The following is a 143,331-nucleotide window of genomic DNA, read 5'->3' as shown; positions in this document are numbered from 1 at the left end:
TTAGAGGAATTATGGAGGAAAATTATTATAAACATTTTTAGGTTGTAGAAAATAATCTTCTTATAACTTTGAAAACATAAAATGGACAAATAATTGTTACCATGTCATTCTCAAGTCGGTGATTTCAATGTAATCCTCGTGCATCTTGTTTTTTTTTTCCACAACTATTACAACTTTGGTATATAGAACCACTTGTTACACCATTAATAGAGTAAATATATGTAGTGGCGTAGATGACATACAATACTAATGTTTTCAATATACTGTCTTGTTTTTTTTTTTATGCAAGTGTTATTCACAATTCTATTATTTTATTATTTGTAATTAAAGAGCGTATTCTTTGTCTGTTTTATATTGTATGATTTATGATTCTTCTATTTAATTCTGTTTGGTGCAGTATATGGAAGACTCGTGCTTTTTCTTCACCTGTTCTACCAACCTTCCTAGTCAAAATCACTGGGAGTGTTGGTGGGTTAACGTCTGAGCTTACGGTTGTCCGATGTGTACGGCAAGATGGGCATGAGTTGCAGCAAAGGATAAGGCAAATAAACCTTAAAATGTCGAAAACCAAACATAAAACTATCCAAAAGTCTAATAGGACATTAAGGTTTCATGTTGCTTTAGAGCAGGTTTGTCGATTATGTCCTCGTACAGCGCAAGCTTCGCAAAGGTTTTTCCTTGAAGTAAGACGTCCATCCTACAAAGTCCATTATTCATGTACTTTGTAAGATAACTTTCCAAAAATTATTTACGTGAAAGTCCATTCTATCAACAAAATCAAATGTCAAAGGTTTTTCCTTGAAGTAAGACGTCCATCCTCCAAAGGTTTTTCCTTGAAGTAAGACGTCAATTATTTATGTGAAAGTCCGTCAATTCCACCAACAAAGTCAAATGTCAAATTCTTTGTAAGATAATTTTCCAGATATTATTTAACTCTACTCTTTATGAAGTAAGGTTACGTTCCTTGTTAATTTTTCAAATTTTCATGTGTACCATTAAATTCTAATCTCCTATATCCATAATCAATTAGTTTTTCAAGCTTTGTTAAAAAGGAAATTCAAAACCACTCATACAGTTGTAATTTGTAAAGTACCCTTTTGGGACAATTTGAAACTAGGCATCAAAGACAAATTTGTTACCATGTGAGCAGGGCCGGCCTTGAGGGGGTGCAAACAGCTCAACCGAGCTGGGCCTCCCCTAAGGATGGGCCTCAAAAAAAATTATACCCAGTAGTATACTATCCTGCAATAAAGGGGGTGCAAACAGCGCATGACTTTTGATTGTTTTGTGCAGGTTTAATTTTCCTCTTGCTTTTGGTGTTAGGTGGGGATTCCTCATGTATACGGTAGTTATTTTCACCTATGGGTGTACCGCATATATACGGCACGTTGTATTTATCTTTTAAAAAATATAAATAGAGCATTGCTCTTTTAAAAAAAATACGTTTTGATTTTATCACTGGCCTCTTTTCATTCCCAGAGCCGAGCCTCCGAATTCTCAGGGACGGCCCTGCATGTGAGTATAATATTCGTAATGTATTTGTGTTATGTGCCAAAACATGAACACAAATAATGAAATTGTGTTATGTCAAACTATGCCTAATAACCCAAACAAATCAATATATGATCGTTTCTTCTTCCAAAAGCAAATGAAAGAAAAAGGGGAAACGAAAATATCTAACACATCCCAAAGATTCTAAAGTCTCAGAAATCTAAAATCCTTGTTCAATGATATATCAGGATCATTGGAGGTTATATTTGCAAAAACTAATGCTCGTAATTTAAAATCATAAACCAACAATTGCATCAAATTATCACTTTCAAAAGAATATTACACATCCATTTCCTCATAAACTACTAGGATATACTCCCTCTTAACTCAGATTTATTCAGGGTTATTTTACTCAGTATGTTGCTCAAGTTTGTTTTCATTTTCCAGCCGCCAAAGTTTGTGATTGCTCAAGTTGGTGAAGAAGAGGGTGGATTGGTAGTACATGAACTCAGGGCAATTTCGTAATTTCCTGCTTGTCTGATAGTCTTAGGGGTATTTTTGTCCTTTCAACCATATTTTGTTGAGTTATACTGCCACGTCAGCTAATCAGTGACGTGGCAGTGATTAATTGGGCGGAGGGATGAAATTTTAAATGATTAAATTTTGGCAAGGCAAAATGTCAGGATTAAGGAATACATGGACCATTTTTGAAATGACCCCCTATTTGCAGGGATTAAACACATATAAAAGCCTTTAAACTTATAAACTATTGGCAAAAGCACTTGTAAGACCGTTTGAGAGGGCATACAACTTATGACATGTCTATAAGCTATTTTCAACTTTTTTCTATAAGATCTCTAGTATATCTAATGAAAATGACTTATGACTACTACTTCTATAAAAATAGCTCGACTCACTTTATATTTTGTTGCAGAGATAGCTTATAAATAAGCACTTATATGTAAATGATTATGCTATGACCGCATAACTAAGATGTTTATCCAAACAAAACCTATATCATTCTGTGTAATACTTTATGATAATGACATTTTTTAAACGCTGTAACATACATTTGAATACAAATTCCTTACCAACACTACTGAAATCTTCTTCTTCTATTTTTTTTTAATAACTAATGAAATCTTTGTTTTTAACCTATTACAAATGCCAGGTTAGAATTTTAAGCTAACCCAATTAACTTTTAGCTTACAAAAAACAAAATCCACTTGGAAAATTGGTAAGGGCTAAATAATGCTGCATAAATTAAATAGCTTCAATACAAAATATTAAAAATAAATAAAATATTTTAGAATATGGTTTTCGGTTTCAGAATTGTTGAGAACCTTCTTTATCAACATTTTCAATATCTCCTCAATACAACATTCCTATACTCGAGAACTTTTAGAGCATCTTTCATATTCATTGGAATCTCTACACTAGAGAATTGGGATGTGAAAGTAAAAAAGATGAAGACAAGTTTGTACATAATATGAAATTGTATTATGAAATCCTGCACGTTCTTTGGGTGATCCACCAAGAATTTCAGCTGTCTGTTTCTGATCAATGATGAGATTGTATTATGTCTAACTATACCTACTAACACAAAGAAATCAATAAATGATCAGGTCTTCATCAAAGAGCAAAGGAGAAAAATCAAACAATCATGACATCTCAAAGATTACTCGTCACAAATAACTAAGAATCAATGTTCAATGATCAGGATCCTTGTGCATTATATTTGCAAAAACTAATTTTCATGGCCTTTAACATCCGCCATTTTCTTAATAAATGGTCTTATGAATTTTGGCATATAATGAATAGGACTCGAGGCATAATAAGGAGTTGGAACCAAGATAGGCTTTGGAACCTGAGTAGGTGTTGGGACCGAGGAGCGTGAGGAATTGTCAATATGAGAACCTTTTCTTTTAGGTAATGATGACTTTGTTGGTGATGATTGACAATCCGAAAATTGAGAATCAAAACACTCCTACGAAGATGGGATCCCACTAGTTGATGTCTCATTTGGTTTAGATTTGACTTTTTTCTTGGCTCCTTTGGTTGGTACCTTTCTTGGAGATGGAGACAACGCTTAATCTTCAGGAAATGCTAACAGACGCAAAACATCTTTGATTTGTAGTTTCATTTAGTAAGGGAATTTTTTTTAGACGTTCCTGAATACCACTCCACTCCACCGTAATAAAAAAAAAATTCTTCATTATTTTCTTCACCCATACATAACATTTGTCAATGACACACTATCTCATCCAGTCGAATAACTTGTTGTGACGAATTTTCATAGGTGATGCATGTACAGGGTAGCTCATACGATGTCCTTATCACACAATTGCAATTTTTCTTGTCCATGTTAGTTTCCTTAGAACGTTTTGTTTCCTAAAAAATATAGCTCAGGGTATAACCCCTATTTCTTATAATTTTAGTACATTTTGACTGGTGGTGTGTTTTTCATAATTTTAGTGTATTTTAATAATGGTATAGAAGCAGGGCCGTTCCAACGAATTTGGAGGCTCGGTGCCGGAAGTAAAATGAGGCTCATTCATACAATGTGTTTTGGAAAGGGGAAAACGCTAATTTTTTTTGAAACTGCATATATTTCAAGTGCCAAGCACCAGGAGTGCACTAAATGGCAAACTGTTACAACAGATAAAATAAGGTGCCCAGCCTACTATACCAAAGCAAACAGCGGCAAAGGACACAGCAGAAAAAAAAGGCCAGCAACAGGAAAGAAACCAAAAAGCCATACACCAAAAGAAAAATAAACAAAATCCCTCCCAAAAAACCCGATTTTGCCAACCTTCTTAGTCAAAATCACTAGGACTGTTGGTGGGTTAGCGTCTGGGCTTATGTACCTTTTTGATATGTGGGGGAAGATGGGATTGAGTTGTATAGCTTCTTCCAAACAAAATTGTCACCATGTGAGTTTAATATTGTTTGAGGGAACAAACATATAATTGTGATTCATTGTATAAAATGAATGTAGATGAGATGCTCATTGAATCTGTACACGAAAGAAGAGATGTAGATTTATAACTTGATAGGTGTGTTGTATTTTTGTTCAGGTAAATTTTGATTTCTCGTCCCAGATGACCTTTCAAACCTAAATTTGAACCTAAACATCCACCTCAATATCATGTATGACGAACAAACCCTAGCACAACCAAACAATAATAACTACTTTGATTTCAACAGCGTCGCATAACTTTTCCAAAACTCTATCAGTAATTGTCTTCAACAAACCCAAAAAAACAACGTTGTTTATGATGATCCAAATTCATGTGACACATCAAAATTACGATAGCAAGTATTGTGCAAGTGGTATCATTCCAGACTTTCAACTATCTCCAATATTCTTGGGTTATCCCAAGGCAACCTTCATTCAATTATCTTGATGTTCCTATCTTCAAGGGAAAGCATAAAATCATTCACTTTTATCTCGTAGCTAACAGGATCAAAGTCAAATTATCTTCTTGGAATGGCCATCTTCTTTCTATGGTGGGAAGAGCTTAACTTCTTCAATCTGTTATCCACGAAATGTCTATTTATAGCTTCATAACTTATCTTTGGCCCAAAAAATCTTCTCGACCAAATCGACAGTTTCATTAATAATGTTACATGTACATGATGCATTTCTCTCAAAAAAAAAAAATGTACATGATGCATTGAAACCAGGAAACTAGTCACCATCTCCTGCAAAAAAGAGCATGTTTAAAATTAAAGAAGCAGGCTGCATTAACCTTTGATGAGATAACTTTATTCTAAAAAAGCAACTAGTGGCAGGTGATATTTACTCATCTTCATGGTCTAATAGTTTGTAAAAAATCCTTAGATCTGATTCACAGCGGTAGTACTTGGAATTTTGGAGATGGTATTAGTATCTCTATTCGAACTGATAAATAGTAGAAGAGTAGAACATTCATGTCAATATGCATGTTTGCTTGTCTACTACGGTTTGTGATTTATTTACTTTTTTTTGCTTTTGCACCGGTTTCCGACCCACCAATAGTGGGCGACTAATCTGGCTCATGCGTAGAGGCATGCACATTGGCCAAGCATTGTAAAGTTGTTCCCCCTGGGATAAGGTTTTTGATTTTATTCAAAATAGTTTTTAGTTTTTCCCTCTTGACTCTCTACTATTTTATTAAATGATATGAAGATGATGATCACTATCATATGTTATTCCAAGGATTAAATGGTTTGGGACAACTAAATTTTTTGTGACTTGACATTCAAGGAAGCCAAATTTTGCTATATCTAATTTAATTTATCCAAACCAGAAAATTAGGGTAAATTCATTTAGTCATCGGGGTTTCTTCCTTCCAAGTCTTTAGATTTTTGGAAACTCGTTCAAAATTCTCTACCTATTGATGATAATTTTAGGAACAGAGACTTTATCATTGTTTCTTATTGTGGCATGTGCAACCATTCATTTGAGAATTTCAATAACTTGTTTTTTGAGAGTCACTTTATCTTAATCTCTTCCATGATTGAGATGTGTCTCTAGAACTCTTATTTTCTATCACCTTACTTTTCATCATTAGCAGAAAGTAGAGCTCTGAATTGAAATACTTAATTTATTTTCCATTACTAAAATTTTTTAGTTTTTAAGGAACAAAGTTAAGTTTGGTGATGCCACGTTAGATGTGAATCATCATTTGAATCAGATCAAGAATGATGTGACGAAACCCACTTGGGTTGGCATTGTGGTATTGGCTTGGGACCTGGGAGTCTTTTATGTTCAAAATATGTTCATGTCATGTCCGTTTATTATTTTCAACTTTTGTATGTTCATATTATGTTCAAAAAATGTCAGGAACACGTCAAAATTATTTTTGTTAGGAACCAAAAACAAAACAAAAAAAACTTGTGAGGAAGAAAACACCTCATTTTAGTTTATGAGAACTAAAACCAAAATCTGTTATATTTACAGGGACGAAAAACATATTTAATCGAAAAACAAATTTAGAGAAATTAAAACGAAAAATTAATATATTTATAGAAGCAAACCAGGTATACAATAATCATGGAATACATTGCATCACTTGTGTACATCAACGCTATATTTAACCAAACATATATATTCATAGCATGTTAGTAGGTCCCCTTACCTGTTGAAGGTTTAAATTACAACAAACATATCACTGTCTTTATCTATTATAAGTTCGTACCTTCACATCGCATCATCTAAATAGTGCTATGAATTTCAAACTCTAAAACTCTTGAACACTAAGACATTGGTTTTGGGTGCAAATGCAATTAAATATCTTCTTAATTAAGTAAATTAAAACATTAAGTTAAATAGGTTAGTATGCAGGGACATGTAACTTGTCCTCCCCATGAATGGGAGGCTCATAACTTGGTTCCTTATAACAATATGGTATGCATACTTTAATTATTGATCATTTTCTCACATTTTTCTGCATTTTATCATAAACTTCATCGATTATATTAAAATAGAAAACGGTAGCAGAATTAAGCAAATGACCATTTCCTGGAAAGTTTATGATATCTAGTTTTGAAAAATAATTTTTAATTTAACAAATAGTAGACCATATGGTTCAGTTTCCATGGGCAAGCCCAAGGTAAAGGGACAGATTCTGTTTAGTTAGCATGTAGTCTATTTTAAAGTACTATTTAAAATTTTTAACATGTGCAAACTTGTACATGATAGAAAAATCCTATAAAACATAAATGTTGCTTCAAATTATTTAAAGCATGTGCTCAAATGTAGAAAAGCCAGTCTAGTTCTGTTCCAACTAGAATCATCGAAAAATACCAAACATAGTCAAAATCAGGATTCACGTTCTTTACACCCAACTCATTTTTAGTCCATTTCTAAAACTCAACAAATTTTTAAGTGAGTATTATTAAGTTCAATTGAATAGAAAAATCATATCATGATCCCAAAATAACCTTGGAACACAAGTCTTCGATCTTTAAGCGTCGAACTTGAACATAAACATAATAGCGTTTGTAAACTTGAATATAAAAGATAAACCTTGAAAATTTTATTAAAATTCATGTTAAAACATTTCCACCAATCATTATTTCACTAGCAAAGAACTCACAATATTCACCAACTTATTTAATACAAACACCATTAGACCTACTATACTTAAAACATCTTTAATAGTAAGAAAGTTGTTGGATTCAAACATAATATATTGTCCTTCTTGGACCTATTCAAGCTTGTCATCACATGCCAAACAATAAGTCGGTATTGCATGCAAGTGTTGAGCTCTTGGTATAGAGAGTCCAAATTTCTCCTCCATATTCAAATTGGAAGGACTAATATTATATGGAAGTTCCCAATCAAAACAATGCACCAATTGGGCAATAACCAACTTAACGGTCACTAAACCCAATTGAATTCCAGGACAACGTCTGCGGCCAGAACCAAATGGTAGAGATTCAAACTCTTGTCCTTGATAATTCATTTTCTTGTCAATAAATCTCTCTGGGTAAAATTCTTCAGCATTTTCTGACCAAACATTGGAATCTCTCCCTATAGCCCATGCATTTACTATAACACGTGTCTTTTCCTTGATAAAATATCCATCAATTGTTATGCTCTCTCTACATTCACGAGGGAGTAATAAGGGTGCAACAGGGTAAAGTCTTAAAGTTTCATGAACCACCATATCTAAGTAACTTAACTTCTCTAAATCTTTCTCTTCAACTATTCTTTCATTGCCTACTTCATTTTGTATCTCATCTTGAAGGATTTTCATTACCCTTGGATGTCTTAGAAGTTCGGATAAAGCCCATTCAATCACGGTAGCAGATGTATCAATTGCTGCCACAGTCAAGTCTAGTAAAATTGCCTTGATGTTAGTTCGATCAATGAAACGATTTTCTTCATTTTCTAGATCAATGGTTTGGTGCATAAATGAAAGAAGTATGTCAACAAAGTCTTCATGACGAGTTTTGTCTACATTAGTGGTTTGTTCATGCTCTGTTATTATCACTTCCAGCACCTCATCAATTGCTTCACCCGTTTCCTTGCATGCTCGTGTTAATCCCTAACAAATAAAAGTTAAATGTTATTTATCCTTTTAATAATGTCAATTGCTAATTTAATATTTTCACATAAAAAAAAATTTAGTGGTGGTCGGGGTTGCATATATTATGCATTGTCCATACCAAGTGAGCTAAGCTCACGAGGACATTTTCACATAATTTAACAAAACCATAAGAGCATACGAAAATTGAAAACACACGAAAATATGATTTTATTTTTGGTTTAAATATTATTTATCCTTTTAAAAAAATATTATCAACAACGGTGACACTAACCGTCATTTTACAGTTGTCTCGTGAAATTTAAACTATTTTTTGAAGTTACAAAATCAAACTCTACAAAGCTCACACCACTTAAACAATATTTATCCATTAAAATATATTAATTTTTGCTTTTCTTTTTGTCAAAAGTTTTATTTGTTTTTGGTTCCCCTAAAATGTTTAGAAAATCACTTCTGTTCCTTGTTGTTTTGAGTTTAGTCCTGTCATATGTGAATCATATTACTTTGACTCTCTAAAAAAGATGCTACTTAAAGATTATTCGCAGGGCCGTTCCTACGAATATGGAGGCTCGGTGCTGGAATTGAAATGAGGCCCATAATAAAATAAAGATGTGTTTTTTTTTAAAAGAACAATGTCCGTGTTGTTTTGGAAAGGGGAAAACGTTAATCTCTATTTGAACTTGTGAGCCTCATAAAATTAAACCATAAATCAACCAATTTAGCAATTTGAAAAACTCATAAAATTAATCTCTATTTGAAGAACTCATAAAATTAATCTCTATCAAACTCTATTCCAGCATTTAGCAATTTTAACATTCAACAAAAATCAGCCATTTCCATGAAAGGAAGTAAAAGAAAAATGAAACACTGATGGTGAGAGGAACGCGCGTTGGTATGTATTAGAGAAAGAGTATTTTTTTTCAGTGGGGGTACTGGGCTATAAATTTTTTTTGGAGGCCCATACCCTGAGGAGGCTCGGTGCTATAGCGCTGCTTGCACCCCCTAGGGTACGGCCCATTTATTCGAACATTATATTGAAACAACATAAACTGGAAAGACCAAAATAATTTTTTTCAGTATTTTAGACACTAAAAAGAGCAAATGAAACAACATAAACTGGAAAGACCAAAATAATTTTTTTTTTCAGTATTTTAGACACTAAAAAGAGCAAACTATTTCGTTATGAACTTGTTCACCTAAATATTTGGCAAAGAACATTATGGGAAAGGTGGTAAATAACCGATCATAATCTATGAAGCACGGGCTTCGACACGAACACCTAACACGACACGGATACATACACGTCGACACTAGTAATGTAAATAACTTAGGATATTGACACCGCTATACATATATTAATTTATTTATTATAATTAAATAAAATATTAATATTATTTGTAAAAGATCTAAATTGGTAGTCAAAAGATATACAAATGCAAATAAGTAGTTTATTTCGTTAATTAAAGAAACAAAATACGATCCACAAGTCCTAGCTCAACTGGCAAATGCCGAAATTGTTAGGCCGGATGCCATGACCGGGGTTTGAACCCCGGTACCTCCACTTGTGTGTGTGAGTTTATAATGGCTTTGCCATTTCGTCTATCTACCAAAAAAAAAAAAAGAAACAAAATACGATAATATTTAACATTTATTTATCCATCCATCTACTATATATCGAAAAGGGTAATAATATTGTAATCACATTTAATATATTTAACTTTTCATTCATAATGTTTGATGATGCTTAATTAGGACTAAAAGCTTAGACTAATATCTCACAACAATATTTAGATCTAAAAGTCATTGCACCGTCGATATTTAATTCTTTTTTATTTTATTTTATACACATACCTGAGGATCAAATACACCTAGCCAAGGAACATAATCAGCCAGATTAAAAGCTCCAACCAAAGCCATTACGTCTTGAACCACCCTCTTTAAGTCAAATTGATCATACTTGCTCCGACCCAATATCATCTTATACACAATATCCTCAATAAGATTCTCTACAACCTCACTAACATTCACTACCTCACCTACCAAAGAAGCTTTCTTCAAAATGTTGACCAAAATACCCAACTCCTCCCTCCTAATGGGACCAAACATCTCAACTTTGGAAGCACTAAGAAGTTTTAAAGTGCAATGTTTCCTCACACTACGCCAATAAGGACCATACTTAGAAAAAGCCAACCCTTTGGAACCATATGTTATGAGTTCAGTTCCTTGAATCTTTGGTCGGCTTGCAAAATTGATGTCATGAGTTTTGAGAAATGATTCTGCAGCTTTTGAAGATGAAATGATAATAGTTGGAACTTGACCAAGTTGTAAGGACATGATTGGACCATATTTTTTGGAGAGTGATTGAAGTGTTCTATGTGGAAGTTTACCTAACATATGAAGGTTTCCGATTATTGGTATTGTTGGAGGACCAGGTGGCTTTTTATGGATAATGGTATTTTGTTTTGGGAGTAAGCAGAGTTTGAATAAAAAGCATGTGAAAGTGAAGAGAAGGAAATAAAGTAATGTAGTTATTATTTCTGAAGAAGACATGTCTACAATTGAAGTTTTGGTTTAGATCAAGCTCAAAGACTGAGGAGTGAGGACTATAAGAACTGCTCTTATCTCTAAACTAGTGGTGTGCTTTTTTTTTATAAAATACTAGTGGTGTGCTTGTTTGTGGATGGTATGACAGTTGCATTCTTTCCTTAAAAAACAGAACCGACAGCTGTGGTTGGGCAAATCCCTGTCACAAAAAATCATCCATGTCATTTTCTAACATGATTTCTATGTACAAATAAAATTAAAATGCTTTTTTTCTTAAGAGAAAATAAAATTAAAATGCTAAACACTGAAAACCAATATTTATCTTCTTGCAATAACTGCTCAAAAAGATAAAAATAATTTTGTGGCAATGGAGTGTCAAAAAGGGTGGATTCTAGGGTGAGGGTTCAATTAAGTTCCTCACCGGTGGACTACGAATAAAATAACGTTAGATTTAATTAACGGTTAGATTTTGTTGAAAATTAAAAATGAGAACAAGTTTACGTTGCTACACAGAATCACGTTCCTTTCCTTTTCTCTTCCTCATTTGGTTTCTATCTAACCAAAATTTCTGCATAAGATGGTTGCTGCCATAGATTATTTTAACCAAGACATACTACAATAGTGCGATTGTTCCATATGTTTCTCCTCACCATGTTTGGTTAAGCAAATTTGAGTTACAATTTGTTGTAAGTAACCACCCCTATCAACAAAATTGATTCACGACCCTTGATTTCATTCAAATTCAATGCATAAATTAAATGATTTGATAATTTAAAAAATTAACTTTTATCTTCATAACTTCAATGAGAATAATGAAGCATGAAGGATTTTTAAATCGGAAATGAATCAAAACCTCTTGGCTCAGGGACAAAAGGAAAGGTAGAGAAAATAGAGAAAACTCTATAATGTTCTCAAAGAAAGTTGTTATTATTTGAATGCTTGAATGCTTGATGATCCAAAACACTAGGTGGTGAGCCATATTTATACTACTCTAGGAAGACTCTCCATTACCAACTAGAAATATTCTGGCTCAGGGACAAAAGGAAAGGTAGAGAAAATAGAGAAAACTCTATAATGTTCTCAAAGAAAGTTGTTATTATTTGAATGCTTGAATGCTTGATGATCCAAAACACTAGGTGGTGAGCCATATTTATACTAATCTAGGAAGGCTCTCCATTACCAACTAGAAATATCTAGAAACAAAGAAAAGTCTAGAGATATGGATATTTTAGTACATAAGCCTAGAAGGATCTAGGAAAGTTAAGACTTCCCTAATGCTTATTTATTAGTGTCTAGTAGCTTCCACATTATTCCCTAGTATTCTAAAGTCTTCCATATTATTCTTCACCATTCTAGAGACTTCCATATTATTCTTCATCGTTCTCCCCGGGTTGGAGAAAACTCGTCCTCGAGTCGAAAGTCTTCTTCATCGCCAAAGTATGGTGAAAGATCAGCAACATTGAATGTAGCAGAGACTCCATATTCACCTGGTAGCTCTATTTTGTAGGCATTATCATTGATTTTCTGTGTAACTCTAAAAGGACCATCAGCTCTTGGAGATAACTTGGCATTTGGTTTGTTAGGAAATCGTTCCTTTCGCAAGTGGATCCATACCAAGTCTCCTTCCTTGAATGCGTGCAATTTGCTATGTTTGTCTCGCTGAGTCTTATACCTTGAATTTTGTTTTTCAATTCTTCCACGAACTTGTTCATGCAACTTCTTGATTTCATTGGCCCTTTGTTCCGCGTCTGCACTGTACTGCTGAGTGCTAAATGATGGAGTTAAATCCAGTGGGCTAAGAGGGTGCAAGCCATAAATCACCTCAAATGGACACTTCCCGGTAGCTTGATTGGTGGAGTTATTATAGGCAAACTCAATCTGTGCAAGGATAAGATCCCATTGCCTCAAATTCTTTCCCACAAAACTTCATTCAATTATCTTGATGTTCCTATCTTCAAGGGCAAGCATAAAATCATTCACTTTTATCTCGTAGCTAAAAGGATCAAAGTCAAATTATCTTCTTGGAATGGCAATCTTCTTTCTATGGTGGGAAGAACTTAACTTCTTCAATCTGTTATCCACGAAACTGATAAATAGTAGAAGAGTAGAACATTCATGTCAATATGCACGTTTACTTGTCTACTAAGGTTTTTGATTCTATTCAAAATAGTTTTTAGTTTTTCCCTCTTGAATCTCTACTATTTTATTAAATGATATGAAGATGATTATCACTATCATATGTTATTCCAAGGATTAAATGGTTTGGGACAACTAAATTTTTTGTGACTTGACATTCAAGGAAGCCAAATTTTGCTATATCTAATTTAATTTATCCAAACCAGAAAATTAGGGTAAATTCATTTAGTCATCGGGGTTTCTTCCTTCCAAGTCTTTAGATTTTTGGAAACTCGTTCAAAATTCTCTACCTCTTGATGATAATTTTAGGAACAGATACTTTATCATTGTTTCTTATTGTGGCATGTGCAACCATTCATTTGAGAATTTCAATAACTTGTTTTTTGAGAGTCACTTTATCTTAATCTCTTCCATGATTGAGATGTGTCTCTAGAACTCTTATTTTCTATCACCTTACTTTTCATCATTAGCAAAAAGTAGAGCTCTGAATTGAAATACTTAATTTATTTTCCATTACTAAAATTTTTTAGTTTTTAAGGAACAAAGTTAAGTTTGGTGATGCCACGTTATATGTGAATCATCATTTGAATCAGATCAAGAATGATGTGACGAAACCCACTTGGGTTGGCATGGTGGTATTGGCTTGGGACCTGAAAGTCTTTTATGTTGATATGAATGTCAAGATTATGAGTCTTTTATGTTCAAAATATGTTTATGTCATGTCCGTTTATTATGTTCAACTTTTGTATGTTCATATTATGTTCAAAAAATGTCAGGAACACGTCAAAATTATTTTTGTTAGGGACCAAAAACAAAACAAAAAAACTTGTGAGGAAGAAAACACCTCATTTTAGTTTATGAGAACTAAAATCAAAATCTGTTATATTTACAGGGACGAAAAACATATTTAATCGAAAAACAAATTTAGAGAAATTAAAACGAAAAATTAATATATTTATAGAAGCAAACCAGGTATCCAATAATCATGGAATACATTGCATCACTTGTGTACATCAACGCTATATTTAACCAAACATATATATTCGTAGCATGTTAGTAGGTCCCCTTACCTGTTGAAGGTTTAAATTACAACAAACATATCAGTGTCTTTATCTATTAAGTTCGTACCTTCACATCGCATCATCTAAATAGTGCTATGAATTTCAAACTTTAAAACTCTTGAACACTAAGACATTGGTTTTGGGCGCAAATGCAATTAAATATCTTCTTAATTAAGTAAATTAAAACATTAAGTTAAATAGGTTAGTATGCAGGGACATGTAACTTGTCCTCCCCATAAATGGGAGGCTCATAACTTTGGTTTCTTATAACAATATGGTATGCATACTTTAATTCACATTTTTCTGCATTTTATCATAAACTTCATCGATTATATTAAAATAGAAAACGGTAGCAGAATTAAGCAAATTACCATTTCCTGGAAAGTTTATGATATCTAGTTTTGAAAAATAATTTTTAATTTAACAAATAGTAGACCATATGGTTCAGTTTCCATGGGCAAGCCCAAGGTAAAGGGACATATTCTGTTTAGTTAGCATGTAGGCTATTTTAAAGTACTATTTAAATTTTTTAACATATGCAAACTTGTACATGATAGAAAAATCCTGTAAAACATAAATGTTGCTTCAAATTATTTAAAGCATGTGCTCAAATGTAGAAAAGTGAGTCTAGTTCTGTTCCAACTGGAATCATCGAAAAATACCAAACATAGTCAAAATCAGGATTCACGTTCTTTACACCCAACTCATTTTTAGTCCATTTCTAAAACTCAACAAATTTTTAAGTGAGTATTATTAAGTTCAATTGAATAGAAAAATCATATCATGATCCCAAAATAACCTTGGAACACAAGTCTTCGATCTTTAAGCGTCGAACTTGAACATAAACATAATAGCGTTTGTAAACTTGAATATAAAAGATAAACCTTGAAAATTTTATTAAAATTCATGTTAAAACATTTCCACCAATCATTATTTCACTAGCAAAGAACTCACAATATTCACCAACTTATTTAATACAAACACCATTAGACCTACCATACTTAAAACATCTTTAATAGTAAGAAACTTGTTGGATTCAAACATAATATATTGTCCTTCTTGGACCTATTCAAGCCTGTCATCACATGCCAAACAATAAGTCGGTATTGCATGCAAGTGTTGAGCTCTTGGTATAGAGAGTCCAAATTTCTCCTCCATATTCAAATTGGAAGGACAAATATTATATGGAAGTTCCCAATCAAAACAATGCACCAATTGGGCAATAACCAACTTAAAGGTCACTAAACCCAATTGAATTCCAGGACAACGTCTGCGGCCAGAACCAAATGGTAGAGATTCAAACTCTTGTCCTTGATAATTCATTTCCTTGTCAATAAATCTCTCTGGGTAAAATTCTTCAGCATTTTCTGACCAAACATTGGAATCTCTCCCTATAGCCCATGCATTTACTATAACACGTGTCTTTTCCTTGATAAAATATCCATCAAATGTTATGCTCTCTCTACATTCACGAGGAAGTAATAAGGGTGCAACAGGGTAAAGTCTTAAAGTTTCATGAACCACCATATCTAAGTAACTTAACTTCTCTAAATCTTTCTCTTCAACCATTCTTTCATTGCCTACTTCATTTTGTATCTCATCTTGAAGGATTTTCATTACCCTTGGATGTCTTAGAAGTTCGGATAAAGCCCATTCAATCACGGTAGCAGATGTATCAATTGCTGCCACAGTCAAGTCTAGTAAAATTGCCTTGATGTTAGTTCGATCAATGAAACGATTTTCTTCATTTTCTAGATCAATGGTTTGGTGCATAAATGAAAGAAGTATGTCAACAAAGTCTTCATGACGAGTTTTGTCTACATTAGTGGTTTGTTCATGCTCTGTTATTATCACTTCCAGCACCTCATCAATTGCTTTACCCGTTTCCTTGCATGCTCGTGTTAATCCCTAACAAATAAAAGTTAAATGTTATTTATCCTTTTAATAATGTCAATTGCTAATTTAATATTTTCACATAAAAAAAAAAATTAGTGGTGGTCGGGGTTCGAACCCCAGATCTTGCATATATTATGCATTGTCCATACCTAGTGAGCTATCCTCACAAGGACATTTTCACGTAATTTAACAGAACCATAAGAGCATACGAAAATTGAAAACACACGAAAATATGATTTTATTTTTTGTTTAAATATTATTTATCCTTTTAAAAAAATATTATCAACAACGGTGACACTAACCGTCATTTTACAGATGTCTCGTGAAATTTAAACTATTTTTTGAAGTTACAAAATCAAACTCTACAAAGCTCACACCACTTAAACAATATTTATCCATTAAAATATATTAATTTTTGCTTTTCTTCTTGTCAAAAGTTTTATTTGTTTTTGGTTCCCCTAAAATGTTTAGAAAATCACTTCTGTTCCTTGTTGTTTTGAGTTTAGTCCTGTCATATGTGAATCATATTACTTTGACTCTCTAAAAAAGATGCTACTTAAAGATTATTCGAACATTATATTGAAACAACATAAACTGGAAAGACCAAAATAATTTTTTTCAGTATTTTAGACACTAAAAAGAGCAAATGAAACAACATAAACTGGAAAGACCAAAATAATTTTTTTTTCAGTATTTTAGACACTAAAAAGAGCAAACTATTTCGTTATGAATATGAACTTGTTCACCTAAATATTTGGCAAAGAACATTATGGGAAAGGTGGTAAATAACCAATCATAATCTATGAAGCACGGGCTTCGACACGAACACCTAACGCGACACGGATACATATACGTCGACACTAGTAATATAAATAACTTAGGATATTGACACCGCTATACATATATTAATTTATTTATTATAATTAAATAAAATATTAATATTATTTGTAAAAGATCTAAATTGGTAGTCAAAAGATATACAAATGCAAATAAGAAGTTTATTTCGTTAATTAAAGAAACAAAATACGATAATATTTAACATTTATTTATCCATCCATCTACTATATATCGAAAAGGGTAATAATATTGTAATCACATTTAATATATTTAACTTCTCATTCATCAGCATAGCATTAACTCATCTTTAACTCTCGTAAGTGTGTTTGAGATTTGTCCAAGGAGCAAAGAAAAAAATTAATTTTTTTGGGGACATCTCTCTTAGTTTGTCCGACAGATATCGTGTGAGTGTCAAACAGATATCGGATTTTTGACACGTGTCATATAAATGTCTGACGCCAATGTGTGTTGGACACCGCGACACGTCTTATACTAGAAGTGTCCTTACTTCATAGATCATAATTATTCATGATGGCTTGTCTCATACAATTTTCCATTTTCTCTATTCAATTACAAATAACCATGATGTTTGATGATGCTTAATTAGGACTAAAAGCTGAGACTAATATCTCACAACAATATTTAGATCTAAAAGTCTTTGCACCGTCGATATTTAATCCTTTTTTATTTTATTTTATACACATACCTGAGGATCAAATACACCTAGCCAAGGAACATAATCAGCCAGATTAAAAGCTCCAACCAAAGCCATTACGTCTTGAACCACCCTCTTTAAGTCAAATTGATCATACTTGCTCCGACCCAATATCATCTTATACACAATATCCTCAATAAGATTCTCTACAACCTCACTAACATTCACTACCTCACCTACCAAAGAAGCTTTCTTCAAAGTGTTGACCAAAACACCCAACTCCTCCCTCCTAATGGGACCAAACATCTCAACTTTGGAAGCACTAAGAAGTTTTAAAGTGCAAAGTTTCCTCACACTACGCCAATAAGGACCATACTTAGAAAAAGCCAACCCTTTGGAACCATATGTTATGAGTTCAGTTCCTTGAATCTTTGGTCGGCTTGCAAAATTGATGTCATGAGTTTTGAGAAATGATTCTGCAGCTTTTGAAGATGAAATGATAATAGTTGGAACTTGACCAAGTTGTAAGGACATGATTGGACCATATTTTTTGGAAAGTGATTGAAGTGTTCTATGTGGAAGTTTACCTAACATATGAAGGTTTCCGATTATTGGTATTGTTGGAGGACCAGGTGGCTTTTTATGGATAATGGCATTTTGTTTTGGGAGTAAGAAGAGTTTGAATAAAAAGCATGTGAAAGTGAAGAGAAGGAAATAAAGTAATGTAGTTATTATTTCTGAAGAAGACATGTCTACAATTGAAGTTTTGGTTTAGATCAAGCTCAAAGACTGAGGAGTGAGGACTATAAGAACTGCTCTTATCTCTAAACTAGTGGTGTGGTTTTTTTATAAAATACTAGTGGTGTGCTTGTTTGTGGATGGTATGACAGTTGCATTCTTTCCTTAAAAAACACAACCGACAGTTGTGGTTGGGCAAATCCCTGTCACAAAAAATCATCCATGTCATTTTCTAACATGACTTCTATGTACAAATAAAATTAAAATGCTTTTTTTCTTGAGAGAAAATAAAATTAAAATGCTAAACACCGAAAACCAATATTTATCTTCTTCCAATAACTGCTCAAAAAGATAGAAAATAATTTTGTGGCATTGGAGTGTAAAAAAGTCTCATATTTTATGGCATCGCATGGCATTATGTTGTAATTTTGATTAAAAAAAATGGTTGATGAAAGTTTTGAAAGAAAGTTGGATTCGTAATTGATTTAGGAAAAGTAGTGATGATTTAAAAGAGTGCAAAACATGCATATCATGGTATATAACTGTATCATAGGTGGCAAATGGGGCAATTTGTATTTTTTTTTTTTAAACAAAATGGGGGAATTATTATTGTGTCAAATACGACGATTTATTAAGTGTCAAATGGAGCAATGTTCACTAAGTGTCAAATGAGACGATTTATTATTAAGTGTCAAGTGGACTGATTTGTTCAATAGGTGACAAATGGTGCGATTAAGTTAGGCTTATTTGGTTCATTGATCCCCTAATTAATTTCTAATTTTCATTTTGGTCTCATAACTAATAAAACCCACGTTATGGTCCCTCAAGTTCACCTCTGTTTGTCAAATAAATCCACATCTGTTAACTTTAACCTCAAATGTCTATGGTGGACCAACATTATATATAGTCCACCGAAGACCTTATTAATTTTTCAATTTTAACCCTTTGAACTTGGGCTAAAATACCGGGATTTCTTCACCAAAAAGCCACAAAACAACGCTTTGGCCATGTTTACCGGTGTTTTTGGTAAACAAGAAGGCCTGGTTTTGGTTATTACAAGCATGATCAAACAAGAAATCCTAGGACATGTTGTGCAACGTTTTTCCAGAAAAAGAGTGAGCGTTCATCAAATTCATAGGTTGCTTTATGAACAAGACGAGTATATATGACGTCTTTCGACAAAAAAAGAGTAAAACAAAAGGAAAGCAGTAAATGCAAAATAAAAAACTAAAATTTTAAAACGCAGAAACTTAAAGAAAAGGTAAATTGCATTGCATTAAAATAAAGGTGGTTCGACAAATCATTTTACATACATTATGTATAACTCTTTTCTCTCACGTCAGTACTTTCGAGTGTTTTAGAATTTCTATAAGTGATTTGCGATCCATTTTCCATATGGAAAACTACTTTTTATACATAGCAAAATAACTGGAAAAAAGCCTAACTCCACTATCAGCACTCCTTCAATTTGGAAACCGCTTGTCTCACACGTTTCCATCAAGGAAACCCCTTCTCTTTGAAATTTAAATTCTTCCCGCGCTCAACAATAATTGCTTCGCTTCGACAAACTTGCATTCTTGTCTCACGACTTGTCGAACTTCGAAGCCTTTAGACCCTTTCACACGTCAAGCCCAATTTCCGTCGAAATCCTTGTGTTGAAGAGGAAAGACTTCGATTCTCGCAAAGATAAAAGTCAACCAATGTTGACCGCATTAAATGAGTCTATTGAAATTGCAGGCTAACAAACCCCAAAATGCCATTTTCGACTGAAAACATTCGAAGGAGAAGATTGACATTTTTGAAAAACTCTAAGTAACACCCTAAATCCTTAAAGCGATAAATTACGCAAATAATACAATCATATATAGAATTTAGATGATACTTCTTCTATAATTCACAAACATGCATACTAATATTTTTCACAACATTGTAGCGGAATAATCATCTCTACAGTTCATCAATAATAAACCAAATCTCCAAGTAGCCATGTCGACATACTACACATAACATCATCAATACATAATCTCAAAATCCTCAATAGTCATAATAAAGGTAAACACCAAAGACCGACATCTAATCAGAGCCCTAAAGACTAAGACATCAAAAGCAATAGACGAGACATCCCCAAGCTATCCCCAAGCAACTCACCAAAGCAAAGCAAACTACTCCTGCACACCGTCTACCCATTTGTAAGAATAAGTCAGTTGGTCAACCAAACGACCACTGGGGGTTAGTTCACATTTCACAATTAATGTATAATCAAACATAAGCATTCACGGATTCATGCATAGCACATTGTTCACTAGTGTTTTTGGCTAACAATACAGTCTGATTTTGATTATTGCGAGCAGGACCAAACTAGAGATCCTAGGACATGTTGTGCATTTTTGTTTTGTGCGTTCATCAGGTTCGTAGGTTGCTTAACGAACAGGACGAAACCGTGTGGCATCTTTCGACAGAAAAAGGGTTTTAAAAACAAAGTAAAGACATTAAGTTTAAATTGCAGAAACTTCAAGGAAAGGTAAAATACAATGCATTAAAAATAAAGGTGGTTCGATAAATCCTTTACATACATTTTTTATGACTCTTTTCTCTCGCGCATGTACTTCAAGTGTTTTTAGAATTCTGTATAGGTGATATGTGACCCGTTCTCTCTATGGCAAACTCTTATTTATACAAAGAAAATAACTTGGAAAGAAACTAATCCCACGATCAGCACTCCTTCCATTGTAGACAACCACTTGTCTCCCACGTTCTCATTTGAGGAAACCGCTTCTCTTTTGAAATTCGAATCTTCCCGCTTCAAAGGTAGTTGTTTGACATCGGCGTTTTTGCATTATAAACTCGTATCTTGTCAAACCTCAAGGCTTCGAGACTTTTTATGCCAAGTCCATTATCTCGTCGAAACTCCTTTGATTGAGGAAAAAGGCTTCGATTTCTGCAAGAGTAAAAGTCAACAAATGTTGACGACAATAAATGAGGCTGGTGAAAATACTCCCTCCGGTCCTTATTATAAGAAAAAGTTGACTTTTTAGGTTCATTGTGTAAGTGATGTATCTAGTCTATATTTATAACAAAATACATTAATTATTCTATGAACCAAAAAAATCAATTGTTTCTTATAATAAGGACCGGAGGGAGTACCAGCTAACAAATTGCCCCCCCCCCCCCCCCCCCCCCCCCCAAAAAAAAAAAAAATGTCATTTACAACTGAATCTATTTGAAGGAGAGAATTGACATTTTTGAGAAGCTCCAAGTATTCCAATGTATGATGTCATGGTAATCATGACTTCCAAGAGTGATCTTTTCTAGTTTATTTCTCCACACAACCTCAGGATTTTGTGGGCCACCACATTCGAATTAAAAAATTTAATGGAACCTTACCCTTTACCCCAAAACGCCACGCATCCCTTGATGTCTTTTCATCTTCATTTCCGCATGTCTTCCCAGTCTCTTCATCATTAAGTGAATATGTGAAATAAGCTATTTTGGGTTAACTTGTGCGGAAATGTTTTGAGCTAGAATTGGTGTTTATAAGGTAGGGAATAAGTGGCTTAAATGTTTGGGACGAAATTTGTGCAATTGGGATCGAAAAAGGTTTTGAAAACTGAGATTTTCCGCGAAAATATGAAAAATCTGAAAGTGCCGACAACCACAATCGAAAATCTGAAAAATCTGAGATTTTGCCACCATATGACCGATCCAAAGGATGCATCAACCAATCAATCTACAAGCTACACAAGCTAAAGAAGCTTCAATCACACTATTTATTTGAAAGAAACAAAAACAAAAATACAAAATGCTCATTATTATTATTCAACAGGATGGTTATCTGCTATATACCAATAGCTAGTTCTTTTAACCAAAAACTACAAACAAATGTTCCACAATTCATTCTCCACAAGGAAGCTCAACAGACTAAGCAAAGTCCAAAGAAACTAAACGAAAAGAGGAAGAAAAAAAAAATTGAATTCTTTGAATAGTGAAATTAATATGTAGAGCTTCTGGCACCAACAATTGTTTTTCCAGCAACTGCAATACTTATGTCTCAAGTCACTGTTTCTCTTTGTGGATAATAAACTGGTCCTTAGTTTTGCAGCATCAACCATTGCAGGATGTCTTTCCTAATAACACCGCCTGACCAACGAGCATTGTGGTTTGATCGAAAAGCATCAAGAGGATAGTAACTGAGGTTCCGATAATGAGTGGTCATCCCAGCAGGATTTGGTGGTCGCAAAATACTTGCAATGGTGGGGAAAGGCTTTGGCCATATACTTGATGATGGCGTAAATAACCGCTTATTCGATCCCCTCTTGAATAAAGCATAGTAACTAGGTCTTTTGAGGTTGGAGCTCTTGAATAAAGCATAGTAACTAGGTCTTTTGAGGTTGGAGGAGCCATCTTGAAGCTTTGTCGTTACGCTTGAGCTAGCACCATTGGTGGGTGATCCACCAAGAAGCTGAGCTGACGGTTTCATTTTATTAAGCCATCGCAGCAATAAGTTTCCGAGATTCCGACCCACTTCTGTGTCCCTTTCTTGAATTTTCTGATGAACTTTGATTGCCACATCAAATACAGAACGCGTTCTTCTGTTAAGTGCCAAAACATGAAGACAGATAATGAAATTGTGTTATGTCAAACTATGCCTAATAACGCAAACAAATCAATGTATGATTATTTCTTCTTCCAAAAGCAAATTAGAGAAAAAGGGGAAAGGAAAAGATTAAACAAACTAATGCTCCTAGCTGATCTTATGTGACAATTACTAAATTACAAGCTCTAAAATCTTATTTCATCTCTTGTCTGACTGGTTACATTATGTATGCATAGCAGTAAAACTACTTATTACAACATTGTCATTTGCCACAATGGATCCAACCCTTACATAGACCCTGCTATAGCGCAAGCTTCGTTGTACCAGCTTTTTCTTGATATTACGAAAAAAATTTAGAGCAAATAACATCAGGACAGATGCAAACACCAAAGTTAATGAGATTCTTTTTTTTTCTTCATTAAGTCGTTCACGGGTGCGAATCACAGGGAAGTGGTTAGACACTTGGTACCATTTTTTCTCAGGAGCTTATAATTTATTTATTTTTCTAGCTTATAGCTTATTTGATAAGTATAATTTACTTTCGCTCAATTGGCTTATAGCTTATGACGGAAAAGAAGAAAGTAAACAAAATTAAATAAAATTGAAAAGGGAAAGATTAAATACCGATGAAGAAATTGACGGGTCTGAGGGTGATTACGAGTAATGAGCCTACGTTGAATCCTTAGAGAGTGTCTGTAAGTTCGCTTTAGACCCAAAAAATAAGCAGTTCCAAGTGCAATCTCCCACAACACCATGGTCGAAGAGCTTCTAATACACCTCTCTATTTTCTTATAAGCACTTTAATATTTAATGTAATATACTTCTCTTAACTGAGATTTATTCAGCCTTGCATTGTTGCACAAGTTTCTTTTCATTTCTAAAGCCGCCACAATTCGCGATCGCAGTGACGTTTTCTCGATCAATTTTTTCTTCATGTCTTCCGTGGCTTCATCGTCTCCGTTGATTTTTACTTATGTTTCATCTCAACCGTTGAGTTGTTTTAAGGAAACCCTGTGGGCTTAAGGCCCACTTCGGGTCACTGTCAAGGATCACATTCTCTTCACAGAATCCTGCTCTTTACCCAAATGGACATGCTCATTCCCAAAGTAAATGTCCGAATTGCCCCTGCGTAAGTTAACATGTGTTATGTGAGTTAAGTCACGCGACGTGAGTTAACTCACGCTGAGTACTATTTTCGTTCAAAACCCAGCAGGCAACCACAAAGCTCTATTTTTTCTTTCCCTCCACCTCCAAAAAGTGCAAATTTTTGGGTCAAAATCTTCATTCCAAATCATTGCAAATCGTCAAGAAACAAGTTTCTACGTTCATCAAGCATCAAAGAACAGGTAATGTACCATCAAAACTCAACCTTTTTTCCTGGTTTTTCTGCAACTTACGTCATTTTTTTCAGTAGGTGATAGGGATGAGCGTGAGTTAACTCACGCTAGTTGTAAGTGCTGCGTGAGTTAGCTTGCGCATGAAGATAACACTAGCGTGAGTTAACTCACGCTAATGTGTTGCCCATATTTTGAATTTTTCCGCCACTTTTTTTACTTGCTTTGCTTGCCGCATATTTATGGTCAATATGTAACTAATATTATATATTATATAAATATATGAAATGAATTATTTTTTTTGGTGGTCGGTTATGTCACACCAATTATTGCTCGCATTACGTAATTTAACGATAAATTTCGGTCATTTTGACCGTTTATGTGAGATTATGTCATTTTAGAAATTTATGGACAAATTTGTGTAATTTGGATTGAGTACGTGTCATTAAGTATGTTTAAGTGATTACGGGTCATTACCGGCAAATTTGTGAAATTTGGACCGTTTGGATCGTTATGTGTGATTACGTGATTGTGAGAAAAACAATGTTTTTGAGTAATTTTGATCGATTATGTCGTATTATCCGATAATCTTGTTAAACTGGCGTAATTCGGTTAAGTTATGAATGTGGCGTGATTACGGGTCATTCTAGACTTTTACTAAGTCTGTTCAGTAACTGGTTGCATTTAATGCAGATTCTGCTGTCTGCTATGAACGTGAGTTAACTCACGCTAGTACAAAGAACAACATGAGTTAACTCACGCTGCAACATGTTGCAACTAAAACTAGCGCATGTTAAGTCACGCAACGTGAGTTAACATACGTTGCCATTTGTACTAGCGTGAGTTAACATGCGTAGGGTACATCCGTAATTTACTTTGGGAATGAGCAAATCCATTTGAGTAAAGAGCAAAACTCCTCTTCATATTCTTCCCACTTTAAAAATTGCTCTCCCACATCGAAAATGACTTTCGATACCTCCGACAATTAACTGTCGTTTACTCCTTAATATTCAGTTTGGGATCGGACGACAATTGTCGTCGAGGATATTTTAGTCATTTTAAAGTGTGAGAGGGAATTTTTTGAAGTGTTAAGGGCAATCTTCTCTCTTCATTCTCCATTTTTTATTACAAGATTCACTTTCTATATTTGTTGTCTTTTAGAAAATTACTTCAAACTTTCACATGCATTTATGATTTATTTACAAAACCACTCTCATTAAATTTATAGCTGAGAAAGGTAAATTTATTCTCTCTTGTATTATTTGAATCATTGTAGTGTTAGTTATATTCACACTAACCAAAACGCCTCTTTAACACAAGGTGTACTAAAGAGGTCACTCAAAATACAACGAGTCTGTCAGTTAACCACTAGAACAAAAAGCAGGCATTAGTCGATACCCAAACAAAACAACGAGTCTGTCACTCAAAACATGTTTATATACTTTAGAATTACTTATTATATTCTTCATAAAAAATATATAATAATTCATAATATTTATATACTTCTGAGACTAAATTCAATAGTAAGTAGTTTCCTTTAAAAAAATTATAGTTTAAATATTAAATTGATGGTTTATTCTTTTTTTGAACGTAAAAATTCAAGGCTATATTCTAACATGGCTAATACACTTTGTATAACTGTTGATGTTATTGGAAGAGAAGAAAAAAGTAATAAAAACTGAAATATTGTATCGCAACATTAAACAACCATATTTTTGGATTTTAGTGTGACGGCGGAGAAGTTTGTTGTTTACAACGTGTTTAAAAATCTTTGGAACTCTTACAACACAGTCTCTTGTCTTAAGTTATTACTTGACCTCAAAACTCATCATGTTCAATTCTTTTTGTTGAATCGACCATGATTACATTAGATAATTTGACTCAGTTGTAAGAACGTGGAGGACTATGAACTTCTACTTATCTAATACTTGATATTTGGATTTGTGATGCATTTCTTTGAAATTGTGATTAAATATCATGGTAGCGCATAAGCTATATATTGTAGCTTTCATAAATACTTCCTCCGTTACAAAATACACGTCGCAATCAACTATTGTGCATATACCAATACACAACTTTGACCATTAATATCTTTAATTATGTATAATAAAAAATTATAAAAATTTAATATGTTGAAAATATTCATCGAGACAAATCAAACATCTTACATGCTAACATTTACATTTATATATTAGTTAAAAAATATGGTCAAAATAAGCTATATGAATATTGCTAAACTTACGTTGAATCCGCATAATAATAAAACAAAAGGTTGATGATTATTCATTGAAAAGTATAAAACTTTACGCAAAGCCAATGACATTTCATGTGATAGCAATGAACGAGATGTTTTTCAGTCAAAAAAAATTGACATTTCATGTGATTTTGTTACGGTACTTCCTTCGTCCTAAATTATAAAAAAAAAAAAAAAAAAACTCATTTCATTGCCTTGAATTAAGATATCACTTTTTTATTTCATATACTCCCTTCGTCCCTATATCTAAACACATACTCCCTCCGGTCACATTTATAAGCAAAAAACAACTTTTTAGGTACATTGAACAATTAATGTACTTGACCTATAAATGTGACTAGATACATTAATTATTCAATGTATGTAAAAAAGTGTTTTTTGCTTATAAATGTGACCGGAGGGAGTATGTGATTTTGTTACGGTACTCCCTCCGTCCCAAATTAAAAAAAAAAAAAAAAACTCATTTCATTGCCTTGAATTACTCCCTCCGTCCCATATTACTTGACCTAGTTGACTCTGTCACGTATGCCAATGCACAATTTTAAACTTAAATTTCTTTAATAATCTAGTAGAAAAAATTACGAAAATTTGATATTTTGAAAATATTAATCGAGACGAATCTAACAACATCTTATATGCTATATTTTGTTTTTATATATTAGTAGAAAAATAGAGTCAAAGCATGTTATATGAATAGTGCAAATATTCTAAATAGGTCAAGTAATATGGGACGGAGGGAGTAAGATATCACTTTTTTCTTTCGTATACTCCTTTCGTCTCTATATCTAAACACCTATTCGACTTTATTTTTGTCCCTGAATGCAAACCCGTTTTCAAATTACTAGATGCATTTATTATTTTTTTCCTAAACATACCTGTAATTAATACTACTAACTTGTCTTGAAATATGAAAAATTAAATTTAATATACACACAAACAAAGGACAATTTAGTAATATTAACACACAAAATAGACACATTAATTGCACTAACAACTTTTCTTAAGAAATGTAAAAAATGCATAAGGTGCTTAGATATAGGGAGGGATGGAGTAATAAGAAGGATGATTCAACTTCTCTAAAAATCTAAAGGATGATTAAACTTTTTCATTGAAACTTATTTTTATTGGGAAATGTTAACTTGTGCCCTTAAGGCATAAGTTAATGAGTTAAATGTAGAAATTTTTTGTTGTAATCCGTGCATTGAATTTAATTTTTAATTTTTAATTGATTAAATGCACAAACATTAAGAGAATATTTCTATTTTTTGATTGCTTAACATGTGCCCTTAGAACACAAGTTAACATGACCCATTTTTATTTCGGAAAATTACAACAACCTCCCTTGAGGTCTCATCAATTGTCACAAACACCCCCTCTAGTTTAATAATTGACACTAACCACCCTTAAGGTTTCTTAAAACACACGGACACCTCCCTTCTCAACTAACACCGTTTATACTTCTGTTAAAAATAACAACCATTACTTTTCTGTTGATGATGAGTGATGATAATCTTCTATAAAACCATTAAATATTCCACTTATTGTTGAAAGCTTTTTAAATCCTTTTATTTTTCTTCATTTCAATTGAAGAATAAGCCCCTCCCTCAAAAAAAAAAAAAAATTGAAGAATAAGCCCCATATAAACGTGAATACACCTGTGAAACAAATACCCAATGATGAATGATTAAAAATATTACATAGAGAACGAAAGAGGCAAGCGAAAATGGAAGAGATACTCAATAATGTAAGTGTGAAGTGTGATGCTTCCATGGGAAACAGGTGCTAGTATTATTTCCATGGTGAAATAGAGGCTTGGAATCAGTGTATTAGAGAGGAAAATGATTGTGACAGATTAATAAATAGCAGAGGTAGTGAATAAGTAATTACGGTATAACAAAAATCAATCAATCAAAATCCAATATCCACTTTGGCTGAAACAAAATTTTTGGTATGTGTCAGTAGTTTGTTCACAATGAGGTCGCACATGATGCAACGTTTCTTTGTCTTTTTCACAGAAGGTAGATAACTTTAACGGAAGATGGATGATTTTAACGACAGGGGATGTTTATGTCAAATGAGAAAATAGAGGGGGTGTAAGTGACATATAGTTTAGGGGAGGTGAGGGTAATTTTCCCTTTTTATTTTATAGTAAAATATCACTTTTAAATTTTTTAAAGTTTTTGTTTAAGTTTTTTTCTAAAAAAATAACTTACTCAAATTTTATTTTATTGTAACAAAAAGTATATTCACTATAGACATGATTTTGCGGGATCTCCTGATAATCCTTCATTTTCCACCCTTGTGTAAAAATAAAATTTTCAACTGAAATGTATACTGAAAAAACTTCCATTCCCTTATATTTTTCTCCATAGACTGAATGGGAAAAGACAACAAGCATATCATTTCCAACTTTGGAAATTCAGTTTCTATTTGCTTATAAAAGTGAATCAAATAGCTGCAAACTTGTCCAAGTAACTAGTAAAATCTGTCAAAGCTGTGCTCACACTGAAACAATTTGCAGGAGTTTCAAAAAGGTATGTACAAGAAGTAAATCAAAGGATCAAACCCTGAGCAGGTGTAGGCTTGGAAGAGTGCAGTTCACTTGTTGCTGCGGCTTTTGGGGACTCCGAAAGGACCTGCGCATACTGGTCTTCAACTTTACGATTCTGTTCTACTTCTGCATTTTCCACTTTCTCTTTTGTTTTTTGTCCTACATCCCCAGCTGCCTTAGCAACCTTACTAAAAGCACCAGTTACCCAGGTAGTACCAGTGAGTATATAGCGATTTTTCATTATAGCAGACCCTGCGGTACTGACTTTCTGTTCAGCAACTGCAAATGCTGATTTGGTCTTTTCTGAAACCTGAAACTTTTGATCCACTTCTTTAACTCTACCACTCACAACTGATGCACCAGCAGTTAATTTCTCACTAAGCCCAAGTTTTTGGTCAAAAGATGTAACTTTCGCCGAGGCTGTTGAACTTAACTGGTGCTTCTCATCAAAACCCTTTGCTTTGTTCACAGCATCTTTACCTAAGATAAATCCCTTCGCAAGCATGCTGGTGACCACATCCTCTGCCTTCCGTAAAGCAGAGTCAGCACCACCAGGAGTTTTACCCTCAGCGGCCTGAAAAATATTACACATTTGTTATAGGCAAAAATATCCTAGTTAATGGTGTGTTTGGAATGGTGATATAAGGTGGAATAGCCCAATAGGATGAAATGAATATCCTAGTTAATGGTATGTTTGGAATGGTGATATAAGGTGGAATAGCCCAATAGGATGAAATGAGTTCATTAGATTTTAAAATTTGAATGTTATCTTATTTCGTTATATTCCATATTATACCACTTATCCAAACATACCCTTGAGCACATCAACTAGAGGGTGTTTACGAGGCTTACAGATGATGCCAAAGCAGCAGGTGGAAGTTTGTAATCTGGATCCAGAGTTATGTTAACTGACAAATCAACTATTGTTGCCCCCTGATATGTTGAAAAACTTGGTTAGATTTTTTTATATATATAATTGCTGGTTATATAAATTCCTACATTAAAGAAACAAGTCACTTAATTTGGTTCTCCAAAAATATACATGCATCAAATTGCTTCTCCATTTAGCAGTGATATCAAAATAGTCCTTCAATGATTAGTATTATTAATAACGCTGCCAGTTTCATCCTTCCAGGACCAATTTGATCCTATTTTAAGGATCAATTTTATAGCAATTTATGTCACTGATATCTATGAGAGGTTGCATACATCGTTGGACCAGAATAAGTTTACCAACATAATAGGATGTCAACAATATTACAAACTCATAGTATGACTAATGATAAAATTTTAAATATACTACCCAAATAAAATGATAAATCAGACACATCCCAAAGTAGAGGCACTTAGGCAACATATCATACTTCCAAAGGCTATTCTTTTCAATTTGCTACTACACAAACCCAAAAATAAGACAACTACTGTCTAGGATCCTATGCAAACCAAGCACAAATTAACATCAGTAAGCTTGCATATATAAACTCTTTCAAACTCCCCTTCAATTTATATTAAATCTGAAATTGAATGATTGGAACTTCCCATTCTTCTAGTTCTAGTAGCAAAAATAAATTTTATCTTAAAGCAGTGAAGGGTACGTTTTCCAGCATCAGACATCACATGAATCAATACAACATGCATATCCAAAAAGATCAACTTTGATAATCCATAACATAAAGATTAAGCAACATTTCATATTGACTATTGACTGCCTAACAGCACAGTCCTAATCTTTCCTCTGAACATGGAACCAACTAAGTATACCAAATAGGCAGAGATGCATATCCAATAAAATTGCCAGAAAATAGTGTTAGATATAAAAACATTCAAAGTGTTTTCAGTCAATAGCTTAAGCTTTTGGGATAGCTAATTCACGACATGGCATCAAAGCCTCTATATTAAGAGGAGAAGATGTTAGACCTCTCATAAAAGATTGGCTATAGGAGGAGAGACAAAGGCCGAGAAGGCCAATACTGACCAAAATCAGTTTTTAGTTAAGTTTTTGTGGCAGCTATGTTTTTTTTTTAATTAAGTATGTTTGTCAATTATGTGCGTGGTTAACAAGAATAAAAAGGAAAAGGGCAAGTCATAATCAGTTGTCTAGAAGTTATTAAGTGGTTGATTGGGAAGGCAAGAATCAAGCTCTCGAAACTTGGTAGGAACCGTGTCTACTGCACTTTCCTGTGGAACTTTTCAATTCTGTTGTGTGTTTTATCTCTGATTTGGGAACCTATCCTCCGAGAATATACAGTAATACAGTTGTTATTCAGTTATATATCCTATTGGTACCAGTTTCTATCAAAATAGAACAAATAAAATAGTTTATCGGTATATCAGTTTGGAAAAATTAGAGAAGTGTCAGTTAGAAGATGTATCAATTAGATTAATAGGGAAAATAATGATAGAAAGGGGGCCTTTAGGGAGTATAAAATTGTATGAAAATGGAAACCCTTGGTGGAGAATTCTTTCTTCTTTATGGATCGATTCATTCTTCAATAACAGATTAATGATTGAATATTTTTATGTCACCCTATTTTATTATTCTCAATTCTGAGTTCGTAACACATTGACCATTTGATCTAGAGTTCAATCTCTGTTTCCTCTATTGGTCAAAATAAGAGTTATTTTTTAGCACAAAGTAGGGTGGGCCTGTGCATTGTCTACACTTCCAGACCAAATGGCTCTTACGTTAGTGGGCAAGGGAACCCCATGAATCAGACATATAATATAACCATTTGTGTGTCTTCACCCAATAGCTTAAGTTTTTGGGATAGTTGGTTCATGACAAACAATAATGTCAGTTCTTATTGTGAAGCTTCAAAATGATTCCAAACCTGATATTTACGCTCAACAAAGACAAAATCTCAGAATTTCAGAGAGGGAATCTATATCATATGAAAGAGGTTCACAATGAAACCCTTGGTGTTGACAAAATGAAACAGAGGATGCACAATACGAACTAACAGTGGCATCAAAATAAGTACCAAAACCCCTTTCTTCCATAACACTAAACATGTTTATATGAAATGAATAGGAAATATGTCATATATTCCTAACTGCCTAAGAAAGTAGCTGAGACATATATGCAGCCTCTAAGGTCCAAACTGAACAAGCAAAGGATTGCATGATTGTTTGTCATCAACAACAAAATAACTCAAATTGTTTGAAAAATTAAAAATAACGACTTCGAACACGGGATACAATGTGACAAGCTGAGATGGAGATACTGATGAATTTTGAAGATTAACTAACAAGTATGACAAATTACGCGAGAAACGCCTTTTGAGAAATGGAGGGTACTTATCACCAAAAAAGGCAGGGGTGAAAATAATACAGCCAAAAAAAAGACTTATGAAACCCTTATGCTGCATTATCAGTTTCTAAACATGTAGCACTACAAGATCCTCAAATAAATATCAGTTTTCTACGAGATTCCCTTATGCTGCGTTATCTAGCCAAAAAGCTAAACAAGTCAACTCAAGGCAATGCCTTTATTCGGATAATGACACACAATCATGTAGTTCTAAGCCCTGAAATCTCAGTAATGAATATATGATTCTTTGGATGACAATCCAAGACAAATTAATTGGGTGCTTAAAATACTTAACTATTTCATAAACAACCATGCGTGATACACATACTAACTGATGATCAATGTCAGGAAGATTACCGATAGTAGTATTGCCGTCTCGGCACCTTGTGGATCCTTGAAAGTAACAAAGGCAATTTGAGATCGTTCATCGTAGCTGCATTAATAATTTAATATATAAAGTATAAACATGTGATTGTATAATAAAACTTAATAATGGGAGCACTCTTAAAAATAGTTGACTACCAAGCACAGCAACTCACTGACCTTTTCATTTCAACATATTCAATGTCACCAGAAAATGAAAAGAACTCCTTTAGGTCTTGTTCAGATGCTCCCAAGGAAACATTACCGACTTTTATAGTTTTGACCTGCAAATAAAATACATGTAACACTGAACATTTAGAACCATGTGAAGAACCCATCTCTGCATCTGATATCTAACACTTAAGAACAATCTCAAAGCATACTTCTACAGATCGATACTCACTAAGAATGGGAACATCCCATGCGGTGTCACCTAGACTCCTATGACTAAAAGTAATAATAGAAGACAAAGTGACATAAGAATTAATAAAAAGGGCAACCGGTGCACTAAAGCTCCTGCATACGCAAGGTGTGGGAAGGGGTCCCACCATTTGGTGTATTGTACGCAGCCTTACCCTGTTTGTTATACACGAGGTTGTTTCCAGGACTTGAACCTGTGACGTTTAAGTCACATGACAACAACTTCACCGGTTCCGCCAAGGCTACCCCTTCACATAAGAATTAATAGATACTACAATTTCTAACAAGTTGTCAATCCGATCATTGCATTTTCTTCAATGTTTATAATTGCTCCTTATAACTACTAGTTGTATTAAAATTTAAATGCAACATCAAAAAAAGGGATGCAAGAAAGTTATTAAAAATTTACAAGATTATATTGAGAAAGGAAGTAGTTTAAGAAAGCAATAAATGACAAAGGAGACAGGAAAGGCAAAAACCTTAACCCAAAATGCCCGACGCTGAAAACAACAATTTTAAACATATAATGATCTAAAACAAACCATAACGATCCCTAACTTGATCAGCCAGTATCAGGTAGTTAAAATCAGAAAGAGTAAGTAAAATCGTAAATCGTGGAATGTTGACAGTAATCTTAAGATAATTAAAACCGTAAATCACTTAAAATACTAGTGTAAATTTAACTTCATAAGCATAGCACATAAGTAAGATAATTAAAAGGGAGATTAGTCACTTTAGTCCCTGAATAGGAAAGGAGTCATCACTTTAGTTCCTGAATGCAGATAAATTGCAAAATAGTCCCTGAATGTAGACTCTGTTAGTCACTTTAGTCCCTGAATGCAGACTCCGTTAGTCAATTTAGTCCATGAATGTAGACTCTGTTAGTCACTTTAGTCCCTTAAAATGACCAACAAAGTCTACATTCAGGGACAGTTTTGCAATTTCTCTGCATTCAGGGACTAAAGTGACTACTCCTTTCCCATTCAGGGACCAAAGTGATTAAAATCTCAACTCATATTTCAAATAGTTATATTTATTAATAAGCATAATTGCAGAAACGTTTCAACGTAACAATCAACAGAAACCGGGGCGATTCTACCCGATTCCACCAAATTTGCAGCTTAGACCATGTTTGGTTAAACAACTTAATTTGCAGCTTACAGCGTAAGTGTGTATGATGATAATCACTTATGTATGAGCTATTAATAATATAACAAATGATATTAAATTGTTTATGACTTTTCTTCATAAGCTATAATATTGTAGAACTTATGCAAATAAGGTGTAAAAACAGCTTATGAACTGTTTTTATAAGCTATACGAAACAGTGTGAGATAAGAAGAGTAAGACGGATCTAGGAGGAGCAAGATTTATGGGTTTATGATATGAAATGAAAAGAGATGAGATGAGATCAGATCAGAACTAACCGACATATCAGAAGAAGCGTAACGGCGTCGAAACTGGGGTGTGTGTTTGAGAGGATGAAGAAAACGGTGCAAAATGAAGACAAGACTAAACTTTTATCGTTCTCTGACTTTGAAACGCGTACTGGATTTGCGTCGCACGTGCTTTCGACTATCGTCGTGGTGGGGGTGGAGCTACAGTATTTACGTATAGAGTAGAACGGGGTAAACCGCGTTACTTATTATTCAATAATAATGATTAATGACTCAATTCCAAGACTTGGACTTCCTTAACATAACCTGCTTGTAAATTACATGCCCTAATAATAAAATGATTTGTGTTTTTAGAAAAAGTATTTCATGTGTGATTAAACACTATTTATTTATTGCACCTCCCAAACACTATTTATTTATGTTTGTGATAGGAGTGGCAAAATGGATGGATTGGATCGATATGAATTTGAATTCTGCTCTTCTTCCAACAAGTTTTGCTTCCACCCAACAAAACTGACCAAAATACCCCTGCGCTAGTTAACTAACGCATGTGTAAAATTATGTGTTAGTTAACTCACACTGCGTGACTTAAGTCACACAAGTGTAAAACACTGTGTGAGTTAACACCTGGCAGAGACCTCTATTTTCCTTAAATTTTTCATTCCTTCATTCATTCATTCAGTCAATTGCATAAATTTTTCATCACTTAATCAAGCATTCACGCATAATTAAATTACGAAAAATAACGGAATAAAATAACGAAAAATGTCATAAAAAGGCTAAAAAGCACAAATGTAGTAGGATTACATCCAAATCCGACAAAATGTTATAAAAAAAAACTACAAAAGTCATAATGACAAAAATAAACGATATCCATTCATTCAGTTTTACAGAGTACATCGATACAATACAAATTCAAAGTCGTTAAAAATATGATGAATTTACGAACAAATCGACAATATCCATGTTAATAGTTGTTATCATGTCAAAGGTAGGTTAGATGATGAGTCTTTAAACAGATTATCATGTCGAATCAAACTTTTAAAGAAGTCAGCATTGAGTTTTAAGAATAAGCCAAGTCTATTTAACAAAAGTCATGTGAGGCCTATCATGCTTCCATCCATATTCATACGTGATTAATGTTATTATTTTGGTTATCGATCACTAAGACACCAGACATTCATTAAACTTTTTTTTGTTGTTGAAGGAAGACATTCATTAACCTTGTTGAGCTCAATGATACAATTCATTAAACTAAAGAGCAAAGATTCATTCTTCTAGCCTAGTTCTTGAGAAAAACCAAACAAAACAAAACTCAGTTTAGTCCCTTTGGGGGTTTAGTTTTTTTTTTTCTCGACAGAGAAATTTTTTAGATGAGTTTTTAGAGATCACCGAATCAGAACAAACCTTAAAGTTCAATAAGTGTTTTGTAGATTATTCATCAACAAGGTTTAAATTCTTGCTAGACACTAATGTGTCCCTTGATAATTTTGAGGGGTTATTGTAGATTTTTTTTAAGTACTAAATTGTATTTGGTATTCTGTCAAAAAAATAATTTGGGTTTGACATTTTTTGAAGACAGGTATTTACTCAAAACATATCCTTATCTTTATTATCTAATCCTAATCTACAATGTAAACAATTATGCAAAACCCTAATCCTTGATAATGAGCGGGAAAATCTCATTTAATGTTCAATTTGAAATTCAAATTGCATTGTAAATAGTAAAAAAATAAATTAATGTTGTATGTTTTCGATACTTGGTGTTGCATATCTATTTTATTGGAAACTATGTCTCTGACCTAACCCATCTCTCTCTCTTCTCTCACACGCATTCTCCCAACGCCACCATCTGCTCCCCCACCAGAACCCTATCGGAGCTCCGCCGTATCACCACCAAAACAATTATAGCTCTGACCATTTTCTCACAACCAAGCCTTTCGGCTCCGCCGCTGCTGTCTTTGATTCCAACCCAACACTTTCTTCTTGCTCAAATCAGAATCGCTGATCTTCTCTCTCTTTTCTCTTTATCGATGGGTCTTTCAATTTTGTGTTTTCCCTTTTCAGAAGAAATCATCTTCAATCTTACTACCTATCAATTGATTATTCAAATCAAATCTCAAATCGTTTCTGAGAAGAAGATAGTACGCCTGCAAATGTAATCAGATTTCCGATGAATGACTTTCATATAATCACGTTTTTCAGGTAAGCAACTGTAAACGGTTAATTTCTTGCTCACGCTTTCATCTTTGTCACTCTATTCTCACGCCTCCATTATATGAAAATTGATTTACCCTTCAATTTTCCTCTGAAAGTTGATTTTAATGTTTATCTCTGTAAAAAATAAATTTGTTCTTTGAAGCATCATTCTCTCTTTGCAAACAGATGCTCAATTACAAATTCGTATATAAAAAAACTACGTAGATTCAATTGAATATCTTCTCACTTCAACGATATCATTATATTATTATATGGGTTTCAGAAAATTTTAGGAGCAATTAATTACTTATTTTTGTAATTTTTGCTTTAGCTTAGATATTCAGCGACACCATTTATTGTTTGATTTGCAGCCGTTGGCAAACTTTGTTATGGTAGAGGTCCTTAAGCAACTTTTTCTCAACTGTTTGTCCCATACTCATCTCTGTTCTCACATTATCATCTTTATTTACTAATAAAACTATTCCATTAGTTTAATTTTTGATTTTTCTCTTAGCTTATTCACTAATGTATTTAGTTTATGTATTTTGATTTTGTGCTATTGATGCACTTTATTTTCTAATTTTACCATTCAATTTTTCATATTCATTTTATTTTTGATTGCACTATATCCTCATAAAAGCTTTCGCAAGAGTACATGTTATTTTCCTGATAATTTTGCAGGTTGGTCTTTAAGGGAATAGTTTTATTAGTAACTGAGTGTTTTCTTTACTATGGTGTGTTTATTGATCTATTGTGAAATTTCATCATAGCATTTAAGATTAAATGAAAAATCATTCTTTGTAGGTAAAATCCTCTGTTTGGCTGTATAGGAAGGAGCTGAGTATAGTTTTGAGTGTTATAGAGCAGCTATTGTGTTTTTTGAGTGTATGGGAAGGATGTTTCAGGTGAAGCTAGGAGATTCATTTAAAGATGTGATGCAACGTTCAATAATTCTTCTTCAACCCTATGTCATTTTTTTGATTGTTTCATGTATATTTTCTTTTGTAAGTAAAAGAATCTTAAAAAACACAACTCATCAGCTTTTTAGTTCCTTTCTTCTTCTGCTTTCTCTAAATTATTTCCATGGTTGCAGATTCAAAGCTCCCACAAATTAAGAGTAGTCGAATCATTCTTCGCTATTCTCAGTTTATCTCAATCTTCAAAGCTTGAGATGATTCAGTTGTTAAAAAATCGGAGGTGTTGAATGTTCAGGTATTCCCAAAATTGTTCATCTTTTCACTTTCACCTTCTTCTCCATTTCGGTGACGATTCAATTTCGTCGGTTGAGGTAAGAATGGAATGGAACGTGTTACATCAGTGTTAGGTACCCGTACTCCCTTTCTCACTATTTTCCTCTCATTAGCAAATCTCTACCACCACCTTACCTTTTTGAAACATTTTCCTTTAACTCAATTTAATTTTGAATACCTCTTCCATTAAGTCATAACTTTTCTCAAAGGTTCTTCAATCCTAAAAAATTCCCATGTGACGAGTCTTACCGGTCTTGAGTGTTATTGGTCTCCTTGCTTCTTTTTTTTTTTTTTAATCATATTTGCAACATTTGATGATTTTTATTATATACTTTTGAATTTTCTATTGTTTTCCTTCTGAATTACATGTAAGAAGATATGTTTTAGGCAGAAGCTTGATTGAATGACTTTTATTTGCGCAGCAAAAATCGTCGTAGATAGACCAGCTATAGAGGATCATCGTGTCTCAATATTTGCAATTGAGACACAATGAATATATGCACCTTTCGTTTAGATGTATGCCTCTTTGATGAAGGATTAATCCTACCTCCTTATTTTAGGTGAGCCATGACAATATCAAGTTTACAAATCTATTTTCAATTGCAAATATTGTTATATTTTACTCATTTTTAATAAAGAGTTAAATTTTGAAACATAATTAAAAAATGTATTAATGCTGCCTTATTGACTAATCACAATTGCTCAATATATATATATATATATATATATATATATATATATATATATATATATCCGCTTTTACAAACTTGAAGGATGATTCGACCATACAGGTGGGGTTTTGGAATGTGTGAAGGATCAGTTGAATGTATTATGTTATAAAATAAAATAGTAGCATGATTCTCTGGATAACCAGTCACTTAATTGTTGATCCTGTTTAATATAGTCATTTTTTGATGCGTAGCTTCAATTGGGATATGTTGGGCGTGATTTTCATTTGTACACTTTACAGATACATAACTCTCTTCTCTATCAATGATTTATTAGTTGGTATTATTCCAATGATGATTTTCTTTTTTCTTTTCATCAATGTTGTTTAGAATAAATGATGATAGGCTGAATTTTATGTTCATCAATTATTTCTGTTAGTGTATCTCTTTGTTTATGTCATGCCTAATTCCACATGATTTTACTCTCGCATTCATGAAATAAAAAGTAAAATACCATTTTTTTTATTGCATATGCATCTTTGTTTTTGTTCATAAACGATTTCCTTTTCAAGTTTGCGGTATCCATTTTCCGGTTTCATTGCCTATTTGGATTCATGGACTAGAGAAGGATACTCGAAGGTGATGATTGTTGTTTTTTTTTATAACCATGTTTTCCTTTTATTGTGATTCAACATTTTTTGGTTAAATGTCATACATGCGATATTGTTTCTCCTATGTTCGTTCTCTGAAGTTTGTAGATAACATAAAGTTTGAAGGAAGATGGGGTATTGAAAGAAAGAATAGCTCAAAGTTACCTGTTGATATTTTTTTCTATCATATTTTAAATATCTGACGTCAAAATTATTTGATTTATTCTTTTATAGGGGAAACTGGTACTTTTAAATATATCAAATTTCAAAATGTTCGTAGGTTTGTGACTTTGGTAAAGTGCCTTCTATTTTTATTATCCTATTGGCGGGAGTAGTGCTAATTCATGTTAATTACTTGACCAGCCTGGGTATTTATTGAGGATAACCCGACTAATTCTGAGATCACGAAAGTTCATATGATTATGCTGATTGAATCAATGTAAGTTATAAACTATCAGCTCTATTATGTTTCCTTTCTCTGCTGCAACTTTTTGTTTCCCGCTATTGTATAGAAAGGACTATTAACTATTATACCATGGTAATACTTGCATCTATAGCTTTGTCCCTATGGTGAATATTCTGTTATGTTTCCTCTTCAAGCTGAATATTCTGTATGGTTACCTATGGTGTAATGCAAATATTCTGTTTTTTTGTTTTGTTTTGGTGATATGTAGTTGTTCATGGCAAACAAGAATTTCCAGCTCATATTTCAGTGGTTTCAAATGCCCCAACTGATTTTGAACATGAAGAATGGCTACGAGGATTGCATATTTTCTCATGTCGTTTTAAATGCATTGTATACAAAGTTAAGAGATGACTTGAAGTAGCTCATCATAGATTCAAGAATTTCTTCTGACTTTCATTGGTTGATACTGAGCATAGGTTGATGTATTTATTGGTACCTATTGATTCACCAAGGAGAACTTATATGACCTGTTCCGGATGGATTCAACGACTACTTTGTAAATGGCAGACTATGTTTGCAATTGCATTCATGGCCTCAACCACTGATTAGTCTAACCCAAAGTTATGATGGAATGACATTTGTTTAATCCAGTTTTTAGAGGATTCAAATACATGTAGTATATTATTAGTACATAATCCTCTTGGTGATAAAGGAACAGTAAAGTTAAATGTAGTATTCAAATTTCTTATGTATCATCCACCAAACAACCCGAAGTTATGTAATATCAGTTGCTATGTTACAAGCGGAGATTGACAATGGACATTTTTAAGGATATCAAATATGATATGTTGCTAGACCAAATCTCCATTTTTTGTATGATAACTCCAAATGAAAAAGAAATTGAATGAGTTATTGTGCTTTTTGGATTATTATATCTCCGTGAGATACATTAACTTTTATTTAATGGAAGTTCCAAATATACAAAATTCTTAAATAAGGGTACCAATTTTTTTTTTAATGGTAAAATAGGGATACCAAAATTGCAATTTTTTTTTTTTTTACAATATTATAATTTTAATTAATTTCAACTTATTTTAGTATAGGACTATAAACAATCTTCAATAGTAAAAAAGTTTAAACAGTTTTTCTTATTGTAGAAATATTGACATCATAGTCTTTAAAGAAATTTTTGAAATTTTTAGAGATGAGAAACTGCGAATATAATCGTAATTGTTATTATAACATAAATATTTTAAGTTGGTACGAAATATATAATTTTGCTTTGAACTATTATATTTTCAATGTATATGACCCGTGCGGCAGCACGGGTAGATGGTCTAGTATGTATGGTATATATGTATGCGTGTGCTTAGAGCTTTCTCTTTTACGTGATACTCTCGTGATTAAAGAATTCAATTTAATCTTGGCCATAGAAAAATTATACATGGGGAATTACTTAAAAAATAAAAAAAAATGCGAGAAATAAACGTTTTTTTTTTTTGACAAACGTTTATGAAAGGAAATGAGTGGAGTTAAATTAGAGAATCCTTTTTCACATAAAAAAGAAAAAAAGTGAATCATTTTCCTTTTCTAGTTTCTACTCATAAAAAGAGGGGCGAGTTTGTAAGTTTATTTTGCTTTTTACAAGAGTGTGTAAGTTTAGTTGATGTTCCAAATTTTGAGTATCAATCAAAATTATTTGGAAATTCTTGATCAAGAGTTTAGTTATTTCCGTAACTTTGAATCACTAGAGGTCACTCCTTTGAGAAACTGAAGAGTTAACACAAAATAAATAAATTTCAATGTACTCCCTCCGTTTCAAAATACATGTCCAATTTTTGCAATGTGCACTATTCACTTGACTTACTTTGACCATACTTTTTAACTAATGTATAAATACACATATTAGCATGTAAGATGTTGTTTGATTTGTCTCGACAAATATTTTCAAAATATTAAATTTTTATAATTTTTTACTTTAGATAATTAAAGATATTAGCGGTCAAAATTGTGCATTGGCATATGTGAAGTGGTTGACTTGGACATATATTTTGAAATGGAGGGAGTATCATTTAAAATGATTTGAATATTAATTTATACCAGTTTGTGACTATAACATGACATTGACATGGGTTCAATAAAAACATGATATCACCATAATTTATTGTCAATAGCCAATGGATGTAACTCAATTTGTTAAGCATCATCATTAAACTTATGACAAGGGAAAGCCAATATTCGATCCCGGCAAAACATGTTCTTGGGGAGGAGCAAAGAGTTTTAAGTTGCAACCTAAACAACAACAACATAGATTAATTCTATGATCGGTTAAAAAAAAATTGAAGTTTGTGACAATACTTTGTGCAGTCAACTAAGAGTCAAAAACCCTAATTTCGACGAGTTCCTACCAAAAAGTGCTTTCCTGCCAAAAATAACTCATAGTCAACCCACTGCTTTGATTGATTGACTTTTTTTGTGAGAATAATGTGAGAGATTAGTTTATTAATTAACTTATTTGTCAAGTATACAGTATGTGTATGGTCTGACTCGAATTTGCCATAATTTCCATCGACAATAAAATCCAAACATACTCACACCAACAAAAACACACATCCTCATCCGCTATCCATATATCTATACATATATCTATACATATAACATACACATATTTCTGAGTCATCACAGAGAGACAGACACAGACACAAAGACAAGAACATGGGAACTGGTTCATCAAAGCAAACATATGGTAATTCAGAAGGAACCAAAGACAGAACAGATGATGATGATGATCATGATGATCAAGGTGGTGGACAACTATATGTTTCTCTCAAGATGGAGAATCATAAACTCACTACTCATCTTGTTCCTCATGTTTATGGTTCTGTTCCTCTTGTTGGTTCTTGGGATTCTTCCAAAGCTGTAATTCTCATCACTCTCTACTGTGTATTCTTTTCTGGGTCTTTCTAACTATTTTGCTAATTACTATTTTTTTCTTATAGCTTTCTATGGAAAGAGAATCAGTTTCAATGTGGGAGCTTAGTTTTGTTGTTCCACCTAATCACGGTAATTAAGACTTTCATTGGTTGCTTTGGATTTTTCCTTAATTGCTTTTTATGAAGCATCGGCACGAACATCAGACACGACACTACTAGGCGCCTATAATATAGATGGTAATTACATGTATTTGACAAGTGTCAGACATCAGATACATATTTTGTTTGTTTCTGTATTTCCCAGTGGTTTTTTAAAAGTCAAAAGGTGTACTTTTTAACAACTTGTCAGTTTGATAGATAGATAGATAAGTTACTCAATAAACACATGAGGAAAAGAAATATTAAAATAATTCTTATTATAATTTTAAATTTATTAATTAATAACTTCTAGTATAAGTTAGAATCAGCATATGCAGTTCATTCTTTTTAGTGAATGAAGAATAAACTTACCTTAATTTAGAACCTAGAAGATTTTTTTGGTCTTAAACCTCCGGTTCCCGGGGGAAAGGGGTTCTGGTAATGTGGGGTTCAACTATGAGGTAGATAAGTAAAGTTTAAACTTTGACCAAGGATTGGTCTAATCAGGGTTTGAGAACCTAGAAGTTAATCTTATCTCAGTTATCAATGTGAACCACAAGCTACAAGTTACTTATAAGTTGGAAGTTAATTAAAACCGGGTTTTTTCACTTGCTTTAAGCCTTTTAATGTTTTTCCATTTCTCAATGACTTCAAAATAGTATGGTCAATGAAACAGTGGATAATGTCTTGAGGTTTTGAGGTTAGAGAGGGCAGGGGGGAGATAATGGAAAGTGTTTGTTTCCTTCATTGTAAGTTCAGAATCCGGTATTACGTTGATTTGGCCTTTTTGTGAAATAAATGAAGTTTCGATGCAATCAATGTGGTAATCATTGAAGCGGTGTTTCATATCTGAAGCTGATTGATTTCTTGATGTGGTATATTCAGAAACTTTGGATTTCAAATTCCTATTGAAGCCTAAGGACAGCGATGCACCATGTTTTGTTGAAGAGGGTCCTAGCCGCCTACTTATCGGGGGAGCACTAGGGAAGGATGCCAGACTTGCATTATTTAAGCTTGATAGCGGTGAGGTTCTTGAGTATCAAGTGTTTGTTAAAGCAGATAGGGTTTCTCCGTTTGACCTTGCGGTAAGTTGGAGGGCTTATCAGGATAATTTCCGTCCTTCGGCCGTACGTTGGATGCCTGATGTCAGCATAAACTCAGCACCTCAGACAGGTGGCGAGGTAAGGCCAAACTGCCAGTTTCCAATCTGTTCTTTTAGGTTTTGTCAATCACGGAAAATAGTGGCCTGTTGGACTTCTGCTACGCTACCGTGTTATAACACCAATATAGTTTATATTTGACATCACAAACAATAACAATTTGTTCAAATTCCGCTATACTATAGTGCTACTATAGGCGCTATTTGATAAAACTGATTCTCTTATCTCTTGAAAGATATCGCAAATGAAAATTTAAAATTTCTTTCCTCATTTAATGAAGGTGTTTCTTCTGTTTAAAAATTCATATCATGCAACTGGTTTGAAATTCAACCCTTATTCTTGTTGGCTACCTTCATTTTGCGTTGCAGACTTATCTTTTCTCTGATTGCATTTTTTGTGATGGTTTGTACATACAAGATATCATGCTCTTAAAACCAAATCTTTTTTTGTCATTGGTCATTTATATATACTTAAGTTAGTTTCCCATTTATTTTTGCAGTATATTTCTAATCTGAGATAGATGTTATATGAAACAACTATTGTCAAGATTCAAGTGATTTAAGATTACTTTATTTTTTTGTTTAGAATGGTTCTTCTGCAGGTTTGGAACTTGATCTTGAGCATTATGTTGTCCGAGCCCCCTCAACCTCCGCAAATTCAGGCCAAGTATATGCAGCTAACATGACAGAGAATCCACGGTCACTAATTAGTGGATCAGGCGGAAGTTCATATTCCAACAAGGTTCAACATTCAAACTCACATTTTAAAATTACGATCATGATTATCATTATCCTTTCTCGATGGACCATTCGTTCATTACAGATTAATGTAGGAACTTAATAGGATAATTGATTAATAATTGTATTTTGATAAGATTTTAACCGGTTCAAGATTGGCCAGATTTTCTTCACTCCTTAATTTTGACTAGCAAACAGATGTTTAAAATGAAAGTGTCACTTCCTGATGCTAAGCGGAAACATGTAAGAAAGTACGCTGATAGCTTATGTTGATATTCTTGTCAATGTCATGCATAAATTTACTTGGATAATACGAGTAAACTCTTGTTGCACATGACAAGTTGTGTGTTTCAAGAAAAGTAAAAGGCCCACGATTACAGTTATAGAGAAAATAAACTAAATCAAAATTGTTTGCTTTGTAATTAAGCAGGCAAAACCAGATGAAACATACCATAGAATCTGTACTAACAACTTGCTGTATATTTGAAAACTAAACCCGAAAAGGATAAAGAACAGTTAAGCTCAGAACTTGGAACAATCATCATTTAGCTATTTCATTCTTGTGTTTAATCATGATCTGATGTGTGATGCTAATGTTGTACGCGGCTCACCATTTGGCTAAATTTACTATTTCTTCTGTTGATTATTATGTTTAGATTGAAGATTGTCTTTCTTATATTTCGGATTTTGTTGCAGCTGATTTAGTTGTCTAATTAAATTAATTTCCAGTAAAAAAAAGTATTTATTTTATTTTTTTTCTCAAGAAATCAACAAATATGTGCAATGCACATGTTAGGGAATGAAAACCTGAAGTGTGTGCCACTATTCCCACTATCTCTCTAAGCTCATGATTCTCTACGCTATAACACAAATGATTTGTTAGCTCAACTGATTTGAACAAATTATATCACTTAAACTAAGAAGGGAAGTGATACAATTTTTTAAGTGACATATTCTTATAAGAATGAAGAAAATTTGAACAAATTATTCATGATCTAATTATATTTTTTTCAATGTCTCGACTAATTTTTTCAATAAAATAATATTATAAGCGGGGCAAAGCAACCTTCATAAACTAAGAAGGGAAAGTTGGGGTTTAAGTTCATAATCAGGATTTTCATTATAGACTCAGAAATGATTTGGTGGAAGGGCATGGAGTTAAATCACATTCAAATGTCAAGCAACACCAAAATTTCCCTAATACAGAAGATAAATAATCTACCTAGAACTGGAAAAGGTTAATCACATAGACATAAAGAGTTTTAGACCCTACCGTACGTACCCAGCTTCAGGAATGAAAAGTGTGTAGCTTGCCTCAAGAACAACCTTTTGTGCAAACTCCATTGAGCATTATGTCATTGGATAGAATGAATAATCGAGATTTTCAAAAACAGAAAGGGCATGTAAATTTTATCGAAGGAAAAGAAGTCGAAATGAGATATTAACATATTAAACAAAAATATGTTGGTGAATTAAGGACCAGACTTGTAGGATCTGTATCATGATAGTACTAAACCAAACTCATACATCAATGCCATTCATACGGCTCGATAAACAATCATTGTGTTCGTGCATCCTTCATATAATAATTACAACATCAATGAGCAAAAGAAAGCAATGAAACTTCCTATGTATCTGATAAGCATATTGCTAACACAGAGTAATGAGCAAAAGAAAGTAATGAAACATCAATAAGCATATTGCTAACACACAGTACTTCAGCAGAAAATTAAATAAAGGGGTGGGGGGTGGGAAGATATATGGAAAAGGGCACAGGGCCAAGTCCTAAACCATTTAAAAAAAAAAAACTGTTTCTTCCACACAGTATCTAAAAACTAAATTCGAACCAAGCGAATCAGAGCCTCTCATGCAAATACATAAACAAAGGAGGCTCTAACAAGCAATGTAAAAATAACTGAAAGGAGGCTCTAATTACAGATAATCATATAAACAATAAGTTTAGTATTTTGCAACTTATAACATTCTTAACAAGGTTTTCTAGACAAAACTCAGAAGGGCAGAAGTGGAACGCAAGCATATACGGTTCTTACAGCAAGTGCACAGGTAAAATAATAACTGAAACACATATCTCAGAAGGGCAAAAGAGGAACATGATCATTACAAAAATTAAAAAAGACAGACAAATAAGATGAACAAGAAATATGAAGACATGTGATCCAATATGAAGTGTGCTGGTGAGACACCTCTATCGTGCATTCGGAAAAGAAATTAAAATATGAATAAAATGTTTTGAATACTAACCGAATAAAGAATATCCAAAAGAGATTGAATGTCTTTTTAAGAGATGCATCTTATCTTATAGCTTATAATGAGCATAAAAACAAAACAAATTCAATTAAGAGATAATAAAACCATTAAGGATATTCAATCAACAATCAAATCAAAGAGGCATCCTAAGAAAAGAAAATAATCACAGAATATATTACACAGATTGACATAAATTCAGACAAGTAATTGGTCAAATAGGAACTTACTTTCAATAAATTGAAGCCAAGCTTTCAACATAATCCTTGCAAAGGATTGTGTGTCTGAATATCCAAATTAAGTGAAATAATCACAAATTGAACATAGCAATTCCATTCCTATCATAAATATGTGATTATTTCACTTGATTTAGGGACTTAGACACGAAAATAAGGCTTGTACAGAAATCTGCGCATTGATGGAGATTCTCTCTCCTTTTTTTTTTTTTTTTAAAGGTAAGCCAATTGCATTAAGACAAAGAAAGATGATTACATAACAGTAAGGCATCAGAATAGTCTGGGACATGCCCCATCCATGTTCTTGATCCTACTAATTTTGCTATACCCACTAACTTATGGGCTTCACCATTGTTTTCTCTACCAATATAACAAACAGAAGCTGAAACAAAAGTGTTTAACAACTCAACACAATCAACAATAATAGGATCTAAATTAGTATTTGAACTCTTGCCTGAGCTACAATCTGCTACCACCAGAGCATCAGTTTGGATTTCCAATTTTTGAAGACCTTGATCATGCGCCAATTGAAGACACCACCTCACACCAAGCGCTTCTGCCATACAAGGATCAGTCACAATACTTTCTTTCATGCACACAGCCATCGAAATGTCACCGGATTGGTTTTTAAACACACAACCCCAAGTAGTGTAGCCATCCGAAAAGCATCCACTTGAGCAATACACACATCAGTATCAACTATGCTTCTGTCCTGGTGTTGCTGCAATCTTCTTGTACTTTGTCTCTTTGGATTGGCCTGGTTGAATTCAGTGACAAAGTCAGCTGCACATTTTGCCACTTTCATCGGGTTAAGAGGTTTTTGTTGGAACATCACTTGATTTCTCTCTTGCCATAGCTTCCACAAAGTTGAACAGAAAATTTGGGACCCAAGTTGCTCCTTACAAGTTAACCATTTTAGAACCCATGCTTTTAAATCAGCATTTTCCAGTACATGAATTCCAAGTGGGGATGCAAACCACACTGCCTTAGTAGCATTACAATGCATAAAAAGATGTTCATCAGTTTCAGAATTTTCATTGCATAGAGGACAACTTGCATCAATGTTTAGACCTTTTTTCACCAAGTTTTCTCTAGTTGGAAGAATATTTTTCGCTAATCTCCAGAGAAAATTCATTATGCAGTTTGGGAGGGTAATGTGCCAAATTTCTTTCTACATGCTTCTATTAGATCCAGACGACGATCCTGCCTGCGCCCTTCTCTTTTCTTCACCCACTTGATGATAAGCTGACCTGACCGAGTACAAAGCATCCTTTTCGCCGTGCCAAATAATCTTATCTTCTGGTAATCTGAACGAAATTGGGATGCTAACAATATGTTTTGCCTCAAACTCATTGAACACAGAAATAATAATGTCTCTTTTCCATGTCTCATATCAGAATCAATTAGTTCAGCTACAACAGCATTTTGGTCTAAGGTATTCATGGGGCTTAAGACTTTGAAGCCAGTTTGTGCCGGTAGCCAATTATCATGCTAGATTTTGATTCTTTCTCCATTCCATATCCTCCATCTGCACCCTTTGGCCACAACCACTCTCGCACTCAGCATACTCCATGCATAACTTGGTAAATATCCAGTGTTGGCTTCCATGAAGTTTCCTCTCAGATAGTATCTTGATTTAAAGACCTTCCCCATCAAAGTGTGTTCTCTATTAACTAATCTCCAACCATGCTTTTCCAATGAGGCTTTGTTGAAATCACTTATTCCTCTAAATCCCATCCCACCTCTACTTTTGGATTTTGCTAGTCTTTCGCAGCTTAAACAGTGAATTTTCCTTTCTCCTTCCTTTGATTCCCACCAGAATTTAGCTAACATAGATTCCAGCTCCGAGCAACATCCTTCTTTGTCTTTATTAGAGAGAGATGTGTTCATTTCTCAACGTAAACTATTCAATCCAGTCTTATTTATAACAGAAAGTTAAATCAATGGTTCAAAATTAACCTATCTTTATAATTTGAACTTGATTATTAATGTGCATCAACATAATTAAGATTGAAACTCAGAGCCATACTCTTTATCATCCAACATTATAAAGGAACAAACTCAAATTTAACATTTTACAAACCACACACTTCAGTTCCCCAATTGATTTCTATGTAAATTCATTTCAGATTTCTTTAAATACTTTCAACTGAAAAAACAAGGTTGTGTTATTAGATTAGTATAGCTGCTAATTATGATTAATATAAATTATGTTTAACTCAAATAAAATAAGAAGTTAAAAACAAAAATGAACGTTACTAAGGTAATTGCAGCAAAGGTGGTTCAATCATTCATCCTTAAGATACAACTACAAAAAAAACACAGAAAGTAACCAACATTTACAACTAAACCAAACTAGAACAAAGGAAACCCTAAATCAAAACCTAGAGAATCAACCACCGAAACCGTAAAGAGTTCTCCCCTGTCTCTTCAAAGCATAAACAACATCCATAGCTGTAACGGTTTTCCTCCTAGCATGCTCAGTGTAAGTAACAGCATCACGAATAACGTTCTCGAGGAAGATCTTGAGAACACCGCGAGTTTCTTCATAGATAAGACCACTGATTCTCTTCACACCACCTCTTCGAGCCAAACGACGAATCGCAGGCTTTGTTATTCCTTGGATGTTGTCACGAAGAACCTTTCTGTGCCTCTTTGCTCCTCCTTTTCCTAATCCCTTTCCTCCTTTTCCGCGACCTGACATTTTTGTTTGGAATCAAGATAATGAAGATTTGAAGAAGATTGAGTTTAGAATGAATGAATTGAAATTTCTCAGATCGGGATTATATATGAAGATTGGGAGTGAGAAGAGTATGATTGGCCGTTGATTAGAATTCAATCGGATGGATGATAATGGCGATCCGTGTCGTTTTGTTTGGTTTGCTTACAACCGTTGATGTTAGGCGATGGACGGTGCTTCTTCTTTCATGATGTAATGATCGAATTCCTCGTTTCTCGCGGATCGATGACGTGGCAAAGTGTACTGAAATTCAAATCCGCGAGCAAGACTTATTGAAAGTTTCCTTAAAAAAAAAACTTACTGAAAAATAAAAGATTTTTTTTTATTAGACTTAAATATTTCTTTTAATCAAATCATGTAAAAAAAATTATTTGGTAACCAGAAAACATTCATTAATCATAAAGCTTGTTTTATTTAAGTTTTTGAAATATTTGTTTGTTATAATGAAGTTAGCTTTTAAAGGAAGTAGGGACTCAAGTTTGTGTCAATTCCAATTATCTGTCGAGACATAAGCAACATAAAAGTTACTAGTATTAGTTTCTTCAATAGGGATAGATGACGTAACTCTATCCTTAAGGAAGTCATGGGCATGCACCTACAAGGGATAGATGACGTAACTCTATCCTTAAGGAAGTCATGGCCATGCACCCACAAGTCTAGCTAAAATTCGGTAGCTTAATGCCTTAATCAATGTTGATAATCCAAGAAATATTGGTCTCCTCATTATGCCCGACTTTAGTGGTACCTCTCCAAACCAGCAATTTTCTAATTGTTGCAATGGACGTGGAATCCTGAGAACATTGTTGGAGTCCATGTTGCTAAGTGACTTCTCCTCCTTCTTACTTTCTTTCTCTTGTATAGAGCTTGTAACGAGTGACACTCTTCATCATATAAGATGGTTTTGTATTAATGAGTTAAACTCAATAGTTTGTTCAAAAAAAAATGAGTTAAACTCAATATAAAAAATTTTAAAAAAAACCTTAAAATGATACCAAAGCCTACTGATCGGACCATCCACCATTTATATTTAAGCATCAAGCTCAATTGTGCTGAGCGTGAGTGGTTATAAGCTATTATATGATTATCACTCCGTCAATCAACTACTCCCTCCGTTTCAAAATGAGTGTCACTTTAGCCAAAAAAAATTGTTTCAAAATGAATGTCACTTTACATTTCCAATGCAACTTTATTTTTTTCCTTCCAACTTTACCCTCTCCAACTTTTCTCTCACACAATTTTCAATGCAACTTTAAGTTTGTCTTTTCCTTGGAAAGTAAGGGCAGTTTAGTAAAAGCGTTATATCCAATGATTATTTCATTCCATTTCTTAATCTGTGTGCCAAAGCCTAAAACGACACTCATTTTGAAACGGAGGGAGTACTTTTTTGGAAAATATCATTGTAAGAGAGGAAATTAGAAGCTGAGTTTTTCACAATACAAGGTGATACTAAGTTTCTTTTGTGGGTTGGTGAGAGGGATTCAGTTATAAGGGGGACAAAAGAAAAGGATTGCAACATCTCATGCTATAGTTAATGTCATTTTATTAGATGAAGCAACTAGTGCTTTGGATGAAGAAGAGTCCGAGAAAATTGTACAACCTCTTCTTGATTGTTGAATGATTGGTATAACATCTGTGATTTATGCATAGACTTTCTACCATTAGGAGGGGGCATTGTGGAAACTGGAATTCACGAAGAACTTGTTTCCAACTCATACAGTGTATAAGCATCTCTTTGGGTTGGCCTAGTGGTATTGACTTGAGATCTGGGAGTGTGCTCCTCCTTGAGGTCTCAGGTTCGATTCTCTCTAGTGTCAATTTAAGTGGGCTAATAGGTTCGATTCTCTCTAGTGTCAATTTAAGTGGGCTAATTTAGCTTCAAAAAAAAAGCATCTCTTGTTCATGGCCACTCTAGTGTCAATTTAAGTGGGTTAATTTAGCTTCTTCAAAAAAAAAAAAAACATCTCTTGTTCATGGCCAACTTTCTCTAGACCCTTGTTTGGCAAAGCATCAAGGTGCTTCATTTTCTTCCATAATTACAATTAACATTATTGAAATAATTAACATTATTGAAATTAAAGTTCTAAATTGCATTACGGATCAGTCAAAAGCGGGCTTATGCAACTTAATTAGGGTTGAGGAGATGTCACCCAAATTGCAGTGACAGATTTTTTAAGGCCTTGACTAAAATTACTTTACCTAATCATGATATGAAATTCAAACATAGTTGATACAAAACAAGGAAACATAATGCAATAAAATAAATCCTTGCAATAGTGTCAGGTCCTCAACTTGCATTTGCATATGAAAAAGACTGATTCCATTACTTCGATATGTATCTTAGTACCTGTTTGGATTGATTTATTTAAATTTATTTGTTGACATATATACACTTGTTATGAGATCGTTTAAGAGAGCTTATGAAAACAACTTACGATATGTTCATAAACTGTTTTCAACTTATTTAATTTGACACTTATTTGTTTGACACAGAGTGATTAACATAGTTGCAAGCTTATATCCATAGTTGAAGTAGAGAATTAAATTAAATGAGCTCACACCACCTTTTACCTTTGAAGTAAGTTGATGGTCACATACAATCCTTTCTACCACCTATTACCTTTGACGTAAGAGGAAATTTCCAACTACCATTACCAATAAAAACTAGAAATTTTACACTTCAAAGAACGATGCATATGCTGAGGAATACTCAATAAAACAACCAAAGGTTTAGATAACCATTTATCAATCAAGAAATTAATGTCCTGTCCATTACCAATCTGCCAAGATACATTCTTCAATACATCCAAGCAAGTTGATCTTATGTGACTAACTAAATGGCCATTATGTATGAATGCTCGAGCCCTCAAAGAGCAAGCTATGAGAAGCTACTAATTCCCAGCAAAATGCCAGTAAAGAAGCACTGTTATTTTCTTCTAAGCTACAAATCTTTTTTGGGAACCATCTCTCCATATATATTCTTAACTGGCTCAGTAGACCAAAGATTAAATTATACACAGTAGACCAAAGATCTATGTAAGTAGTGTGAATTGTGTTTTAGTACTAGCATTTTAAAACAATTTATTTACATATCATGAAAGATTCACATTGTTGCCGGTCTCTAAAGCAAATTATCTACATGGTAGAAGGTGGAGTTGAACCATCCTTGGACTATACCTGAATCCATTGTTATCAATTACGAATGGCAGATTATGGTGACCAGCGAAAAATCTACCATTTAAACATGCTGTTACAACCTACAGCGGAAACATGATAGATATAACAAGTATTGCAGCCTATGATAGCTGGCACAATGAACCAGAAGATATAAGCTTTTAAAAAATAAAGCAAACAAGAAGTGCATATATTCCTTTACAACTGAATTTTTTTTTAAAAATAGAACATGGAAAATATCAGGTCAAGTCCTTCAACTTCAGAAATTTCCTGAGCTAAACTTTTTATTAACGAAGGCAGCTGCAGATCCAATGCCACATGAAATTTACATAACTGTGCAGGATTAAAGTTATATAATTAAATCCAAAGACATTAATAACATTAAACTTTGAAATAAGGTATAAAAGAGCTAATAAATAATAATAATACTCTAAGGCATAATAAACAATATTCACTGAACAACTTATTCACTTCAAAATGATTAAAATATAAAAAATGACATGACATTAAATGATTGGATATCATAATCAACAATATTCACTGAACAACTTATTATTGTTACTACCTACCTTAAAGGAGTCAGACGACTTAAAGAACTCGAGTTTAAACCCTGGTGAAGGAGAAAATACTAACAAGCTGCAACGTACTTTGTACTATTAAGAAGGATCTAGAGATTAATGAGTTGGAGAAAGACATGGTTTTTGACATGACACTATGGCGTAGTTTGGTTCATGTAGCCGCCCCACTTAGTGAGATAAGGATTGGTTGTTGTTTGTATTGGACCACCAACTTGATATCAAACCACTTCGCCTTATCCCAAGACTCGTGCTTGGGGGGTTGTGGACCGCCAATATTATATTAAGGGCTCAGCACCCTCTCGAACGGCCATTTAACCCTTCCTAGTCGCCGCCTTAATAGCTTCTAGAACCGCTGTAACATAAAAGGCATGACTTGGGGCCTGAGTAACTTAGGCCGGGCCTAAGTAACTTAGGCCTTAAGTCACGGAAATACAAACCCAAGAAGAGCTATAAATACCCACCTTGAGATCATTCCCAAGGCATGACCAAAACAGACTAAACCTAGTTTTAGATATTGTACTCGCTGCAAGTACATGTATCAAGACATAATAGTATAAACTTTATAATGATATCATATCAAGAACATCATCGAGTGATCTATGACCATAAAGTTAAAATAAACAAGATGATAGAAATGAAAATAAACAAAATCAAAGTGGCAATTAATGTTTAAGCAGTCACAGGGAACCAACAGGGAGCCAACAAAATCAACGCTAGATTTGTACAACATTTAGAAATTCTTAGTGCCTCCAAAATTGCACATACATTACTTATAATAAAGAAGTTCAAAAGAGCAGAGTTGTAAGAAATAGTGCATGTTCGGTATCATGGTGAGTTTTTCGAAATTACGGTCAGTTACTGTGATACCAAACATGCACATAATAATTATAACCAATAAGTTTCTATAAATGATTTCAATAAATGTCTTCTGCAAAAGGAATAATAAAACTGAATCAATTGTAGCTACAATAAGTCTCTTTCCTCCTACCATGCTTGCCTTGACAGCTTGAAATTCTGAATCATTAAAACCTGAAGTGTGTACCACTATTCCCATTATCTCTCTAAACTCGTGATTCTGTACACTAAAACGCAAGTGATCTCCTAGCTCAGCTGGTTTGAGCTAAGGGTTGAAAAAATTGAGCTACGAGACATAACTAATATACTAACGTAATAACTAAGAATCTAACATTTGTCTATCCAAACACAAAAATGCTAACCTTCAAGACAACGAGCCCATTTAACAACATTACACAAATCTTTTGCTGATGGTACAGTGTACAAATGAAAGATGCTAAATGTATTTTATGACAGATTTTCAATGTCCCTACTAATATCAGTACATAAAGCACATTTAACTATGACATAAAAAATGAAATAGTAATATTCACCAAAATTAGAAATAAGCGAAATTAATTAGCACTTCTAGGATTAACCAGTTAGTCTAAATATATAATTGTTCCTCCTGTATCACTTACAAATCAGAAGTGACAAACTTTTGGTGATTTCACAAGTAAGAAGGTAAAACAAATTCTAACTCATCCTACTTCATTGGACATCTTGTTAAATTAAATTAGACATCATAAGTTTTCAGACAAAAAATAAAAAAAGAATGGACAACATAAGATATAAATGAGCATTGAACAGATTAATGACTTCATGTTGGATACAAACCGCCGTATAACCTTCAACAAATAAGTGACAGTAAATGTCAATAGATAATGCAAAGCATGCCCTAAAAAGAATTATCCACTGTGCTATGACTCAATGCATCGATTCATATAGAAACCACAAAATCAAAAACAAAAGTCGAACAAATTATTCATGATCTAATTATTTTTATAAATTAAGAGAGCATATCACTTCCTCTTCAAAAACAAGTGTATCATGTTTTGATTTTTAACTTAAAAAGTTTCTATTACTGACAGAAACTAAAAGAGAGAAAAACATAACCATAAAAGTTATATCTTTTTCTGTGGGGCAATGCAACCTTTATTATAAACTAAGAGGAGAAAGTTGGGGTTTAAGTTCATAACCCTAAAAATTACATTCAAATGTTAAGCTTGTATCAAGCAACACCGAAGTTGCCCTCTCCAAATCAATCAGTCTTGCCCAAATCTCTCTAATACAGGAGAGAAATAATCTCCCTAGAACTGGAAAAGGTTTATACCAAGCTTGAGAAATAAAAAGTGTGTAGCTTGCCTCGAGAACAACCTTTTGTGCAAACTTCATTGAGCATTATGTCGGATAAAATTAATAATTGAGATTTTCAAAAACAGAAAGGGCGTGTGAATTGTATTGAAGGAAAAGAAGAATGAACATTAGAATTAAAAAAAATATAAATGTTGTGTGTCAAGGACCAGACTTGTAAGTTGTAGGATCTGTATCATGATAGTACTAGACCCAACTCATACATCAATGCCATTCATATGGTTGTTAAACAATCATTGTGTTCGTGGCATCCCTCATACAATAATTAAAACATCAATAAGCAGAAGAAATATATGGACAGGGGCACAGGGCCAAGCCCTAAACCTTTCAAAAAAAAAAAATTCTTACACGCAATATGCCTGCGACTCACAGGCACATCTATGAAATGAAGTAAGTTTAATTGGAGCCACGCTAATCAGAGCCTCTCATACAAACACATAAACAAAGGAGGCTCTAATAAGCAATGTAAAAATAAAACAAGCCTTGTCGCATAATTAGATGATCATCTAAACAATAACTATAGTATATTGCAACTTAGGACATTATTAACCAAGTTTCCTAGACCATGGGATCCAGTAGAGATCAGAATATACCGTTCTTACAGCTAGTGCCCTGGTAACATAATAACTGAAACACAAATCTCAGAAGGGTAAAAGAGGGACACAAGCATAATATAAGCACATAATTAGAAAAGACGGACAAATAAGGACCTGAAGAAGAAATATGAAGACATGTGATCTAACATTGAGGTAAGACACCTCTATCATGCATGCACTCAGAAAGAAAAAAAAAACTAAAAAATTGACTTGAAAAACTCTAAAAATTTGGCACTGATGGGGAACATGCTAGTTATGCAGTTATGCCTTCTCCCTGTAATATAATCAGTTTCAATAAATGAAATCATTCTATTGTTTTCAAAGAATACGAATTTCTCTTCCTCTCTGCACTTATTGATTTCCAATAGTCACTTAAAGACAAAAGGCGATACAAACAATGATGGTAAAATCAACTTTCCCAGGCAGAAAATATTCTGTCAGTGAAACCTTTCAAAGTCATGGATAAGCTATACAGTAATTTCTTTGTAGTGAACTGCCTTGTTTTCCCTTAGAGTTAGAACACCATCCACCAGATTTATACATCATGTTTTGGGTTAAGGGCTGATTTTAAGCTTGCTTCCATGAACCATCATATCATATGGGATTAATAGTGTTGGGATATATGATAAAATACTGAATTTTGACATTCAGACAAAGATAATTGTAGCTAAAACTTGAAGTTTTTAGCAATATATAACAAAGATAAAAATAAACTAGGCAGATATTCTAGCCAGTGAAAGAGTGTTACTTATTTATTCTTTATGATTACAAAAATAACTTAAAACTTAATTGATGACGCAACACATCCAAGATACTTGCTAAAATGAACTATTGTGCTTACTTAGATGTTGACACTTCGACACCTACACTATGATGGGAATAAAGTGATTTTTTTTACGAGAAAATAGTGATATTGTATGGCAGATAAACCAAGTAAAATAGAAAGAAAAAAAAAAGGGACAAGAATATCCAAACATAGATTGATTATGTATCATTAATTACAAGTAAAATAGAAAAAAAGACAAGAACATCTAAACATAAGAGTATGTATCATTAATTGGAACTAGTTAAACTACAACAATGTTTGAATAGGATCTAGTTCTTCAAAATGTGCACTTAAATTTACTTGTAAAGAGTTGGAGACTTCCACCCGCATTTACACAAAAACTAGCAAATAATTATAAATCAGAAAGTTGCTATAAATGTTTTAAAAGAAACCTTAAGAGACACATCATAAGGTTCATATAGTTCCAATAAGCCTCATTCTTTTCTTCCTGGTTCCTAGCATTCCGCCATATTCCTAGCATTATGCCATGTTCCATCAATGACCACCAGATGGATCTATAATTCAAAACAGCCCTAGTTGAGTGAAATAGGCAAACAGAAAGAAAAAAATAAATAAATAAATAAATAAAAAACAAGGGAAAAAATGGATGCATAGTTCTCAAAAGTGCAGCGCCCTGTACTTCTGTTAAAAAATACAATATTAGCTTCAATCATGATGCCATGAATACAAGCTTGTACCGCAGGTGACACGAGGTTGTGTTACTAAAAATTAGCTTCTAAAAAAATATCATTGTCAAGTAAATAAATAAAATAATCTCGCATCCCGTGTGGCTACATCAGCGTGTGGATGTCAAATTGGAACAAAAAGAGTATTCAATTGAAAAAATATTTATGCTAAAAGTATCTAGACAACAAAAAGATGTAAATGAGCATTTATTCAACATACTACCTAGAATTTTCAAAGTAGATGTATTTAATACAAGTTCAAACAAATAAAATAGTTTTGGTTTTTCCTTTTCTCATCTACCAATATATATATCTACAGATATAATGAGTCTATCTAAGTCTGATGGTGTGTGTCATTGCTCATAAAGACATAAACTTAATTCTCCCTACCATCATAACAAAATAATCACACAATATATTACACAACATACATGATTAACATAAATTCAGACAAGTAATTCATCAAATAGGAACTTACTTTCAAGAAATTGAAACCAAGCTTTCAACATAATCCTTGCAAAAGATCCACCATCCTTTATTGGTAGTTCTCTCTACTATATTATCTCTCAAATTATAGATAATGGCTTGACAATTTTGCTTATTTGCTAATAACAGCATATTATTATTCTGAGAAAGGTGCAACGGCAACCATGACACTATAGGTTGAAGATTCTGATAACTAACTTTAAGCAACTGAGTCCAAGACTCTTCAACTCCAAATTCTTCCATTTTCCATATAACAAAATGTGTTTGCTTAAAATCATGACAAAAACAAAGACAATTCAACAACACGCAGATAGTTGGCTCAACGTGCGGCACTTCAACAAAACCCCGAGGAGGAAGTAACTGCGTGTGTGTCTCAGTACCCAAATCAAGCGAAATAATCACAAATTGATCAATAGTAATCCCATTGCTATCATAAAACCTTACAGCATTAAAACAATTGTGAAGTGCCAACCAATAAAGACTACCATTCAAATAAACACCGTGATTCTCACTCGGAAGAGTTAACCGAAGAGGAGCAACATCAAAACCTTCAATACATCTCCAAACATTATCACCCAACCTAAAAACTTTCACCTCAGTTCTCAACATAGTTGTACCATCACCAATCAAACGTAACGCCGCCACTTTATAACTACGAGTTAAATTATCATAACCAAATGTATATCTAGAAAAGAAATAACGACAATCCTTACAATAATCTTGAAAATAGCCTAATCTTTTAGATAATATCTTTGTGGCCGGGTTATAGAATCGAAGCCAAGTATCTCGATAACTATGATCGAGAGCGGAATAATGAGCAAAACAAAGTAATCCATTACAAGAACCAACTAACCAACACTGATCCATGACCGATGAAGTAAAAGAAGGAGGGTTATCTGGAAATGTGATGAGAGGATTGTCGAGTAACTGAGTTAATGGAACAGTTACGAGACGAAATTCTGCAACGGATTTACCGGAGACGAGTGTGAGGTGAGAGTTTTGGGTAGATCGGTGAAGGTGCATTTTGATGAAGATGGGATCGGAAATGAGGGAGTTAAAGAATTTACTAACGGATCTGATTTGTATGAGAGATTTTACGGGGAGGTGAGAAAGTATTTCGGTAAGGATTTCGTCGGGGAAGATTGGTTGTGACGACGGTGAGTTGGGTGGACGGCGAGATTGAGATGGACGGCGAGGTAGATCCATTTTGTCTTTGTTGAAGGAGAGAGATGTTCATTTCCTACATGAAACCATTTTTATAAAAAAGAAAGATTTCATAAAAATAAATAAATAAATATCTAACACTAAATATTTCATCAATGATGACATTAAGGGGGGTGTATTGGATTATGATTTTAAAAGACTATTTTAATAAAAAAAGTCTTTAAGATTTTAAAAGACTGTGTGAGATTGTATTGATTCTGTAAGATTTTAAAAGACTTTTTATGTAAAAGACTTTATACACTCAAGATTTTAATGGATTTATCACACTGACTTTTAAGGATTTCAAAGGATTTTATGGGATTTTAAAATTTTAAAGGATTCAATGAATTTTAGGGGAAAAAAGAACAAACTTACAAGCGTGAATGATAAAAATAATGAACAAATAAATTCTAGCGTTTGAATAAAGAAAAATAAAACCAATAAAAAATTCTTTTACTATTGATTTTAAAATTTTAAGGATTTTATGGATTTTATAAGATTTTAAGGGACTAAAAAACACTTTTAACACATTATTCTCCATACACATTTTTTATTTGTTAAAAATGTTATTCCCACAATATTTAATTGTACATATTTAAAATTATGACAACCCTTACAAATCTTTAAAAAAAAAAAAATTGTGTCAGCCCTCATTTTGTGTTTGAAATTAGAGAAGTCGTTTGAGTTTTTCTAAGAGAGGTGAGAGAGAGAGAGAGAGTGAGAGAGAGAGAGAGAGAGAGAGAGAGAGAGAGAGAGAGAGAGAGAGAGAGATAAAAGGAGAGATAGAGAGACGAAGAGAGAAAGGAGAGAGGGGGGAGGGGAGAGAGGGGGGAGGGAGAAGAAAGAGATAGTAACTTTTAAATGAAAAACAATCCCAAGAAATCTCATCTTTTCATGAAAGACTTTTTCTTGTTAAAATTACACTACGAAATCCCACAAAATCCATCAAAATCCAATTTATTAAACAATCCTTCGAAATTTGAATGATTTTGAATACCATGAGACTTTTTTTAAGTGATGAAAAGTCTTGATTGAATACCTCAAGACTTTTTTAAAATGACAAAGTCTTGATTGAATACCACAAGACTTTTTTTAAGATGCAAAAAGTCTTGATTGAATACCACAAGACTTTTTCATAATTAAAAAGTTTTTTAAAATCCCATAGAATCCTAATCCAATACATCCCCCTAATTCTTTACATATAAGGACTAGCATAAAAGTAAATATATTGAAAGATCAATATGATAATACTAAAGGAGATGACAAAATAATTAAATTATAATTTTTTTTGACCAAATAAATTATAATTTTTTTAAGATGACAAAATAATTAAATTATTAATTTTTTATAGTAAAATGATTAAATCATGATATTAAGCTTCTTGTTAATGATGTTGCCATGTTGGTGTGAAAGACATGTTTCTGTCGAAGTAGGTGGAGAGGACCAATGAGGTTGTTTGTTAAGAGTGATTAGATTATGACGAGTTATATTTCGTTATGATATGTTATAATTGTGCTTGTTTATCTAAGTTTGTGAAGAAAAAAAAAATATTGAAGGATTTATGCAATTTTAATTGTTTGTTGTTTTTTCAATTAGATTAAATTTTGCATTTACTTTGCCTCGTATATCACTGTTTTTAAAAGAAATCAATAAACACTTTTTTTTTTGAATAAACACTTTTGTCATCATGGTATTAAATATAACGTATAATTATGGCAAATGATAAAGATTGTTTACCTATAAATCAAAGGTTATGCTAAGATGTGTTCTTATGGCACATGTTAACATTGTTAAGAATTCCATAAATGGTAAATATTACAAAATACTCCCTCCGTCCTAAATTGTATGACGTTTTGGGCATTTTACGCATATTAAGAAATGCAATTAATATTGTGTGGAAAAGAGATATTATGAGTTGTTTTACAAAACAGGGATGCTATATATCCCGATAAAGTATATCGCGATAGCTTCCCGATTTGATATTGCTTTGATTCCAAAAAAAAAAAACTGCTCTCACTTACCAAACATGATGTCAGCAGCAATAAGTTCATTTGTGTTTTAAACGGTCGGGACAATTTCGGGAATCATTTTATCGGGACAAGCAGCATTTTTCTTTACAAAATTGTCCTTAATAAATAACATGGGAAAGATAAATGAAAGAATTGAAAGAAGAGAGAGTTATAAATAGTTACGGTTATAATAGGAAAAGTAACATTAAGGTTGCATTGGTATTGTAAAGTGACATATAATTTGAGACAATTTTTTTGGCTAAAGAGACATACAATTTGAGACGAAGAGATTATTAATTTTTAATCTCTAAAAAAGTAAAATGACACAATTTTCTAGACAAAATTTTCACTTTAGATTCATTAATTGTACCCTAAAGGTACAAATTAGCAGCATTTCCCATAAATTAAAGTAAAAATCAAACAGTTTTTCTTTTTTTTAACAAATTTTCCTTTGTTAAAGTCATTTATATAAGAAATTTTTAAAACCTATTAAAACAATACATTGATAAAATGTTTATGATGTGACAAGTTAAAGTGCATTATTGAAAGAACCAACAAACTTGAATAACAAGTGACTAATAATAGAAAAGTTTAAAAAATGAATGGTACCCATGTCGATTATATATGAAGACCACATACTAAAAAAATGAAAAATTTGCTCACATATTTATAAAGACTAAGCATATTTAACCCTTCTTTAAAAAAATATATTTAACCCTAAAATTATTTGGTAAATAAAATTGCTATTAAATAATTGAGAAATACAGACATCAACTTATTTGGTATATTTTTTATCATAAGATATTGTTTTGTTGATCCTTCAGTTAATTGAACAATATAATCAATTATCTCATCAACAGTGTCATTCAGAGGAGTGAGTGTTGCTTTTTCTCTGGGATATTCTTCATTCCTTGAATTTTTATACAATTATGGGTAGGTGTTATCCACAGTTTGTTTGAGTGGATCATTAGTCGGTTGGATAAGATATTGAGGTGGTATTTTTGTCCATGATGCAACATCTTCTCCATCTCTACATTTTGCTTCAACCTTTCCATCACCAAGTTGAAGGAGCCACCTATTAAATTCGCATGTCAACATATGTTGTTCGCCCGAAAGGGTAGTATCCCTAACTCTCATGTTAGTGGACAACATAAATATTTTTCAATAGTCCCACAAATTAGACTTGTTAATACATGAATGCACTATATCATGTCGTTGGCCTCTTGATATTATAGGAAGTATTTGCCTGAAATCTCCTGCAAGTAGAACAGTTTTTCCACCAAATGGCTGATCTACCTTTTCTCGTCTCTGGTATCCAATTATGTCTTTAAGTGTCCTATCAAGAGCTTCATAAGCCAGTCTGTTAGTCATAGGTGCTTCATCCCAAATTATTAGATCCACTTGAATCATTAAGTGAGCAACGTTAGTATTCTGCTCGATTGAACACGTGCTGTTTTAAAAAGAGATCTAGATGAATTTTAAATTTACTATGAGATGTTCTTCCCCCAGGAAGTAACAATGATACAATTCATGTAATGAAGTAATTTTAGAAAATACAAATCAGACTACATTAATTAAGGATATACATGTGTATATGTGATATATTGATGTAATGTTGGAAAGCGCTTGTTATTTATGTAATAATTTTTTTAGAAGAATTGTTTATGTAAGATATGATATTTTAATGAACAGGCAAGTCAATTGAGTTGTTCATGGAAGATAAAAGCTAAATTTATTGTGGCAAATGAAAAAAAAAAAGGTAACTAAGTTTGACTATGTGTATATGTAGTTAGTTTTTTAATGCAAATTAAAAAAAACACACGAAAAACCGTTAATAATTAATTAAAATTTTAACCTCATGATAAAAGAGATAGTAATATATATATATATATATATATATATATATATATATAGATTGACACAGTTATTGTTATAACAAAGGACTGTCATAATTACCACACAAATAAACAACAACATTTTATATAATAAGAAATGGATAGAAAGTGTTGGATTACCTGAAGATGCGACATCAAGTACTATCTTTCTGTCTGACATTAGTTTTGCAATGATTGTTCTATATAGAAAAGTCTTTCTCGTTCCTCCATGACGTATACGAAGTAGAACCCACCTATATCAGCGTTGACATCATGCACAACATGATTATATACATCAATTTGCTGGTCATTTAACAATGGAAGACATCATTCATGTTCTTGCTTCAAGTCTTCAACATTATAATTAAGCTCTTCTACAATTAGTCAATTATCCTTGGTTGCGATGGATGAATCATCAGGTAAAGGCATTCCATCAAAATCAGAAAGCTCCATTCCATTCATCACCAAAAAAATTTCGATTTCAATCAAGCAGTATGATTGGATCTGTCTGGGACTAAGTTCCAAGCCCATAGTGTTTAAAGAGTTTTCTTTTTTTGTAGACAATGTCATCGGACAATAGTTCCCAATTTTTTTCCCATAGTTTTGTTATATTTGTCACTTCTCTATAGAATAGAATAGTAACAAACAACTCTCCTAATTGAGTAGTTGTGGCCCACACTGATGCTTCATTCAAGGCATCATTCCACTCTTTGTCATCGTTTAGTAGCCCATGCGTGTAACATGCTTCTTTGAATGATGCATAAGTTACCCCTCGCACTGTTTCAATGCTTTTGATGTTTTTTAGGCCTCAAATGACATTCAACAAAATTCATAAGCAATACCTCTCGTACACATGTTGGGTGTGCGTAAAAAATTCTTCAAATTGTCTTTCCAGCCTTCATCTTTTTCCATTTTTAAATTTTTTCATCCCAAACAAATTTTGTGGGGAATTCAGAATATGTTAATTTACGCGTTTCTCGGATCACTTTATTCATCCTCATCCATTCAGTGAACATTGTATCTTGAATGCCTTCTCTTTTAATGACATCTGCCAATTGCTCTGAATATCTTAGAGTGACTGAGTTATGTTCCAGTAAATGGAAGCTCAATCTCATAACAGATGTACTTCGGTAGTGTATGTCAAAACTGAATATCCTCCAACATGCCTCACATGCTGACACATACCATGGAATTGTTTTGCATAAATGGTGATACAATTATGGAATTAGTAACTATCATTTATATTTTATAAATAAATATTTAAATTAAATTTTGTAATATATTTAAAGTCAGACAAACTGCGTAATACATGTGATGATGAAATAGTATCCTTAATATATATTTTTTCTTTAAATATTAATTTGTGATAAATTTAAAAGGTAGTTTAGCAGTATTTTCGCAAAAACAAGCAATAGTTTATAAATTTTGTTGTGAAACATGTATCGATTAAAAAATTGTGAACTATTGACTTATCTACAATCCAAGAATGTTTTGATCTCATCAACTGTTGTTATCTTTTTTGGATTTGTTGTTGTGTTCCCCAAAACATTTTCTTCTATTAGAACTGCTGCTCCCGGGCCCTAGTGGAGATACTTAAATAAGTACTTAATAACTCTGAACTTGTTGCACCATTCAACATTCAAATTTGATTGAAAAGCTAGTAACAAATTCTGATTGTATGGAACGGTTATCCAAATTAACATCCCCTTTTTTCACATGTCTTCCATCGTCTCTCCTTCTATATGTTGGAAATCTATCCATATCTATTATTGTTTGAGCACAAAAGTTTTTTGGGAAGTTTCTGTTGCAAACACCATTAAGCATGCAAGGTGCATTTTTGTTTGCAGGTTCACATGGTTCGTGTAACATGAATTCTTTGACTGCATTAAAAACTTCTGGATCATCTTTCTTAGAAGGCATTTCTGCAGTAATTATTTTAACTATATCCTCTGGTGTTGGATACTTATTACTTTCATGCAACCACAAAAGAATGCGAGCATGCGGCAGTCATCTTTTTTACGGAAAAAGCAAACTTCTTTTTGGACATTTACACTTAAATTAAAAAAGTTATGCATTTTGTGTTGGACTATATCCTTTTTTATGTTTGTCTAAAAAAAAAGAAATAGTTTTCAAATTCGCTATGACACAATAGTAATCTTTGTTATATCACTCAAAAGAAGATTAATAGTTTATTGTGGACTATGTCATTTTAGTCACCTTTTTTCAATTATAGTTTTTCAATCTTTGGAGTTTGGACTATATCTTTGTTACTACGTGTTTCAAATTCGTTTAAGTCATGTGTACTAAATCAGATTAAATTGAATTCTTGTTGTCAATTGAAAACTATTATGTGATTAAAATAAGGGTTTAAATTCGTTATTATTATGATATTGATCAAATTCGTTATGACTATGTCATTGCAACGTAAATTTGAGAGAATCTTGTGGTATGATTGTCAATTCAGGAATTGAATATTCATCCCATAGTTTCATGGGATAAATATTTTCTTATAGCATAAATTTGTTTTATGTTATTTTAACGGGCAACTCAGTTAATTTTTTTAACGAAGACCATGCGATTCATTGTTTTTTTGCAAAATCTTTAATTTTTTCTACAGATGCATCATATTCCATTTAAGTTTTTTCTACTACCCTCTTCAGAGCACAACGTTGAAATTCCAGTTTTGTTTAGAGCAGGGTGAAAGAGAAAAAGGGCCTTGTGTACAAACCTGAAAATTGGGGGACAATTTTAAAATTTTAACTGCCTATTTTTGTTAATAACTGTTAACATGATTACTCATATGCTGTAATTGTTAATTTTCTGAACTTAATATTCATCCCATATCTTGATAAAAAAATATTTATACTTTAAATTAAAAAGTTATGCATTTTTTCCCTGTTTTATGAGATGTTTTTGAAAACGATGAACAGAAATACATATATAAAAGATTTAGTCAGTGATTCCTTTTTACCGCGTTTTCTATTATACTATATGACATACTCTTTCCTTTTATTTCATTTTTCTTCCGATAGTGATTTCATGAATTTTGTGATCTTTGAGATTTACTTAATTTATGTGATTTATCCTTCATTCTAGAGTATCCGACTCCCAAATTTGACTCAATATCTTTTTCTTCCATACCATCCGACTCCCCTTCATACTACAACCTGGAGAAGGATATTCACATCTTTAGGGGACTTTTCTTTTTGCCACAACCTGATAAATAATCAAAATATATCTATCATATTACCTCAACCTTCTCCTCTTTTGTGGCAAACATGGTGTATTTATTTTTGGAGAACAACTCGATGCATTGCATACATTGTCAACCTTATCATCTTTCTCAACCTAAAATTTGAAAATCATATAATTAGATATTTACCCCCAGACTTGTTAGTAAATGAATATGAACTTCATATTGAGAACAACCTTCACTTTCAGTTCCACAATTCTGCTCACCGTGAAACTTGTTCTTCCACCACTTTCAAAGTAAGACTTCATTTTAACTTGGAATATATGTGTGGACCCATTGATCTTTTGAAGCCGTGGATGTATTATTGGACCAGATACGGTTTCCTATTTGGGAAAATGTATTTAAAATACATATGTATTAGTTTTAAAATTATTACCCTTAGTTGAGAAAATATATATTTTGTATTGTAATAAGAGTTCATAGTGAAAGAAGAGTCAACACTTACATTTTCTAAAATTGAGGTTAGAAACAACCAATTTTAATTGAGTCACTCGTTCAACAACTTCCTCAAACAACACAAACATAATAGAATCAGTAAAGTCATTGACGTCAACTTCCAAACGATACCTATATAAGCCATTTTCCAAAGATCACACATTTAAGATTATAATCAATTTGAAATGAAAGAAAGTAATTTAGCACAGTTATTTTTGGAAAATGATATGAGAACCCTGTCACCGGATATTCCACATCTGCTTTACAATGTTCACACTTGAATTGTGTTTCAGTGGATCTAGCGCTCTTTCTACACTTGGGACATGAGATGTAATACCAGCTATTTTTATCGAAAATCTCAGTTATAGTTATAACACAGTTAAACACAACATCCTGTGATTGTATTCAAAAGAAGCAAACAATTAAAGTACACCAAAATGATAAGCAAAATTTGTTAACTAAGTTGTCTACCATATTATCCCCTGATATTGCCGAACTCAAAATTTCAGATATAGTCATTGTTTTGTCTAGTTTATAAAGGACAATAGACCCTACGAGACCCGCATTTTCAGCCTTTTGCAAATCACCGGTACCCCTACAATACCACAACAATGCATTAATAAATTATTGTGTGATGAAAATATTCATTGATATATTATTCTGTGTGACGAAAATAATTAGGGGATTAATAAATATATTCATTTACTTGAATGGCTGAATGAGCCGTGCAGCTTCTGGAATGTCTATATTGATATAATTATTTGTCGCACTTGATGAGCCAACACATACATCACCTATTCAATAAAGTAAATTTAGTTGTATTTAAAATTCAAGGATTTTATTTATTAGAAATTAAATCAAACTCTTTAAATGAAAACTCACAATATGATATTTTACCTTGATACATTTCAACTATAGCGGATGTGATAACTGCAACATTTGAATATGGATTAGGAGCGTCACGCAAAGACCTTTTTAGCGCCTCTTTAAAGACTGTAGCATGTCTATCCTACAATGTGACATTGAATGCGTTTCAATGTTAATTTTTAATTAAAAAAAATCATAAACTCATGAATACATTTCAAAACACATAATGCCTACGTAGTATATTACATTGTACCTCATATCTTTTAGCCTAACTGCCAACATATCCACTATACCATGTTGAGTTCTTCTTTGCTCAATAGGATTGACATCGACTATGACTCCAATTATATCTGATATATAGTTAAGAAAATGATTAAAACAATAACTTGATATTTAATATTGTAAGATGGTAAATCAACTTGTGTATAGATCTTTGCCAATTCGGACCTCCAAATGGTCATAATTAACAAATTTGAAAATATGGAGAGAGATCTTGCCATCATCATAATCTTTTTTGTTGAATTTGGTGTCAGTATGAAACTGTAACATCGAAGAATTGCTTTCAACCACATCATACATTTTGTTGTTGTTTGACACAACAAATTTTGTAATGACATATATTTTTCCCTCTTGCAATGATTTTTTTCGGAATGAATCTGCAAACCTCTTGGGTACAACAATATGGATGTAATTGGACTGTGAAAATTGCTGTTGACACATTAGCTTTGGCTAGGACACACATGTAAAAGACGTTTTTACCCCTTCGGTAGTTAACTGCCGAATTATAAAACCGGCTGCAGTTAACTACCGAGGAAAACTTCGGCAGTAAACTACCGAGGAAAATTGAAAACTTCGGCAGTTAACTGCCGAGGAATCCTCAAACCTGTTTTTTTTTTTTGACAAAAACCATTAATTCTTTAAACTTAAATTTTCCTTAATTAAATTTAATTCTTTAATTATTTTATGGAATTAAACATAATTCTTTTTATGATTTCATTAATGTGATTTTGTTGCCATAATGAAGAAATATGGATTTTGTTGCCATTAAATACACGATTCTTTTTATAAAGTTGTTGATTTCATTCATATAATTTTGTTGCCATAAATAAAAAAAATATGAGATCCTATAATTACTACATATTCAATCACATTTCTTAATTAAAAAGAGGGTTTTTTTTTTTAAGAATAGAAAAATGGTTTTATTTGTACAAAAAAAAAAGGTATTATTGATAGAATAATTACAAATATAATTATTTGAAAGAGAGATGAGTAATATTTGAAATTTTATAATTTGTCAACGACAAAAAATCTGAAATATTATAATTAATTACTAATAATTACAAATATAATTATTCTATCATTTGTAACGTTTTTGTTGTTGCATTTTTTTTATTGAATCATCATTTTAGGTCCATTAACTACTGATTGCAGATATTATTCATCTCTCGTATTTCTTCATTTATGGCAACAAAATCACATGAATGAAATCATAAAAAGAATTATGTTTAATTCCTTAAAATGATTAAAGAATTAAATTTAATTAAGGAAAATTTAGGTTTAAAGAATAAAAAGAATTAATGGTTTTTGTCAACAAAAAAAAAACAGGTTTGAGGTTTCCTTGGCAGTTAACTGCCGAAGTTTTCAGATTTCCTCAGCAGTTAACTGCCGAAGTTTTCCTCGGTAGTTAACTGCAGCCGGTTTCCTAATTCGGCAGTTAACTACTGAAGGGGTAAAAACGTCTTTTACATGTGTGTCCTAGCCAAAGCTAATGTGTCAACAACAATTTTCTTGGACTGTAGGGGAAAATATTTTTTTATTCTAAGATATTTTATTCAGTATTAGATTTTGCATGAATATAATATAATACACACACTGATATCTCTTCATCAATCAACACCATGTCTATACTAAGCAATTCATTTTTCTTATTGATATGAAAATTGTCCCATAGTCTAGCAATGCACACTTTTGCACTACTCTCCTCTGTGATGTTGGTGAGGTTGTGTCAAAAACCTATGTGCGGTGTCCACTGCCCTGTAAGAATAAAAAAATAAACATTTCAAACACAAATAATAATAGTATGCTAACAAAGTTTTACATATGACTGTGAACAACATAATTATATAGGATGTTATCTACTTACTTGTTGGTATTTCTCTGAACAACAGCCATATTTGCTTACAAAGGATTGAGTGAAGAAAAAGAGTGCAAATGTGAAAGGTGAAGAAGTACATTGGATGTGTTGAATATTTATACAAAATGCTCTCCACAATTATGTGTTGATTAGTTTTTTTTTGTGTGTTTAATTGTAGGTAGGGAAGTAAGAAAAAGGTTGTGCGCATTGAAGCCAAATTAGGGGGAGAAAAAGGTTGTAACTGTTACAATATTTTTTGAAGATAAAGAGGCATGCGTTGCATTACATGCTATTTGGTCTTTATTGTAATTATGTTTTAAGGCAATTTGTAAAAGCACCTTTTTATGTAAGAGACCAATAATAGTGGGGTTTGTGTGGTTTTAATTGGTTTATGTTCAATAAAGCACTACTAAAACAAAACACCTCTTGGACTATCTAAGTATGACTTTGCATTATATTCATATTATTTATATGGGGATTAGAAAGTTTTTACTTTGCCAATTAGACACCCTTGCTATAAAGTTCACATATATATTCTTATCTTAATATAATAATAATAATTTATTTGATTGGAGTATGAAGGGATGTTATATATTGTAATGTAAATCATGGGATTAAAATTAAGAGATTTGAGAGTGCCACATCATCACAAAGCTTGCATGAGAACAACTTAAGTTTCCTTTACAAAGATATATATATATATATATATATATATATAGATGATGTTTATCGCCAACCGTTACTTTTCATAGAGAAAAAGTAGAAGTTGGAGGCCTTAGACATCAAGAGAAGCTAATTTGAGGTGAGTTCCCTAATTAGGCTTAAATTTTTTAGTTAGGGGATGTAGATTGGATTATGATGAAGAGATATTAGATTATATACGATAACTGAAATCTCATGAGCAAATATTAGATTATGTGAATAATCCTACATTGGAATTTTAATTTAATTTCCTGGACTTTAATAAAGATTTTACTATTTTATTCTTTCATTTTTTAAAGAATTATTATTTAGTTAAATTTGAACCAATATTTTATAATATATTAGGGTTAGGGTTAGATTTGTCTAAAAAATCATTTTCACCACACATTTAGGCCATCTCTCACCTATTTATAAGGCTTTCTCGTAGCTAGATGAACCAAACCTTTATCCAACCACTTCACAGAACTTCTGTTTATCACCAAATCTCAGAACCATTTTTTCTTTTAATGGCAACCTCAATTAACAGTTCAACCCATCCTTTGGAAGCAACCTCAGCTAACATCTCAACCTATCCAGAAAATCTGAGATACACAAACAAGGATTATTTTCGCGGCAGAAATTTTGAGATCTTGGTATTAGATACGATTCCAAATCTGAACAGACTTTACTATGCTTGCAAATTCAACAGATGCAAGTTCTACAAGCTGCGTGAACCTATGAAAGAAGATTCATCTCTTGAGATACCCCTTGAGGATGATTTTGATAAAAGGTTTGGTAAAATCGAAGAGGATGTCAACGACATGATCACGATTCATGTTGCTGAGATGGAAGATATGAGGGTTGTAATTCATGAAACCTATGTGTCAATGAAGAACGATTTTAATGAAACAACTGATGACGTGAAAAAGCTGTTTGATAATGAAGTTTCAGAAATGAAGAAGGAGCTTAAGACTGAAACCACATCTTTGAGAAATGATCTTAAGCTGGTGGAGGATAATCTGAAGATGGAAATGGAAAAGAATGGACAAACAGTTCGGATGCTTAATCTATTAACAATTGCTATGATTTTGGTTTTGGGTTGTATGTTGTTTAACAAACTAGCATGACGGTTTAGTAGTAATGGAATCAAGGTTTGAAACCAATGATTAGGATTTGTTGTTCTTGTAAAGAAATATTTTAGAAGTAATGTAAGTGTTTAATATCGATTAGCTTTAATTTCTAAGCATTTGTAATGGTTATTTATGAATTAATGAAAATATTTATATGTTAATGATCTCTGGATGATGAATATAAGTACCTACCTTATTTCAGGAGCTTATTGCATTTCCGCATATTATTTCAGTAGCTTAATTCAACAGCTTATTGCCATTGTTTTTCTACTTTATTTCAGAAGCTAATTCATTTCAGCAGCTTCTTGCTTTTCTACTTTAATTCAGTAGCTTATTTCAGTAGTTTATTGCCTTTCTGCTGACTAGGGATAATATGTTGTTGTTATGTCACTGTAATGATGTTATGTGTAGTTTAATTAAGTTTAAAACCGCAAATTAGGGATAATATGTTGTTGTTATATCACTGTAAAGTTGTTTTCTGTAATGCTGCTAAAAATAAAATTTATTTTGGTGTGTAGTGATATTGCTTTAGTTTTTCTGTCCCATATGCTGCAACATTGGTTTTCAACCATTTGATGAAGATAAGGTTAACAGAATACAAAAGATGGATGGAAGGAAAAACAACATTATTGTGACAAGAAAGTATTGTGTTATACCCATTGAGCTGCAAATTGCAGGGAGATTCCTGACTTCTGCAGGTATAGACTTTTATAAAGAATTCAATGCACTGTTCAATATGTTACACATAAAAATTTAAGGATTTCTGCCAAATATAAGCATAAATTTAAATTAAAAATAAGTTAACCTTAATATTATCATGAGACCTACACCCCATTGTTGGTTAAAAGCAATAACCATTGAATTTCTGACTACACATGTCAAGCTGTTGATGGAGCTGTGTTCATATATTTGGCACGTCCAAGTCAAACATGGCTATATGATAGACTTTTTTTTTTTTTTTACCATGACATTACACAAAAATGCACACTTAGGGTGCATTTGATTCGCAATAAAGGACAGGACAGACAAAACAGGACTGGACAACTAGTTGAGTCACATCATAATTTATTGTCTTGTACATTGTTTGATAGTTGGTGCACAACACAAGATAAAAAATGCTAAAATTACTATGATATCTCTCACAGTGTAATATTTCAACGGAACTGATATTAGTTATAGAATATCAAAATTTTCAAACTTAAAATTATTTTTTTATTTATCGAAAATCCATTATCATATTATGGATTAAAAAGTAGTTATTCAATAAAATGTACGAATAATGTATTATACAAAAATATTATAATTATATATTGGACCTGAGTTTATATTTGTTGTGATGTGCAACCAACAAAGTGGCAATTAAAATTTTTAAATGAAAAATGTGATAAATAAAATTGGAAAAGCATGTCAAAGCAAAGCTAAAATAAAAAATAAAATATTCTGCTGCTTACAGAAAGTGATAATCATAGGGGTTACGTTGTCTTTTGCTCTCCTGTCCAGCGGACAAAAACTTGTCCTCCAATTAAGCGGGTAACAAATTTCGGGAGACTTGTCCAGTGCTCCGCTACTGCTTTTGTTCTGTTCCATTGTTATCTTTTGGATCAAACACCGCACAACTTTTATTGTTTTGTCCTGTCCTCTATATTTTAACAAATCAAACGCACCCTTAATGATTTTTCATGCAAAAAACAATACATATTTTTCTAACACCAGAATAAATATTATATCCAAACACACTACCATTAGATTCCACTTTACTTCAATTCTGCTGGATTGTGTGTTATTTTTTACTATATGATAGACTTTTTTATTTTTTACCATGACATTACACAATAATGTACACTTAATGATCTGTCATGCAAAAAGTATAGTTGTAATATTAAACCATTCACTAAATAGGTATATTCAATCTCTGCCATACAAAATGTAATTTTTTGTTGTTACCTTATATAAAAAAAAAGCATGTTTGTATCGACATACAGAAAGAAAACAAAAAGTAAGTCTGTGGGACAATATTTTTTCATGCCAAAGTGAATATATTTGTATGTTGGTATCTAGGTCTCCATTCACAAAAAACGCTTACAAATTTTTCGAAGTAACTCAAGACATGGATAACTTTGAAGCTGACAACAACTTTTCAAATGAAAAAGCCAATGAGATTGATATGGTTGGTGATAGTGTTGCTCCATTGTTTGACCTTGTTCACATTGTTCAACAGCTAGCTGGTGTTATCAACACAGCTGTTTAGGACATTAAGGTATAGATAAACCACTTGTTTCGCTTTAAAACGTGTTTATTACTTTGTTAAAGCTACATACACAAATTATTTGGCTTTAAATTTTTTATTGCTTTGTTAAAGCTACATACACAAATTATAACACCTGTATTTTACAAGTCTATGATACACGAGGTCCATTCTTATATGTATTTTTTCCATGTTACTGATACAATTTCCTTGTGCACAGAGTGTTAATGGTTTTTTATAGTTATATTTCCAACTATAAATAATATTCTAACTTTTTTGCATGTGGGTTGTTGTAGGAGCTGAAACATTTTGTTAGTGAACATTGCACTACCCACTTGACTGAACTGAAATCCATTGTTGCTGGGCATCAATCCTCATTGGATCAAATAAATGGTTCACTTAAGATGATTGAGGTTGTTTTATGCTCTACTGATTTCGGCCCCAAGTCCACAAATCTAAACTTGAAGGAAAAAACTAATGAACCAACCAACGTCATCAATATTGACAACGAAGATGTATGAGGGGATGTTAATGGAAAATGAAAAATGCCAGAGTTTGAGGGTGAAAGAGCTTTGGACAATATTCAAGAATTAGACAACATGGTGATTGCGTCATCAGACGAGGAAGAAACCTCACTAAGTAAGAGGTTTTGTAACCCCTTGAGCCTCTGATATTCCATAACAGAGACGTCGTTCCGATACCCCCTATACATGATGCGTGGACCATATCTACTGGTTTGAGAAATCCTGATGACTTTGCTAATGCAATGGTTTTTTTGAAATCAAACTTCAAAAGGACGGCAAGAAATAGCAAAAAGAAGAAAGATGATTATAAGCAGATAACTAAGAAACTTTTCCACAGTCCATCAGCAACGCCACATGGTGGTCTAGAGCTGCGAAGTTCCACCGACGCAAGGGGTAAGATAATGGTGAACAAAGTGGTTTTAGTGCAATGTGTTGTAAGAGTTTGCTACCCGATGTAATATTAATATAATGTCTTAAATAACAATGTAAATTTGTGTTTAATATGTTAATGTCTTTTTGAATGGTCATCACTATTGTCTAGAATGAATAATCATGTTAGTGTTTTTTTAGGGAATTAAATGGAACTTCCCCGTGATAACAGAAACATCAGTTAATATGAATGAGCTTCAAATGATTGTCTATGTGTATCACCATGACAAAGACAAACAGAAAAAATTATTCTCTTATAATGGGTTGGATGCATATAGACTTGATTTTGATACACTAGCCTCAGGGAAAAGGATTAACATAAAGGTTTAGTTCCTTTATTTTTATAACTAAAAAATTCTGAACTTTGTATGAAAAAACAAAGTTCATGTATTTATATAGAACCCAACAAATGTTGACCTAGTTATATTTATTTGTTGGCAAAAACACTACAAACGTGGAGTTGTTTGGTATCTACCAACATCATTCATGGTTAGTTCTTTTGACTTCAAAACTCGGACTCAAAACCGCGACATATATTTCAAAACTGCGGCATATATTTCAAAACTGTGGTGGCTATTCACGGTGTTTTTCTACCAAATTATTTGTAGGATGATGTGTTGGGGGAGCACTTCAGTGACTTTAAGGAGGGAAAGACATGTGCCTTTGAACCAGTAAAAACTCGCCATGTGTCCCTGCTTTGTTTTAAAAAATAAAAATAAAAAAAGGAAAAGAGAAATAGAAACGACAGAGAAAGAGGTGAAACGCGTATCACCCATCGCCAAAGCTTATCACCAAAGCTCTTCTGCTTATCACAAAAGCTCCTCCCTCACTTTCTCCTTTCCTCTGCTTATCACCCATCGTCGCCGTCCAGAACCACCATCGCCGCTGTCACCTCCATCAACAAAGGTATGTGTTTTTTTCCTGTCTCTATGCCTCTTCTTTATTCTTTTGAAATGGTTATGGTAATGTGAACAAACCAAAATAAAAATTAAAATAGAGAATCATTACACTTCAATAGGAATAAAAAGCAAATCATGTCAATCAATTTCAATTCATTAGGATCAGATTTTAGGAAATTTAGGTTTTTTATTAAGTATTGAAGTAAAAATCCTTCCATGGTTTACATATGCTGCTCTGTTTTTTATAATGACAATACATATGCATCTGTTTTTGATTCGGTATGTATGGTATTTTCTTCTAATATGTATCAGATACTGTTGTATCAGTTTTGTCAAATAAATAAATAAATAAATAGTGTTGTATCAGATCTGTTTATGCTAATGTATTCAATAAATTTATTTTTCAATCCATATGCTCTGTTTATTTTTTTAAATGGTTATACACTTGATTATACTCTTATTAGAGATATAAATTTTGTTTTTTTTATGTCTGATATCCTCTTTTACTTGTCAGGTTCCTTTTTTGAGTAGTTTGATCAAACATGGCATCTTCAAATGTTGATTGGAAGCCAAGACTTGGAATGGAATTGGACATTAGGGATAAGATTTATCAATTTTATCTTGCTTATAGTTTACGTGCGGGCTTTGGAGTTAGAATACGTAATGCAAACAAGAAGAAAGACGGTAGTATATCGTCATGTAGGTTAGTTTGCTGTAAGGAAGGGCTACAGAATAAAGAGAAAAAAGATGCACATCAAGGAAAAATTCATAGAGCCGAGACTATAACGGATTGCAAGAATTTCACTTTCACTAAAAAATGGAAAGTTGGTCATCCATGATTTTGTAGAAGAACATAATCATGATCTACTAATAGAAGAGACAACATACATGCTTCGGTCACATAGAAAGATAACTGAAGTACAAGCATATGAGATTGATCTGGCCGGTGACGCTGGATTAAGGTAGAAGGCTACATTTCAACTTATGAGTACACAAGCAGGGCATAGAGCAATGTTGGATTTACGCAGGTGGATGTAAGAAACTACATCAGTGCAAAAAGACAAAGAAGTATGGTGTACGGTGTCGTTGGATGTCTTTTAAAATATTTTCAACAACAGTCGTTGGAGAATCCATCCTTCCTTCATGCATATCAGATGGATATAGAAGAACAAATTACAAATGTGTTTTGGTGTGATGCAAATATGATTTTGGATTACGGGTATTTTGGTGATGATATCTCATTGGACACCACATATTGTACCAATCATGCCAATAGACCACTTGCTCTATTTTCTGGTTTTAACCATTATAGAGGTACAGTCATTTTTGGTGCCGCACTAATGTTTGACGAGACAAGTGAGTCATTTAGATGGTTGTTTGATACATTCTTACAAGCACACAACAACAAAAAACCAAAGACTATCTTCACTGACCAAGCTTAAGCAATGGCCACGACACTTGAAGATGTGATGCCTGAGACTCATCATGGTTTATGCACGTGGCACTTATTGCAGAATGGAGTTAAACATCTTGAGAGCTTGATGAAGGGAGGAAGTTTTTTGCTAAGAGATTTCAAAGAGTGCATGTATGATAATGAAATTGAAGCGGATTTTGAGAAAAAATGGTTCGGCTTGGTCAATGATTATAATCTTCATGATAAAACTTGGATCATTTCAACTTATGCCATTAAGAAAAAATGGACAGCATGTTATATGAAGGAAGTGTTAACACTTGACATGCGAAATACACAACTTAGTGAAAGTTTGAATTCTCACTTCAAATCTAGTATGCAACCGAATGTTGATATCCTACAATTCTTCAAGCATTTCGAAAGTGTTGTTGAGGAGAAGCGAGCAAATGAGTTGAGTTGTGTGTATGCATCCTCACATAAGCTACCAAGGTTAGCGTATGAAACTTCACCAATACTAATTCAAATGGGAAAAGTATACACACACACACACAGTATTTGAGTTGTTTCAATCCGAGTTTAAGTCATTCTAAGCTTTATTTTTACCATATAAACATGAATCTGACACTCTTTGTGATTATGTCGTCGCTGATGAAAAACATGAAAGATCTTGGAAAGTGTCATTTAATCGTGCTTCAACTTCCATTGCTTGTAGTTGTAGGAAGTTTGATACATTTGGCATACTTTGTTCACATGCATTAAATGTGTTTGAATTTGATGATGTTAAGATGATTCCTGAGAAGTATACTTTAGAAAGGTGGACAAGAGATGCCTGTTGTGGTATTGTGCAAGATTTTAGAGGAAAAGAGGTTGAAGGTGATCCTAAGTTGGCTAGAAATTGAATGTTTAGACAAAATTGTCTCTAAGTTCATTAGAACGGCAACTGAAGCATCATATAGTGAGGAATCTCTCAAGTCTCTTGATAATGGTGTAGATGTCTTGTTCAAGAAAGTAATGGAGGATCGCGGACAAGCTATAAAAAATGGCGGTGATAACAATGATCATCCGACAGTTGTGAGTTCTGATGTTATGCAACCAAAGGGACTCAGGACACGACCCGGCTCAAAGAGGATAACTAAGCGACATAAAAGTTTTCTTGAGCAGCAGTCTAAGAAAAAAACTCTTGCACCTAAACGCGCTCCACCTCAAGGAAGAAGTTCACAGGTATATAAGTCGATGTGTAGATTATTTGTTTTAGTTTTACATGTAATTTTTTCTTATTTATATTTTACATAATCACTTTAGGATATGGTCGATGGAGTTTCTTGTTCCGAGCCTCCAACTATGAGTCCCTTCTAGCACGTGAGGATCAATTCAGTTACACAACCATGTTGATGGTAATTTCATATCTTTTTCATAAAGAACTATCATTGTATTTACAAAAATTACCATACTAATTACTTTTTGTTATTAATGTAGGCACCCTTTGATGATACAAATTTTGGAGCATTATTTTGATTGACCTATGATCTACATCGAAAGAAATGGAGCTGATTTTTTTTATTTGTAATTTCATGTTGACAATATACATGTTTTGGAGACTAATTTTTGTAATTATCTGTTATTGCTCTCCTCAAGCAGATTTGATGTCTATGAATTTTCGTAATATAGAATTTGTTTTTTTTTTTGCTCACAGTACTTTATGGTGAAAGCCTCGTTGAATGCAATGAACAAGCATATTATGTCACAATTTGAATGCAATGAACAAACATATTTTGCTTCAGTGAATGCAATGAAAGCCTCGTTGCTTTGTTCCTAATTGTAACTGTAGTTTTTTTAACAATTGTAAAACAAGTAGGTTCCCCTTTGTCACTATATAACAATTGTACATGGTTACAATTTCACTATTTTTTTCATGAACAATATTGTCACTAGTTTAGTGTGAATATCCCACCAATACTCTTTTTGTCTTTCATACTCTACAAAGTGAACGGAAAAAAATAAACATAATCACTTCAGAGAATCAAACCACTTCAAAGTGAAGCTAAAGCTAAAACTGTCTTGCAACAATTACCTAAAAACACTAGAAAAGTTAGCTGTTGCACAAGAATCAAACCACTTCAATTCAACATAAACAGACATTTCAAACACTACAGCGAGTTCCTTTCAACAATTGCAAAACAAGCATATTCCTATTTGTCACTATTTTCTTTCACAAACAGACCAATAATTTTTTTTTCTTATCAGAAAAAGAGAAAGACATATTTCTTTCACTGCTAAGTGTATCAGGCAATACAAGTCACATTTATCTGCTTTGATACCAGACCTATTTCCAATTTTCACTACTATTTTTTACCTAACAATATTGTATGTTTTTCACACAAACAATTCCAACCCCAATTCAATTCCAAATCAATTCTACTACTCAAATTTCAAATAGTTCCACTATATTAAGAGATAACAATTCTCAATCAAATCCAAAATTGATTCAACTGCACAACAAAATTCATCAAATTTGATAGATATAGAAGACAAGAGGAGGTGGATTGCTGGTGGCGGCGTCGGAGAGAGGCGACGCATTGCAGCAGAGGATGGCACCACCAGAGAGAGGCGACGACGTCAGCTAGAGGCGACGGCCGTGCACTTGGTGACAGTGGGTGGTGGTTTAACTGAAGTTCCTTTTCTTATCTACGATGTCGTTCTCCTCTTTCTCTTTCCTTTTTTTTATTTTTATTTTTTTTAAAACAAAGCAGAGACACGTGGCGAGTTTTTACTGGTTCAAAGGCACATGCCTTTTCCTCCTTAAAGTCACTGAAGTGCTCCCCGATGTGTTGGTGGGAAAATCGATTGAAGCGTTAGCTGAAAAGTATTGCAAGGAATGGATGGAGCCATATCATAGATTGAAATATGTATATCTAATTGCTTTATCATAATGATTAATTATTAATTCCGACCAACGTGAGTATATTTAAGTAATGATTTTTTTTTAACAATAAATATATGTTCCAATCTATACTACTCGTGACCATTGGTACTTAATGGTTATATAGCTTCAGCTTGGGATTGTGTATCACTTGGACAGAGTAAATAGGCAATCACCCCTAGAAATTAACAAAACTTCAATTACCCCTTGAAATTGCACAAAGTTAGTCAATTTACAACCTCCGTCAAATTCTTCTGTTAGTCAACATGACGTTTTGCAAATACCCCCCCTGAAGTTTTGCACTTATGTGCAAAATTCCCCCCGAACTTAAAAATTTATATATATTTTTTTCTTATACTTGACTCAAAAGATATTAAAGGCAAACAAGAAAGCTTGAGAAATGCATTTAGGATTCAAGGAATAACTTAAAGAGTTACTTGGTGAAGGGTACTATGGTAAAGAAGGATTATCAAAAGTGTTTTTTGAAAAGAAATACATTGGCGGAGTTGAGGAAATTCAGAAACTTCATGATGACAAGAAGCTTGAGAAATTGCTTGATTGTTGCGAAAATATTGATGACAATGAAGGAGGTGATGGTGGATGTGAGACTTGTGGTGATATAAAGTTCGTTACTTGTCAAACATGTTATGGAAATTGTAAAATCTACTATTAAGGTGATTATGAAGAAGATGATAATTGTGAGGTTGGTGGGTGAGTGTGGATTCCAAAGGTGTTCTCATTGCAATGAAAATGATCTAATAAGATGTTCCATATGTTGTTTCTAGTTCCATATTTCATTTTGACATTTAACAATGAAAATGACCTAAGTTAATAGTTAATTGTTTGCCTTTAATATCTTTTGAGTCAAAGATAAGGAAAAAAATATATAAATTTTCAAGTTCATGGGGCATTTTGCACATAAGTGCAAAACTTCAGGGGAGTATTTGATGGAGGAGGTAAATTGATTAACGTTGTACAATTTCAAAGGGGTAATTGCCTATTTACTCCACTTGGATACATTCTGTAATGTTCCAGATGTTAGTGTGAGACAGTCTACCATAACCGACCTTGTATGTACATTTTGCTCAAATCACATTGTTATTGTTATTTTTTTTAACGTCCGATATGTAATATTGACATAATTTATGTTGGTATGTTAGTGTGAGACACTGCATAGGATGATGATTACACCTTATTATGGTATCACCTTCTTTAGACGTGACCTTGCATTCTCGGAATGGCCAATAGAAGAAGCTAGAGGGATTCCAAATTGCAGACACAAGTATTTGTTTTTTAATTTTTAATTTTTTTAACATTAATACAACATATAGAATATCAACATTGAATAATTTGAAATATTAATAATGTGAACATTAATCAATTTGTAGTGACAATGCCGCTGTATGGTTGATTGACTTCATTGACATGGATGAAAATTTCACTCCAAACATTCAAGGAGAGGTATTAATTAATTTTTGTATCTAATGGAGAGGCAGACACATACATACACATTTTAGTCTTAAACAAATTACTAACTTATATTTTATTTTACTTTATTTATGTAGCTGCATGAAAACCACATTTGATTAAGGACTTCTGCCAATTTGTTGCTTGGAATGTACAACGAATTGAAGACAAGCATAATGGCTGAGGCGCAGACCCATAGGGAAATCATAATCATTGATGATGCTTAACTGACGATGACCTTATTATCTATGTTCTACCTAGTTTTTGAAAAATATTTTGTTGTTAATGAATTGGTCTTCTATTGGCACGCTGTATTTTGTGATTAAGGAGAGACTTTTTTGTTCTGACTATTAAGCTTTTGTTCAGTCCACATTTCCAACTTTGGATATGGATTTTTTGTTGCCTTTATCTTATGCCTCCTTAAATCATCAAAAATTGTGGTACAATGTAATTCTGGACAGACACATCAAAACACCAGACAACACACTTAGTCAAATAATATCAACACTCCCAACGGAACAGTGGTAACCATAGACGAAATATTTCATCAACTCCAAATCCTAGATCCCAAATCCAAATCCAAACTGAAACAAGTTTACTATTGATAAACACACCAAAACACATATGTAACACCCTATTTCTATTAAGCGGTAAAACGCGCGAATACATCAGAAATATTCTAGAAATAGATGCTACGTCTCAAAATAAAACCAATTAATGTCATGCATATATATAATATTTCAACGATCACAGCGGAATTCAAATCATAAACTTCAACATATACATGCCATGGTCAAATATATCCTCATATGAAAATACTCCAAGTCCGACAAGTGGACAATAGCAACAACATAGCGACAGAATCCAAAAACAACAAATAGACACTAAGCCTAATCAGAGCCTAGATACTAAGACACTGACACGACAACGGAGAAAGCTCCCGTCGTCCAAACATCCAATAAGCAAACTCACCAAGCATCTAGTCCTGCACAACGTCTACCCATCCATACAGACAGGTAGGCGGTCGAAACCACTGGGAGTAAGTATTACATTAATCATAATCAAATCATAATAGACAGATGTACCAATATAAAAGAGTTCATAGATATTTGCATACATGTCCAACATCAACATTCAATCATATAAGCAATACAAGTCCACACTTACCATCCATCATCAACAATCACAAACATCTGACAATTAAATTTATGCAATGCGCCTAGACTTGACACATATATGCATGTGGTACCAGATCAACAACAACAGATGCCACCAAAACATCTAAGTAAGAGTACACCTCCTTTTACATTTCAACAACAACAACAACATGGTATGATGCATGGACATATAGCAATGACTCGATAATGCACAACTCCAACATAACAACTACCAAAGACAATGTAAAAGTACACCTCCCTTTACATTTCAACAACTCAACAACATTGCATTATCAAGAATCATGCCCATACATTCAACAATCACATCTCACAAAAAATTCATCAACATTCATCAACATCGATTTACAATTCATTTCCAATTACATCACCTAATTCAAGTAAAATGGAATAACACAACAATTTATGACAAACATCATTCTCAACCTTCCACAATCATTCAAACACAATTATTTAATCATATGTGACCATTCACAAAAGATTCATAAGACTTTAGTTCATCAAGGTTCATTTCTACTAAGTTCGTCTCCAAAAGTCACCATTTAAAAATAATAGAAGTTATGAACCAAAACCAACTCTACAAGCTCAATTGCCTATGCCATGTATTCTCACAAGTCACTCATAGGTGCAATAGAGGATACATAAGCATTTCATCGGCCAAAAATGACGAATTCAAGAAAAACTCAAAGCTCGTCTCACTTATCATTTTCCAAAGAATTTCCCAATTTCTAAGTAAAAACAAGTAGGTTCACTACATCACAGTTCAACCACCTTAGTTGCACTCACAAAATCGAGTTTTCAAGGATTAAAAACATTCCACAAGGATTGGGTCGACTTGGAACTAATTATGCGGGATTTTTCAATAAAACGTTTCAAGAGTAATTTCCCCATAACTTGCAAACCAAAAATTGTATTCAAGTCAAACCAACGCCCTTAGAAAGATAAAAATATTCCCTACAATTTTCATGTTTGCACCAAAAACCATTTCAAAACAAAAACGAGTGAAAAGACACGAAAACGCAAAAACAGGGAACACTGTCCTGTGACAACTCGCCACTGCGAGTTAGCAGTTACTCGCTGCTGCGAGTAAGCTTGCTCGCAGCTGCGAGTTATGACAGTTCTGTCTCGGGAAAAACCTCATTTTCACCCCAAAACTCCAATTTTGACTCCCCAAAGCTCAAATTTGATCCCAAAGTTTGTTTAAACATTTCTAAACAAGAAAAGACACTCAATTCCATATAAAATTTGCCCCAAAACATCCTCTTGACAAAAATCATCATTTGACCCATTTTTCATCAAACATTCAAAAACAACACAAAGTCATAGTAAACTCTCCAATTATGATTACCCAATGTTTTAATTATCAACAACAACATCTCACAACAACAACAGCAACTAAACATCATGAATTCATCACAATTCATCAACAACAACACTTCATATCATCAATTTTTGATTAAAACACAAACATACATATGTACATGATTTAAGCTCTCAAATTCATCATCAACAACTCAATTAACATTCAATTTGCATACCCAAACATGACATCATAACATAAGCACGAATTTCACACTTAATTGCACAAATAATCAATTATTCAAATAAGCACTTATGTAAGAAGTTTAGGGTAGAAGCCACAACTAAGTGATTATGAGTAAAGACTAACCCCCTTACCTCTAACACCAAGAATCTCTAATTCAAGCTTCAATTAGCTCCTAGATGGTGAATCTCCCTCTTGCCTCTAACCCTTGTTCTTGCTCTCCTCTCTAGCTTCTATCTCTTCTCTCCTCAAATGAAATGAAATGTGAAATGTTTGTAAAACCTAATTCCACCAACAACTAGAGTGTATATATATATGCTCTATTCAATTGGGCTTATCTCACAACCCTTAATGGGCCTAACCCATTTTTATTCTAACACCCAAAATGTCACTACTCACTTAATGGTAAATTATAACACTAACGGTCACTTAACGGTGATTAAAATAATTACTACACCCTCTCCAGTAACTTGGTAAAATAATACTCTTACTAAGCACTAAAATAATTCTCATCCAAAATTACAAAATTACCCCTACTCTCAAAATGACCAAAATGCCCCTAAGTCCAAAATGACTAAAATACCCTTCTACACCAAATTCTACAATTCCCAACCAAAAATACACACAGATGCAAATAATCACATAATAGCACACACAACACACATAAAGAAATAATAAAATAAATCTAGCGAAAATCGGGCTGTTACAACATACACCTTCAGAACCTACACTAAAACAGATTTACTACTGATATAGTGCACACAATATAGTAAACTGATGAAGTCAACGCAAACACAGTGTTTTCAATCAGAAATTAATTAAGAATAAACGAGTATAACTCGATACATAGTCAGATAATCCAAGCATCACCATAAGTTGTTTTTTTTTTGCACACATCAATATTAAATTAAACACACATTAAATATAAAAGCCTAAGTTACGGTGAACAAGACCGTGGACATAATAGTCTTTAACTCAAACTTTGTTAGCTTTGAATAAGTCATACTCGTCCTTTTAGTAACATCCTTCACTAAATATTCTGCAAAAAATTATTATATCATGAGTTAGCTTTGTTAGCAAAAAAATTATTATTTAGTGTCTGGTGTTTTGAATTATTCTGCAAAAAAATTACGTTTATATATAAAATTATTAATAAAATAAAGCAACACTCACCATGTCAATAATTTGTACATCCCCAAACTCTTCATATTCATCGGCATATTCTTCGTCATCACCGTTTAATCAACCTGAGTTCCATTACCGTATGTGGTTTGAGTCAGAATTGGACACGCCTTTCTGTTGTGTCCTTCTATTTTGCATACTCCACATGTTTGAGTTTTCCTTACCTTATTTTGTATCCTGGTACTGGTTTGTGTAGTCAAAGTTGTCGCACCACATCCTTTGGTTCTGACACGATGTGGATTAAGTGTAGTGTCTTAAGAAAAGGTTTGATTAAACACATAGTTTGTTCCATCACTAACACATGCCTCTTCTAATAACTTGGTATGGGTGTTAGCTAGATCAATTGTATCATGCATCATGTGTGGCTTACCACATTTCACAGCTGCTACAACCATCCGCTTACAACGTTCAACCAAGTTTGTAAACTGGTTAACCATTGTTGGCTCCCTTGACAAATCCTTTTTAGAACTAGAAAGAATGATTGAATCCTTCACATTTTTGGTCCACCTTTTTTAAAACAAGACATTCAGGCAAGGTAACATTGTTCAAGTACACCAAAACAACAACCAAATGTCTGTTGTGTTAAATCCGCAATTCTTTTGTTTCTTAACACTTTGCTTTACCGTGCGGCAAACCCGTTATAACTAGCATACCAATTATAAAATGTATACGCCACACCAACGTCCACAAAATGGTATCTCAAAAAATCTTGTTCAGTGACCTCATTAAAATTAATGCGTGAAATATCTTCAAGACAATTCACAGCAAATGCCTCCTCAAAATTGCACCCAGTCACAACATCAGATACACCACCTTCCACATCATCTTCTATTGTTTCACCTTCAATGTCATAACCCTCAGCATCATCGTCAACTAAATCATTCAACAATTCCTACATAAGAAACCTTCTATTAATTAACTTACGAAAGAAAAATGTTCAAACATTTACTATACCATGTAAAATAAACATACCTCTGACGAATTTGAGAGTTTTGTACTTGAGTCCGAATCAACATCGTCCATTTTTTATTTTCAAAAGGATAAACAGATAATACCTGAATATAAGGCATAATTTCAGTTTTTTTAATCAGTGTCGAAAATCTACATATTAAAACAGATTGTAAGCATCAATCATATTTATCTACTCTTTGACAACTCCCAAATATTTTACAAAATCATGTTTTTAACCAACAAAGAATTTACAATTTTTTCAAATAAAATTCAAAATTTGTTACAACTATTAACCTTTCATCACCAACAAAAAAAACGGGGACTAAACTAGGACAAATTGTGATTACTCAACTATGGGTTAAAGGAAGAGATGAATGAAAACAATACCCTTCATTTACCGAGTTCAACCCTCTCGATCTGCTAATACAGGCGACGAACTCGGATACAGTTAAATAATGATTTTTTTCCTCTTCAAAGTATCAATTTTGGGAGAAAATGAGGTTGAGTTTGGTTTGGTCAATATTAGTTTGGTAAACTCAATCAACGGTAAACATTCAATCCAACTGACACCTTGCTCCAACACACAAGCTCTCAACAAATCTTCCAAACTCTGAATAGTCCTCTACGTCTGACCATCAGTCTGGGGATGATACGCAGAACTCAACCTCAACCTAGTTCCCAAAGCATCTTGCAAACTCTCCCAAAACTTAGAAGTAAACCTCGGATCCCGATCCGACACAATACTAGAAGGAACACCATGCAATCTAACAATCTGCTCAATGTAGATCTCAGCCAACTTCGCCACAGACTTACCGGTCTTAATAGGAACGAAATGTGCCGACTTCGTCAACCGATCGACAATCACCCAAATAGAATCAAAACCCTTAGCAGTCTTCGGCAACGCTCCAACAAAGTCCATTGATATACTATCAAACTTCCACTCTGGCACGAACAACGGTTGCATCAAACCTGACGGCTTCTGATGTTCAATCTTAGACTTCTGACAAACCAAACAAGCATACACAAACTCCGCAACATCCTTCTTCATTCCAGGCCACCAAAACAACCTCTTCAAATCCTAATACATCTTAGTCGCTCCGGGATGAATACTCAAACTACTTCTGTGACCTTCTTCCAAAATCTGCCTCTTAAGTTCAAGAACACTTGGCACACAAACACGATCACGAAACATCAAAACACCGTTCTCATCCAACCTGAAATCTCCACCCTTACCTTGGTTAACCAACACCACACGATCAACAAGTTCCAAATCTTCCTTCTGACCATTCTTGACCTCCTCCAGAATATTACTTGTCAACTTCAACATTCCCAACCTCACACCATCCGGTGTCAATTCACTAACCAAACTCAAATCTCGAAACTGCTCAATCAACTCTAACACTTTCACCATCAAAGCAGACATATGCAACGACTTCCTACTCAAAGCATCAGCAACAACATTGGCTTTTCCAGGATGATAACTCAATTGGAAATCAAAATCCTTACGATATTCCAACCATCTCCTCTGCCTCATATTCAACTCCTTCTGGTCAAACAAATACTTCAAACTCTTATGATCACTGAACACCTCAAACTTAGAACCATACAGATAATGCCTCCAAATCTTCAACACATACACAACGACCGCTAATTCCAAATCATGAGTCAGATAGTTCTTCTCATGCACTTTCAACTGCCTCGAAGCATAAGCCACAACCTGACGATTCTGCATAAGCACACCACCAAGACCCATCTTAGAAGCATCACAATACACCACAAACGATTCCTTTGGATTCGGCAAAATCAACACTGGAGCTGATGTCAACCTCTTCTTCAACTCTTGGAAACTCTTCTCACACTTAGCATCCCAAACATAAGCTTGTCCTTCCGAGTCAACTGCGTCAATGGCAACGCCAACTTAGAGAATCCTTCAATGAACCACCGATAATAACCTGCCAATCCAAGAAAGCTTCTAACTTCAAAAACAGACTTAGGTGATTCCTACTGCAACACTGCATCAACCTTCGACGGATCCACCGCAATACCACCTTTAGAAATCACATGACCAAGGAAACTCACTTCCCGCAACCAAAACTCACACTTCGACTTTAGCAAACAACTTCTTCTCTTTCAAAACTCCCAACACAATCCTCAAATGCTCGGCATGCTCCTCTTCAAACTTAGAATACACCAAAATATCATCTATAAACACCACCATAAAACGATCCAGAAAAGGATGAAATATTCTATTCATGTACTCCATGAAGACACCTGGCGCATTAGATACTCCAAATGGCATCACAGAATACTCATAGTGTCCATACCTCGTTTTGAACACAGTCTTGGATATATCTTCCGCCTTTACTCTAATCTGATGATATCCTGACCTCAAGTCAATCTTACTGAACACTTCTGCACCAACCAACTGATCCATCAAATCATCAATCCTCGGAAGCGGATACCGATTCTTGATTGTCACCTTGTTCAATTGCCGATAATCCACACACAACCTCATGCTTCCATCTTTCTTCTTAACCAACAACACAGGAGCTCCCCATGGCGAAACACTTGGCCTGATAAACTGTTTCTCAAGAAACTCTTCCAACTGCTTCTTCAACTCACCCAACTCTAATGCAGACATCCGATACGGCGCAATCGAAATAGGACTCGTTCCAGGTACCAAATCAATTGCAAACTCAACTTCCCTCTCCGGCGGTAACTCGGTAATGTCGTTCGGAAAAACTTCTGGAAACTCTTGCACTACCGGCAAATCACCAACTCCTTTCTCACTTCTTTCCTTCAAGGAAGCAAACATCATGAATACACTAGCTTCACCATCCAAGGACTTCTTCACTTGCTCCGCGGTCAAGAACCTTCTACCTTCCTCAACTACCGGCTTAGAAAACGTTACACTCTTGGTCAAACAATTAATGTTAACGCCAAAAGTCAACATCCAATCCATACCAAAAATAACGTCCATATGCTCCAACGGAAGACACACAAGATCCAACTCAAAATCAACATTGCCAAAACTAACAGGACACTTAGCACACACTAAAGAAGTCGTCACTGAACCACTAGCTGGGGTATCGATAACCATCCCACGAGACAACAGAGTCACAACCAAACCCAAACGCTCAACACAACTAACCGCGATAAAAGAATGAGTAGCACCAGTATCAATAATTTCAATCAAAGGAGTACTATTGATAAAAACACATACTGATAACATGCAAAATACACTGTCTAAATAGTTTGTTTTCCATTTATTTTAGAGTCAATTATTTTATTTTGCACGATTACTGCTAGTACTTTGATGTGTTTCAGGACCATAAGGTGTAAAAAGCAGAAGTGAAGAAAAATGAGGAAAAGAAAGAAATCATGTGTCACAAGCCCAACGACCTTTAGCAATTTTTCTGTTCAAGAATTAGACTATAAAAGCACATGAGACACTCAGTTGCAAGGGGAGCGGAGTTTTTCAATTTCTGTTTTATTTTGTTATCTCTTTTGAACCCTAGCTGCCGTACAATATAATAGTTTCAAAACTATTGGTTCTCGGCAATTTTGATTTCAGCCGCTAACTCTTGTTATTACTTTGATGTTGCTCCTTTGATTTATATTTCGATCCATTCAATTTCAATTTGCGGTGCTTCTATTCATATTAATTCCATTTATTCCTTTATTTCAAGTGGTTCCACGTAATAATATTTTGATTCCATTTTATACTTTTGCTTCTTGAATTCCTGGAGCCTTTTCTTCAATTGGAATTGAATATCTACGTTCAAAGGTTCAAGAGAATTAATACTACGGTACTAATTGAAATTGCACACTATCGCAGCTGTTCTTTCTTGCTTTCCTTTATTTAATAAAGTTTCCAACTATAACAGGTTCGGTTCCTTTCATTTACTTGCTTTGATATGAATTTATCACAAATAGGTTTAGATTGTTATTTCATTATGTCTGAGTAGTTTATTTTGAGTCCAAAACGAAAGGACCGTCGTACCGACGGAACTCATGTAACTGCGCGCCCCTTTTATTGTAACGAGAATTTAAATACTTTGTTTTGAAAATTCTGTTTTGTAATTTAAAAAGTCTACTACGAAAGTAGAGACACCGAGATATCGTTTACGCATCGAAAGAGCGAAAACGATATCCGACTAAGAAAATTCGGATTTTTAATTGAAAAGGTTAAAGCGAAAGCACTTCTTTTCTTTTAATTAAGAATTTATTGAATTAGAAAAATGAATTTTTAAGCCTGTAGTTATACGCTACGAAAGTAGGTTGTTACGCGCCGAAAAATTCCGACAACGTATTGCGAAAGCAAACAGAGTCTCTTTTTCAATATATTCTACAAAAGTTTTATTTCTCTCGTTACTATTTAATTAGCGCAAAATTTACGTGAGTGACGAAGGTCGACGGAAACCATCATTTTGGACTCTCCTTATCGTTAATTTATTAAAATCAATATTTATATTTTACGCTCGAAACCCAATTGTTTTGAATTTCGCCTTAGATAAACATAGAAACGACAAGAAGCGGTACTTGTTAAATTGGTCTCTGTGGATACGATACTTTTTATACTAAAACCGACATAGCCGTACACTTGCGGCCCTGTCAAGTTTTTGGCGCCGTTGCCGGGGACCAATTTTTGGCAATATCGCACTCCGTTGTTACACCGTTTAGACTAAGGCCTTTTATTTTATTTTTTTTTTAAAAAAAAAAAACTTTGCATGCGAAAAACCCGAAGTGCTGGAAATCTAGTCAACTACGTTGACGAAATTGAGCGCTACTTTCGAGCTAGGCGCCGATTGTTATTCGATACCCCGTCGCAATCTGAGACTCAATCAGAAATGGGCGACAACAACAACGATAACCGGCCACTGAAGGATTTCGCTGTGCCCTCTGAGGAGGAGCCTCATACGAGCATTGTTCGCCCTGCCATTGCGGCGAATAACTTCGAGCTCAAACCCTCTTTAGTGCAGATAATTCAGCAAAATCAGTTCTTCGGAAACCCAACGGAGGACCCGAACTTGCACCTTGCTACCTTTGTGCGGTTCGCTGAGACGCTGAAAGTGAATGGCGTCGACCCTGAAGCCATTCGTTTACGTTTATTCCCTTTCTCCCTCAGGGACAGAGCCAGCGCATGGCTTAATTCCCTGCCGTCAAATTCCATAACGACATGGAATGAATTAAAAAAGGCGTTCCTCGCTAGGTATTTCCCGCCGAGCAAAACGGCACAATTGAGGAACCTAATTACCTGCTTTAGGCAGACAGACGGAGAATCGCTCTTTGAAGCGTGGGAGAGATACAAGGACCTTTTGAGAGCTTGCCCGCATCATGGGTTGGAAAAGTGGCTAATCATCCATACCTTTTACAATGGTCTCCTGTATAACACAAGGATGACTATCGATGCCGCTGCGGGAGGAGCTCTAATGAACAAGCCGTTTGCTGAGGCTTGGGGCCTGATCGAGGATATGGCCCAAAACCATTATCAATGGGGGAGCGAACGAGCTCTAGCTGAAAAAGGCCAGCTCAAGGCAGGGATGTACGAGGTTAGCAGTTTTGATCATCTGAGCGCTAAAGTTGATGCGCTATATAAAAAGATAGATAGTCTAACCATCACTCCACCTGCCCCCGTGGCCGCTGTGGCCCCTAACTGTGAGATTTGCGGTACACCTGGACACACTCCTACTGAGTGTCATCTGTTAGTCGGTACGGAGCAGGCAAACTACGCGCATGGGAACCCATACGGGCAAATAAATCCTAATTTCCCATATAACAATAGCAATCCCACCTATGCGCAAAATCTTGCACCCATTGCACCCCCTGGTTTTCAAGGTCAAAGAGGAGCCCCTGTTGCTCCTCAAAAGTCTAACCTAGAACTGATAATGGAAAATTTCATCATGGCTCAGTCCCAACAAAACAAGGAGTTCCTGAATAAAAACATTCACACGAATGAAATGATTAAGCAGCTTGCATCTAAAGTTGACACGTTGGCCACCCATAACAAAATGTTGGAAACGCAAATTGCACAAGTGGCCCAACAACGAGCAGCTGCACCTTCAGGAACTTTCCCTGCGCAACCTCAACCAAACCCAAAAGGGGAGCTGAATGTTGTTACCATGCGTAGTGGAAAAGAGTTAGGGAACCCTAGTGAGAAGGAAGGCGCTGTGAAAGAGTCGGTGCCAACTAACAGTGAACAAACCTCAAAGGGAAAGGAGGGAGTTGAGGAAGAAAAAGAGAAACCCTATGTACCTCCACCTCCTTACAAACCTCCAATCCCATTCCCTCAAAGACTAGCTAAATCAAAGAGTGAGGGACAATTTAAAAAGTTTGTTGAGCTCTTGAAAAAGCTCCATGTTAACATCCCTTTCATTGAGGCTATTATTCAAATGCCCTCTTATGCGAAATTCTTAAAAGAAATTCTGACAAATAAGAGGAAGGTTGATGACGATGATACTGTAGCACTCACTGAGGAGTGTAGCGCTATCATTCAGAACAAGATGCCACCTAAATTGAAAGATCCAGGGAGTTTTTCGATTCCTTGTGTTATTGGCAACTACGTCATTGATAAAGCTCTCTGTGATTTAGGTGCTAGTGTGAGTCTCATGCCTCTGTCTATCTACAAGAGGCTCAATCTAGGAGAGTTGAAACCAACAAAAATGTCCCTACAGCTAGCTGACCGATCCATAAAATACCCAGTTGGAATACTGGAAGATGTTCCTCTAAGAATTGGTCAGCTATACATTCCCACTGACTTTGTGGTGATGGACATAAGTGAAGACTCTCACATTCCTATCCTCCTAGGAAGACCCTTTTTAGCTACTGCTGGTGCTATTATAGATGTGAAGAAGGGAAAAATAACCTTCGAGGTTGGAGATGAAAAGATCGAGTTCCTCTTATTCAAATTCATGAACAACCCATCAATTAATGATTCATGCTGCCTTGTTGATACCATAGATGGGTGCGTTAAGGAGTACTCTTCAAAGTTACTCCCGAATTATAGGTTGGAACCCCCCTGAAAGCTGAGTAAGGCGTCGAGCTACCGACGTTAAATGAAGCGCTGCGTGGGAGGCAACCCACAATTTTTATTTATTGACCTTATTTTTATGTTTATTTTTTTTAAAAGAAATAAAAAGATCAGTCAGAATTGGCAAGGATAGGTGGCATGTCCAAAAGGCAAGAAAGAAAAATTTGCAAGGATATATGGATGATCCAGCATCATGGGATGCCCCCAGATGACCCAGACGACGATTGATCTGCTAGGTAGTGTCTTTCCTTTTCTTTTATTTTTGTTTTTATTTATTTCCATTGAGGTCAATGTCAGTTTTAAGTGTGGGGGAGGAATTTCCCACCTTAACAGTCTAAGTCTTAATTATCGAGTCGAAAATAAAATGTGTAGTTTTTGCTTTGTTGTCTAATTCTCCCGTTTTATGAACCAATAAAATTTCAAAAATAAAAAATATAATAATAAAAGTAAATTTAAGGCTGAGTTCAATGATGACTTTATGCATGTAAACACCCTTTCCTTTTTTAAGTTTCACTAAACTCATATCATGTTTCAATGTGAAAATTCTCTTTTTGAGAAAAGCACAAAGTTGCAGTCTTTGAGTAATTGTGTAGGTTGGTATTTTAAGGAGCACGTTCTAACTTCAATGGTAACTTAGACCCTTAAAAGTCTTCAGAGTAAAAGTAGTATAAGTTTGTGTGGGAAATAATGTGCTTTATTGTTATAAATTGTTAAACTAAAATGGGGCGGGAGAATGGCACCAACATGTGGAGGAAAGGACACTCCCTCTCTGACTTCCTAAATGTGGTGGTGACTCCCTAAATTGAGCTTAAGTTCTTTAAATCCCTCAAAAGAGGAAGTAATTCATCAACACATGGAGGAAAGGATACCCCCTCGCTGACTTCCTACGTGAAGATGATTAAAAATTGCAGCACTACTTAGGGTGATCATGGAATCTAGGAGGAAAGGATACCCCCTCGCGGACTTCCTATGAGAAAATGGTATCCCCTAAGCAATCTGCAAGCCCCCAAGTGCTTAAATTGTCCGTTTAATTCTAACTAATTCTCATCTCTCTTATACGAAATGAAGAAAGGACTTTTCTCGGTTACTTTAGTGTTAAGGTTAGAACCTGTTTTCCTCATAATACCTCTTACATAGGCGCAATAAAAAGCTGGACTCCACACACACACACACTCACTTGAAACTGTTGTAGGGTTGATGTGATCCTTGAAGAGTGTTTAGGTTGTGATAAGTGCATCCTGAGAACAAAGCCTTGAAAAATAAAAATGCAATTGATTTTTAGTTCATTCTGTTTTTCTGAATTATTTTGTTGTCATCCCTTGCTTTTTTGCTTGAGGACAAGCAATGGTTCAAGTGTGGGGGAGTTTGATAACATGCAAAATACACTGTCTAAATAGTTTGTTTTCCATTTATTTTAGAGTCAATTATTTTATTTTGCACGATTACTGCTAGTACTTTGATGTGTTTCAGGACCATAAGGTGTAAAAAGCAGAAGTGAAGAAAAATGAGGAAAAGAAAGAAATCATGTGTCACAAGCCCAACGACCTTTAGCAATTTTTCTGTTCAAGAATTAGACTATAAAAGCACATGAGACACTCAGTTGCAAGGGGAGCGGAGTTTTTCAATTTCTGTTTTATTTTGTTATCTCTTTTGAACCCTAGCTGCCGTACAATATAATAGTTTCAAAACTATTGGTTCTCGGCAATTTTGATTTCAGCCGCTAACTCTTGTTATTACTTTGATGTTGCTCCTTTGATTTATATTTCGATCCATTCAATTTCAATTTGCGGTGCTTCTATTCATATTAATTCCATTTATTCCTTTATTTCAAGTGGTTCCACGTAATAATATTTTGATTCCATTTTATACTTTTGCTTCTTGAATTCCTGGAGCCTTTTCTTCAATTGGAATTGAATATCTACGTTCAAAGGTTCAAGAGAATTAATACTACGGTACTAATTGAAATTGCACACTATCGCAGCTGTTCTTTCTTGCTTTCCTTTATTTAATAAAGTTTCCAACTATAACAGGTTCGGTTCCTTTCATTTACTTGCTTTGATATGAATTTATCACAAATAGGTTTAGATTGTTATTTCATTATGTCTGAGTAGTTTATTTTGAGTCCAAAACGAAAGGACCGTCGTACCGACGGAACTCATGTAACTGCGCGCCCCTTTTATTGTAACGAGAATTTAAATACTTTGTTTTGAAAATTCTGTTTTGTAATTTAAAAAGTCTACTACGAAAGTAGAGACACCGAGATATCGTTTACGCATCGAAAGAGCGAAAACGATATCCGACTAAGAAAATTCGGATTTTTAATTGAAAAGGTTAAAGCGAAAGCACTTCTTTTCTTTTAATTAAGAATTTATTGAATTAGAAAAATGAATTTTTAAGCCTGTAGTTATACGCTACGAAAGTAGGTTGTTACGCGCCGAAAAATTCCGACAACGTATTGCGAAAGCAAACAGAGTCTCTTTTTCAATATATTCTACAAAAGTTTTATTTCTCTCGTTACTATTTAATTAGCGCAAAATTTACGTGAGTGACGAAGGTCGACGGAAACCATCATTTTGGACTCTCCTTATCGTTAATTTATTAAAATCAATATTTATATTTTACGCTCGAAACCCAATTGTTTTGAATTTCGCCTTAGATAAACATAGAAACGACAAGAAGCGGTACTTGTTAAATTGGTCTCTGTGGATACGATACTTTTTATACTAAAACCGACATAGCCGTACACTTGCGGCCCTGTCACATACCTCAGATGAGATTATCCGGATGCTCCACCTCTTCCGCATTCAATGCAAACACCTTTCCCGCTGCCTTCTTCGGCTTGGTACACTTAGTACTGATATGCCCTTTCTCACCACAATTGTAGCAAGTGATCTCCTTCTCCACATAAGTACACTCATAAGCCTTGTGATCCGCCTTTCCACACTTGTAACAACTATCACCTTTCTTGCAATCATTAGCAAAATGACCCAAAGTGCCACACTTGAAGCACCTCACCTCAGCAACATTCACCTTAGAACCTCCACCACCTTCTCTCTTCTTGCCTTTGTCTTTGCTGTACGGCTTCCCAAATCCATGTCTCTTTCCTTTATTCTCATTCTGAGCCTTGTAGTGATTAACCTTAGCTCTTCCAGCATCATCAAACATACGACACTTATGCACCAAAGTGTCAAAATCACGGATCTCCTGAACACACATATACTGATAGATGTCGGCCCCAAACCGCTCTCGAACATCACACACTTGGAAATCATAGCATCCTCCGCATTGATGTACGGACAAAACCTCGAAAGCTCCTCAAACTTTGCTGCATACTCAGCCACCGAATGGTTCTCTTGCTTCAAGTTCAAGAACTCCACTTCCTTCTTGGTCCTCAAATCCTCAGGAAAGTACTTCCTCAAAAACTCAGTCTTGAACCTAGCCCAAGTCACAGCTCCACCAGCCTCAAGTCTTCCCTTAGCATTGGTCCACCAATATTCAGCCTCCTCAGCAAGCATGTGAGTAGCCAACCTGACCTTCTGGTCCTCGCTAGTCACCATAGCACGAAAGATCCTCTCCATGGCCTGCACCCAACTCTGAGCTCCATCCGGGTCATATCTACCCTTGAACGTCGGCGGACTGTTTCGCAAGAAACGATCCAACCTTCGCTCCTCCGCCTCACCAGGATCACGATGACCAACTGCCGCCTGCTCATTCGCCTGAGCCAACACCTGAGCCATCGAAGCTAAAGCCTGAGCAATCGCCGCATCATCTCTACCACCAGTCATCTCACTTCTACATAAAACCAACCAACAGATAAGAACAACAGCACAACAACACAAGAATAAGTACCAAAGGTAACTCATTACCATTCGCATACTAACAGGGACTATCAACAAACACTAGTTTACTAGTCTATTAGTCCAGACAAGACTGACCACGGCTCTGATACCAACTTGTAACACCCTATTTCTATTAAGCGGTAAAACGCGCGAATACATCAGAAATATTCTAGAAATAGATGCTAGGTCTCAAAATAAAACCAATTAATGTCATGCATATATATAATATTTCAACGATCACAGTGGAATTCAAATCATAAACTTCAACATATACATGCCATGGTCAAATATATCCTCATATGAAAATACTCCAAGTCCGACAAGTGGACAATAGCAACAACATAGCGACAGAATCCAAAAACAACAAATAGACACTAAGCCTAATCAGAGCCTAGATACTAAGACACTGACACGACAACAGAGAAAGCTCCCGTCGTCCAAACATCCAACAAGCAAACTCACCAAGCATCTAGTCCTGCACAACGTCTACCCATCCATACAGACAGGTAGGCGGTCGAAACCACTGGGGGTAAGTATTACATTAATCATAATCAAATCATAATAGACAGATGTACCAATATAAAAGAGTTCATAGATATTTGCATACATGTCCAACATCAACATTCAATCGTATAAGCAATACAAGTCCACACTTACCACCCATCATCAACAATCACAAACACAACCATCTGACAATTAAATTTATGCAATGCGCCTAGACTTGACACATATATGCATGTGGTACCAGATCAACAACAACAGATGCCACCAAAACATCTAAGTAAGAGTACACATCCTCTTACTATGTAAAAGTACACCTCCTTTTACATTTCAACAACAACAACAACATGGTATGATGCATGGACATATAGCAATGACTCGATAATGCACAACTCCAACATAACAACTACCAAAGACAATGTAAAAGTACACCTCCCTTTACATTTCAACAACTCAACAACATTGCATTATCAAGAATCATGCCCATACATTCAACAATCACACCTCACAAAAAATTCATCAACATTCATCAACATCGATTTACAATCCATTTCCATTTACATCACCTAATTCAAGTAAAATGGAATAACACAACAATTTATGACAAACATCATTCTCAACCTTCCACAATCATTCAAACACAATTATTTAATCATATGTGACCATTCACAAAAGATTCACAAGACTTTAGTTCATCAAGGTTCATTTCTACTAAGTTCGTCTCCAAAAGTCACCATTTAAAAATAATAGAAGTTATGAACCAAAACCAACTCTACAAGCTCAATTGTCTATGCCATGTATTCTCACAAGTCACTCATAGGTGCAGTAGAGGATACATAAGCATTTCATCGGCCAAAAATGACGAATTCAAGAAAAACTCAAAGTTCGTCTCACTTATCATTTTCCAAAGAATTTCCCAATTTCTAAGTAAAAACAAGTAGGTTCACTACATCACAGTTCAACCACCTTAGTTGCACTCACAAAATCGAGTTTTCAAGGATTAAAAACATTCCACAAGGATTGGGTCGACTTGGAACTAATTATGCGGGATTTTTCAATAAAACGTTTCAAGAGTAATATCCCCATAACTTGCAAACCAAAAATCGTATTCAAGTCAAACCAACGCCCTTAGAAAGATAAAAATATTCCCTACAATTTTCATGTTTGCACCAAAAACCATTTCAAAACAAAAACGAGTGAAAAGACATGAAAACGCAAAAACAAGGAACACTGTCCTGTGACAACTCGCCACTGCGAGTTAGCAGTTACTCGCTGCTGCGAGTAAGCTTGCTCGCAGCTGCGAGTTATGACAGTTCAGTCTCGGGAAAAACCTCATTTTCACCCCAAAACTCAAATTTTGACTCCCCAAAGCTCAAATTTGATCCCAAAGTTTGTTTAAACATTTCTAAACATGAAAAGACACTCAATTCCATATAAAATTTGCCCCAAAACATCCTCTTGACAAAAATCATCATTTGACCCATTTTTCATCAAACATTCAAAAACAACAAAAAGTCATAGTAAACTCTCCAATTATGATTACCCAATGTTTTAATCATCAACAACAACATCTCACAACAACAACAGCAACTAAACATCATGAATTCATCACAATTCATCAACAACAACACTTCATATCATCAATTTTTGATTAAAACACAAACATACATATGTACATGATTTAAGCTCTCAAATTCATCATCAACAAGTCAATTAACATTCAATTTGCATACCCAAACATGACATCATAACATAAGCACGAATTTCACACTTAATTGCACAAATAATCAATTATTCAAATAAACACTTATGTAAGAAGTTTAGGGTAGAAGCCACAACTAAGTGATTATGAGTAAAGACTAACCCCCTTACCTCTAACACCAAGAATCTCTAATTCAAGCTTCAATTAGCTCCTAGATGGTGAATCTCCCTCTTGCCTCTAACCCTTATTCTTGCTCTCCTCTCTAGCTTCTATCTCTTCTCTCCTCAAATGAAATGAAATGTGAAATGTTTGTAAAACCTAATTCCACCAACAACTAGAGTGTATATATATATGCTCTATTCAATTGGGTTTATCTCACAACCCTTAATGGGCCTAACCCATTTCTATTCTAACACCCAAAATGTCACTACTCACTTAATGATAAATTATAACACTAACGGTCACTTAACGGTAATTAACATAATTACTACACCCTCTCTAGTAACTTGGTAAAATAATACTCTTACTAAGCACTAAAATAATTCTCATCCAAAATTACAAAATTACCCCTACTCTCAAAATGACCAAAATGCCCCTAAGTCCAAAATGACTAAAATACCCTTCTACACCGAATTCTACAATTCCCAACCAAAAATACACACAGATGCAAATAATCACATAATAGCACACACAACACACATAAAGAAATAATAAAATAAATCTAGCGAAAATCGGGCTGTTACAACATACACCTTCAGAACCTACACTAAAACAGATTTACTACTGATATAGTGCACACAATATAGTAAACTGACGAAGTCAACGCAAACACAGTGTTTTCAATCAGAAATTAATTAAGAATAAACGAGTATAACTCGATACATAGTCAGATAATCCAAGCATCACCATAAGTTGTTTTTTTTTTGCACACATCAATATTAAATTAAACACACATTAAATATAAAAGCCTAAGTTACGGTGAACAAGACCGTGGACATAATAGTCTTTAACTCAAACTTTGTTAGCTTTGAATAAGTCATACTCGTCCTTTTAGTAACATCCTTCACTAAATATTCTGCAAAAAATTATTATATCATGAGTTAGCTTTGTTAGCAAAAAAATTATTATTTAGTGTCTGGTGTTTTGAATTATTCTGCAAAAAAATTACGTTTATATATAAAATTATTAATAAAATAAAGCAACACTCACCATGTCAATAATTTGTACATCCCCAAACTCTTCATATTCATCGGCATATTCTTCGTCATCACCGTTTAATCAACCTGAGTTCCATTACCGTATGTGGTTTGAGTCAGAATTGGACACGCCTTTCTGTTGTGTCCTTCTATTTTGCATACTCCACATGTTTTCCTTACCTTATTTTGTATCCTGGTACTGGTTTGTGTAGTCAAAGTTGTCGCACCACATCCTTTGGTTCTGACACGATGTGGATTAAGTGTAGTGTCTTAAGAAAAGGTTTGATTAAACACATAGTTTGTTCCATCACTAACACATGCCTCTTCTAATAACTTGGTATGGGTGTTAGCTAGATCAATTGTATCATGCATCATGTGTGGCTTACCACATTTCACAGCTGCTACAACCATCCGCTTACAACGTTCAACCAAGTTTGTAAACTGGTTAACCATTGTTGGCTCCCTTGACAAATCCTTTTTAGGACTAGAAAGAATGATTGAATCCTTCACATTTTTGGTCCATCTTTTTTAAAACAAGACATTCAGGCAAGGTAACAATGTTCAAGTACACCAAAACAACAACCAAATGTCTGTTGTGTTAAATCCCCAATTCTTTTGTTTCTTAACACTTTGCTTTACCGTGCGGCAAACCCGTTATAACTAGCATACCAATTATAAAATGTATACGCCACACCAACGTCCACAAAATGGTATCTCAAAAAATCTTGTTCAGTGACCTCATTAAAATTAATGCGTGAAATATCTTCAAGACAATTCACAGCAAATGCCTCCTCGAAATTGCACCCAGTCACAACATCAGATACACCACCTTCCACATCATCTTCTATTGTTTCACCTTCAATGTCATAACCCTCAGCATCATCGTCAACTAAATCATTCGACAATTCCTACATAAGAAACCTTCTATTAATTAACTTGCGAAAGAAAAATGTTCAAACATTTACGATACCATGTAAAATAAACATACCTCTGACGAATTTGAGAGTTTTGTACTTGAGTCCGAATCAACATCGTCCATTTTTTATTTTCAAAAGGATAAACAGATAATACCTGAATATAAGGCATAATTTCAGTTTTTTTAATCAGTGTCGAAAATCTACATATTAAAACAGATTGTAAGCATCAATCATATTTATCTACTCTTTGACAACTCCCAAATATTTTACAAAATCATGTTTTTAACCAGCAAAGAATTTACAATTTTTTCAAATAAAATTCAAAATTTGTTACAACTATTAACCTTTCATCACCAACAAAAAAAAACGGGGACTAAACTAGGACAAATTGTGATTACTCAACTATGGGTTAAAGGAAGAGATGAATGAAAACAATACCCTTCATTTACTGAGTTCAACCCTCTCGATCTGCTAATACAGGCGACGAACTCGGATACAGTTAAATAATGATTTTTTCCTCTTCAAAGTATCAATTTTGGGAGAAAATGAGGTTGAGGTTGGTTTGGTCAATATTATGATGTGAGAAACATTAACAGTGATATTCATTAGAGACAACAGCTCACTTCTGCGGGGCCCACACTACAATTTAACATGCCTTTTAAATTTTTCTTTTAAAACGTGTAAAGGAAATTGATACACTGTCATGTGTTTATGGTGTTGTGTGAGTCTTCTTGACTGGATCCACACCTGCTATTGTAAGTCATTTAGATGGTCTAAGTTGGACCCAAAGAGTTGATGGTCCAAATTAAACGGATCCGAAATTATCATCATAAATATGAGTTTGATTCTTCCCTTTAATGAGTTTGAGGTGACATCGATGAGTCATCTCATTGTTTCTTCTTTTGATAAAAGTTAAGCATATCATGTTAAAGATGAGATAAAAACGAAGAAAAAAATGTGAATGAGATTTTAATGAACTTTAAGATTGGTCATTACAATTTACTTTTTTTAATAACATGAGCAACTATTTTAACATTTTTCAGTGAAAAAAATGATTAACATGAATTAAATAAGAAGTATAGTTGGATAGCTCATCCCCTTCCCATCCCATAACAAAAAACAAACAGCTACGATGCCAACAAAAAAGCAATCATAATGTGTTGGATACCACGTCCTCCATGCTCCCTCCCACCACAATTGAAAAAATTCAAGACAACAGAAGAACACAAACACCAATAATTACCAATTCTTAATTAATTAATCCACTAATGACGCCACACACAAAAACAAAACAAAAAAACCAATCTCCACCCAATAAAAACCCTCCACGTGTCCCAAAACATCCACGTCAACGTAGCAGAATTGAATTAACCACCACAAGAAAAACGCGAAACCAACCACATCACCGAATCCGAATCTTCATTTTCTTCTTTCATTTTCGTGCCCTAAAATCACAGATCCCAATAATCGTTTTTTCTTTCTGTTTCTTTCTCAGGAAAATTAAATTCTCTTATTTTCTCGAGAGAGAAAGTTTGGATCATCGAAAAAAAAATACAATCAGAGAATTATGAGCTTCCAGGATATTGAAGCTGGCCGGCCGTTCGGTTCGAGACGCGGCGGACCGATCAACGGGAAGCAAGACCCAACGCAAGCGGTGGCTGCCGGAATTTTTCAGATCAACACCGCCGTTTCGACGTTTCAGAGACTCGTTAATACCCTTGGAACCCCCAAAGATACCCCTGAGCTCCGTGAAAAGCTGTTAGTTCTTCAATTTCTGTTTTTTATTTTGATTTTGTTGTGGATTGAGCTTAATTGGATTTGAGGTTAGGTAGATGATGATGAAAAGTGGTGATTTTGATGATTGTACGTGGTTTATAGCTGGTGTTGATGTTGTTTATGTATTTGAAATTTGATTCGGTTAATTATTGTGGAATTCTACTTTATAGGTTTTGGAATTGTAAAGGAGAGAGAGAATTGGGTGATTGATGATGACGAAAGAGGGGATTAGGTGTAATTGGAAGGAATTGAATGTTGGATTTAAATTGCAAGTTTGATGGAATGGTGATTTGGGATTTAAGGTTAATGTTAGAGGTTTAGAGAATTATAGATGAGTTGGGGTTTAGAGAATTATGGATGAGTTGAGATTTTTTGAATGTGGTTTTAGGATTTGTAGTCATAAGCTCTGTAGCACCGGTCGAAGACGCCAGTGTCCGACATCACACTGACACATGCGATTGCATTCAATTATGTAAACTTTTTAATCTGTAAGGCCTAGCACCATCGGTAATACCGACATTGTTAGGCTAGATATCTTCCTTGGTGTCCTGGGTTTGTGCTTGGGTTTGAACCCGAGATCTTCCACTTTTTGTGTGAGCTTATAGTGGTGTTAGCCACTTCGTCTACAAAACAAAGAGTCATTTTTTCAAATTATTACTGGTGTTGATGTGTCGGTGTCTATTCTGTGAGTCGGTGCTTCATAGGTCCTAAGGAACTTTTTGGGTTTGGATGTAGGTTAGCCGAATTGGATTGGTGAGCAGTTCAATTACTAACCTGTTTTGAAAATCTTGTTTAAGTTACTGAACTGGTGAAATGGGTTAGTTATTTTGAGTTTGGTGTGGTTCGGTTAACTATAGTAGTTATTTGAACAGAAGTAATTGAATTTACTAGTGTTAATGTAAATAGTCTGTGAGGGAGGGTTTTCTTTTTGAGTTAATTTTACAGTGACCCTTTTGTTATATCTTAATTGAAATTTATCGGGTTGTTGTTTAGTGAACCAAGGTTGTTTTTTTATTTGTGCAATGCATGAGTGCAAGGATAGAAGGTGTCACTTGCTCTCATTTAACATTTTTTGCGTCACTTGCTCCCACTGCCAGGAGTCGATTGCTAACTGGGCAGGCAAAATAAACAATGTTTTTATTGCTTATGCAATGACCAAGGCCTTCTTCCCTCTGGTGGTTTCATCAAATGGAACTTGGGATTAAGCTATAGTAGTGATATCTGAAGTTTTCAAATCTGAAACAGGACATGCTTTCTTATAGTGCATATAATGAGACCCCTTTACTTAAATTCACAAATACTGTAAAATGAAACTCGCTGGATGGCAGTAAAATGATTTAAAAGTAGATAAAATGTCAACTGCTGATTGGGAAACTGATAACTTTTTCTTGGCTTGCAAACTGCTCCCACCCCCCTCCCATTTTAAAATTTTAATTTGGAGACTAATTTTGAATATTGTCCACAACAAAACCGCCATGTAAGTTTTACGCATAGGCTCTAACAATGTTAGGTTTTTTCAACTTGCAGTCACAAGACAAGACAACATATTGGGCAGTTGGTGAAGGATACATCAGCCAAGCTTAAACAAGCTAGTGACATTGATCACCATGCCGATGTTAATGTAAGTTTAGACCTTTATTGTGTGCCATATATCATCTGCATGTGCAGGGTAATTTATATGGTCTCAAAATTTATATAGATCAACTTCTGAAATGCATGAATTACACATGTGAACACACCAACACATCACACACACACACATGTTCGTACACATATGTATTGATTTATTCCACTGAACTTCTTGCTGTCCCCTCTGTCAAACAGATAATCGTCTTGTATCATCATTCTCTAATGAATGCTGAAAAAATAGATTACAGTCATAATGTATTGTATATTTTGTATCTTCGGATCCTATGACCTTAATGTCTTTTACCTTATTTCTTGTGTTTCCAGGCAAGCAAGAAGATAGCAGATGCTAAACTTGCGAAAGATTTTCAAGCAGTGTTGAAAGAGTTTCAGAAGGCGCAACGCCTTTCAGCCGAGAGGGAAACAGCTTACACTCCTTTTGTTCCACAAGCAGTTCTTCCTTCGAGGTGATTTATCAATCATTATTAGAGTTCCTAAAAGAGAAGGGGCAAGCTTGTGTTGTGTCCCTCTGTTTCTGGTCATGTGGCTTATATTGAATGTGAACTGTTTCTGAACAATGAAGAGTAGTAATTTTATAATACTAGTTTATTTTGTCTACACTTGTGATCAATTGTGCTTCTTTAGTCGCAATTGGTGATTCGTTGTTATTAATTTTGATGACTTCTGCACACAATGGTTTTTAACATGGGCTTTTCTTTCTGGCTTGCAGCTACACAGCTAGTGAAATGGATATTGGTACTGATAAGACACCAGAACAGCGTGCCCTTCTTGTGGAATCCAGAAGGTTATTTCTCATATTATTATCTACGAACACTGATTAACATATTCATTTTCTCAAAATTATTGCATTGTTTCTGATAAGAAAGTAAAGGTTCTGCCCCACTCCACCCCCTGCCTCCCTAAAAAAATTTAAGTTGGATATGTTATAAATTGAGTTTGATATTAATATATGACGTGACAAACTGCACACTGATGTGTAATTTTAGGTCAAATAATAGTATTACTTATCTGGCATTATATTTTTTTAAGCTTAAAAATCATTGATGCCAAAACCACATTCTGTTGTTCTTTTTGGCAATTCAAAGGAGGTTCAGCATGAGTTAATCCTATCGATTTTTTTAAAATTTGATTGAAAACCGATGTCAGTTATTTACCATAAAAGTTTTTCTTCCAATTTAACATTACCTCACAATTGATGCCAAAAGCTGTTATTTCTCTGTTCATATATATTTTGTGGTTCACAATCAATGACAAGATTGTCCTATGTAGCAACTGAGCTTTCATTTGTGTTATCAGAAAGTGCACTTTTCCATTCAACAAATTGCATTATTTTAGTACCTGACTCTTTGATTATTCATGCTACAGGCAGGAGGTTTTATTCTTAGATAATGAGATTGCATTCAATGAGGCAATCATTGAGGAAAGGGAGCAAGGCATTCAAGAAATACAGCAGCAAATTGGTGAAGTTAATGAAATTTTCAAAGATCTTGCTGTGCTTGTCCATGAACAAGGAACCATGATTGGTAACTTATTTCTTCTTTAATTTTTGTAGTTTTTTTATTGCTTTATTCATTTATTTTCTGTACTTGTTCATGGTATCTGATGCCATTGAATATATTTTGTAGATGATATTGGTTCCAACATTGAGAACTCCCATGCAGCAACTGCACAAGCAAAGTCTCAACTTGCAAAAGCTTCAAAAACACAAAGATCAAATTCATCTTTGGTAATATATAAGTTTCTTATTGCAATTTAATACTTTCTGCAAATCTCAACCTGCTTCCATGACATGAATTTTTATATTTGGGACCATGAGGCAGCTCCTGAGTAGGTCTATTCTAAGATGATTGATGTAAGAGCCGAATAAAAAGACGATTGATTTAACACAGTTTTGTAGGGCTTGCTTTATTGAAGCCTTGTTAACATGAAAAGTTGAACTTGTTCTATAATCTGTGTCCATGGTTCATAGTTGTAGGTAATTGGAATGGCAATGACTCGTGCTTAGATAAATATAGCTGGCCTATTGTTTTATCACTTTATGAAGCATTGTTATCTGTTCGAACATTTCGTACTATTTTACCTTTTGAGAGAGGGATTATTTATTTGTTGGCACCCCTTGCAGGGGTAGTGGTTGATGGAATATGTAACTAGCTGTAGTTTCCTACATACAGGAGTTGTTGTAGATTTTCTACCATCTTCTAGGATATGGTAACATCATTTGGTCAATATAGCCACTCCACTTGGTGGAAAAAGGGTTTGTGATAGGACACAAAAAGAGAAAAGCCCAAAGTGAGAGGTGAGCTGGTAAGTTGGTTGGAGGGAGAGAGCAGAGACACACACGGAGTAGGGAGGATTTATGAGGTGTGTGAGAAGGGAATTCGGGGGGTGGGCGGCGGCGGCGTTGATCTGTTTGTTAGTTTCGAGCCAGGCTTGGGCAGATGGAATAGCAAATTCCTTTGAGCAGTTTTGCTCTGGGGTTACATGAGAGATCCTCTTGTAATACATTTTTCATTACTTTCAATTAATAATATAATTTCTCTGTTCATATTTATTCGGGTTCCTATCACTTTGATTGTTCTTGTTCACCATCTTGATTAATGATTTCACTTTCTTTTTTTCTCTTTCAAAGCATTGTGCATATTCAATTGCTAATTGTGTTTTTTTTTCTTTTCTTCCTGTTCTTAAGGCATGCTTGCTTTTGGTCATATTTGGGATTGTGCTTCTCATCGTGATCATAGTTCTTGCTGCTTAGTCAACGATTCTATCAATTCCACCATGGTACTAATGCATATATTCAGAGAGCAGCAGATAAAATCTCCCTAGTTGATGATGTCACTTAAGTGGTGTTTTACTGAGTCTCGGTTGATTGGAGTTTGACGTAGCAGATTTCAGTGCATGATGTGGGAATTCCCTTCAGTATATTGTGATTTTGTTATGGGGTGTTATGTTCTCTCTTATGTTGGTGTTTGGGGTTTTAAGGATGTGTCAGCTTGTGCTGTAAGCTCTCTTCTTGTTTCGTTAATATAAAGAATATATTCATTCTTTGACTTTCCTTTACTTGTAAATGTAACACCGAAATTCGCAGTGCTGACTCCTTTTCAGCAAGACATTGATTTATGATAATCTGTTTTCTTTTGTAGTTTTTTTCTTTCTTTCCAAAACTGAAAGCTTCAGGTTTGCTTGGGTAGGTCTTAAGACTGTGTAAGTGTGTATGGAGTAAAATAGATGTACTATTTTTGCTAATTTGTGGAAGGCACTCGTTCCTAATTTTATTTTTCATGCTGAGTAAACTTGTTCGTCTAAGTCTGTTTCAAGCTGAAAAAGTTAGAAGGCTAGTGAAAAAAATGGAAAATTTCTATTGGAACTAAGATTCCATTTTTGATTTAAACCAGTTACCTTTTTTTTTTTTTTTTTTATTTTTTGTAAAAAACAATGTCAAAAGATTAATAAATTATGGAGTATTAATCACGCTTAAAATGTTGATGATATTCATTGAACATGTGATATTTACAAGAGTTTCCTGGCAATTTCTGGCTTCATTCTGATAGCGACTTTGTAACCAATGGTGGTGTGTAAATGTTTCCTTTTAATAGTTTATCTCCATGTTGTATTGTCTCCTTGCTGTAATGTGATAATTTTGTTAAAGAAAAGAATGTTCCGATAATTACAGCTATAATATTCCTTACGGCACTTTCCTCCTGAATCCTGACGCTACTTGGTCTTCCTTGTCTCTTATATTTGGGGCTTCTCAACCTTCGGGGGGTGACTTTAGGCAAAAATTAAATAAATAGGGAATGTGGGAAAATATGAAAAAAATATGGAGTGAAAAGATGAGAGGGAAAATGAGATATGAGAGATAGAAAGAAAGGTAGATGCCTTTCCCTAGCAAAGGGAGAAAATCATTCCCCACTCTTTATAGGGGATTGAGCAGTGGTGGATCTTGAGTAAATTCGTTGGGGGTGTCAAACTACTATGAAATATATATTAAACTGTTTTAAGAACTACCAATAAATAATAACTAGTCTATGGCATAATTTTTTTTAATACAATTTGTAAAAGTAAAAGATAAAAACAATATGTAAAAAGAACACTAGGTAGTATTGAACCCGTGACGACTACTACCTAGTGTTCTTTTTACATATAAAAGTAAAAGATAAAAATATGTAAAAAGAACACTAGGTAGTATTGAACACACTAGGTAGTTTATCTTTTTACCTAGTGTTCTTTACCAATTTATTGCACCCCCTTACCACTACAACAACCAAATTGTTATTGACATAATACATCTAATATAGTATATAAGGGAAATCTAGGGGATGCCATGGCACCTACCTGCCCCTTAGAAGATCCGCCACTGGGATTGAGATAAGTGATTTTAAGGCGGAAAAGTCACAATGACTATGTATCTATCAGTGTCTTATACATCTTTTCTCTCATCCTATTTATTATTTCTTTTTTATCTTTCTTTTTCATAATAAAACACATAAGATTGCACTATAATCATTGTGATTTTTCCGCTTAAAGTCATAAAATCACAATCCGTACATGTAGTTTATATTTTCTCTATCACATGATGAGTATCATAATACGTTCCTCTTGCAAAATAAAAAAAAAATATAGAGAATAATAACTATTTTGGTTACATTATTTTATCAAATTAATCTCATTAGTTGTTGGTGTATTTTATTATAAATGGGAAGTGGAGAATAATAACTCGGGAGTGTGTACATATCAATGATAGATGATAAAATTAAAAAGAAGTAATTAAAATTATATTGGGAACTAAAATGTAACACTATATTGAACAATTTTTTGTAAACGTGACACCCATACAACGGCGAAGCTCGCACAATTTTTACGAGGGGGCCAAATATTAAAAAGAAATAAAATATATTTTAAAAACTAATATATTAAACTTAATCAATAAGTAAAATAAATTTTCAATAATTTTTACTTATATTTAATGAAACGACGACGAAGAAAATAAAAGTTAAACAATAATTATTTATAAAAGTTGAGCTTTATAGAATTGTAAGAACTTAAATTTATCCATAATTGACACAAAACTAAATATATTATCAATATTTGTGCTATATCATCTTTTTTAAACCAACAAAATTGTTTGAAGTAGCCAAATAATATATTAATGGGATAGCTACATATAAACCTATACCAATTTTCAAGTTTTTCTTATGCTTTTGGGGTAGCCAATGCTACCCCATGACTATGAAGGGAATCGCCCCTGCACCCATAACACACCATGAACCAGCTCTACGCAAATGCAATGCATATGAATATTAAAATTTTAATTTCGATTCTAAGTGCAGAAGTTTTCAACTTTGTTATCTAAATGCATCACTATCCATAATAGTTTGATTATGGTAATAACCCAAAATTTTAAATGCATCCCCACAATCGAAGGAATCCATTGGTTCGTAGGCATCAATAATACTCATCAAACTTTAATATGGCAAAAAACTTTTTTCATCAAAAAGAAGTTATTTTAATATGATTCACAGCCTTACCCATAAAATGTTAATTTGAGAGCTATACTTGGTGCATACCAAAAATTTGTCCATGAATGAATGTACTGTTTAACACTATTTTGTATCTACATAAGTGAAATTCAGGAGAATTGTGGTTGTGGTAAAAATATTCAAGCAAATTCTTTTGACTGATGAGAAAATATTCTCAAATAAATACAACAGATACCGAATGCGTAGAACCACTGAAGCAAAAATTGCATTAATAAAAACATTTACGATTGTTTCAAATCTTTGTTCACTCTACAATTGAAATAATGCAATGATGTTACCACAATTACAAGAGTTGATAACAAGGCGATAAGAAATGTAACGGCAGAGACAAGTTCAGAATGCGCCTTTCTTCCCGATGGTATTCTCCAAACAAGACCGGCATCATACAGATTGGCATCATCGTTTTTCAATCTGAACAAGCAATTGTTATTTTCCACCTTTTCCTTTGTGCTGCAGCGAAGTAACATATCCGGTGCACCAAATTCAACTATCGAGTAGCCACTTTCATTCAGAGGCTGCAAAAAAAGAGGGGAAAATGTAAGATGAGGCAATACTGCAATTTACCTGGTAAGGGACAACAATACTGGTATAGTACTTTGTTCAGGACAACCTTTTTATTCTTGAAACAGGACAAACTTTAGCAATGGCAGTATGTAATTAGAACATATAACACTAAATAATGGTTACAGAGAATGTAAAGGGCATGTTTATCCAACAGTGACATTAAGATATAAGTTGACTTATAAGTTATAACAGCCTTACTTGATATCGTGCATGCAAAGGAAACTCTATGCTGAAATCTGTTGGCTGTAGTAATGTATTTGGATCAACATCTAAATGGATTTCAACAGCAGAACGGTTGGACAAGAACGAAGGCAGCTCCAGATTTGTATCACCAAACACAGCTATATCATTCAACACTGCAATAAAAATGTGTTATTGATTAGAAAAAATATGGAGATCTTCAATGTGAAAACATGAAATTTCTTTTCCACTTTCTATTTTATTTGTAATCTGAAAAGCAGGTTAAGAGTACTTACCACAACGTTGAGCAAGATGTTGTAATTCAAATGGATCGGCAAAAACTCCAGAAGGCAATCTTTCAATAACTATGAATTCACACGAGTAGCTTAAAAGTTCAGACAAAGACTTCAACTGTTGGCTTTGTAATTTGATTAATGTAGACATACGGCGATGAGAACCTTCACCAACAAGATCACGTCTTACAACTGACAATCTTAACATGGAATTATGGTTTTCCGGAAGCGCTTCACACAGACCAGAAGTGACTTCTTGAGACATGAAATTTTCAAAATCTGAATCATGTAAGCTTGTATATCTGTCATAATAAGACTGCATCAGATATTGCTTTGTCGGAGAAGAAGCTTTATCATTTCTGCTATTAGAGATAGGGTTTGGGGAATCAACCATCTGAAATGAAAATGAAAGATATTATTCAATAAGTTTGAACCGGAAAAAGGGCACTTTATATGGAAGTACTTTTGTGCATGAGAAATGTCAAATTAAGCATGAGATTTTTTATGCTACTATTAGGCAAGAATGCAAAGGTATCAAATAGCACCTACATGCAAATGTTCATCCAGAGAAAAAAAAAAATACCAGCTTATGTGGATTTACACAGAACTAAGGGATCTATATAGGTATGTATGGTCTATAAAACCTGGCAAAATATAGAGCTGAAATTTTATTTTTATGACAAAAAAATTAAAACTGTAGGATGCAATGTCCCCCAAAAGCAAGATGAGTAATGCAGCAAGGTTATAAAACCTCTATTCATATCTGAAATGATTATTTATTTACTACTCCCTACTAGCTTATAGATGAGAATATCAAACTATGATATGCACAATCAGTACATAATGTATCCTGCTGCTTTTTAACTGCATTCTTAGATACAGTTTATGTATTTCATAAGTTGAACACAACTGATACAAGGACTAACAATAAAAACAACAGATCACGAGTATACCCTTCAGTCATTTAACAAAATATATAAAATTGCAAAGGGGTGGAAATTGGACTTTCTCTTTGGCTTGTTAAGAGTTGTAGTATAAATTGCAAATAGAGGTTAAACGCATGACTGTTACAGCCTATTTATACGATAAGAGGAGAATAGAGTATAAAACTGATAGATTATAGAACACGTGTAAGAAACCAGCCAACTGGAACAATGGGAGTGCTGGAAATGCATATTTAGGACTAACATGTTAAAGCAGGGAATGTGTCAAAAGGGAGTGTTACATACACTGAATGTGCTAATTATTTACATAAAGCAGGGAATGTGTCAAATGGGAGTGTTACATACACTGAATGTGCTAATTATTTACAAAAAGAATGCAGATCATCAAAAACAACAACCAAGCCTTTCTCTCCAGGTGGAGCCGGCTATACACTGAATTTCTATCGTAAAGCTCTGTTATTTATAAGGTCCAAAGATAGATTATTATTATTTACATCAAAATCACTTGTAATGGTTTGATTTTTTATTTCTTAGTTTCCCTGTATCTATTAACTATTGAACTATCTAACGTTTTCCTGTATCTCTTAACTAATTAAACTATCTAACCTATGATCAACTCTTGTTACCGGTACTTCTACGGGTTTCTCCACACGTGTCCAAACCACTTAAGTCAAGACTCAATCATCTTTTGTATAGTGAGGGCTACCTCAAATTTCTCGCTACAAATTGTACTTCTAACCTTACTGTGTCTTTTGTGACCACTCATCCATCGTAAAATTCTTAGTGTGACATTAGGTTTATTTTTTGGTTTGCTTTAAAATTATGCACAACAACATTTGCTTGTTTCAGTGTTAAGACACGATCTCTACTACGACGCTTGCTTCTTATACCCTCCCTTGATACTATAAGTGACTTTTTCCATCTTATCAAACACTAAAATCTGTGACTTACTATGGAATAATTGATGACCAATGTGAATTGCACATTGGTTGGGGTGCCATGCTCATTTTGAAATAAGTCATTTCAACAAGAAAAACACAGTCTCTTACAGAGAAGAATTCTAGTTTGGCATTCAAAGGGTTCTGTGAATTCATTATTCCTATTGTTGAAACAAATGCCGATGTTTCTGCATCTCTTGCCAAGGAAAACAGATACAGTCAATTGATAGGATAATGTACAAATATTAACAGCAAAATAGATGACATTGACCATCTACAGCAAAATAGATGACATTGACCATCTACTGTGATGCGAATCCGGATTACAGAAACAGTAAATGGAAGAAAATAGAGTATTTGATCCATGCCATAGAGATTCGACAAAGTTTCACGTTTGTTGTCAAATGGAAGAAAATAGAGTAGTAATGGAAAATAAAGAGTGTATTATTTCTGGAAATCAAAGGAAAATACAATAGAATGAAGATCCTATTGTCCACAGAGCTAAGCTCCTCAGAGAACCAATGCTCTCCGCCTCTTAACAGACTTGATGATTTCACTTCCTATCCCTCTCTCCCCACTCAGCATCCTTATAACAGGATTTCCCTGACACATATCATTCTTCAATTTCTCTCCTCTCACTCTCAGTTACTAACTTTGCCCCCTTCTCTAACTTAACTCTTTGGATGACTCTGAGTGGGCCTTGCATACTTGGGCCTACAAGTATCTACCGATCTACCATGCTGACTGCTGGTACAGATCCCTTACTTCAAATTGTCACCAATGTGAAGTTCAGGAAGAAGGCATATCAGAAGTGAATGTCATTATTTTTTAGGGCAATGGGATCCATATGCTGTTATTTTAGAAGTTTGTGGACACTGACCCAAACTTAGAAAGGAACAGCACACATAAACAAATATTTACTAACCTGGCCTGATTCTAAATCACCAACAGAACAATTTCCAGGTGACCATATAAATGAACTCCCGGCAAACAAATAGATGCAGAGTTGAATAAATCGTCTAGTTGTCATTTAGAATCTGAAAGATAGATTAGCAGCAACAAAAGATCAGACATACATAAAAAAGCTCAATGATTAAATAATCACTCAAATCCTATAATCTGCATCTTAGATGGTAACCTAGCACGAGCAAAAATACATTAATATTCATCCTGGATTAGAGTTTGACAAGACTAATATTATTCAAAAAGCAACTAACAAATAAAACATGAAAATCATTATAAAAATGTTTTTTTGTCACGGTGGATGTTGATGTGTAATAAGGTGGCATTTCCTAATTGAACAACCTGAGGCTATAAAAGTGGATACAAGGAAAAGTTAGATCATGGCTGATTCCATGGTTTATATTTATATTCATCATGGCTGATTCCATATGTGTATCCACATGCTTACAATCAAGCATCCTTGTTTCCTCCAAAATGTCAAGAGCATATTTTCTTTGAGAAATGACAATACCTGCTTTTTGATTGAGCAACTTCAATTCCAAGAAAGTATCGCAATCAACAAGATATTTGGTCTGAAAATGTGTAAACAAGTGTTGCTTTAGTTGTTTAATTCCCTTTTCATAATCACTTGTAATAACAGTATCATCTACAACGAGGTAAATCATCTCAATCAAAGGTGAAGCTTATACCTAATAAGCCTAATACAGGGGAGCCCAATCCAGACCCGGGCCGATATAGAAGATTGGTTGGAAAGTTAAACTATCTCACTATGACCAGGCGAGACAGTTCCTTTCCGGTAAATGTCATTATTCAGTTTCTCAATCCACCGTTCGATAGTCATTGGAAAGCAGTTGTTCGGATCCTAATTAGATAGATCATCTCAGTCATAGTGAGATAGTTTAACTTTCCAACCAATCTGCTAAATTGGCCTGGGTCTGGACAAAGCTCCTTCTAATTAAGTATAAGATTCCCATTTGGATCCCTAGGTGTATTCACAAGCTTACAATCAAGCATCTTTATTTCATCCAAAATGACAAGAGCATATTTTCTCTGAGAAATGGCAATACATGTTTTTGATTGAGCAACTTCAATCCAAGAAAGTATTGCAACTGGCCAAGATCTTTCGTCTGAAAATATGCAAACAAGTGTTGCTTTAGTTGTTTAGTGCCCTTTTCATCGTCACTTTAATAACAATATAATCTACATACACCACAAGGTAAATCATCTCAGTCAGGGGGAGCCCCATTTACACCAGGGCCGATATAGGAGATTGGTTGGAAAGTTAAACTATCTCACACTATGACCAGGCCAGACGATGCCTTTCCAGTCAGTGTCATTAGTCAGTTTCTCAATTCGCCATGTGATACATCAAAAGATCCTGATTTATATGGAAATAGGCCAAACTAATATTCTTGGATATTTAGATATAGATTGGGCAGGCGATAGAAGATCAACTTCAGCATCTTGTGTTCTCATTGGAGATAATCTGGTCTCGTGGAAAAGCAAGAACCTAACTGTTGTTGCAAGGTCAAGCACTGAAGTTGAGTATCGTGCATGACTAATGCGACAGGTGAACTTGTATGGTTAAGGAATTTGTGCATAGACCACAAATAGTAGATAAAAACGATGAGGTGCAACAATAGGTGAATTAGGCACCATAACTTCAACTTCATATGTTGTTCCTTTCAAATTACTCGCTTTATTTGGCTCCAACACCAACAACATCTGATTCATGGAGAATGAGTGTGTGTTAAAAGGCGGTACCAACACCGTGACATGAGGTAAGTTCAGGTAATTCAATGTTGTATTCACTTTGAAACTGAAGCTTCAATTTCTAACTCTACTTTAGTTTTATTTGGGACTCCGAAACAGGAGACACAATCGTTGGACAAACATGCGAGAAACAATGTTCTTGATACGAAGAATTGAGTCTCCAGTCTTGGAGTACAAAATGAAACTAAAGTACAGTCAGAAATTAGAGGTGAACACAACACTTAATCATCTAAACTTAGTGCATGTCACAGTGTTGGCGCCGCCTTTTAACACACACTCATTTTCCATGAATCCAAGGTTGTTGGTGTTGGAGCCAAATACAGTGGGTAATGTGAAAGGAACAAACATATGAAATTGAAGTTACATCGCCTAATTCACCTAGTGTTGCAAGACATCAAGGTTTCAAAAAACGGACCGGTACCGGGATTGCGGCCGTTACAAAACGGTATCACGTCGAGAACAAAAATCACAGGAAAATCGCCGTTACGGACTCCGTTAGAGACTTGAAAATTCAGAAATTTGAACAGGAGAAAAGGAATCGAATCTCATATTAAAAAAAAAAAAAGCACAAGAATACAAGAACAGGAGAAGAAGGAATCTGAATCAATTACTTACTTCTCTTCCTGCTTGCGATTTGCGATTCCGGTGTTGCCGTTTCTTGCTTCATTCAGGTTTGCGATTTCAGTATGTTCCTGCTGCTTGCCATTTGCGATTTGCGATTTTGTTGTGTTTTTTTTTTTTTGAGTCAATAACACACGTATGCGCAGCTTCACTCTTCATTCAAATTCAATAATAATAAATTAATAATAATAATAATAAATCCTTCAAAAAAAAATAAAATAATAAATAATTACTTTTAGATGGTTTATTTGTTTATTCATGGATTTATTTATTAAACTCAAACAAACAAACAAATGTGCATTCATATCTTATTTATTAAGTATCCCCGTGAGTTTAACTCAGTTGATAGGGATAATGCATAATATATGTAAAGTATGGGGTTCGAATCTCATTAAGGAGAAAATAATTACAAGAAAAATAATAGGAAATAGAAATATGTAGAACTCCTTATAATATGATTAATGAAGAAAACTTATGACCCTCGTTAGCGGAAATGTAGGTGTTAGCACGTCATCTGGAATATCTTTTCGTGGTCCAACAAGGGAGTGATACATCAAAAGTTGAGTCTTATGCTCAATATAACCAACAATTTCTGAAGGGATGACCTCAATATTTAAACTCGGTTGCTCCATTGCAAAAAGATGACGCCCACTAGATGATGATTCCTCGTATCCTTGTACCAAATATACTTGAAATATTGTAATCTTGTTTCAACATTTAATTTGAACAAGCTACTTGCAGCATCAACTAGCGCATTCTCACTTAAAAAAGAACAATATCTTATTTCAAGTTTTTGAAGTATTGGACAACCTTGAATTAAGAAGAAAATAGTTACAAGGAAAAATAAAAGGAAATAGAAATATATAAAATTTCCTAGAAAATGATTAATGAGGAAACTTCTGTATCTTCCAACACCCACTCTCATTACCGGAAAAGTTGGTGTTAGCACGTCATCCGGAAGATCTGTTTCACTCTCCAGTAAGGGAGCGATATGCAAAAAGTTGATTGTGATGTTTAGCAATGCCAACAATTCTCTAAGAGGTGATTTCAATATTGGAATGGGGTATATTAATTGCTAAAAGATCACACCCACTAGGTGATGATTCTCTATACCCTTGTACCCATATATACATGCAAATTTCTTTTTCAAATAGTTTGGTTGCAGCCTTAGCTAGTGAACTCTCGCTGAAATGAAGACATTTTCTCATTTCAAGTTTCTAAAGACTTGGACAACCTTGGAGAATTCCAAGAGCCCTTCATCGATTTTACCAACATTGCCAAAAAGCATACATCTCACATTTGGACTGTTTTCTCCAATGTACTGTAGGTCTGCATCAGTTCGAGGTGCAATTACACATGACTCCATTTTTCCACGGGCACCAAATATTTAACGTAGTGCGTGTTTGTGTGTGCGAGTGTGTGTGTGCGTGTGATGTAGTGTTTGCAGACGAGCGTGCGTGCGGGTACACATGAATGTTACATATACAAAATTTAGGGCACTTACTTCTCGTCTTGCACAGCTCACTCAAAATTGCAGTGACGACCTTGCTAATGCAAAAGGTGGGATAACCATAACTTTTCAAATTTTAAGGGTAAGAAAGAAAATTCAAAATAGGCTCATGGATTGCTGTTGATTTTAATGGTTAACCAACTCATGTTCTCACAAAACAACATAGATTTTGTAGAAAGAAATGGGTGAATGTTGTTGTACTTAATTCCTTAGCCGAAAGCTAGTTTAAGTAAAGATGATATAATTAATTTGTGAGGCGAAAGTCACAGGTTTTTCAAGTGAGTACCGATTTTTGCTAGCGATTCATTTGTGATGTTAGATCCATAAACAGTCAGGTATTCCAGCTCTTGATAGCAATGTGATAACTCAGTTAGTCCTACGTGGGAAAAAAATGTATTCTTCTTCATCATCATCATCCTCATCACCACCTCTTTCGATTGTTAGCTTTTTTAGCTTCTTACAATATTGAGCAAGTGCTACTAATCCATCGTCTCCAATTGCAATCCTTGATTGTCCACGAGGAAAAGTTTATTAGTTCATTATAGATATTCAAATGGACTCATGCTCATTCAAAATAAATGTTTTACTTTTCAAATTATACATATCATTGATAAAATTATAGAATCTTATATCGAGGATTTCCAAGTTTGAACATCTATGAATTAATGTTCAATAACCTGCCCATAATAACATAATTCGTTCATCACCCCGGAGAACCACGAACTAGGTACGTACGAACCGGGTTCTTACATAATTCGCTGGGAATTCTCATGGAACAGGGAACCGAACGTCCTCGTAATAAACAATAATTAAATAAAAAATTAAACTAATTTCAACCAATTCGTGAGAATTGGGAACGGAAGTGCAAACCACCTTGGAATAAGCATACCACAATGGGCCCACCGTTTCCAAGCATTAAATTCAGCGATGTTGTGGGCTTATTTAAAATGTAAGCTACATGTCTATGCTAGTAGAAATTTCATGCTAGTAAAACAATCCGATGTGGGACTATTTTTCTCTTTAGCTTTGTTTCAATAAGTAAACAACATGCAGTTTTCCTTAAAAATTGTACTAAAAATATCTTTTTATTAAAAAATTATTGATAGGTTATTATATTTAATTAACTAGTACTACGAACCGAGGCGTACCGAAGTTCTATACCCCCAAACGTACCGAATTTTTCTCATGTTAAGTACCGCGTACCCGAACCCGTATCACGTACCGAAGCGAATTACGAATTATGTGACTATGAACCTGCCATATCCAACTTTGCATCGCTAAGTTCCAACTTTATCAGTTTGGCTGCATTAGGGAACACAAATTCTTCATTTAAAATATTTGTCAAACTCAATCGACTTAAGTTTGTTGGTAATGATACAGCAAAATAATTCTTTAGATCTTCATCATAGGGACCTCCACCAAATTCTTCTAGAGAAGATGCATATCCAAAAAAGCTCTTAAGTGTCCTGTGTGTTGATTCCCACCTTGCCAATATCAGTTATGTTTAAGTAAAGGTTAGTTTGGTAAAAATTTAGTGTCTCAAGAACTGTATTATTTACAGCAAGGTCAAGCAACCATTTTCCATCCTTCTCATCAACTGTGTTGTTCTCCATGGACAATACTCTTAAATTCCTGTCAGAAAGAAAGATTCAGTCACAATTTAGTAACATCAGGGTAGGTTGCAACATCAAATATTATGATGTTAGTTGCATGAACGTCAATTTAGTAACCACTGATTTATAAAAACAAGTATAGGTTCTTGCTTCCAAGTTCCAATAATATACAATTAGAAGTTAAGTTTATTAGCTAAGCCAGTTGGTAACTTCTCAGTTCCCACTTTCCACTAACTTGACAAATACCATAAATTTGAATCATGTGTAATAAAAAGAGATTACCAACTCAAACTATACAAGAGAGACTTCAAAATCTATAGAGAAGAGGAAAAGACAAAAGGATCAAAGTTTAAGGTATTTTTATAATCAATACTACGGTGCATGGTTGGTTGTATCATCCCGATCAACTGAAAAGTGAAGTTTGAATTTTCACATAAGACAAAAAATTACAAAGACTTCCATCATTATGTACCTAACAAACTACAACCTAACCAAAATCATCAGGCTGCATTTTCTTATCAATAAATCTTATAATCTTTATTCAATTGCAGACGCGCGTGCGTGCGAGCATGCATGTGTGTTATGTATAAAAAATTTAGGGCACTTATTTCACGTTTTACACAGGTCACTCAAAATTGCAGGGACGACCTTGCTAATCTAGGACCTCGTTTGTCTTAAAATTGAATGTTAGATTTGCAAGCAAATGTGAAAACAAATTTACAAACTCTGTTGAAATAATTCTACATGCTCTTATTGTTATGTCTCAATCAACCGCCGACTCAACAACAGAGACACACAGAGGGTGGATGGTGTTGAGTATCGACGTCCATCGACCGACTCAGTCGAGAGTGTGCGGTTCAGCCGGATGAAGCTCATGAACGATGACGAAGAACGGTCGAAAATCACATGGACTTTTCGTAAAAAGCATAGGGCGCACGAGAAGGTGATAGGGTGAAAGAAGTAAAAAACATAGGGCGCGCGAGAAGGTGATAGGGTGAAAGAAGTAATAGTCTAAATATAATTCTTTCTTAGGCCCACATGCACATGTAGCTATGTTCAGGTCTTTGCATTTTATGTATCTTCAATGTTGTTAAAATTAATAAAAATTTATCTAAGGTTAAAAAATGTTAAATAATAGACGGTTTTGCATCTCAAAACGGCCGAAAAATAAAATTTACGTAAGAATCTACTAAACTAGATAAGAAAATGAATGTCCGTGGAAATTACCTTTTTGCCCTTCTGAGGGGCATTTTGGTAAATTGGTAATTGGACTCCCCTTGCCTATTATTATATGTGAAAAGAAAAAAAAAACAGAAAACAAAAGAAGGGGGACGAGAGAAACGGGAGAGGAAGAAGGGTGGACGAGAGAAAGAAGAGAGAAGAGAGAAATTGCATGTCGTTAGAAAAGGGTGAGAAGAGAGAAGAGAGAAAAGGGAACGAGAGAAAGAAGAGGGAACGAAGGGACCGAGAGAAACGGGAACGGGAGAGGAAGAAGGGCGACGAGAGAGAACGGAAGAGGAGAGGGACGAGAGAAAGAAATCGCCGCCGTCGACCTCGCCGTCCAACACTCTGATCTGCACCGATTTTAGAAGCAAAGGAAATTAAGGTAAGCTTATTCTATCAAGCTCAATTTACATTTCAATTTCAATTTCATCCAAACCCTAACCCTTTTCAGCCCCAATTTCAATTTCTCAATGAAGGGTTAATTAAAGTTGCTGCATGTGTGTCTCCTTATACAAAGAAAGCTTAATTGAAAGTATGGGGGTTGGGTTTGCAATTGGAGGAAGGAACAAGAAAAATTGGAGGTAAATTTTTGTAAGTGATTGTAAATCATTTCTGTTTGATGGTTTCTGTGAAATATTTTAGAAAAATGTCTGTTTAAGAAGATACATAGGGACATGGTTGAATTTGATCTGAATGGTGCTGGATGGTAGTCTCTGTTACAGTCTAATATCAACCATTTTCCTTTGTATCTGATTTGGTAAAATTATGCCAGTATTGTGAAATAGCTTTTTTTCTTTAGCTACAATTTTTTTAATTTTCAGTTAATTAGTTTTATTTTTTAAGTTGTTTACTGATTTTTGTTTTTTTTTTCTTTTTTTCAAGACACTTCTAGATTTTAATCTATGATAATTTCATCCCATAAGGTATGTTCTATGTAAATTTATATTTAAATTGAATGTAAAAATTGTAGGGTTAAAATATTGATGTTGTAATTGTTTTATGATTAATGGTCTGAAAATCAATTTGTTTCAGGTCTGTCCTTTAATGTTGAGAATATTTTTTCGGGGGTTATCAGTACTCTTTGGTTCATGCGGCTGCTTGGTGAGTCATCATTAATTTAATTCATATAAAATTTCATTCATTCTTTTATGGTTAAAAATACATACATATATTTAGTATATAATAAATTTTTGATGTTTTTTCTACTCAGTGCATATGATAGAGCTGCAATTAAGTTCAGAGGAGTAGAGGCAGATATAAATTTCAACATTGAAGATTATGAAGAGGATTTGAAGCTGGTGAGTTATGGGGAAGAATATGTTAAAAAAATGTTTATACTTTATATCATATCCTATAGTTTTCAATCAATTATTACCTTTTTTTTGTATCTTGAATTGTTGTGATTTAAATGAGTTTGGAGGAATTAATTTCAGGTAGTTCGTCTATGTTTCTTAATCTCAGGTATCAACTCTTTCAAGTTTTTCATGGCATACAAAGGATTTTTTATGGTCAACGATGAGCTTCTTCTGCAAGTATTTAAGAAGCGCAAGTCTCTTGGTGCCTTAGCGATGGTAAGGTTTTTTTGGTTAAGATTTTCATTTGAAACTGAATGATTGTTTGAGTTGATTTGTATAGTTCGTAGTTCTGATTATTGTGATCTGGACTGTGTTGAAAGATATTTTAATTTGTTGATTAAGATGATGTGAGTTGTTAGCTAAATCTGATGCATTATGATCATATTTTTTAGAAAAATCAATCAATTTTAACTTCAATGTGAATGGCAGTGTAATTGTGAAGAGAAAAAAATAGTGTATGCATGTCAAATTTTGTGATGTTCAACTCAAGTTTCAATATTTTCGCATGGAGTATAAGAAAATTGGATCTAAAGCTTTTATTTGTTAGTCATTTAATATTTAATATTTATGATGTTGGCAACTTTGTGATGGGGCTTTGTTTATTATGCATTCAGGTGTCTTTCTTGCTGGGAGTTATTCCAGTTTTTGTTACATGGATATATTCAGAATACTTAAGTACAAAAGAACCTCATCTCCTACTAAAGTGTAAGTTTTTTAACACTGTCATAGGAAACCAAATTATTGACTTCAATTGATTCAAGTTTATTAGTGCAATATATATATATATATCAAGGACATCTTTTTTCTCTTCTGTTTGGCTGTTTCTTCTTGTGATTGGATTGATGAAGTTGAAGAGTGTGACCATAATGCTTTAGAATTTAGATGAGTATGTTAATAAACATTGAAATCTTGTGCTTCCACAGAAAAATCAGCTAGATAAGTCTTTGATGTGGTATTTGGAAATCAACAGTGATCTTTAAATCAAGCAGCAGACAACTTAAGCATACACTCCCAATGACTGGTCTATGATGGTTAAAATTTGGTGATGTTATTGAAAGTTTTGCAAATGGTATTGATTTATTTATTTTTGGGAATGGTATTAAAGATTTATTGCCTTTCTTATGTGTATGATGGTTCAAATTTGGCAATGTTGTTGAAAGCTTTGCTTTGGTGTTGAAATGAATTTGAATCTTATGAGTTTGAATGTGACTTGCCAAACTCAGGGGACTACTAGCAACTGTGAACTTGACTTATTAAAATCTAATTGATACTGATGGTTATTTATAAGCCTTACAAAAGTTACAATGTCACATCTCATGTTTTGTGCTAATCATGTTTGTGTTGTTAACAGACTTTAATTTTTGTGGTTTTGTGGTTAATGTTAAGGCAATTCAATGATAATGAGAAAGACTTTTAACTATTCAACTAAGTTTTCGAATTTGGAAAAAAAAATTTGGTTGATTTGTTAAAGAAATGCATTTTCGCTCTGTAATCTTGTGTGTAGAAGTACTTTTCTGGTATAGCATCAATGCAGATTTTCTATGCAATGAATCTTTGAGAAGCATTTGAATTACATTGAGCATATTGTTGATCTGAAAGGAACCTTAGATTGTGTATGTTTTTAGTGAGTTGTGTATTGAAAATCCTTTGTTCATGCTTTCTATTGATAATTTTTGGTTTGTGGTGGAGGAGTTTCTGGCATGAAACAAGACTTTTAGTTATTCTTTTGAGTTTTGGAATTTTAAAAAAATATTTGGTTGATTTGGTTGTGTGATTTTGTTAAAGGAATGCAATTACAAACCAATTGATAGAGAAGAATTTGTTTGGTTATGGTGGAATTTTAAGAAATGTTGGTTAAAATTCGTATAGACCTACTGTTAGAAAAATGGTCATAAATTCTTGTGCTGACATCGTTTTTGAGTGAAAATTGAACCATTGGAAAATAGACAAAATTTAACACGAAATAGGCTCTGGAAGAACTTAATTCTATGACTGAGAAAATTGAGTTAGAAGTTTGTGCTGCTGAAGTAAAAATCTGAACTGTTGTTGGAATGTTCTGTCATATCTCTCTGTTCATACATCAGTTTGCAATAGGACTTATACCATTAGAAAGAAGACAGAAATTAACTTGAAATAGGCTTTGGAATTGCTTAATTCAATTATGTTATGATGGAGAAAACTGAGTTACAAGTTTCAGTTGTTGAATAAAAAATCTGCTCTAATGTAGTTGGAATGTTCATGTTGAAATATTTGGTTCACCGCCCGGATTGAAATGATAAGGATTGAAGCATATGTCTGAAGCTATGATTTTAAGAGCAAGAGAAGAGAAGAGGGCTGAAGGGATAACAATGGCAAGAGCTTTGAATTGGAGCATAATCTATTGAGAGTGTTCAGAATAAGTCATGGTGAGTTCCTTTTTAGCTTAGAGCCTTACCTTGGGTAAAATGTGTTTATGAATGAATTGTGAGACAAAGAACATTACTCCCCTCCCTCCCTCCCTTCCATTTCTCACTCACGGGTCGTTCATGTTTGTTATATGTGCAGAATGTGTAAAGCTCTAATGCCAGGGGATGAAGAAAGCATGAGTGATGAAGCAATATGGGAAACTCTTCGTGTAAGGCTTTATATATGTAACTCTTTCGATTTTCATGTTCTCATTTTCTTCTATATTATTTTAATGGAAGACATTCTATCTAATTGCAATTGCTGCTTGAGTCGATTCAAAATTTTGTGATGCTTGGTGTGTTACTGTCGTCAAGGTCTTGGCTTGCAATTTTTTCTTATTGGAATGTTCAATGTTGAAACTGTTGAAGCTTGATTACACTGAGAATGCTTTTCATTCTGTTTGTTGTAGCACTTTTGGGTTTCCATCTCTATGTTGTTCTTCGTTGCTGCTACCATGAATCATCAGTTCTAGCATGGTGATCATGTTCTTTTTCTGTTGAAGTTTCAATTTATCATGTGTATGCAACCCCTTGGAGTTTTGCAACCATGTTTCTTTTCTTTCGTTTTTGTTCTTTATTTTTCTAATTAATAATAGACATTCCAAACACCTTTATTTACATGTGAATAGAAAACTCCATTACATAACATAAAGAACAAAAAGTGTTGGTCAGGCACAGAGAAGGATAGACTGGAAGTACTTTTTGACAAGAAAGTGTTTCTTCAATTCATGGTTTTCTTATATATTAAATGTTCTCTGACACCTTTAAATGCACATTAGTACCATAACTCCCTCTCAATTGAAGTAGACTTATGATCACATTGTCAATTTTTGAATCCTTTTTGGTATATTTAACCAACTGCTCACATGAAAGCTAACAATTGGCAATCATATATAAGTTGCTTCTAATTTCATAGCTCCCGCAGATAAGTTGTGAAGTGGAAATAAATTTGATCATTTCTTTGTGACAGTTTTTTAAATAAATGAGATTCTAAGAATTGATCAAAATAGAAGGTTGTTTTCAGTAGCTTATGTTGAAAATTATTTTCAATAGATGATTTTTATTAGCTTAGTCTAACACAAAATAATTTATGCTTTTCTTAAAAATCACATCAGTAAGTTGATTTATGAGTCATGATTGTGTTATTTTTGGTCATTAGTGTGTATCATTTTTGGGCATTAATTTCAGTTTCTATGATCGTTCATCTCCAATTTAGACTCAACTGCGATATTTGCCTCTGTCGAAGATGCTTGATGCTGATATCACTGATAGTGTTATCGGGGAAGGATGTGTGATTAAGGTAAATTGTTTCTGAATCTGTTTAAAAGAATGTGAGATTTATACTTTTCTTTACAAAGATGTCAAATATGATTAAATGGATTTAATTGTGAGAAACTTTAATTTTGTTTGTTTCCTAGAACTGCAAAATCTTCCATTCAGTGGTTGGGCTGCATTCTTGCATATCAGGAGGTGCGATTATTGAAGACACTTTGTTGATGGGCGCAGATTATTACGAGGTAAAATGCAGTTTAAAACTACTTGCACTGATCATTGTTATAGTTTTATTTAACAGCTAATGTTTGACTTAAGAAAGCAGTTGAAATGCTTAGATGCAGCTCAATTCATTCATTGGCTTGTGTAAGTTACAAGGAAATAATCATAACTGCAACATTGATTTTCTGATTTTCAGACAGAAGCTGATAAAAGTTTTTTGGCTGCTAAAGGCAGTGTTCCAATTGGTATTGGCAGAAACTCCCGTATCAAAAGAGCAATTGTTGACAAGAATGCTAGAATTGGAGAAAATGTGAAGGTTATAATATCATCCAACTATATACACTTTCATTCCCTATTTTACTTTCTAATCCATCTTCTCATATTAAGCTTGACAAATTGTTGGTTTTTTCCCATCATCTACTCCCTCTGTTCCTAATCTTTGGTCTTTTAAAGTTTCGACACAGAGATTAAGAAACAATCAATTTAAACATAGATTGCCTTCTTGCGGCATCGTAGTGTATTTTGTGTTAAAAAAATGATAGCAAACTCTGTTGCACCGACATTTTTTATTGAAGGTGTGTCTGGTGTCCGACATGACAGCAACATGTGTGATTACACTCAATTTATTTTCGCAGTTTATTATTAGTGTTGGCGTGTCAGTGCTACATAGTTGCAGCAGTTAATCACTAACCGAATATAACCTGATTTCCTTCATAGGAAAGCTTTGGCTGATTTCCATCATTATCCAAAACAAATATAAAACTTATTTCCAGATTTAGATAGCTTTAACAAATTATATGATCTTTTTCTATCTATAGCATTGTAACTATAATGAAAAAAATGAACTTGGTTATTAATTGATGACAACAAGCAGATTTTGATGGAAATGACACCTTCAAATGTGAAGAGTTCGTCACAATGAGTGTTCACATGAGAAGGCTTGGAAATGATGAGCATCTAACAGAAGCATTCCCAACGATGTCGACTTGGATAAGGTAAGATATATGTTAGATATAGTTTGATACAAGTTAGTTATGATTAGTTAGAAGTTAGTTATATTAGTTACTCTTTTATAACATCTAATATTGTTTTGTTAAAGGATGGTCGAGTAAGTTTTGAGGAATTTAAGGCAATGATGAAGACAAGAGGAGATTGGAAAATGGCATCTAGACAATATTTAAAAGCATTTCTAAATGCGTTAAGCTTCAGAATGTTTAAAGACAAATCTACGGGAGTAGCAACTAACTAAACTAAATTAACTGAATTTCAAATTGCATGTGGGGGTGTAGGCCAAGTTCTGAGTACATATCATATCATGGTGGCATTTAGCCTGGGAATGGGAAGTTTTTTCCCACCATGGGAAAGCTCCCATTCCCAGGACAGGTGGCGGTGAGATACCTGTTGAAAAATAAAATAAATAAAAATTAAATTAGTTTTTAATGCTTTTTTGCTTTTTCCAGTACACATCCCCCATTTTGCTAATGTATAACACAAATTAATTTCAGAACACAAATAATATTGCTTAAATTGTTTTCATTCAACCTTCATTCCAACAGCCAAAATCCGTACAAATGATAACAAATCTGATCTGAAGTATCATCTTCTTTGCTGAACTAACGACCGCACATCATCGTCTCTGTCGATAATTTTGTTCTGGTGAAAACGTTCTCCCTCTACAATTTTCTTGGCTGAAACCCATCAGATCTGTCACCGGTCCAATTTCTAACAGAAAACAAGTATGAATTTCGACTTCTCCGAAAATGGTTCTTCGATAATTCATATACATGTGTCTTGTGTTCTTCATTTATATCTTATCATATTTCAATTGTTCATATCATACCCATTGTCAGTCCATTCCCTTCCTTTATATTCTTTTCATTCCTTCTTCAATTGAAAATATTTCAATCGACCAATCCTGTTCTGTTGATGTCATTTTGAATCCCATCGGCCATGAAAAAATTTATGTTGCCAGCTGATGAACGCGGAGAAGGAAAAAAAACTCTATGAAGCTTGCTTTGGTTAATAGATAAGTTTTACTATTAAAATATAAAATATAGGTCAAATGCATCTAAATGTCTTTAAGTTTTTCGTTTTTCCCTAAGTGGTCTTTTAAGTTTCAAAAGTCCCAAACAAATCCTTTTAGTTTTTGAATCGTTTCAAACAAGTCATATTGTAGATAACATAGTTGGTAATTGCTTCTTTGAACTCATCTTTGGTACCAAATCTAGCTCCTAACACCCACTTAAAATTAGTCATCTTTTTAGGTATGGCAAATGGTAGATAATACTCTTTGTTGCTATCATCTGAATCATCACCATCATCCTCTAAAATGACCTGTTTGAAACGATTCAAAAACTAAAAGGACTTGTTTGTGACTTTTGAAACTTAAAGACTTGTTTGAGACTTTTGAAACTTAAATGATTACTTTGGGAAAAACGAAAATCTTAAAGGACCTTTAAATGCATTTGACCTAAAATATAATAACAAACTTCTCTTATGCTGTACGTAGCCTATGTCTCAAACACACAAACTGGAAAATTAGTTGTGGCATTTATTATGATGAGTGTTTTTGGAACACACTTTAACGATAATTAGCGAAAAATTTAGATTACCGAATAAAGTTTAAAAAGTTAAAATTAGGTATGATTCGTTTTCAACACACACTTTAACGATAATTAGCGAAATATTAAAATTACCAGATAAAGTTAAAAAAATAAAATTAAGTACGATCCGTTTTCGGGACACTCTTTACCGATAATTAGCGAAAAGTTTAGATTATCGAATAAAGTTAAAAAAACAAAATTAGGTACGATCCGTTTTCGGAACACTTTTTAACGATCATTGGCGAAAAATTTAGCATTTAGCAAAACCCCGTGCCAATTAAAAAAAGGGAAATGCTAACTTGTGCCCTTAAGACATAAGTTAATGAGTCAAAAGTGGAAATAATTTGTTGTAATTAATGCATTTGAATTTAATTTTTTTACTTTTTATTAATTGAGTGCACAAAATTCAAGAGAATATTTCTACTTTTGGTGGCTTAACATGTGCCCTTATAGCACAAGTTAACACCACCCTTAAAAAAATTACGATAATGTTAAAAAAATTACCATTTTTTAACAGTTTACAAAAAATTAAGCAAAATTTTATTTAAAAAGGTAGCATAACAAAAATAAATCGAGAATAATAACGCATGAGAGCTACCAATAATAAAATCATAGTACGTGGCAGTAACTTTTTATAAAGAAATTTTGATGATCGGTGATTTCTTATTTTTAACATTATTAATTTTTTGGTGAAAAAAAGGTTATTAATTTCAAAATTTAAAATAAAAATTATCCAACACCACAACAAATAATAATTATTATGATTATTTGTTTAGAAAAATTTACCAACTTTCAAAGTTACTACTAAATATATTTATGTACACCTCCTTTATTATTTTTTAAACTATAAAAACTAAATATTAGTAAACAATTTCTTTCCAAAAAAAAAAACACTAATATTTAATAAGTGTGTGTCTAAAAATTCAAAACACGTGTTATTCAACGTAAACATTTTTTTTCAAAATGTTGTTCAAATTTTATGTTATTTCATCAAACTATTATTCAACGTAAACATTTATTTACGTACGCCCTCCGGTCACTATTATTAGCAAAAAACTACATTTTAGATTCATTCATTAAATGATGTATGTGGTCTTTATTATAAACCAAATACATCATTTAATGAATGAATCTAAAATTAAGTTTTTTTGCTTATAATAGTGACCGGAGGGTGTATATTAATTTATTTTAATATTTTATATAAAAATGAAAAAATAGAAGTAATAATAAATGATTACAAATAATAATTAGTGTTGACAAGTTAAAATTACAAGACAAACTCATGTCTAATTGCCAAAAGCCTATAAAACAAAATGAAATAATATTGTTTAATCTGCAGGTGGGGCCGCTGCTTTTGGTGTACCATGTGCCAGCAAAAAGTTAAAGCAAGTTGCAGGTGATAAATCTGAACTGTTGAAATAAAAAAATCAATATATCAATGGTCCATATCAAACTTTCCCATCATGGGAAAGAACTCCCCATTCCCATACTAAACCTCACCATCATATCATATAATGCAGATTACTGTACCACTAATTATTCAGCAGCATGCAAATAAATATGTTGCAATATTTTGAGTTGTGTACAGTTTGAGAGTGTAAATGGAAAAATAGGCCTCATCTGAAGAAAGTGTGAGGATCTCTTGTGATATAGTGTGCTCATGTTAACTTTAATTGTTTATTTATTTTATTTTATTTTATTAATTAATTGTTGTGACTGTGAAAATCATTTGAATGATTGAGATGTTCAAATTAATTTGTCTTCAAATTTGGATATTCTAACTAATGACATTTTCGTAATAAGTGGTGATATGTAGATTTTTCCTTCATTTGTTGCAAAGTGGCTTAGTTGCTTTTAGTCCTTTATACACTTCACCTATTCTATATCTTTGATGAATATAGTATTCTTTATTCAACTCAATTCACTTAGATTAGCCTGATTGTAAATCGAGCAATCGAATGAACATTTTTAATATTCTTCCTCCCAAAATTAGTACCGTTTTAGATTATAAAAACTTATAATTAAACATGTTAAAGAAACTAAATATATAAAAGAAATTGAATGTATAATTTATATTGAGTTCTTTTACATGTGCATATGATCCTTAAATATATAAAAGATTGTCTTCTAAAAAAAAAGTCTTATTAATATTTTTTTTTTAAGGAATTACAAAATTAGTTTTATTAACCATCAGATACTAAACATTAAATGTATAGTATTGTGTAATGATTTAAATCAGAACGTAATACATATATTATGGGAAAACATGTGCAAATATACAAAATCAAAACAAATAACGGAAAGTGAGCAGAGATGGCTCGCACGAGTATTGATGATCAACTCTATTCTCCAACTATCTACAAATTGGTTTGTTTGCGGTCAACAAAAAGGGTAAAATCATTTCGGTTTTAAATGCAAGTAATAAGTGTTCAAGTTAAAAGTAAAGTTGTTGTCACCTAATTTTAAGGTTTCAAGTGATAAAAAGTTGGGGAAAATAAAATTAATTCGGGGTGGTACCATGGAACTCTTTGCAACATTCAGTGGCTTCTGCATTCTTAGCTGTTCTTTATAGTGATTACATGTTGACATCTCAGTCACCTAATTTTAAGGTTTCAAGTGATAAAAAGTTGGGGAAAATAAAATTAATTAAGTTACAACATTTTAGGTGGTACCATGGAACTCTTTGCAACATTCAATGGCTTCTGCATTCTTAGCTGTTCTTTATAGTGACATGTTGACATCTCAAACTGAAAATCTATTTTGTAGTGGGAAAATGTATAAGCCGGTTGATCTCCGCATATTTGCAATTTCTCAGGTATGCATTTCTATAAAAATGACATCAATCATTTTATATTCTTATCAATTATCATCAGGTATGTTTTTAATTCAAGTTCAGAATTTCTTAATTAGTCAACTCCCAAATATTTTTACAGGAGATTGACTTCCTAATGCACGTGTGTAAACTTCTAAAAGAAGTATGCAACCATGATTTAAAACCTTTCTAATGTGATTCTCTAAACTCAACATGGATTGACGATACTATAAACTTGGCTTTTATGCTTCCAAATATTGTGTTATGGTTTATAATTATGTGTCATTTCGCAATTTATCCGTCCGATATAATATTTTGTCAAAAAAGTAGCTAACCCCCGTGCGAAGCACGGGTTTGTAACTAGTATTTTTGAAAAAGATATTACTTTAGCTGTAAAAGAGTTTTAAATGGCCTCATTCTTAGAGTTTGTTTTACACCTAAATATTTATTGGGATGACCCTGTTTTTGATATATTATATTGACTTAGAGTTTGTTTTACACCTAAATATTTATTGGGATGACCCTGTTTTTGATATATTATATTGACATATGAACGTTTTTTCAGAGGGAAGTATTTGAATGTTATATGCTGGAATTGGAACGTGGTAGCATGCTTGAAAACAAAAATTATTTCTTTACAAAAAAACAAAATTTATTTCTTTACTAAAAAAAAGGATTATTTCTATACTGAAACTTGATTTTGGATGTACTATAATCGATGTCATGTTGGAGGAATGGATTGATTCGTCTAGTAAAGCACTAATTTCTTCCCATCTTTTTCTACTATACTTTTTCTTCGTTTTTGTACAATCTTTCCACTATACTATTGTCTATTCTCCCTCGGTCCCATATATAATAAGGGATTCATTTGGTGATTTCATACGTAGAAAAATGTATAAGTGAAAGAGATAAAAAAATGATTCTAAGTATCTTTGGCAAGTAATGGTACATTCATCATTATCATAAATGCAAAGTGGAAAAAATTGAATTTTTTTTTGTGATAAGCCAAGAGCAAATTGACAACAAAAAGAAAAGAGTAACGCCAACTAAGTTGGTACGCTGCTCTAATCTTGTGTCAATTGCTCATATATATTATAAAAAACGGGGAAAAGTTACAAAATAAAATAAAATTGGCGAGGACATAAACCTAACCCAATAAACCTACACAAGTGTGTCAGTCGACCCCAAACGGGTAATACAAAAATTAAAACAACACACAAGTGTATCAACCTCTAATTAATCCTAAAACTAATTAAAGGGCTTCTATGCGGTGCAGTGATTGAACCCTCAGTCAATAGTTGAAAAAATTGAATTGAGAGTGATGCAATTAGTATTATTCAGAAAATATAATTGGAAAAAGGTAATTAATATTATATTGAAAAGTGAAATGAGCCATTCATTTTGGGACAACAATTCTTTTTTACAAATGACTGACTTATTATGGGACGGAGGGAGTACAACACATTTTCCTTTCACAAACCATAAGAAATAGTGTGGATTGAGGTTTTTTGGAGTACATGATGAGGATATTTGGCTTTTGTGATAAGTGGGTGGCATGGATGAAAGTGTGAGTGTTTGGTAGAAGCATGTCAGTCAATTCTTGTGAATGGTAGCCAAGCAGAGGAGATAAGTATCCAAAGAGGCCTTAAGCAAGGGGATGTGTTGGCACCGTTCTTGTTCTTAGTAGTAACAAAAGGCTTTAGTGGTTTGATGAGAAATGCGGATAGGGTAAGTTTGTTTGAGGGATTCAGTTTTAGGCGTGATGGTTTGATTGAGGGATTCAGTTAGAGAAATGATAATTGAACAACCATTTTTTTTCCAACTTTTGTGACAACTTTCTCTCTCATACTCACATTATCTTTTTACTTTCTCTCTTTATTGCTTTGGTTTTTGTGCCGCTACCTCATTTCCTTTGTAAAATTTTGGTTGTCACAAAAGTTGTCACATATATGGATGTTCAAATAACACAACTCATTCAGTTAAGGATAGTGTATTTACACCTAGCATTTATAAACTAGTATACAAGGTTATAAGCTAGTGGTGTGCATCGTTAAGGATAGTTTATTTTTCATTGGCGGATTGTATATGTGTTGAATAATGATTCATTATTCGTTTTACATTCTTGATTTCCATCACATCCTTAATTGCTTGAAAAATCAATCATATTCTGAAATGATGTTTTTTTGTTACAAAAGAGGGCAAAAACCCAACTGAAATGATAATTTTACCCTTTAGTTTTGTGTTATTGTCTTTTAGTTAGAACAAAGAGTGAATATCCATTTTGGCCCATCAAAAATTTATGACAGGCCAATTTAGTCCCTAGCAAAAATAAAACTTAAATTAGTCTATGACATTTTCATGCCGAGGACAAATTAGTCCTTCATTCATTATAATATAAAGACTAATTTGTCCCTAGTATAAAAACATTCGATACTAATTTAGATTTTATTTTTTTTCGCAAACTGAATTGGGTTGTCAAAAAATTGTGAAGGATCAATACGAGTCTTCACTCTTAAACAAAAATTCTCACGGTCTATTTTTTTTTTCATTTTTGCCATCAATTTGGACAATATGCATATTTTATGTGCCCTAAAAATGACAAAACATAAAGTAAGGGCCCATAATTATGCGAAGAATAATGCATGATGTGATTTGCAAAGAAATTAGGGCTTTATCAAGACCACAATGAGTGGCTTATAATTAGGTCATTAACTTATAAAAGGAATTAACAAACATAAGATCTGAAAAATTGTGAGCAATCATGTGACTGTAAATTCCATATTTATTGCTTTTTTTTTTAGCATAGTGAAAAATAGCCAGAGCCATAGGTTTCAGTTAAATAAGGTTTCTCTTGTACGTGTATATTAGAAAGTGAAGAATTCGTTGCAGAAGGACACACAATGCACACGTTAAAGCTTACAAAAAAATTTCTTCACTTTTCCAATTTTTTACTCCAAAGAAAAAGAGGGCAAAAGAGAGTAGATTTATAAAAAGGAAAAAAAGTTATAAACTTATTTACCTTTTTCTTTTGTTCCCCTCTTTATCTTATAATTTCACATCCTTTCATATAATATTAACCACTTTTCTCCCTTTCTCACCCTATATACTACCCTACACCCTCTAATCTCTCTCTAGAGTATACTATAGTCCTTTTTCTTCTCTCAAGTGTCATTTTCTCACATATACCTCTCACACAAAAGACACAAACCATTCATTTCACACTCATTGTATTCTCTCTCTTTGTTTTTCTTCTTCTTTCTAAATCTCAAAATCTCTGCTCTACAATTACAACTACTCAATGAAATTGATTGTACTTCTTAAATAACTCTAATTAATATCCATTCTTTTCCACATCACTTACTATCATCACTATTATATAGTATTTCTCAGTTTTTTCTTATCCTTAAAAATTGTCATTTAGTTGTGCTATTATATATATAGATTGTGAAGCATAAAATTGAGCTAAGTGGAATTATATAACTCAAGATCAAGAAGAAAAAAAGTGTAGTGCATATTGAAAACTATATATATAGATAGATATATAGATATAGAAAAATATAGTTGTGTTAAGATGGAGCTATTCCCAGCACAACTAGATTTATCATTGCAAATCAGTCTTCCAAACAGCAAACAAACATCAAGTTGGAGGAGAAATACAGATGATCAAGATGAGTTGGATGATTTAGGATTCTGGAAAAGAGCTTTGGAGTCAAGAACAGAAGCAAATCATACCTTTGACCCTTCTCTTTCCAATCTAAGGGCTCCTTCTTCTTCAAACCTCTACAATCTCATACCTAACCCTTTTCAAAACACTAATAATTCCAACAATAACTCTTTTCAACCATTTCATCAAAACCAAAATAATTACCAAAGCTTAAGTGAAGAGTTAGGGTTTCTCAAACCTATTAGAGGAATTCCAGTGTATCATCAAAACCCTAATCCTTCTATTGCTTTATTTTCTCAACCACAACCACCTTTTGATGCTTCTGCTTCAAGTTCAACAACAGCTTTTCATTCTCATACTTCGATGAGATCAAAGTTGTTGCCGCGGTTTCCTTCAAAGCGCAGCGTGAGAGCTCCGAGGATGCGTTGGACTACCACTCTTCATAATTGCTTTGTTCATGCTGTTGAACTTTTGGGTGGCCATGAAAGTAAATTTTCGTACCTTCTTTGAACATGTTTGGATTAAGGATGAGTTTGTTTGAATCACGATGACACATTATTTTTGTCGGTCATAGAACTACTGTGATTTTGTCAAACCCACCGTGATAATTTTGTCAAACTCGCTATAATTTTTTCTGGTTCTATTTGTTTATTTGGTTATGGCAGCTAATTTTGTATTGTTAAATGGTGTTCTGGATTTTAGGAGCTACACCCAAATCAGTTCTTGAGCTAATGGATGTAAAGGATCTAACCCTATCACATGTTAAATCTCATTTACAGGTATAATCTTAAACTCTTTCATTTGCACTAAACTAAATAGTTTATAGTTATAATAATCTGTTAATTATAAACTCCTTCAAGGTTATTTTAAGTTCTTCTGTAGTCCTTTGAAATTGAGGTTGAAGAATGGTACAGTTCTGATTGCGTGTTTTAATGGTTACTGTTACAGAATTATATATAATATAATACTATATACTAGTTTGTAATGTAGTACAAGGAGTGGTTGGTTTATGGATATGTTTCAAATTCCAATGGTTAATTTCCTTAGCAAAAATTATTTTTATATTTAGCTATGGTTCTGCAAGCTAGTAATAAGACTAAGTAGCTTTTTGCTTGGAAGAATGAACCACCCTAATTAAGGGAGAAAATTGTAGTAGTGTGACTTAGAAAGAGAGAGAGTTGTACAGTAGCTATCAAATTTCTAAAAACGAGTAAGACAAAGTCTGAGAAATTCAAAATGAGTCTTGGTCACGCTATGTAGTCAAAATTATTATTATTATTATTATTATTATTATTATTATTATTATTTTATATTGCACAAGAAAATAGGAAAAATAACAAATGAGAAAGTACTAAACATCATCATTTCTCAATGATCCTCTCCTCTGTCATGACTGGGGAGTTCTTTTATCGTATCAGCTTTAACCATGGTTAGTCACATTTTTCAATGCTTCCACATTTACCAGAAAACCAGAACCATTTGTTTTCTGCATCAGCTAAAACCTTTATACAGCCATGTATCAATTGAGTAAATTCATGAAAGTATTTTTTTGTTATTTTAATTTGATGTCCTATATATGCTTTAAGTAGTACAATATTATGCCAACTGATCCAATTGATATAGTTTGAGTTCATACTATACTATGAAGAACCACCAAAGACACGAATATCGGACACAATGCAAATACTAACACGTTGACACAATAATAATTAGAAAAAAATTAATTCATTTAATAGAATCACATGTGTTGACACATTCCAAACACTTGACACACATTTAATCAGAAGTGTCGGTGTTACATAGATACTATATCAGGGATTTCAATTCAAATTCCACTGTTGATGCGTGGATCTTGGTAGCGGATACTCATCCGACCATCCTTTTTTTTAGTTGTTTTAAAATTAATTTATATATATGAAGAAAATTAATGAATTTTGTTATTTTTCATGAAATTATTTACTTTTTACTATACTACATTCTCATTTTACCCACTTTAGGTGGGAGGCGAACCCCCATGAGTCATAACCAAATTGATATGATTTGTTGTGTTTCATTTAGTTTAAATTGGATTCGTAAAATCCACTATCAAATTAAATGAAATACAAAAAGATTTATTGATCTAATGATGGAAAATAAACTTGCGTATGAGTAAAAAAATATATTTATGCATGTGCATATGTTATAATTGCTTTTCCGTGTTAATGATACTCTACAAATTTAAATTAGATGTACCGGACGGTGAAAATTACAGATAGACCACCAGCATCATCAGGTTAGTGATTATACTCAAATTTTTTTTTTTTTTTTTGGTAGATGTGATTATACTCAATTTAATTAGTAAGAAGATTATATATTAGGCCATATATTTATCTACTATTTTCTTGATTTTTCTTGTGTTTAAAATGGAGTAGGTCAATCTGATATGTATGACAATGGTTCATCTGGAGATACTTCTGATAACTTCATGTTTGACATAAACTCTTCAACAAGGCCTAATGATCTGCCAGTTAAGTTGGATGCAGAAATCACTAATCAAGATAAAGAAAATAATATCATTTGGAGCAAATCTTCCAGGTAATATATAATATATATAATACATAATACTAGTATATATTTATGGTTTCTATGATAACCTTGGTCCGTGGGGATTTCTTTATCACCATGTTCAAAATCCGAGTAATATATATCTTTGTTCCCATTGTTGGTTGATTATCATTTGATATAGATACTATTTCATTATTATGTTTCAATTATCATGTGATAAAGTAGCTTTATAAGCAGAGCAATTCATGCATGTCTTATTCAGTTTAGCAATATCTCTTTCTCAATTCCCTGCACATAAACAAATATATAGGCACGAAAATTCACAAAAGGAATAAATGATTCAAAGTTTGCTTTGTTTTGTCTGTGTCCTCAAAACAAGAGCACCCAAATTCCATGATGATGGGGTAATAATATATACTCTTTACTAGCTAGTGGGAGAAAAGCAAGTAAAAACAGGTTTTTGATATATGTATTTCCCTATTATCTATTTTAAAAATAGAGATATCTCTTTCTTTAGGATTTTGTGGGGCTAATTTATAACGGTAGCTATTATTACATGGAGCCACATAGTTGGAAAACTTAGTCTTAAAGCTAATTTTTTGGTAGACCCTTAGGTAGAAATGGGGAAATACTTGTGTGACATTAATGTCACGGTGACATTAAATCTGGGTCACCCATTGGGTGGCATTAGATGTGTTGTGTGGTCCAGATGCAATGGCAATGGCAATGTGTGGTCCAGATGCAATGGCACGGTGACATTAATGTCACCAAAGTGCCACCCGTAGAAATGTTGGTGCAAAGGGATTATGTGTCCTTTGAATTCTTCATATATGCACAGACACATTGTTATTAATTGAGATGAGATACCCCAATTGGAAGCCGAGCCTCCGGATGTTAAGATTCTCATATTGGATAAGATATAATTTAAAAATGTGTTTATAGGCAAAAGATATTTATCATCTTATAAGTCGATTTTATAGGGTTGAAAATATATTTAAATCTACTTATGAAAATGAGTTCTTTTTACATTACTTTTAAAGTTTGATCATGTTTAAGGACTCAATTACACAATACTAAAACTAAAAGAAGTTAAATTAGCAACCGAGATTTACAGAGGGAAACTGTATAATCTTTCTTTGAATTTGCCGTTAATGAACAGAGAATTAAAGGTTTCACTTTGATGTTTTGGAGTTTGGTGACTTCATCTCTATCTCTCTTAACCAATCACTCTATCTCATCAAAATAATTTATTTTAATTATCCGTTGATCAATTAAATACACTAAAATCATCAAAGTCACAAAAATTCAAAATCACCAAAGTATTTTCAGAGAATTAGAGAGTATCATTTTTTTCATCACTAATTTTATTCTTTCTAACAATGTTATTTGCCAAATTTGTTGCACCATGTTTATATATAAAGAGAGGTCACCACCAAAAAAATATAGGGTTAATTATGTTTTTGGTCCCTACAAAATTGCAACCTTGTAAGTTTAGTCCTTACTTAATTTTAATAGCATTTTTAATCCCTACAAAAAAAATTTTACTTATAAATTTAGTCCCTACTAAAATAAATTTTGTTTAATTATCCTTAAACTCTTAAATTTTTTAACGATTCTTTTTATACAAGTTTAGAACACTATGAAAGGTTCATTTACTAAAATCTATAATTTTTTAACATGAAATAAATTAAATATGAAGTTTTTAAAACGACAAAAATTTAAGATATAAGTAACAAAAATATGGACGTAGAAATCAAATTTTTGCGATATTTTTTTTGGAGGACCTTTTAATAACGTTCTTAACACGCCTGTAAAAAATTGTTGAAAAACTTAAGAGTTTAAGCATAAATTAAACAAATTTGGATTGAGTAAGGATTAATATTGAGTGCAGAAATTTTTTGTAGGGATTAAAAATGCTATTAAAATTAAGTAAGGACTAAACTTACAAGGTCGCAATTTTGTAGGGATCAAAAACATAATTAACCCAAAAATATATATAAAGAGAGGTAAAGATGTGATATGGATCACATGGGGTGGCATAAACTTTATTTTTCAACTAGCAGAATAAGAAAAAGGGGCTATAAATAAGACAGTAAAAAGATTGCTTTCTTTTGTCAGTCTGCTTTTTGTATACATGGCTTCCACTAATGGGAAATATTCTCTCCATGTGTTTGATAGTAACAGGGAAGCTTGGTTGCATGGTAAGCCAAAGGTCCATCCTGTTGGAAATGTGTCTTCTCTTGAGGTTTGTTATTATTATTACTCAATGCCCTCTTTATTTTTGAACTGTTATTTTTCATTGAAGTATTTGGCTCCATGTTTGGACTCCTTAGAATCACTTTCTGGTTAGTCAAAAATGATTTGGCCATAAACTTTCAACCTCAAAATTTATTCTGATCCCAAAATAAATTGTAACGGTCATATATATATATATATATAGACACACACAGTCAAAAGCTAGCTGCGTGTCCTTCACATATTCAAATTAGTGGACCCATATACCTTTTCTTACATTTGCTAACTACAAGGCTAAAAAAAGAACTTTGATTGGAAAAAAAGTACCATTAAGCATTTATTAATGATGAACTAGTAGTACTTGAAAAGACCCCATAAACCTAAACCTATTGCATTTGTCTCAAAGATATTACAATATAATGAAGAAAGCTGGTAAAGTCTCATGTAAAATGTAATTCAAGTTGTGTTTAGAGGGAGGAATAGAGAAGTTAGATATACTATAGGTGGCTTGCATTGCAGTTACTTGATAGTTTTTGTTGATGAGAAATCATATTAGTTTTTGAGAGGATTGGTTTATTACAAGTTAAAATGTTATCTAAGGATAATTGGTTTAGGTCCACCATCGGTTTATCAGTAGCATGTTTATTACATTCACCATTTTAATACCTCTACTTTAAAATCTACCGTTTTAGTCTTACAAAGTTTAAATTGACAAACATTTTTTACTCCTATACATTTTAAGACTGAATTTTGATAATGTGACAAGTGATATATCTATATACACGACTCAATTGATGCCAATTTGGAGGTTATTTTGTAGAGTTTGGATCATTTGTGTTGGATTTAAGTACACCCTTAAGCTATTCCTCTCATATTTATTTTTCTCTATTTACTTATTGGTGAAATTTTTCCTTTAATTAGCAAGAGATAAAATTTATATTATTTAAAATTATATATAACTATTATTTTTCACTTCAAAAGTGTAGCTGTCTTTTAAAAATAATAAATTCATTGTATTTCTAACCAACCAAAGTGAAGAGAGAAAAACACACCATTTGAGTTGATATAGCTGATTGCCAATTTGAGCAGTTGGTTTTATTATCTTGTAATCTTTATTTTTGGGTTTTGTCTTATTTATTATAAAAATATATATATATATATATATATTTTTTGTTTTCTCTTACATCAATCAATACATCAAATCTAATATATGTTTCATGTATTTATATATTTTTTTAAAATTCGATATCCGATTCAAAAACCAATTAATCCAAGGATGTATTTCTCTCTTTTCATACTTTCCCACCTTTTTGTCTCTTCTTAATACATCAAGTCGAATTTATCTTTCATCTATTTTTCTTTTTTCATACCCTTTTAATACACATGTGAACTATTTCTCTCATTTCTCAAAAAAAACTATTCCTCTCATTTTATTTTCATTTATATATATATATATATATCTTTTATTTATGATGGTATCACTATGATTATCCTATTCATTAACTTAATTTTGTTTTACTAAGGAAATGGATCCAAAATGTCTAAGCAATGAAAGATATTCATCAGATGGAAGCTCTTCCTCAAACATTTCGGGAACAAGCTTAAAGAATCCAAATTTGGAATTCACATTAGGCAACTCAGTTTGATGTCTCTCTCTTGTGAGTTATAATAAGCACTAATCATTTTGACATAAATATTTTAAGTCTCAAAAATGACAAGATCAAGAGCTATAGCTAGAGTGTTGGAAGTTCCTGCAAAGAAAATCAGAGAAAAAGAAAGCTAAAAGAATACAAAAGGAAAAAGTAAATGGAGCTAAAGAAAGAGAAAGGGAAACAAGAAAGGCATAAAGCAACGAAGAAAAGGGTGAGAAAGAAAAGCACATCCTTCCAAACAAAGCTCTTGTGAGATTATATATATTAGAATTTCTTAATATATGAAATCTAATTTGATTTGTATGTCTTGCAAAGAGAGAAATTAATGGGCATAAGAGACGGTTTTGATGTCACAAAGTAAGTGATATTTTGGTAATTGTAGTGGAGCTGGGACTTTAAATTTATTAGATGTTTTATGTTAACCGGTGCTCCAGGGACACTGGTTAAGGAACCAAAACTAGTAAGTTTTTATAAAAATGGTAGTGTAATTTTTACTTTTTTTTTAGGGATGTAATTTTTACTTTATATTGGTACTTTCTCCCGCCTTAATTAAATGTAAAAATTATTAGCTTTAGGGCATCGCACTTATTAAGAAATTCAGTTAAGTACAATTAATTACGTTGATCTCATAAAATATAAAGGTTTCTAAAAAATATTTCATAGAAACATACGGTTAAAACTTTATAAATTAATAATGTCAGGACCGGAGAAATTTATTAATTTAGAGAGTTATTAATTTATCGATAAATTAATAATTATTAATTTAAAGAGTTTTTAAGTAATTATACTGTACATACCAAACAAAAAGGCAAATTAGTCTATGCCTCTTAGAATTACGTTACAGCGAACCTTGGGACTCAACGTAAATTAGTAACTA

General features: G+C 33.5%; 14 protein-coding genes, 2 long non-coding RNA genes, 1 other non-coding gene and 2 pseudogenes across 30 annotated transcripts; 9 read left to right on the top strand and 10 right to left on the bottom strand.

Annotated features, from left to right (window-relative positions):
- Positions 1-7,492: 7,492 nt before the first annotated feature.
- Positions 7,493-11,106, bottom strand: LOC146900073 (cytochrome P450 CYP736A12-like). Its single transcript, XM_085734056.1, has 2 exons — positions 10,380-11,106; positions 7,493-8,528 (listed from the first exon to the last, which is right to left on the bottom strand). The coding sequence occupies exons 1-2, from the start codon at positions 11,076-11,078 to the stop codon at positions 7,686-7,688; spliced, it is 1,542 nt and encodes a 513-aa protein (XP_085590182.1). The 5' UTR covers positions 11,079-11,106; the 3' UTR covers positions 7,493-7,685.
- Positions 11,107-15,141: 4,035 nt separating this feature from the next.
- On the bottom strand, positions 15,142-18,435 carry LOC146900072 (cytochrome P450 CYP736A12-like). The gene is made up of 2 exons (XM_085738866.1): positions 17,709-18,435; positions 15,142-16,177 (listed from the first exon to the last, which is right to left on the bottom strand). Exons 1-2 carry the CDS (start codon positions 18,405-18,407, stop codon positions 15,335-15,337), a joined length of 1,542 nt encoding a protein of 513 aa, XP_085594992.1. The 5' UTR covers positions 18,408-18,435; the 3' UTR covers positions 15,142-15,334.
- A 3,753-nt stretch (positions 18,436-22,188) lies between these two features.
- Positions 22,189-23,930, bottom strand: LOC146900071 (uncharacterized). Its single transcript, XM_085738865.1, has 2 exons — positions 23,614-23,930; positions 22,189-22,984 (listed from the first exon to the last, which is right to left on the bottom strand). Exons 1-2 carry the CDS (start codon positions 23,742-23,744, stop codon positions 22,483-22,485), a joined length of 633 nt encoding a protein of 210 aa, XP_085594991.1. The 5' UTR covers positions 23,745-23,930; the 3' UTR covers positions 22,189-22,482.
- Positions 23,931-28,907: 4,977 nt separating this feature from the next.
- Positions 28,908-34,713, bottom strand: LOC146900070 (binding partner of ACD11 1-like). The gene is made up of 5 exons (XM_085738863.1): positions 34,649-34,713; positions 32,982-33,085; positions 32,796-32,871; positions 29,981-30,061; positions 28,908-29,702 (listed from the first exon to the last, which is right to left on the bottom strand). The coding sequence occupies exons 1-5, from the start codon at positions 34,652-34,654 to the stop codon at positions 29,130-29,132; spliced, it is 840 nt and encodes a 279-aa protein (XP_085594989.1). The 5' UTR covers positions 34,655-34,713; the 3' UTR covers positions 28,908-29,129.
- Positions 34,714-37,405: 2,692 nt separating this feature from the next.
- LOC146900069 (uncharacterized) lies at positions 37,406-37,697 on the top strand. Its single transcript, XR_015022540.1, has 2 exons — positions 37,406-37,498; positions 37,622-37,697. It is a non-coding gene; the product is annotated as an uncharacterized LOC146900069 (long non-coding RNA).
- A 4,648-nt stretch (positions 37,698-42,345) lies between these two features.
- LOC146900068 (6-phosphofructo-2-kinase/fructose-2,6-bisphosphatase-like) lies at positions 42,346-45,289 on the top strand. Of its 3 annotated transcripts, none has more exons than XM_085738861.1 (4): positions 42,346-42,710; positions 42,791-42,854; positions 43,748-44,043; positions 44,958-45,289. In XM_085738861.1, exons 1-4 carry the CDS (start codon positions 42,507-42,509, stop codon positions 45,030-45,032), a joined length of 639 nt encoding a protein of 212 aa, XP_085594987.1. In that variant the 5' UTR covers positions 42,346-42,506; the 3' UTR covers positions 45,033-45,289. The 3 variants fall into 3 exon arrangements, with proteins under 3 accessions (XP_085594987.1, XP_085594988.1, XP_085594986.1); XM_085738862.1 differs by having other exon boundaries at positions 44,951-45,054; XM_085738860.1 differs by lacking the exon at positions 44,958-45,289 and adding an exon at positions 44,608-44,932.
- Positions 45,290-47,849: 2,560 nt separating this feature from the next.
- On the bottom strand, positions 47,850-48,395 carry LOC146900067 (uncharacterized). Its single transcript, XM_085736901.1, has one exon. The coding sequence runs from the start codon at positions 48,393-48,395 to the stop codon at positions 47,850-47,852; it is 546 nt and encodes a 181-aa protein (XP_085593027.1).
- Positions 48,396-49,527: 1,132 nt separating this feature from the next.
- On the bottom strand, positions 49,528-50,019 carry LOC146900066 (histone H4). Its single transcript, XM_085738859.1, has one exon. The coding sequence runs from the start codon at positions 49,962-49,964 to the stop codon at positions 49,653-49,655; it is 312 nt and encodes a 103-aa protein (XP_085594985.1). The 5' UTR covers positions 49,965-50,019; the 3' UTR covers positions 49,528-49,652.
- Positions 50,020-52,738: 2,719 nt separating this feature from the next.
- LOC146900065 (F-box/kelch-repeat protein At3g23880-like) lies at positions 52,739-59,782 on the bottom strand. 4 transcript variants are annotated; one of them, XR_015022151.1, is made up of 3 exons: positions 58,544-59,782; positions 57,772-57,894; positions 52,739-53,254 (listed from the first exon to the last, which is right to left on the bottom strand). XR_015022151.1 is itself a non-coding variant. In XM_085734013.1 (2 exons), exon 1 carries the CDS (start codon positions 59,755-59,757, stop codon positions 58,546-58,548), a length of 1,212 nt encoding a protein of 403 aa, XP_085590139.1. In that variant the 5' UTR covers positions 59,758-59,782; the 3' UTR covers positions 57,511-57,912; positions 58,544-58,545. The 4 variants fall into 4 exon arrangements, 2 of the variants coding, with proteins under 2 accessions (XP_085590139.1, XP_085590138.1); XR_015022152.1 differs by having other exon boundaries at positions 53,164-53,504; XM_085734013.1 differs by lacking the exon at positions 52,739-53,254 and having other exon boundaries at positions 57,511-57,912.
- A 2,704-nt stretch (positions 59,783-62,486) lies between these two features.
- On the bottom strand, positions 62,487-68,771 carry LOC146900064 (uncharacterized; annotated as a pseudogene).
- A 7,433-nt stretch (positions 68,772-76,204) lies between these two features.
- Positions 76,205-78,133, top strand: LOC146900063 (protein FAR1-RELATED SEQUENCE 5-like; annotated as a pseudogene). Its single transcript, XR_015021491.1, has 2 exons — positions 76,205-76,241; positions 76,749-78,133. The product of XR_015021491.1 is annotated as a protein FAR1-RELATED SEQUENCE 5-like (transcript).
- A 213-nt stretch (positions 78,134-78,346) lies between these two features.
- Positions 78,347-79,389, top strand: LOC146900062 (uncharacterized). The gene is made up of 3 exons (XM_085732718.1): positions 78,347-78,866; positions 78,948-79,039; positions 79,122-79,389. The coding sequence occupies exons 1-2, from the start codon at positions 78,471-78,473 to the stop codon at positions 78,999-79,001; spliced, it is 450 nt and encodes a 149-aa protein (XP_085588844.1). The 5' UTR covers positions 78,347-78,470; the 3' UTR covers positions 79,002-79,039; positions 79,122-79,389.
- Positions 79,390-90,109: 10,720 nt separating this feature from the next.
- On the top strand, positions 90,110-95,738 carry LOC146900060 (uncharacterized). Its single transcript, XM_085734891.1, has one exon. The coding sequence runs from the start codon at positions 91,614-91,616 to the stop codon at positions 93,903-93,905; it is 2,292 nt and encodes a 763-aa protein (XP_085591017.1). The 5' UTR covers positions 90,110-91,613; the 3' UTR covers positions 93,906-95,738.
- On the bottom strand, positions 92,122-92,227 carry LOC146900061 (small nucleolar RNA R71). Its single transcript, XR_015024398.1, has one exon. It is a non-coding gene; the product is annotated as a small nucleolar RNA R71 (small nucleolar RNA).
- A 7,729-nt stretch (positions 95,739-103,467) lies between the features above and the next one.
- On the top strand, positions 103,468-108,630 carry LOC146900059 (syntaxin-22-like). The gene is made up of 7 exons (XM_085738782.1): positions 103,468-103,826; positions 105,372-105,465; positions 105,798-105,937; positions 106,201-106,275; positions 106,857-107,014; positions 107,117-107,217; positions 108,178-108,630. Exons 1-7 carry the CDS (start codon positions 103,636-103,638, stop codon positions 108,241-108,243), a joined length of 825 nt encoding a protein of 274 aa, XP_085594908.1. The 5' UTR covers positions 103,468-103,635; the 3' UTR covers positions 108,244-108,630.
- A 2,574-nt stretch (positions 108,631-111,204) lies between these two features.
- On the bottom strand, positions 111,205-117,474 carry LOC146900058 (uncharacterized). Of its 5 annotated transcripts, none has more exons than XM_085732713.1 (7): positions 117,299-117,444; positions 115,915-116,037; positions 115,422-115,482; positions 114,873-114,984; positions 112,069-112,459; positions 111,791-111,948; positions 111,205-111,543 (listed from the first exon to the last, which is right to left on the bottom strand). In XM_085732713.1, the coding sequence occupies exons 4-7, from the start codon at positions 114,975-114,977 to the stop codon at positions 111,250-111,252; spliced, it is 948 nt and encodes a 315-aa protein (XP_085588839.1). In that variant the 5' UTR covers positions 114,978-114,984; positions 115,422-115,482; positions 115,915-116,037; positions 117,299-117,444; the 3' UTR covers positions 111,205-111,249. The 5 variants fall into 5 exon arrangements, with proteins under 5 accessions (XP_085588839.1, XP_085588841.1, XP_085588838.1 ...); XM_085732715.1 differs by having other exon boundaries at positions 115,978-116,037; positions 117,299-117,436; XM_085732712.1 differs by lacking the exon at positions 115,915-116,037 and having other exon boundaries at positions 117,299-117,474.
- Positions 117,475-121,611: 4,137 nt separating this feature from the next.
- On the top strand, positions 121,612-122,951 carry LOC146900057 (uncharacterized). Of its 2 annotated transcripts, XR_015022269.1 has the most exons (5): positions 121,612-122,033; positions 122,128-122,232; positions 122,534-122,574; positions 122,684-122,752; positions 122,862-122,951. It is a non-coding gene; the product is annotated as an uncharacterized LOC146900057 (long non-coding RNA). The 2 variants fall into 2 exon arrangements; XR_015022270.1 differs by lacking the exon at positions 122,684-122,752 and having other exon boundaries at positions 122,862-122,945.
- A 984-nt stretch (positions 122,952-123,935) lies between these two features.
- On the top strand, positions 123,936-129,501 carry LOC146900056 (glucose-1-phosphate adenylyltransferase small subunit-like). Of its 2 annotated transcripts, none has more exons than XM_085734311.1 (7): positions 123,936-124,075; positions 125,234-125,411; positions 125,551-125,620; positions 126,667-126,750; positions 126,869-126,967; positions 127,141-127,939; positions 128,044-129,501. In XM_085734311.1, the coding sequence occupies exons 3-6, from the start codon at positions 125,552-125,554 to the stop codon at positions 127,378-127,380; spliced, it is 492 nt and encodes a 163-aa protein (XP_085590437.1). In that variant the 5' UTR covers positions 123,936-124,075; positions 125,234-125,411; position 125,551; the 3' UTR covers positions 127,381-127,939; positions 128,044-129,501. The 2 variants fall into 2 exon arrangements, with proteins under 2 accessions (XP_085590437.1, XP_085590438.1); XM_085734312.1 differs by having other exon boundaries at positions 123,951-124,075; positions 125,287-125,411.
- Positions 129,502-134,424: 4,923 nt separating this feature from the next.
- On the top strand, positions 134,425-143,041 carry LOC146900055 (putative transcription factor KAN2). 2 transcript variants are annotated; one of them, XM_085733267.1, is made up of 6 exons: positions 134,425-136,510; positions 136,726-136,802; positions 138,250-138,295; positions 138,435-138,597; positions 140,752-140,812; positions 142,326-143,041. In XM_085733267.1, the coding sequence occupies exons 1-6, from the start codon at positions 135,931-135,933 to the stop codon at positions 142,446-142,448; spliced, it is 1,050 nt and encodes a 349-aa protein (XP_085589393.1). In that variant the 5' UTR covers positions 134,425-135,930; the 3' UTR covers positions 142,449-143,041. The 2 variants fall into 2 exon arrangements, with proteins under 2 accessions (XP_085589393.1, XP_085589391.1); XM_085733265.1 differs by having other exon boundaries at positions 140,746-140,812.
- Positions 143,042-143,331: the final 290 nt, after the last annotated feature.

The sequence above is a fragment of the Medicago sativa genome, chromosome 8 (genome assembly GCF_051527215.1).
Source record: "Medicago sativa cultivar Bolivia chromosome 8, Bolivia_mono, whole genome shotgun sequence".
Lineage (NCBI taxonomy): Eukaryota > Viridiplantae > Streptophyta > Magnoliopsida > Fabales > Fabaceae > Medicago > Medicago sativa.
The sequence above is the reverse complement of the archived record's forward strand: the minus strand, read 5'-3'. Positions and strand labels throughout refer to the sequence as shown.

Excerpts from the sequence above, each read along its gene's own strand:
- LOC146900073 (XM_085734056.1), bottom strand. The coding sequence starts at position 11,078 with ATGTCTTCTTCAGAAATAATAACTACATTACTTTATTTCCTTCTCTTC. Across the intron at positions 8,529-10,379 it reads TAGGTGTATTTGATCCTCAG|GGATTAACACGAGCATGCAA; the intron begins GTATGTGTATAA and ends TTTATTTGTTAG.
- LOC146900072 (XM_085738866.1), bottom strand. The coding sequence starts at position 18,407 with ATGTCTTCTTCAGAAATAATAACTACATTACTTTATTTCCTTCTCTTC. Across the intron at positions 16,178-17,708 it reads TAGGTGTATTTGATCCTCAG|GGATTAACACGAGCATGCAA; the intron begins GTATGTGTATAA and ends TTTATTTGTTAG.
- LOC146900071 (XM_085738865.1), bottom strand. The coding sequence starts at position 23,744 with ATGGTGTTGTGGGAGATTGCACTTGGAACTGCTTATTTTTTGGGTCTA. Across the intron at positions 22,985-23,613 it reads ACCCGTCAATTTCTTCATCG|AAGAACGCGTTCTGTATTTG; the intron begins GTATTTAATCTT and ends GGCACTTAACAG.
- LOC146900070 (XM_085738863.1), bottom strand. Across the intron at positions 32,872-32,981 it reads GAATATGTTGAAATGAAAAG|CTACGATGAACGATCTCAAA; the intron begins GTCAGTGAGTTG and ends TTATTAATGCAG. Across the intron at positions 30,062-32,795 it reads AGACGGCAATACTACTATCG|GGGGCAACAATAGTTGATTT; the intron begins GTAATCTTCCTG and ends TCAACATATCAG.
- LOC146900068 (XM_085738860.1), top strand. The coding sequence starts at position 42,507 with ATGGGAACTGGTTCATCAAAGCAAACATATGGTAATTCAGAAGGAACC. Across the intron at positions 42,855-43,747 it reads TGTTGTTCCACCTAATCACG|AAACTTTGGATTTCAAATTC; the intron begins GTAATTAAGACT and ends TGGTATATTCAG. Across the intron at positions 44,044-44,607 it reads CACCTCAGACAGGTGGCGAG|AATGGTTCTTCTGCAGGTTT; the intron begins GTAAGGCCAAAC and ends TTTTTTGTTTAG.
- LOC146900067 (XM_085736901.1), bottom strand. The coding sequence starts at position 48,395 with ATGAATTTTCTCTGGAGATTAGCGAAAAATATTCTTCCAACTAGAGAA.
- LOC146900066 (XM_085738859.1), bottom strand. The coding sequence starts at position 49,964 with ATGTCAGGTCGCGGAAAAGGAGGAAAGGGATTAGGAAAAGGAGGAGCA.
- LOC146900065 (XM_085734013.1), bottom strand. The coding sequence starts at position 59,757 with ATGGATCTACCTCGCCGTCCATCTCAATCTCGCCGTCCACCCAACTCA.
- LOC146900062 (XM_085732718.1), top strand. The coding sequence starts at position 78,471 with ATGCCTGTTGTGGTATTGTGCAAGATTTTAGAGGAAAAGAGGTTGAAG. Across the intron at positions 78,867-78,947 it reads CTCAAGGAAGAAGTTCACAG|GATATGGTCGATGGAGTTTC; the intron begins GTATATAAGTCG and ends TAATCACTTTAG.
- LOC146900060 (XM_085734891.1), top strand. The coding sequence starts at position 91,614 with ATGCGAAAAACCCGAAGTGCTGGAAATCTAGTCAACTACGTTGACGAA.
- LOC146900059 (XM_085738782.1), top strand. The coding sequence starts at position 103,636 with ATGAGCTTCCAGGATATTGAAGCTGGCCGGCCGTTCGGTTCGAGACGC. Across the intron at positions 103,827-105,371 it reads CCTGAGCTCCGTGAAAAGCT|TCACAAGACAAGACAACATA; the intron begins GTTAGTTCTTCA and ends TTCAACTTGCAG. Across the intron at positions 105,466-105,797 it reads ATCACCATGCCGATGTTAAT|GCAAGCAAGAAGATAGCAGA; the intron begins GTAAGTTTAGAC and ends TTGTGTTTCCAG.
- LOC146900058 (XM_085732712.1), bottom strand. The coding sequence starts at position 114,977 with ATGACAACTAGACGATTTATTCAACTCTGCATCTATTTGTTTGCCGGG. Across the intron at positions 112,460-114,872 it reads GTGATTTAGAATCAGGCCAG|ATGGTTGATTCCCCAAACCC; the intron begins GTTAGTAAATAT and ends TTTTCATTTCAG. Across the intron at positions 111,544-111,790 it reads CTTTGCATGCACGATATCAA|CCTCTGAATGAAAGTGGCTA; the intron begins GTAAGGCTGTTA and ends CTTTTTTTGCAG.
- LOC146900056 (XM_085734311.1), top strand. The coding sequence starts at position 125,552 with ATGTGTAAAGCTCTAATGCCAGGGGATGAAGAAAGCATGAGTGATGAA. Across the intron at positions 125,621-126,666 it reads CAATATGGGAAACTCTTCGT|ACTCAACTGCGATATTTGCC; the intron begins GTAAGGCTTTAT and ends TCTCCAATTTAG. Across the intron at positions 126,751-126,868 it reads GGGAAGGATGTGTGATTAAG|AACTGCAAAATCTTCCATTC; the intron begins GTAAATTGTTTC and ends TTTGTTTCCTAG.
- LOC146900055 (XM_085733265.1), top strand. The coding sequence starts at position 135,931 with ATGGAGCTATTCCCAGCACAACTAGATTTATCATTGCAAATCAGTCTT. Across the intron at positions 136,803-138,249 it reads ATGTTAAATCTCATTTACAG|ATGTACCGGACGGTGAAAAT; the intron begins GTATAATCTTAA and ends AATTTAAATTAG. Across the intron at positions 138,296-138,434 it reads TAGACCACCAGCATCATCAG|GTCAATCTGATATGTATGAC; the intron begins GTTAGTGATTAT and ends AAAATGGAGTAG.